The sequence below is a fragment of the Sarcophilus harrisii genome, chromosome 3 (assembly GCF_902635505.1).
Source record: "Sarcophilus harrisii chromosome 3, mSarHar1.11, whole genome shotgun sequence".
NCBI lineage: Eukaryota > Metazoa > Chordata > Mammalia > Dasyuromorphia > Dasyuridae > Sarcophilus > Sarcophilus harrisii.
The window spans coordinates 196,755,287-196,881,543 of record NC_045428.1 but is presented as its reverse complement, the minus strand read 5'-3'; the positions used below and the strand labels follow the sequence as shown (position 1 = coordinate 196,881,543).

Below are 126,257 nucleotides of genomic sequence, written 5' to 3'. Positions count from 1 at the left end.
ATGTTCTCCATCCCATCCTCTGGGACTTTATCAGTTATTGTTTTTTCTTACATCTTCAACCTCTTTCTTTCTACTGGTTTCTTTCTTTCCAATTCTATCTATACCAAACCTGTCTTCCTAAACTCTGTTAATGTTCCTAGCCACCCAGGTTTGAAATCTCAGTTCTTTGATTCTTTCTTTTCCTTAGCCCCAGTAATTGAATAAGTTGCCAAATCCTATCAGTTTCTACTTTTGATGTATTTTCTATGGCTTCCCCTCTTCCTTTCTATCCCAGATCTACTACCTTAGCTCAAGCCTTCACTTGCTGTTGCCTGGTACCACAATAGCTTCTTACCTACTTTGCCTTGCCTTGCTTTGCCTACCTCTTTCTCCAAACCATTCCATAAACTACCTCCTAATGTACAGTTTTGATCATACTTCCTTGCTCAAGATGCCTCAATGGCTCCCAGTTGTCTAGCATAACATTAAACTCATTGAAAATCCTCATTTTCTGGCTCCCAAGCTGCAGGATCACTTTATTCTCTTTCAAATCCTTTGCTTTCCCAGTCAAAATGAACTGCTTCCCATTTCCTGAACAAGTTTCTGCATGTTATTGCCTCAATTTCTTTTCTCAATCAGTTCCTTCTACCTAAAATTCTCTTCCCCACCGTTATCTCAATCTTCAGAATCCTACTCTTTAGAACCCTATTTAAGGCCCAGATCAATTAATAGCTCCCAGATATTAATCTAGTCCTTTCAGATTTACAAATAACTTTCTTCACTACAACAATCCTATAGATGATAGACGGGGTGGGAGGGAAGAAGAGAAGAAAATTGTTTATTAAATACCCACTTTGTGTCAGGCATTAAAATATATTCATTTACAAATATATTATTTAATCCTTACTGTAATACTTGACAAATATCTCACTTAATCCTCACAACAGCAACCCTGAGAGGTAGGTGTTCTTATTCCCATTTTACCAATGAGAAAACTGAGACAGAGAGCAGTTAAGTGTTTTTTCCAGAGCTCCATAGGCTCTGGAGGTCAGATTTAAATACATTCTTTCTGATTGCAGGTCCAACACTATATAGGCTGAGCGACTTAGCAACTTTAGTATTTCCATTTTACAGAATGAGGAAAATGAAATTCAGAGATAAATAACTTTCTCAAAGTCACATAGCTAATATCAAAACCAGCCTATAATGATGAGGTCCTGAATAGTGTTTTGGATTAAGAAAAACAAAAGAATTTGATTCCTGAGGCCAGCAGGGAGAAGGCAGTGATAGAGATCAATTTAGCTCTATAAAGGGCTCTCTGGGGAAATAGTCTAGTTTAAAATCCAAGTCAAATTCCTGAGACCCACCTTCTGTAAAGATCTTGAGCAGTCTCACCTTGCCATGCCCTGTCAGGAATCCCAGTCATGTCCCTGAGGTTAATTTTTCCTCATGAAATCTACTTATGGGCCATTCTTTCCATAGCTGCTACCTTCCTTGGATCAGTCTGCCACAGCACTCTGCCTCATAGTGCCTTTTCCATTCCCCCATACCATGTGCTATCTCTTCTAACTTCACTATGCTTTTCAACCCCACTTCTCCTTCTTATAATTATATAACTCTTTTGGGGTGCTTATATCCCTTTCAAAATTTAGCCTGCAGCTAAGGGCATGCCCCAACTTATGGGTTGTTTCCTTTCTCTTAGTAAATGACAAATTTCATTAGGGAACTTCCCCTTTCCATCATTAATTATATTTTCTTTCTATATTCTCCCATTCTATTTCATATTTACCATTCCTGGTATCTATTGGATCTCTTCATTTTGTCTGTAATGCCTTCCCCTAAATAAATCTGTCTTTTTCCAAAGAAAATGGCCATTATGAATTCTTCACATGACCAAACCCCAACTTTTGGTACCTACCATCATCTGGTGTCTTCATCATATACATTATTTTGGTCCTCAAACTACATTATTTGCTGCCCAACCCCATATCTGTCTTAGTCCAAAATCAATGCTCGTATCATTTATCCCTTATTAAACATAACATCTTTTTTGTTTGTTTTTTCAAGATAATTGGGGTTAAATGATTTGCCTAGGATCTCACAGCCAGTATGTATAAGTCCACAACTGAACTCAGATCTTCCTGATTTGAGCCTCAGTACCCAGCCACAGAGCCAATAAGGTGCCCCTAAAATACTGAATAAATATTTGTGGAATAGAATAGAATGGAATGGGTTAACAAAATCTGTAACCTGAACCAATATGCAGATACAATTTACTCCCTCAAAATTTTGATTAGTTCTAAATTAATAGCAAAATCTTATGATCTTCTGAGATTTTCAAGTACTAAAGGATGAAATCCTGAATAAGTATATAAAATTGTCTAGGAAGATAAAAGTACAAATACAAAATGCTAGATAAGTACAATCCCTTAATAGAGTAGCATGTTCAGTCCTGGACCCCATGATGAAAGAAGAATTTCAAAAAAGGTCAGGGGCAAAACAAAAACAAAAAAAGAATGACAAAACTAATAACATTTTTAAAAACATAAAAAGAGATGTTTGTTTAGCCTAGAAACATGTTTTTTAAACCAGACCTCTGATTTTATCCACATAGGGAGCTCCCAGTGAGAAAATTCTTCTGCCAATGTAGGTCAAGATGAACTGCACAATTTATAATATTGAAGAGTTGCCTGGGGCTTTAAAATGTTAAATGACTTGACCAGGGTCACACTGCCAGCATGCATCAAAGGAGGTAACTGAGTGGAAGTCTCTGACAACTTCCGCAAGCTCTTCATTCATCATAACACACTGCCTCTCAGAGAACCATTGAAACATGGAGCCATTATTTATTACAAGTTAGTGTCTGAATATTTTTCATCTCTAAATGAGAGGAATTGGGCTTAAATTGAAGCTTGGAAGTTTATGACTATCCAGGGTATTCCCCAAAGTCTTAGTCCCTAAGTCTTAATGTTCAGTCTTGTCTGATTCTTTCTTAACCCAATTTTGGGTTTTCTTGACAAAGATACTGGTTTTTTGTTTTGTTTTGTTTTGTTTTTGCCATTTCCTTCCCTGGTTTATTTTACAGATGAGAAAACTGAGGCAAGCAAGGTTTAGTGACTTGCTCAGAATCATACAGTTAGTAAGTATCTAAGGATGGATTTAAATTCAGGTCTTCCTGACTCTAGGCCTGATGCTTTATCTACTATGTCCCCAAAATGAGACCTGTTGAAGACCTTAATTTAAAAAGATAAGATCTCTCATTTCATCCAGGGCCATCTCTAGATGTCCTGATCTATATCTGGCCATTGGACTCAGATGGTTCTTGGGGAGGAAGGTGAGGCAGGTGACCTTGTCCAGCACTCCCTCATCTAAATACAGTTCATGGGCATATCACAGAATCATCTCTCTGATGTCATGGTCCCCTAGCTGCCCATACCTAAGTATTACTACATTTTAAAGCTGAAGTAACTTGGACTTTATTATATCCTGTAATTATTGAGGAGTATCTCAACATTCTGAGAATGGACTGCTGAAGCTGACTTTCTTTCTTTGAAGATCTTTAATTGAAAAAAAGTCCTTAGGAGCTGTGGGACCCCAGACATCAATTGACCTTTCTGAGACTTCATTTCTTCATATGTAAAAATGATAATAACATTTATGATGTTTATCTAACAGGCTTGTTGTGAGGAAAGAGCTTCATAAGTCTTAAAGAGAGAAGGAAATGAGAGTTGCTGATAGTAGAAAATGTTGTTTTCCTTATCCTAAAAGAAAGTATAGCTACGATAACTTCCAGGTTCACAGTAGCCATATTTGTCTGTAAGAAAAAAATCAAAACATGAAAAAGTCAAATGAAGAACAAAAATTAAATGACCAAAATGAAGACAGCTCATAACCATGTTTCTCCTGATGGAACATGGGCCTTATTACTGGAGGAGATGGGGCTCCATTGCCCCGCCAACTTTATAAGAAAATAACTGATAAAGAATCCATTAACAGGGAGAGCAAGATGGTGGATAGAGCACTGGCTTTGGAGTGAGGAGAACCTGAGTTCAAATGTGACCTCAGAGACTTAACACTTCCTGCTGGAGTGACTCTGGTCACTTAACCGCAATTGTCTTGCAAAAACAAAACAACAAAAACAAAAAGAAGCCATTAACAGAGGTGATAGAGGTGATTAAATAATAGAGCACTCATGTTTGTTTTTATAAGTTGCTCTGGGCAAATGAATTCCCAAACTATTGGAACTAATGGTCATTGATTCAATTTTCTGTTCTCTTTTATAATAAAATTATAAACTTTGTGCTTACAGGTAGAGAGTATATCTCACTATGGTACAATACAGAGAATTTCTCAGGTTTCTTATATTAAGGCTGTGAGTTAAGAGAGGTGAGAAAACTCTCAAATCAAACTTAAACCCTTTATAACATAGGACTATCAAATATAAAGACTCTAAATGTGTATATATGTGATATATGAATATACTTCTGTGCATATATGTAGATCTACATACATACACATGTAGTATATAAATTTGTGTGTGTGTGTATACACACATTATATAGGGATTCAATCTATGTTTGTGGATTATATATGTATATGATTTGTGGATTGTGGCCATATGTTATATGATTATGTGTGTTATATATCCATATGTATGCCTTACATAGATGTATGTTATATGTATGTGTATGTTATATGTGTTATATACTTGTGTTGTGTGTAAAAGTGTGTGTGTCTGTGTGTGTCTGTGTGTGTGTGTGTATATATATGTATGTATATAGGGTCACCTAGGTATCATAATAGATAAAAGTTCCAGAATTGGAATCAGGAAAACCTGAGTTTAAATCTGATCTCAAACATTTACTATGTGACCCTTAACTTCTGGGCAAGTCCCTTAATGCCTTGGTTTCTTAAGCTATAAAATGAGGATAATTAGAGCATTCCAGAATTGCAAGGATCAAAAGAAATAATAATTGTAGTGTTTTGCATAGAACTTGACATACAGTAAACACTTTAAAAAGGTGGATCTATGTTGCAAAACAAAAACAAACAAAAAGTATGCTCTAAAAAAATAAAAGAATTACAAATGGTTGTGCAAGTATATTACAAAGATGAAATTCTACCAACACTACTACTACCTCCTCCACTGATTTCTGATTTTTGCCAATAGTATTTTACTTAATCTGTTATCTCAGCTTGTTTCAAGCCATTGTCTAATAGGAAGTAATCTCATTATTTCCTGAAATCAAGGTAATACTAAAGTGAACTTTGATATTCTTTTTTTTTTTAATAGGCTGATAGATAGATGTGTTGTTCCCAGCAGGAATTTCTATTATGGGAGTTCCCACCCCATGATAATAAAATGACATTTTCCTCTGTATTTTGGAATATGCAATGATGTACATAGATAATATGAAAGTAAATAATAGTTATTAAACAGATTTAAATTAATAATCCTTCAATATTTAAATGGGCCTATATTCGGAGCATTCTTAACATGCTGCTGCAAAAAAATTACGTTTTTCTGACTTCCCCAGTTTTTGCATTCTTTTGACCTTTGCTGGCCACTATGGATCACCTGGTGGTGTTCGAGAAGGATGTTAGTCTCCTTTGCATGTTAATAAATTACTTCACCTTACAGGTAACTCACTGACAAAGAGGTCATTTTAACTCAATGAATGGACCCTCCCAGAGACCTTTGAGGCCTTGTTTTAATGAACAGCAAAGGAATGAAGAAAGTAGGATATGTGACTCACCCTGGCCTCACAGTAACTGACCTTAATCCTCTGTGTAAAAAGTTTTAAGTACTTTAGAATTAGTGGGTCTTCAAAGGGCTATTAGATCAACAGTTGCAAATGGACTAATGAACCCCCTAGTCTGATATCTGGAAAAAAACTCAAACCCAGGATAGATCAATTGTTTGGATATAATATATGGATTGGTGGTTTGAACGTTTAATTCAAATCACATTTATTAAGCACTTCCTATGGGCGATATATGAGGATATCAGTGATAGTGGCCTGTGGTTAGAAGATCAGAGTTCAAATACCATCTCTGACACTTATTAGCTACATGATTCTGGGCAAAATTCCTTTTCTCTCTGCATTTTAGGAAACTTTCTAGCACTTATCTAGGATCAGAGATAAAGAACTGGAGGGCCCTAAGCGGCCATCTGTTAGAAGGGTTATCAACCATTTTTGTGTTATGGACCCTTTTGTTGATCTGGGGAATTATATACATATTATATATACATATATACCCTAACTGAAAACACACACACACACACACACACACATATCCCTTATGTGCATGTATATTTATATATACACACCATATATATATGTACATATAATCCCATATAAAGATACACACACATATCTATACAGAGAGAGAAAGACAGGTATATATAGAAAGTTATATATATCCTAATGTACACACACATATATATACAGAGAGAGGTAGTTACATATACTTTATCGACACCCTAACACACACACACACATATATATACACAATATATGTATATATACATACGCACACATACACAAAGATATAGAGTAAAGATAACCCTAACACGCACACATATATATTATATATATAATTATATATAACACACATACATATAACATATATGTATATATACATATATTCATATATAAAATACATAAAATTTACGTAGAAATTTATTATGTCAAAATAATTTTCAAAAAGTTCATAAACCCCAGTAAGAATTTCCAATTCTAGTTGAATCCCTTCATTTTACAAGTAAGGAAAATGAGTTCTAGGTGAGTTGATTGCATTGCTCAAAGTCACTCCGGTAATAAATGTCACAGGTGGAATTTGAACCCAATTCTGATTACAGAGCCTGTTCTTTTTCTACCATACAACAATCTAATAAGTCACAGATAACAATCTGGTAGCAGGTACTCCTGGTAGTTTGTCCTCTGTTCTGGAAGAGGACCAAGACGTCAGGGAGGTGATGCCATGACTTGGTAAAGGAATAGGATTTAAGTAAGGGAGGGCTGGGCAAGGTCACCTCCCTCACTTTCCCTTCTAGAGCCAGCCAGATATAGATCAGGATGACTGGAGATGGCCCTGGATGAATTGGGAGACGTTTCCCTTTTTTTAAGCTAAGGTGTTCAACATGTCTCAGTTTGAGAGAGTCTGCATCCATTCAGACATTAAGGTTAGGTAAAGAATTTCTTCTTTCATCTAGTTGTTCCCCCACCTCACCCCACCCAAAAAAAAAATCTGAATAAATACATAAAATAATTAGGAAATAAAAGACCTTTAAGGTTTCTGGCCAAAGCAGAAAGGACTGCTATTTACATTCAATCTGAGCCAATCAGAATCCAAACAATGATCAAATGGGGCTTGGTCTGGGATCTATAAATACTTCCAAGAGCATTATACAGAGGCAGCTTTATCTTGGGGCACTAGTGTCCAATCATTCTCAGCTGGAAGGACTGACCACAGTAAACCAATTAGCTTATGTTCTATGAGTCCTGAATTAGGCATCAAATATTCAGCAAATAAATAGTTCCTTTTTAACATGACAAGCATGTGCTCTTAACTCGATTCAACAAACATTTGATCTTCTTGCAGTTCCTCACTCATGATCTCTATCCCCTATTTTTGTGTCTACAGAAAGGGTCTCTCCCATGACTGAAATGTACGCCTTTGGAGATATCCTAGTGGTTCAGTGGATAGAGATATCTGCATGAAGTTGGCTCAGTCCTGAAACTCATTGAATTCAATTCAAATTCTAGCCCTAGCTGAAACCCTTTGGGATAAATTTGAGGTTAAATTTGGCCTTGGACACTAGAACACTTACTAGCTCTGTCTGTTTCAATAACTATAAAACGGGAATAAAAACAGAATTTATCCCATGGAGTTATTTCAAGTATCTAGTCAGGGGTCCTCAAACTTTTTAAATAGGGGGCCAGTTCACTGTCCCTCAGACTGTTGGAGGGCCGGACTATAGTAAAAACAAAATCTTTGTTTTGTGGGCCTTTAAATAAAGAAACTTCAGAGCCCTGGGTGAGGGAAATAATAGTCCTCAGCTGCCTCATCTGGCCCGCGAGCCGTAGTTTGAGGACCCCTGACTAGATTATCTAGTCCTACCCTATACTCATAACAAGAAGACACTGCTTAAACATCTCCCATAAGGAGGAAACCCACTACTTCCTTGAGCCAGCCCAATCTACTTTTGAATAATTCTGATTTCTAAGAAGTTCTTACAGATATTGATGAGGCTTAGATTTAGGGAACCCAAATGAAATTAGGGTTTCTGGAGGTCAGGGAGTTAAATGACAAGGTCTAGTGGCAGGTTCAGGGTTCAGGGAGCCAAATGGAGAGGTCTGACTCCCCTGCACCCCCTTGGTGCAGTGGCACAAGTGTAGAGAGTTTTGGGGACTCCCTTCTGACAGTACAAAGGTTCTCGGTAAAGGAATTTACAGACCCAAAAACCTAGATTGATAAAAGAGGTTTATTATGGGGATTAGAAATAAGGTTAAAGTCTGGTTAGGAAAATAGGTGCGGGTAAAGAGAGGATAGCACTGGAAAGAGTATTCCAGTGGACAGAGGCTCCTTGGGATGCCAAGCATGGTATAGCTGGCATGTGTGGAATCTCTGCAAAGAGAGAATTTTAGTTTGGCTCTTTTTATAATGAGAGATTTAGCTAAAGGGGGCCCGTGGGTGGAGTCCCAAAGGGTTTCAGCTAGGGCTAGAATTTGAATTGAATTCAATGAGTTTCAGGACTGAGCCAACTTCATGCAGATAACAAAGATGAAACTATTTGTCCTTTGGGGCAGGGTCCCTTACTGAGGCAGAGTTGAAGGAGATTTTCCTGTTTCAGGGGTCCCCTTTTCAATATCAAGCCTAAATTATTTCTTTGTAGCTTCTCATTATTTCTACACTACACAGAGTTTGAATGGACAGAGGACAGTCAGGATTAGAAGTGAAACCCAGGGAGCAATTGTTACTCTGGAGAGAAGCCTGTATATCCAAGTAGCAGGGAGCCAGACACACCAGGGCACTGGTGCCAGATGGAGACAAATGCAGAGGTACCAAGGAAATAGGCTCCTGGAGACAGGCCCACTCATTCATACAACTTCTATAGGGACCCAAGTTCTCCAAGGAGCTCCAAACAGAATGAAAGGGAAGAAGTATCAGTGCAATAGGAAAATATCATGTGGAAAAGCAACCAGAACATAATTCTTTGCTGGTACTGAGCTGTGTGGACTACATAGGTACCAAGGGAAGATAAAAGCAACCAGAACATAATTCTTTGCTGGTACTGAGCTGTGTGGACTACATAGGTACCAAAGGAAGATAGAACCTACCAAAAAGGCTTACAATTTATACTATAACAGCACTGTAAAAACAAATCAATGCAATGACCAATCATGATTCCAGAAGACTGACGGTAAAGCAGGCTACTTATCTCTTGACAGATGAATATTGGATTTGGATTTGGAATACAGACTATATATATATATATATATATATATATATATATACTGGATATAGCCAGTGAAAGATTCTCTTTTGTTTAACCATATATACAGATATATAGTGTATATCTATCTAGTCTATCTAATTATATATCTAGTTATATATATATTTATATATAGTATATATTAACAAGTATTTTTTTTTTCTTTTTCTTCAAGCAGGTGGGGGAAGGGACTAACTGAAAACAGTCATTTTTTAAATTAAGAAACAGCTCCTGAACTTCCTAATATTCCCAAAGTCTTTCCTACTTGAAGGTTAGAGGGCTTCATCTCTCTCTCTCTCTCTCTCTCTCTCTCTCTCTCTCTCTCCTCTCCTCTCCTTTCCCTCTCCCTCTCCCTCTCCCTCTCCCCCTCCCTCTCTAAATGGCAGCTATATGATTTAATGACTAGAGAGCTGGGCTTAGTGCTAGAAAAATCTGGGTTCAAATCCAGTTTCAGATACTAGCTGTATGAACTTGATTAAGTCACTTAATCTAGGTCTTAAAACACTGAGGAAAAAAAAAATGGAAAACTATTCCAATATCTTTAGTAAGAAAACTCCAGCACACTTCATGGGGTTACAAAGAGTCAGACATGAATGGAAAACTGAACACATACACACATATATATGCATTTACAAATACACATGCATATGTATATATGTATAGTATAGTGTATATACATACATGCACACACACACATATACACACAAAGGATTTGAAGAGACAAAGATTTTGCTTCACTCTCTACTGACTATAAATTCCTTTCCCTAGAAGGGCAAGCTCTACCCAAAGTATGTAAGTATAGATGATTGTAAAGGTTCACAAGAAAGACCCCCAGATAGGGAAAAAAAGAGTCAACTCCTGATGTAATCAGGGAAATGTGAAGTGGAGTGCATAAGGCATAGAGTTATTATTGAGAATCCTTCAAGACTGAACCCAATCTATATGAGGCTAGAGCCTCAAATTCTGGGACACAGGTTACATTCCCTTTGCTTGATTATTTCATTTGCCATCCCTGACCCTGAACTTTCACTCAAATGAACTCTATCCTAATTCTTTAATTAGAAAATCAGAACCTTTTCCTCTTATAGCATCATCAAACAATTTCTTGATGCTTCCCTGAACACTAGGGAGCCCTCAACTATGGACTAGTTTCCCTGACATAAGAACTTCAAAAGCTAGTTTTCCAAATCCAGTTTCCAAAGAACAGTTTGCATAGTGTAGGAGCAACTTGCCCTAGAAAACTGTTCTTGAAGTAATGATGCTGCTGCATTCAATACAACCCCTTTTTGTGATATTTTACTGTCTTTTATTTAAACAATATTTTCTTGTATTCTAGGAAAACCTAGTGGTCAGTTTTATTACCTGAATTTGATGTAGGATGGAAAAGGGATCACTGTGACAAGGAATCGGGTCAGGTCCATAATACATAAGCAAGTTTCAACATCTAGAGGAAGAGAGAAAAAATAAATACTTGTCAATTGAAAAAAAAAATAAAGTAAAAGTTTTATTTTTATTGGAATCAAATTTCAGTTTCCCCTGTTGAATATTCAAAGTATATCAGAGACTCAACAGAATAGTATATACTCAAACTGGACCCTTGTCACCAAGCCAAATGCTCCCCAGAGATTGATTTTCCCCATTGTATAGGTCAGGCAGAAGGTTTCTACAACCCGGAAGAAAGGTCAATTGTTCTGTTAAGACAGGAAGGCAACTTCTAATGAGAACCACAGCTTCTCTTCCCCCTTGGAGACTGCCTATGGGCTGATAATAAAAGCAGGAATGATTCAAGTTTCTGGACTGTGGCTAGATAGGATATCTTTCTATGATTTGTATCAAACATTTTGGAAGATCATTTTGGAGGCAGTTAGATGGTCCAGTAGATAGAACATTGAGTTTAGGATCAGGAAGATGTAATTGCTTGAATAGTCCCATTTCAGAAAAAGAAATAGAACAGGCAATTAAACAACTCCCTAAGAAAAAATCCCCAGGACCAGATGGATTTACATGTGAATTTTACCAAACATTTAAAGAACAATTGGCCCCAATGCTATATAAATTATTTGATAAAATAGGGAATGAAGGAGTCCTACCAAATTCCTTCTATGACACAGACATGGTACTGATACCTAAACCAGGTAGGCTGAAAACAGAAAAGAAAATTATAGACCAATCTCCTAATGAATATTGATGCTAAAATCTTAAATAAGATATTAGCAAAAAGACTACAGAAAATCATCTCCAAGATAATACACTATGATCAAGTAGGATTTATACCAGGAATGCAGGGCTGTTCAATATTAGGAAAACTATCAATATAATTGGCCATGTTAATAACCAAATTAACAAAAACCATATGATCATCTCAATAGATGCAGAAAAAGCATTTGATAAAATCCAACATCCATTCCTATAAAACACTTGAGAGTATAGGAATAAATGGACTTTCCTTAAAATAATCAGCAGCATCTATTTAAAACCATCAGTAAGCATCATATGTAATGGAGACAAACTGCAACCATTCCCAATAAGATCTGAGTGAAACAAGGTTGCCCACTATCACCGTTACTATTTAATATTGTATTAGAAACGCTAGCTATAGCAATAAGAGCTGAGAAAGAGATTAAAGGAATAGAATAGGCAATGAGGAAGCCAAATTATCACTCTTTGCCGATGACATGATGGTATACTTAGAGAACCCCAGAGATTCTGCTAAAAGTTATTAGAAATAATCCACAACTTTAGCAAAGTTGCTGGTTATAAAATAAACCCACATAAGTCATCAGCATTCTTATATATCACTAACAAAATCCAACAGTCAGAGTTACAAAGAGAAATTCCATTTAAAGTAACTACTGATAATATAAAATATTTAGGAATCTATCTGCCAAGGAAAATCAGAAACTTTATGAGCAAAATTACAGACCACTTTTCACACAAATTAAGTCTGATCTAACCAATTGGAAAAATATTAAATGTTCTTGGATAGGGCGAGCAAATATAATAAAGATGACAATATTACCTAAACTAATCTATTTATTTAGCGCTATACCAATCAGACTCCCAAAAACTATTTTAATGACCTAGAAAAATAACAACAAAGTTCATATGGAAAAACAAAAGGTCAAGAATTTCAAGGAATTAATGAAAAAAAATCAAATGATGGTGGCTTAGCTGTACCAGATCTAAAATTATATTATAGAGCAGCAGTTACCAAAACTATTTGGTATTGGCTAAGGAATAGATTAGTTGATCAGTGGAATAGATTAGGTTCAAGGCATAAAACAGTCAACAAATATAGCAACCTAGTCTTTGACAAACCCAAAGATCCCAGCTTTTGGGATAAGAACTTACTGTTTGATAAAAATTGCTGGAAAATTGGAAACTAATATGGCAGAAACTAGGCATTGATCCATACTTAACACCGTACACCAAGATAAGGTCAAAATGGGTTCATGACCTAGGCATAAAGAATGAAATTATTAATAAATTAGAGGAACATAGGATAGTTTACCTCTCAGACCTGTGGAAGGGGAAGGTCTTTATGACCAAAGCAGAACTAGAGATCATTACTGATCACAAAATAGAAAATTTTGATTATACCAAACTGAAAAGTTTTTGTACAAACAAAACTAATGCAGACAAGATTAGAAGGAAGCAATAAACTGGGAAAATATTTTTACAGTCAAAGGTTCTGATAAAGGCCTCATTTCCAAAATATATAGAGAATTAACTCTAATTTATAAAAAATCAAGCCATTCTCAATTGAAAAATGGTCAAAGGATATGAACAGACAATTCTCAGATGAAGAAATTGAAACTATTTCTAGTCATATGAAAAGATGCTCCAAGTCATTATTAATCAGAGAAATGCAAATTAAGACAACTCTAAGATACCACTACACACCTGTCAGATTGGCTAAGATGACAGGAAAAAATAATGATGATTGTTGAGGGATGTGGAAAACTGGGACATTGATTCATTGTTGGTGGAGTTGTGAACGAATCCAACCATTTTGGAAGAGTTTGGAACTATGCTCAAAAGTTATCAAACTGTGCATACCCTTTGATCCAGCAGTGTTACTACTGGGATTATATCCCAAAGAGATTATAAAGAAGGAAAGGGACCTGTATGTGCACGAATGTTTGTGGCAGCCTTTTGTAGTGGCTAGAAACTGGAAACTGAATGGATGTCCATCAGTTGGAGAATGGCTGAATAAATTGTGGTATATGAAAATTATGGAATATTACTGTTCTGTAAGAAATGACCAACAGGATGATTTCAGAAAGGCCTGGAGAGACTTACACGAACTGATGCTGAGTGAAATGAGCAAGACCAGGAGATCATTATATACTCAACAACAATACTAGATGATGACCAGTTCTGATGGATCAGGCCATCCTCAGCAACGAGATCAACCAAATCATTTCTAATGGAGCAGTAATGAACTGAACTAGCTATACCCAGAAAAAGAACTCTGGGAATGACTAAAACCATTACATTGAATTCCCAATCCTATATTTATGCACACACTGCATTTTGATTTCCTTCACAAGCTAATTGTACAATAATTCAGAGTCTGATTCTTTTGTACAGCAAAATAATGTTTTGTCATGTATACTTATTGTGTATCTAAGTTATATTTAATATATTTAACATCTACTGGTCATCCTGCCATTTAGGGAGGGTGGGGGAGTAAGAGGTGAAAAATTGGAACAAGAGGTTTGGCAATTGTTAATGCTGTAAAGTTACCCATGTATATATATCCTGTAAATAAAAGGCTATTAAATTAAAAAAAAAAAAAAAAAAAAAGGATCAGGAAGATGTGGTTCAAATCTATGTTCAAACATTCACCAGCTGTGTGATCCTGGGCAGGTCATTTAACTTCAATTTCTTCATCTATAAAATGAGGATAATAATACCCACATCCCAGGTTGTTATAAGGGTATAATGCGATAATATTTATGAAGCACTTAGTACAGTGCTTGACACATTGAAATTAGTTGTTATGATGATAATGATAGAGCAAGAAAAGAAGTGAGAACTCTTTGTGGCAGTTTAATTTTGTACCAGGAAGTCTGGTTATTTGGGTGGACTTCCCTGTGTTTGTTTTCCTTTGTTCTATGAGTCCTTGATAGAAGTCTCATTTATTAAGTTGCCTTATTAAAAAATGTCTTAGGCAGAGTATATGTCATGAGGCTGGGCAGTAATGTCTCAGTTTTGAAAGGTCATGTTTGATTACATCTTCTGATATATAAGGTATAGAAGGATGGATACTCCAAAGGGCCAGGATCTGTAGAGTTGGAGTCATATAACATGTAGGTATATTGTCCCTCTTAGAGCCAAGAGCAGGGAAAGTGCCTCCAGCAATACCTGTGCTTTTTCAAAGGGTATGAGGCCAGTTGCTCCCATAAATGGCATATTATGGGGATACATAGGCACCTGGAGGCTGGCCTAATACTGTAAATATAGTTTTAAAATATTGTTCCTATGGGAAAATGCTTTCCAAGTTTGAAACAAATAATTTATAAATGAACACAATTCATTCATAAAATAACTTGATATAGTTAAATTTGGGAGTCTAAGTGACCAGGGTTCAAATCCCATCTCAAACATATGCTAGCTGTGTGAGTTCAGCAAGTGACCTAACTTCTCTCAATCTTAATCTCCTCCTCTGTAAAATGGGTATCATAAAGGAATCTACTTGCCAGGGTTGTTTTAAAGATCAAAGGATGTAACACACGAAAAATACTTAGTAAATCTCAAAGTGCTATATAAATACTGGGAATCATTATTATTGGTATTAAATTATTATTACTATATCATTATTATTGTTATTCAGAAAGTGGAAGTCTGCCTGTTTATTATAGAATCATGAATATGATTTAAAAGTGGTACCATTGAACTAAAAAAGGATTTGGGGCTAGTAATGATTTAAAATACTTAAATGTATCCTAAATAATATGGAAAAAACTATGAATATTTTAAAAATGGATAATCTTGAACATCCTGAAGCCTGGCTCCATATTTCACATAATAACCGAATCTCAAGAGTTAGAAGGGACTTTAGAGGCCATCTGATCCAGTCAATATCTGGTGAAGAATCCCTGCTACAACTTACCCAAGAAGGATTTATTTGGTTATTATATTGTTATTCAGAAAGTGGAAGTCTGCCTGTTTATTATAGAATTATGAATATGATTTAAAAGTGGTACCATTGAACTAAAAAAGGATTTGGGGCTAGTAATGATTTAAAATACTTAAATGTATCCTAAATAATATGGAAAAAACTATGAATATTTTAAAAATGGATAATCTTGAACATCCTGAAGCCTGGCTCCATATTTCACATAATAACCGAATCTCAAGAGTTAGAAGGGACTTTAGAGGCCATCTGATCCAGTCAATATCTGGTGAAGAATCCCTGCTACAACTTACCCAAGAAGGATTTATTTGGTCTTTACTCAAAGACTGCCATTGAGGTGAAGCCTCCTAAGGCAATGCCTTTTCACACTTACCTGGGAGTAGTTTGGTTGTATGGGGCTTGGCTTGAGACCTATTCTTGGCCAATCAATGAGAGTCAGAGTGATTTGGACTGAAGACAGTCCTAGCCTGTAAAACCCAAGATACCTTATGAGATTTCAACAATTGAAATTTACTTTCCTTTGGGCAGAGTACCCTCTGGTAAGAGTATAATCTGCTATATGGACCGTAGAAAAGGAAGGAAGGAGGAAAGAAGGGAGGGAGGGAGGGAGGGAGGGAGGGAGGAAGGGAAGAAGGGAGGAAAAAAGAAAAGGAGGGAGGGAGGGAGGGAGGAAGGAAAAAAGGGAGGGAAGGAGAGAGGGAGGGAGGGAGGGAGGAAGGAAGGAGTTATATTGCCCAACTAGAATTGACCAATTGAGTCCCCAGTGGGGATTCACAGATTGCTGTTTGTCCTTCATTATCAAAGAGCACCATGACTTGAGAAACGTGATGCCATGACCTGCAAGTGAATTGCATTTAAGTGAGTAGAGCAAAGTCACCAGCCTCACTCTCCTCCAGAGCCATCTGGGCCCAGTGGCAAGATATAGATGAGGATGACTGGAGATGGCCTCACATACAATGTATCATCTTCTTAATGTCCTGGACCTTTTCAAGAACAAAGTTCAAACAACATGACATTAAGCAAATCATTTTCCTTCTTCTACCCTGTTTCCCTATCTACAAAAAACAGACTAAGTAATCTCTCAGGTTGCCTCCTTCCAACCAATTGCAAATGATCTTATGAAATAGCTAAGAAATGGCAGTATGGAAATGAAATTTTCAGGACGCAGAATTCCCCTCAGAGGCAGAAGTAGCTCTCCTAAAACAGAATCTTAGTAGGGACTGATCTCACCTAGATATTCCTGCTTCAGCCCAGGAAGAAGTCTATGCACATCTTCCTGCTGCTCCTACTCCAGGTGAATGTGGGTCTTATGATCATAGTACAGGTCTAGTGGACTCTGGAGTGGGCACCACTTTCATGGATGGAGGATTTATTCAACACCAACATAACAATGAGAACAGTTCTCAAGGGATGAATATCAAGTATTTGGATCTTTCAGAATTTAAAAAGTGAGTTGGACCACTTCTAGCCTATCAGACTTTCAACCATAATATTTTTTTTTTTAAAGATATGAAACCAAGAAAAAATATGAGAGGATATCCACTTAGCTCACTTCTCTGCAAAGGTGAAAAGTTCACAGATTTGGTACACTGTGCATATTTTAAGACTTTTTTGATATATTGATCCGATATGCTGATTTTTTGCATTATTTCTTTAAAAATATTACTTTTAGGTTAGAAGTTATGTATGAGATCTATTTACATAGCCCATATGTTTTATTTCTAGTTATGTTTATCTCTAGATGGTTCTCTGGGAAGAGAAAGGGAGAAGAGTACTAGGACAAATTTGAATGATGGGGAAAAAACCAAAAGATATAAATAAAACTTCATTTAAAAGACAAACAACAAAACTATGGAGAGAAAGAGAACACCAAAAAAGCAGAGGAGATCACAAATCATAGCTTTTAAAAAATTTAACAAATGCATTTCTAGCCTTTTTATGCAACAGATGCCATAATTAATAGAAGGAAAATTTTAAAATTTTACATAAAGTCATGACAAGGGTGAACTCTGTAAAAATTGCATAAAATAATCGCTGAAATTATGTCCCCTTTGATCTGCAAAAGAAGAGAGATTGGGGTCTCCCAGGCTCCAAAGAGTCTAGGAGAAAACATATTTTCCAGGCTGGGCCTTTTCTAAGGCAAATCAATCTCCCCTCCACCCCCCCACCCCCACTCCCTAACTGATCATTTTTGGGAAACTAGATCCCCCAATCTGGCTGAAAAAGCTTTCAAAGTGATTTTAATTTAATTAAGAGATCTGGGCTTGATATTTGTAAGTATCCAGGCCTGGAGGAATTGGCTTTCTTTTCAACTGGGAATTTCAGTCTCAGATTTCCTATTAAAGGACAATTTTAAACTCATTTCTTTGCAGAATGTCCAAAGCAGGATTATTCTTTATCAAGGAACCTCTCTCTCCTTAGCATAGCTCCTGTCAGGACTCCTGGCCGCTGTGAAGAGACCCTCTTCTCAGCAGGAAAAATCTTTTGTTATTTCTCCATCAGGACCTTGTCACTGAGGAAGTCAGTCTCCTAGCAAAGCTGATTTCTGCAGTGCCAATAAAACTTCCTTTTTGCCATTAATATTTTGGATTCGTGAATTCTTTCATGTTGAACCTGTGCCGACCAGAAGGGGATTCCCAACTTAGCTCTCTGCATCAGTCAGTTCATATTAAGAAAAATGAGACCATTTAAATACTCTTGTCACATTGTTCTAAAGTAATTCTTAATCTTCTAACTTTGGGCCATTATCCACTTTTATCTTGATGTTTAGGCAAAAAGCCATCTAGCCTCATTCTGTGGTTGGCTTTTAAAATACTGTAAGTCAGCAGTCTCCAAACATTTCATTGTGTACTTTTTATCAGCCAAACAATTTTGAACAAGTACTCTCATTATGCATAGATACATTTACAAAGCATATTTATATTCTACCATACTGATAATTACATAATTGCAAATCATAATGATTAAAAATTTAAAAGGATAAAGATTAAATATTTTATCCTAGAGTTAACAGCGAGCCACTGGATTTGTTGGTTAGCAGATTGATGTGTTCAGACTTATATTAAGATTATTACTTTGACAGATGTGTGGACAAAGAAGGAAATTCTGAGGCAGGGAGAAAGAAGTGATGAAAGCATTAACCAGGGAGGTAGCTATGTGTGTGGAGAATAGGGAACAGATGCTGGAGATCTTATGAGGATAAGAGCTGGCCAAATCTGACAATTGATTGGATTAAATAGGCTTTGAGAGAGTCAAAGAAGATATTCCAGGTAAGTGGCAAGAGAGCAGCACTTCAAGACAATGATTTGGAATGAAGAGGAAAAATGATAAGAGATTTGTGAAGGTCCCAGCCCACAAATGCTTGTTCATTCTGTTTGACTGTGGTTGAAAAAAAGGTGCAAGGGGGGGCAGGGTTCCTACTCACCAGTCACTGTCACTCAAAGCTCCCTTCTAGGAATATCTGTTTTGTAGAGCCACCTGAGGTAGGTAAGGAGGGATGTGATTTCTGAGAAAGTGAGGTAAATTTTTCCAGTGGTACCTACACAATTGCTGCTGCTGTGGATTCCCGAGTAAGTATTGGTTATACTGGTGCCAGCTATAAAGGAGTGAGGCAGGAGGATTACCTAGAGAAGGGAAGAGTGTGTGGAAGTTAGGGACTAAGGGAAAGTATAGTTCTGTGGGAAAACCTGCTAGTGATGGGAGAGGATGTCCTAATTGGTTAATCTTCCCACTCTCTTATTTGTTGATCAAACCATAATTCTCTTGGGGTTAGTCCAAGGCCTCCACTGACTAGACCCTTGCAATAGATGACTTGTGGCAAGAACATCAACAACCCTCACAATGGCTACAATAACCCAGATAAAATAAAACTCCACTGAAAAGCAACTGTACTCAGATAAACTGTAAGAACTTATCTTGGTTTCTGAAGCTGGAAAAGACAGCTTGTCTACCTCCTCTCAATAGGAGGTTAGGGGTGGGGTGGATGTAGGGGAATCCTATGAATTGCAATTATTACATATGTTGCCAGTTACGAACATACTGTTCCTGGCAGTTGATTCTGCTGAATTATTTTTCTTTGTTTAAAGGGAAAGCTCAAATGGACTGGCGAGAGGTGGAGAATGGGGGGTCAGAAGAAATTATTTATTAAATGACCAGTTTAAAAACCCAAAAGGTATCAATTTAAAAAATTAAAAAACTTCTTTCTCCCATCACTGCTTGAGATCTGAGTCTATAGTTTATTAATTTGCTTTATGCAAATATGGATATTTCTCTGATACTTTCAATGGTAAAATTAGGTTGAATTAAATGGTCTCTGAGGTTCCTTTCAGCTCTAGAGCTATGATTTTATGAGGGCAAAAATAGAAACAGAATTCCAATATCAAAGGTATGGTACCCCTTTGCAGCATTCTTCAAGAATATCTTTTTTTCATTCATTTCAATTACATCCAACTCTTCATGACTTCATTCGAGGTTTTCTTGGAAAAGATGCAATAGAGGTTTGCCATTTCCTTCTCCAACTTATTTTACAGATGAGAAAACTGAGGCAAGCAGGGTTAAGTAAGTGACTTGTTCAAGATCACATAGTTAATAAGTGTCTGAGTCCAGATTTAAACTGAGGAAGATGAGTCTCCATAACTCTAGACCTGGTGCTCTATGCACCCAGCAACCTAGTAGCCTCAGGAATCCATTAGCTTCCTTCTAAGCTTTGTTATGCCACAGTTCCCTTTTGATGTCCCAACCTAGTTTCCCCATTGTCCTATCTGCCTCAGGTTATAACCTTTCCCTCTTAATGCTTAATGGGATAAAGGTCTTTATCCATTTTAGACATTATTAGAATATCAGGAGCCTCTCTAGTACCTCCCATTATATCATCCTAAATGCCTCCCCCCATTAGGTTATACCCATCCAGGTATCTCTCCCATTATGTCATTGTTCTTGTTATCCTATATAGAAAAAAGCTTGCTCTGTGATACTTAGTGCTGGATTCTTTGAGAAGATAGTCTTGTCCAGCCCTGGGACCAACTATGGATCCATTTGGTCCCAGTATGTCTCTCCATTTAATAAACTATTAAATTGTTCTCTAATCTCTGTCTTGCTCAGTTTCTCTGGTATCACAGCTTGACTCCAATGTTCTCTTTTAAGCCTTTCCTGATCATCCCTGCACCACCCCTGTAGCCAGTGCCTCCCACAAAATTATGTTCTTGCATTCATTTACTTTGTATCTATATATCTTTTATGATTTTTTTTCTATAAAAGGATGTAAGCTCCTTGAAGACAGTTTCATTTTTGTCTGTATTACCAGCACCTAATATAGCACCTATGTTATTCCCTCATTTTTATTCATTAATTTATTTATCCACTTATTTATTTGTCTATTCAGTCATCTTTCTCTCTATCTAGTCTCTGGATTTGTGATTTTGTCCATGTAGGGAGCTCTTAGTGAAGAACTTTCTCTTCCAAAGCATTTTGATATCCTTCCTGTAATTTATAATGATAATGGGATAAGAATAGCAAACATTTATACAATGCTTACTATGTGCCTCACACAAAGTAAGAATGAATAATAACTATAACTTATTTCATTTGATTTTTTATAACAACCCTAGGAAGTGGATACTTTTATTATCCCCATTTTACAGATAAAGAAACTGAGACAAACAGAAGTTAAGTAAACTGTCCAAGCTCATACAACAAGTAAGTGTATGAGGCCAAATTTGAATTCACATCTTCTTGACTCTATCCACTGCGTCACCTAAATGTCCAACTTAAGATCTTAGAGATTTTTCTGGCACAAATCAGAGATTTGGTAAACACTCATTGAATGATTAATTGATGGAACCCTTTCCCAGGACTCTGAATTTGCCCTTTCAGAATCAAAATCAAGTCTTCTTTCTTAGAAATTTATAATTTTTAGACCTTAGATAATCTTAGTTGGTTGAAACTTTTCATATTTGCACCTAAAATACAAAATCTGCCTATCTTCAAAGCCAAGCTCATTATATTTGATATGAAGTCTTCTCTGACCAGTCTAGTCCATGCTCTCTTTTCATTCTCTGACTTAACACATTTTAAATCAGGCAAATTTATTATACACTTATTCTTTTCTTTTCATTGTTCTCTGCCCCCAGTTTTGTCTCCCCAGTGAACAGTCATCGATTAAAACTTCAATGGAATATTTATATTGATTTATAGAGTTTAAATTAATGATCTAATTATTAAGAATTACCACCTTTTTTGTCTCAAAAAACATTTATTAAATGCTTATTGTGTGCATAGGGCTATACTAGCTTAGTAGAGATAGAAAGTTGAAAAAAAACATGGTCCCTAACGTTGGAATAATAAGGAAATATTACAAATACACAAAGAACTCTAAGCATTTAGGATGTAGAGGTGAAAATGACTTCTGGGATCATTTAATCCAACTTCTTTATTTTATAGACTGCAGACCAAAGATATAGATACAAAGAGATAGCAAAGCTAAAATTAAACCTGAATCTTATGACAGCAAATTTTCACTTTTTCTGCTCAACAAAAATGGAACAAGATAAGTGTAAATGAAGTATAAAGCATCCTCTAAGTCAGAAGCAGAAGAAAGATTGTTGTGCCCTAATTAAAGCCTAAGTGAGGCTTCCTGGAGGAGGTGGCACTTGATTTAGGAGTAGAAGATGAGAAATTGGAAGGGGAGGGCAAATTAGGCAACCATGTGAGAAAGATACTACTTGTCAAACTATTCGGTTAGTTTTGCTAATCCTAGTGACTTTTGAACTTGGTTTTTATGGAATTCAGCTAAAACAGGAAAAAACTTGCTATGGATGCTTTGAGAATCTCTGGATGTTTTTGGAATTAACCAATACACTGGCTACTTTCCAACATATAATCAGAGACATGCCTAAGCATCTTTGGACTAGATTATCTGGATAACATCCTAATCTGTTTGACAATAAGAAAAAAAATGAGTACATAATGCACATTTACTAGTTTTTACTTGACTTAAGGAATGTGATTTTTCCAGGCAATTGAGAAAATGCTTAAGCTGATGGAAAACCACTGAATTCCCAGGCTTTGTTTTGTCACAAGGGGTCTCAAAAGACAAAGGCCAAATGACTCTCAGGCTAAAGGGACTGGTCTTTTATTAGTTTATGAGAATTTCTCATCTCTAATAACTGTGTAGAGCTGTTCCACAACGTCATAGAATCTTTGGTATATCAGCTGCAGGGGAACTGGCTAATGAAGTAGGTTTGATCAAAGAATCAGTTACAGATGGATGGATGTTTGAGGTCATCTATAGCAACCTCTCCTTACTTCATTTTACAGCTGAAGAAAATGAGGTTCTGAAGGATTAAATAACTTAACCAGGATTACACTAGCAATAAATGTTATCAACAAGTTTTTTTATTAAATACTTACTCGGTGCTCCTCACAGGATTTCAAATCCAGTACTTTCTCTGCTGCACCAGAATGCATTTACATTTTATACTTTGGATCATAGACCTAAGAGTTGGAAGTATCTACCTCTTGTTGCTCTCTCTGTTACTGTTTGACTCTTCATGATCATTTGGAGTTTTCCTGGAAAAAATACAAGAATGGTTTGCCATTTTCTTCTTTTGCTCACTTTACAGATGAGGAAAGTGAGACAAACAAGGTTAAATGATTTGCCCAGTTTCACCTAGCTCCTAAATGTCTGAGGCTTTTAGCTCAGGTCTACATGACTACAGGTTGGCTGTTCTATCTACTGTGCCACCTATCTACCCCAAAAGGCATCTGCAGGACCCATCCAATCCATTTTAAAGAAACTATGGCCCTAAGAGTTTAAGTGATGCCACAGGTAGAAAGTGGTGGAAGTGGGGATTAAACACTGGTTCTCTGCTGCTACAGCAACTGTTTTTTTTCCTATGATCACATAAACAGTAAATGTTTAACAGCCAGCTCTCTGAAAAACACACTTTAAATTTAATTTACATTTTCTTCACTATGATTTTTAAATCTAGACAAACAAAACAATAAATCAAGCCAAGTTTTATAGCATTTCCTGACTTTCAAAGTATAAATGATCACAACTGAAAATTTAACAATCTACTTTCACTAGCAGTCTTAGCTGGCTCAACCATATCCCCAAGAATTAGCATTAGAAACAAGATTCAAACGTGTCTTCTCGATTTCAAGTATATATTATGCAGTACAGCAAAATAATGTTTTGGTCATGTATACTTATTGTGTATCTAAGTTATATTTTAATATATTTAACATCTACTGGTCATCCTGCCATTTAGGGGAGGGGGGGGTGGGGGGGGTAAGAGGTGAAAAATTGGAACAAGAGGTTTGGCAATTGTTAATGCTGTAAAGTTACCCATGTATATATCCTGTAAATAAAAGGCTATTAAAAAAAAAAAAAAAAAAGTATATATTATGCAGCCCTTTAAAAAGATGCAAACCCTTGAAAGGAATTCTAATGTACCTCTAAAATCAATACCTTAGATTTGTTCTTAGTAGCTATTCATCCCAAGATAAAATGAGAACAGTTGATTCTTTTGAACTTTTGACCAAAAACACAAACAAACCTATTGGAGTCTTGACAAAGGACATATCACATGAATTAGACAAGTCATCCATAATCATAATATCTATGGTTGCCTCCAATAGGGAAAGTCGTCCAGGTTTACACGGAGAAGGTTGCTATGTATATATGGACAAAAAACATAAAACAAAATCCCCAGGGTTACTGTAGTTATTTACACTCAACGAACAAATCTAGTAATAAAACTTACTGGATGCTATAGTGTATTTTCTAGTGTCATATTGAGAACTAGGTAATAGCAGGTTAAAAACTGGGACCATAAAATCAAAGGCATTGTTTTATGGACCCCAAAGATATTATAGTTTTGAAAAGGCAACATATGGGTCAGAGTCAGAGTAAGGGAAATCACTAGGTTTGAAGTGGTTTAGATATACAACAAAGATGGCACATTTATAGGATGGTTGAGTAGGTATGACTGTATTAAGGAAGTGTGGCTGTGACAAATTGTCATTGCAGAAAAGAGCCTCAAAGATTTATGGGTCAGTCTCCTACTCTAAGGCTTCCTGTGGTGAAAGGTGACAGAAGTCAGATGCAATATGTCTCTTCTGTGCATTTCTGTGCCTCCCTATGCTGTGTTTATCCTGGAAATGTCTTGTAGGGTGGTTTTTACTGTATATTACACAGCTTGGGTCATAGAGAACTGAGGGTTTGTTTGATGATGCTTTTGAATCATAAGGTCAGTAGCAGCTATATCCTGGCCAGGATCATCATCATCATCATCTCCTCCTTCTCCTCTTCCTCCTCTTCAGTACATGTCTGCAAGTTCTCTGAGTACCCTAGAACAGTAAGACTTAAGTGGCTACACAACAGGTATTTGGCTGAGGGTAGATGTGGAATCAGTCTTCCTGGCTTTGAGGTCTGCTATCTGTCTCCCCAGGGTGTGAGAGAGGGAGAATACTTTCTGACAGCTTCATTTAGGCTAATGTGCCAGTGAAAGCAGCTTTGTCAAAATGGCTTATTTTGATGTAAGCAGAGGAGAAAACCAAATCCAGGGATGTGTTGGAGTTCAGTTCAGTCATTTCATTCATGTCTGACTCTTTGTCACCCCAATTTGGGGTTTTCTTGGTAAAGATACTGGAATGGCTTGCCATTTCCTTCTCCAGTTCATTTCCCAGATGAGGAACTAAGGCTAACAGAGTCACATAACCAGTATATCTGATATTGTATTTGAACTCAGGACTTTCTGACTCTGGGCCAGAAGCTTTATCCATTGTGCCACTTACGTGCCCTGTTTCAGTTGTGTCCTACTTTTCATGATCCCATTTTAGGGTTTTCTCAGCAAAGATAACCAGAACTGCTATTTCTTTGTCCAGCTCTCCTTTACAGATAAGTTAACTGAGGTAAACAAGGTTAAGTGACTTGCCCCCAGGGTCACAGCTAGTAAATTCCTGAGGCCAGATTTAAAGTTAGCATAATTAGTTTTCTTGACTCCAGGTACAGCACTCTCTATCATACCATAAAGCTACCTGGCTGGAGCTAAATTGTTAAATTTTCAATGTAAATATTTACCTTTTGGAAATTGGAAAATACAATAACAAATAATCAAATCAAGGTTTGATCTACTATTTGGTAGATTACCTAGACTCAAAAAAAAAAAAAAATGATGGAGAAAATGTTAATAACACAAATTTAACTTTTGAGAGATCCAGCTGTGAAATACCTGCACACTTAGGACTCCTTAGTATATCTCTCACCTCTCTAGCCAAGCTGTTACCAAAGCTCTCAATTTCATCTTTGTGACATCTTTCAAACATGTTCCTTTTTTTTTCTCTGATACAGTCACAACTCTGTTATAGACTATAATCCCCTGACTCCTGGTCTATTGCAATAATCTCAAGTTTCAACATTCGAATCCATCCTCCATTCAGCCATCAAAGTTTTTTCCTAAAGTGTAGGCCCAATTATATCATCCCACTCCCCAACTCAATATACTGCCACCTAACTGCCCCATTTAGAGGTCATACTGAAATACTATAAATATACATTGCTGATTGCACATTGTTTCTTCTTTCTCTTCCTGATTGGAGAACACTCTTAACAACAGCCAAGCTATTCTGGACTGATGTATCATCTGATAGACAATGTGTGGTACTCTTTTCTTACTCTGAAAAGCCCTCCAAAACCTATACAAAACTAGTCCAATGATTTCACTGGCTGTTTAAATTTGAAAGCTAATCAGCATGACATTTACACTCTGTCTTGACTGTATGACTTTAGGACAAAGTACATCACGAAGGAAGCTTTCTACTGAACATTTGTCAGTATGCAGGCCACTACCATGTCTTTCTGAGATCTCCTGTTTATGTAGCACTTAATCAAAGATAGAAAAATGTACTATCTTTTTTTTTTTTTTAAATTCAAAGGGAAGACATTTGATGCAATGGAATGGAAAGAAAAGAAGCAATAAAGAATTTCTCTTCTAAATTTGAGACATATGCTCTTATGAATACAATAATATTGTGGCCAGAATACAATCATGGAAGGGCAACTTACCCTTTGTTATTGTGGAATTGTCATTGTCTTTTGACTTTCCACTAGTTTTTTGTGTCACATGATCTCTGATGGCCATTATTCTCTGCTGATCCAGTATAGTCACTGCTTAATGGTTCTCTAATTGTTGGGTGGTGGTTGTTATCACTGTTGGATATCTTGAAATGTCTTGAAAATGTCTGTGGGTCAACACTTTTCCCAGCTTACAGCTTCTGGTTTCAACTGGAGTTCTTAGCCAAGGTGTTACTTCTTCCTCACATTGGTCTTAAAACTTAAAAGTACAGAGCTCTTCTTAGAACTCATTTAGAAAGCAAAAGTTTTAATACAAATCAATTATCAGACTAGAAGAAAAAAAGATCTCCAGTTTTTTTTCTTTTTTTTTCACTCATAAGGAAGATAGTGTCTGCCTTTCAGAGTCTTGGTTATAATGGGCATTTTCTCTACACAAAGATTCTTCCTTGTTTGTGGGTACATGCTTTTTGGAACACAGAAGTGCTTCAGATAAATAATATCTTCAGGCTTAAATCTATACATACTATCTTTCCTATTCAAGCTCATTTATTACCCTTCACTTATGAAGAGGTTCAGAATGCACAGACTTTAGAGTACATATGGTGCCTAAAAAGGCTTTTTATCATTATATTTGCCAGGTTTCTTACAGATACTCTCTCACTCTCATTGCTGAGTCAGAGGAAGCCTTAAAGGGCAGAAATCATGGGAGTGAACTGAAGAGGATGCTGTGGGCTTTCTTGCTCCATTTTCCCTCATCCCTACCTGAAAAAACCTGGCCAACTTCTTACCTAGTCAGAATGAGTTATGTCATGAGTCATATTCCTTTGGGATTCATTTTCACTATGATACATGATCCTATATGGGCATTTCCCTTCTCCTACTTCACTCCAATATTGTCTTGTGCTGCCATATATTAAAACATCTATAGTATAATTTAAAAAAAAAAAAAAAAAACAGTTCTCCTTTGTAGCAATTCAGATTTGCCCAGAACCAGAGACCAGATTAGGAAGGTAGTTACAGAACCAATGAGTTTTTGTTTGCTTAATAGCCAGAATCAGCTGAGTGAGTATATCAGAGAGCTGCTCAAAATAAGGCTAGATCTCTTTTACCTGGAGATAGAAAATACAGATATGATTCTATGGGAAAGGGCAAACTAAGACACTAGCAACTATAAGACTAAGCTAGGTCCTTAAAAGAGGCCATTAAAAGACCAATTTGGTCAAGGGAGAAGATCCATGGAGATTCCAGAGTATAGATGAGACAGATTTTAATACAGAATAAGCAGAAACAATCTGTTTGGGAAGTAGCACCTTCAAAGACAGTTCAAATAGAAGGAAAAAAAGGATTATAATGGCCTCATGTGGTCCTAGAGACATTGCTTTTGTGACAAAGTGACCTCTGCCACCAGACTCTTATATCTGTATAACATTCTACAGCCTACATGTGAATAATATTTGTATACATATACATGTTTAAGAGTTGATAGCTTCTGAAGTCCCTTTCAGCTCTAGATCAATAACTCTTTTCCTTATATCTTCTACCACTCACAAGTTATTTAATTCTACCTCAGTCAGTTTTTCTAATATATACATATATATCATTTTAAATTCTATTCCTTCTGTTTTCTAATTGCTTTAAGAAAATCTCTTCCCTTCCTTCTCTTTACATTCTCCTTAGTTAAATACAGTCAGAGTAATTATGAATAATAAAAAACATGGTAGGATTAGTGATTTACATGTACCAAGAATAAGGAAAGCTTTATTTTTCTTTGAGATTAGAACTGAAGAATCTCTTTCTTGACTTATTTAGTGGGTGTTAGTCTATGTTTTCTTTTCCAGCATGATTACTATGGAATTATGTTTTGCATGACTACATATATATAATCTATATCAAATTGCATACCTTCTCAGTGAGGAGGAGAAGACAAGAGGGACAAAGAAAATTTGGAACTAAAAATTTTAAAAACCAAATTTTAAAAATTGATTTTACATGTAAATGGGAAAAATAAAACATCACACACACGTGTCTAAATTTTTCTGTTGGTTTTCAAGTGTCATCTACAACTTCTGGAAAACTCCCCAAAAATTCCTATTTAATTTCTTATGCCAAACTACCATGGAGAAAATTATGATGTGGAAGAGATAACTGTACTCATGATTTCATCAGGGAATGAATGCAAATTATACTACTTGTAAATCCAATCTTATGGCATTCATGTCTATATTTTCCCGTAAATCTTTCAGAGTTGCTCTACCTAATGTGCTGTAGATTGTATTTTTTATTCTTTTCTCAACTATACACTTGGGATTTTTCTCTGTTTTCTCACATTCTCGATACATGATTGACCCACATCATTTTCTGGTCCTAAATGTCTTCAATAATCATCTCTGATAGGTAAGTTTGTCACTACAACTTATTTATGTTCATTGCAAAATTTCCATTTGTTCTTTGTCTCTTTAATTCTTTTAAAATTGTAGTGTTTCATGACACAGTTATGTAGTATCATAGGAGAGTCTCCTTTAATTTTTTAATTAAAACCTGATTTTAGTGATCAGGACTAATGGAAAATAAAAATTGTTATTTCTTACTTATGTTATTTTTTTAAATTATTGCCTTTAACTAATCAAGAGTCCCTTTAAAGAATCCCAATTCTACCATTTTCATCAAATAATGTACAGTATTTCAACCATTTCATGGGTTAAATTGACTTTTATGGATTGGCCTAATAATTTAAACACTAGATATATCACTATTTTGGGAGGAAATATGTTCCAAATTCCAGACAATCCCTTATAATCAAGCTTTTGGAACAGAACTTATTCAGAGAGAATTCTTGTACCTTAATTGATCATTAAAAGTTGGCTGCAAGCCAAGTGCAAAATGACAATTAGATTGAGTCTCTAAGATTCAGGAGAATCAACTGTGATTATAGTTAAAAGATTATGTGAAGTTTCAAATAAAAAATACCCATACACCAGCGACAAGTCAATATGATTGTCTGGGGGTAACCTGTTTTTACTTCCAAAGGAATAAAATTATTGTCAACAACCCACCTTTGCCTCTATAACATTGCAAAGTATTTGGGGAATTGTAGAGGGCCGAAACTATTGAATTCAATGCACTGAGATCAGGACTGCTGAGCACTTGAGGCTAATTACTGATTGGACAATACTCTATAGGCATATGCTTGGAAAATGGTCCTTTCCACTATCTGTACTGGCTCAATGATTGATGTATAGAGAGGATTGTAGGAGAGACTAGGGGCTGGTATCCAGGGACACACGCTTGACTAGCTTGACGGTAGACTAGAGGGAAGGTGGTCGCAGAGATTCTACTTCTATCCTGTTCAAACCCTGAGTCTAAGACCAAGAATAAAGACAGAGGACTTTTGCTTATTCTGACTCCAGATGATTCTGGGGTGTCCTGGGTGCTAGCGCGGTTGTTAAAGGGAATATGCCCAATTCTATCATTTTCCCTAAGTCTTCTTCCAATTTGAGGGGAAGATCATTAAAAATTTCCATCTCTAATCCTAGCTGCTTCACTCAGACCCTCACTTCTAATTTTTCTGGGCTCTGATACCACCATTCCTCAATGAAGTCAGGAGGACCTGAGTTCAAATTTGACCTCAGACACTTAACACTTTCTAGCTGTGTGACCCTGGGCAAGTCACTTAACCTCAATTGCCTCAGCAAAAAAAAATTTAAAAAAAAATTACACAACACACACACACACATAGAGTTGAAAAGATAAGCTCTAAGAGCCCAAAGAACTTGTATAACTTAATGAGATTTCAATGTCTCTGTGATCTCCTGAAAAGGGTACTCCCTTAAACAATACAAAGAATGGCTCATCAACTTCTGTGCATCCTATGTGACTCTTCTCCAAACAATGTATCTGAGGATCTGCCTCCAGTTATGTTAAATTTGTATGATTGACCAAGCAGCACAAAGATTGGCTATCATTTCACTGCATGTGACTGACTCACCACTAGCCAAACTGAATGAAATGAGTGTAATATCATCTTTATGTTTGTAACATCAATGCAAGAGACTTATAATTTTGATCCCGGTTTAGCCATCATTGCCATTTCAACAAGATAGAAGATGAAAATATTGTTTAGTGAGAACCTAAACCTTTTCCCATAGCTTCCCTTAAACTTCATTTCAGTCAATGAGTTAAAAATAATCTATAGATTGATCCAGGAACTAATAGCTGGAGCAAACATGAAATTCCCATAAAAAAGGAATAATATTCATGGTATTAAAATCAATCTGGTTCAGAAAAGAAGAATGGAACTTTTCTGGGGTATAAATAAGAGTACTATCCTTTGCTTATTTATGTGTTTCTGACATATAGTAGGTGCTCAATAAATTTTTTTGATGAATAAATGTTTTCAAATCTTTGTTTTATATGATTGACGTCAAATTCCCACATGTTCACTTTATACTCTTGTTGTCATAATTTCTACCCCTTTTCCAGGAAGGAAAATAAGAGATGAAGAACATAACAGCATTTTGCTGAGTAAACTCTATGGATTAACATCATAATGTTTGCTCTTTTTTATCCTTAAAAAAGTTTTATTGATACCTTTTGTTTTTATATCACCATCATTTCTGAAATGCCCCTCCCCTTGATCTTATTTCATGGAGCCTTCTTGTGACCAATAAAAACTATCTAACCAACACATAGACTATGACTGATAATACACACATTCATAGTTTCTCAACTCTCAAATAAAATGAGAGGTCCATTTTTTATCTTCCTTCTATTTAAAGATCAGTTATAATAATTATGCTGTCTTTGGCTTCACTTTTCAATTATACTACAGTAGTTACTGTGAATATATTATTGTATTCCAGGTTCTGTTTACTTAACTCTACATTAATTCATACAATGCTTCCCATGTTTCTCTGAATCTCTCATACTCATTATTTCTTACTGTATAATAATATGCTATAATTCATTCAGGCAATATCCTGTCAATGGATACCCATTTTGTCTCCCCACAATGGGGTGAGGAGAAGGAATAAAATACAAATCATATACATAAAAGACATAAAAATGAGAGGTAATCTCAAAGGGAAAACATTAGCAATGGAAGGGTCTGAGAAAGGCCTCTTCCAGAAATTTAAGTTTAGTCTTGAAGGAAGTCAAGAGGAGAAATTAAGTGAATAAGGAAAGCCTTCCTGGTATGAAGGTCAGCCAATGAAAGAGGAGGATGGAAAGGAATAGATTTTATTAAGTGCCTATTTTATTCTGTGCACTGTGCTAAGTATTTTAAAGATCTCTCATTTGAAACATGAAGTCTGGAGATAGAATGTCAGAAATAACTAAGCTAGAGTACAAATAACACTTTTCATGACTGTAGTCATTGTGAATATATTATATTCCAGATTGTGTTTACATAATTCTGCATTTATTCATATAACCTTTTCCATGTTTCTCTGAATTCCTTATACTCATTATTTCTTATTGCATAATAATATTCTATTATATTCATATGTCATGATTTATTCTGGCAACACCCAGTTGGGGTACATTGAAGGGAATCCATTGTAAGAAGCCTGGAAAAGTTGGAAGAAACCAAGTTGTTGAGGGATTCAAAACACAAATACAATCAAAGGATTGTATCTTTGACTCTAGAAATGGTAGGGAACATTAGGGTATAATGTGGAGGAGTGGCAGACTCTGATACTCACTTTAGAAAGATTTTTTTGATAGCTAAATAGAGTTTGAAAATGTTGATACTTGGGAGACAAACCAATGAGCTATGCCATTGTTCTCGACATAAGGTAAGGAGATCCTGTATCAGGGTGGCCGTTATCTGAGTGGAAAGAAGAAAACAAATATAAGAGATATTCTAGAAGAATGAACAAGACTTGACAACAGGTTGGACAATAACAGGTGATTGTGAGTAAGGAATAAAGGATGAAACTAAGGTCATGATCATGGGGAAATGGAAGAATGGCGATGTCCTCAATAATATGGAAGTTAAGAAGAGGAAACGGTTTAGGAGGGAAGATATGAAGTTTAGTCTCCTTATTGATGTTTTTGTTGGTACTCTATCCAGTGCACTGCTTAGTTGCTTCAAGTCATTTTCATTTATTTCATTTCCCCTCAGAATGGTCAGACCAATTCATACCTAGAGAGCTATGTTCCAGAAACACACAATAACTCTTAATCATGGAATTAACTTAATTAATTAATTTTATATAATTTATAATTAATTAAATAAACATTGGAATTCTGAGTCTGAATCGCTGCTGTGCCCCTTGATGTGCTCATTACATGGCTTCTCTACCATCTAATACCCCTTATCAGCAAGATGTTGCTAATAGTATATACATCACCTGGGTTTTGACAGGTCTAATCTGTTAATGTACATACATTGAAACTTGTTGACTTTATGAAGAAAACATAAAAGATCTCTATAGAATTAGTACAAAGGAACTGTTCTAAAAAGAATTTGATTGATTTGCCTTTTCTTTCTTTCTTTTTTTTTTTTTTTTTTTTTTTTTTTTATAATTTTCATCCAGTGGGCTCCAGTGCATGTTTTTTCTACTTATAATATTTTTTTCTAGAAATTTTCTAATTAATTATACTATTTTTCTAATCTTTTTCTAAAAATAGTTTTCAACATTCATTTTTTGATGATTTTTAAGTTCCAAATTTTTTCTCTTTCCTTCTTTTACCTCCCCTCTCCCCAAGAGAACAATGTGATATAGACTATCCATGTACAATCACATTAAACATTTCCATATTAGTCATGTTGTAAAGGAAAAATGAGGGGAAAAAGAGGGGAACCCAGAGAAAGTAGTGAGGCAGCTGGATCAAAGAGTATGTACTGTTTATAGTCTTTCGGGCATAGTTCCAAATTGCCCTCCAGAATGGTTGGATCAATTCACAACTCCACCATCAGTATATTAGTGCCCAGTTTTCCCAATTCCCTTCAACATTTATCATTATATTTTCCTGTCATCTGAGCCAATCTAATATGATGATTTGGTACCTCTAGAGTTGTTTTAATTTGCATTTCCCTAATCAATAGTGATTTAGAGTGATTTAGAACATTTTTATATCATTATAGATAGCTTTAATTTCTTCATCTGTAAACTGCCTGTTCGTATTCTTTGACCATTTATCAATTGTACCTCTTCCTTTCAATTATAATGTTTCCTTTTTTAAAAATGTAATTTCAGATAAAGAAAAAAAGAAAAAATAATTTGAGGCTATATTCTGATTGTGAAAGGTTAGATTATATTACCTACTCCACCTAAATTAGTACATGTTGACTAAGTCTTCAGATGTTGCTGTGTGTGTGTGTGTGTGTGTGTGTGTGTGTGTGTGTGTGTTTCATCAAGGAGTTTTTATTAAGGTCATACTATCTAGAATGAGAGGAAATGGCTTCTCTCCTGTCTTACTGTTAAACTATCCTTGCTGTTTCAGAATATGGGAGAGGGTATGGTTGCTGATTAACTGTATTTCCATAATCCCCATGACAAAATACTTACCAAAAGCCCAGTTCCATTTCAAAATGGTAGTCACAAGATGCATATTCTAGACTGTTTTTTACTATCACTATCAAAGTTGTAGCCTATTATCTTCCAGGATAGTAAATTTTCTGAACTAGGGCTCTGAAAGGAGCAAACCTTTATGGTAGTTCTTGTCATCACAAATCTTTTGAATGTAAAAAAGACTAAAGAGAAGGACTCATAAGTTTCCCTCATGTAAATAATAAATAGTACTTAATAGCTCATTTTTATATAACCCTTTAAGTTTGCAAAGTGCTTTGCCTATTCATTTAACTCTCATTACAACCCTGTGACGTAGCTATTATTATTCTCTCTTTTTTGCAGATGAGGAAACTGGGGCTGAGAAATAACTTGTCCAAGATCACACAACTAGTAAATGTTTAAACCAGAATTTGAATTTGTCTTTCTGATTCCAAGTCCAACCTTCTATCAACAGTACCACCTCATGAATTGTTTATTGTTTTTGATATGAAATGAATATCTTGGATTAAATCTTTTTTTAAAATAAATAAGTTTTTTTTTTAAATAATGCAAAGATAGTTTTTAACATTCGTCTTTGCAAAACCTTGTGCAATTTTCCCCCTACCTCCTTACCTTCTCCCCTAGACATTAAGTAATCCAAATAGGTAAAACATGTACAATTCTTCTAAACATATTGCCACATTTGTCATGCTGTGCAACAAAAAATCAGATAAAAAGCAAGCAAACAAAAAAAATAACAACAAAGACAGTGAAAATACTATGCTTTTATTGGATTAAATCTAATAGTCATAGAATTAAGCTAGAAGTGATTTTAGAGGTCCACTTGTCCAATCCCCCTTATTTTTACAAATGAGGAAACTGAGATTCCGAGGAACATTTGGCTGAGATCACACAAGTGATAAGTTGCTGAGCCAAGACTCAAATTCAAAAAATCCTGATAACAGGTCCCATATTTTTTGATTTATGCTATGCTGCCTTCTGTAAATAAATGAGTTCTATTTAGGATAAATTGAGTTGCCCAGAAGTTCAATTGCTAGATCAGATTAGTGGGCTTTCGCTTAATGTGTCAGTGATGATCTATAACAGATGGGAATATTTCCCTAACCAAAATTATTCTAATCCTTTTCTGGAGAATATTTAATTTACTTGGGATCTAAGTTGTAGTCTACCTCTTTGGACAAGCCACAACTTCGGTGATGGCAATTTTCTTTTTTGTTTTTGTTTTTTGATGAGGTAATTGGGATTAAATAACTTGCCCAGAGTCACACAGCTAGTGTTTTTTTTTTTTCTTTAATCAATTGAGCAAAGCATAATATTGCAATTTTATTGATTCATTTTGTAAATATAAAGGAATCCTTGCATGGTGAGAAAAGCCTTAGAGCTGGAGCCAGAATACTTGTATTCAAAATTAGATTCCTACATTTACCATTTGTACCATATTGGACAAATCATTTATGACTCTCTGAGTCTTAGTTTACTTGATTGAAAAATAGTAATACCTAAAGCATCTTATAAGGTAGTTGTGAAGAATCCACTTTATAAACCCTAGGATACTATATAAATGTGAATTATTATTATAAGCAAAATACCAACAATTAGTTCAGTGGAGCAGTTTATTCAAGCAAACAATGATGGGTAAACACCCAATAGAGAACACGTGGAGAAAGTTCAGAAGATGTAATGCTTGCTTCCACATATTAAACAGACACATATATCATAGATCATGAGTCCCCATGAATGTGTTCAATCTTTTTTATATACTAATAAGAGCTAGTAAGTGTTAAGTATTTGAGGCTGAATTAGAACTCAGATCCTCTAGCTCCTTGCAATTTTGTTATCCCAAAGGTAACAGATCCTGTTTGAGGAAGTGGTTCACGAGGAAGCAAGTCACAGCTCTGAATTCACAGGTAATACTTCAGTTTAAGAAACATTTATTAAGTATTTTCTATCTGTAAGACGGGGACACCTAGGTGATACAGTGGATACAGTGCCATTCTAAGAGTCAAGAAGACTTTAATTCAAATCCAACCCTAGACACTTACTAGCTGTGTGACATTAAACAAATCACTAACCCTGTTTGCCTTAGTTTCCTCATCTGTAAAATAAGTTGAAGAAGGAAATAGCAAACCATTTTCTTTGCCAAGAAAACCCCAAATGAGGTCATAAAGAGTGGGGCAGGACTGAAAAATGACTGAATAATAATAGCATGTAAAAGGCATTGGGAATATAAGAAACTTTGAAACAGTGTCACCTTCAAAGATCTTATATGAGAGCATGAGGAGGGGTAGAACATATGCTCCATTATTCCAATCATTTTATTATCCCGTTGATACTGGCATTTCATCCAAAAATGTGTTTCATGACCTATCTAGCCCTGTCCATCCTGTGAAAATATTGTCTATGTCTTTTCATAGGGAAAGATGCTAGGGACCTTCTCTTAACTCTCGATGTGACAAAGACAATAATGACCATGTCGTCTTGTCATAGGGTTATTCTTGCTTTTTCCATGTGACAAGTACATTTTTAAAAATCATGCTTACCCTCATGCCTTTTCTGTGAATTTATCTCTATTTTTTCTTCTATATGTCTTGTTTATATTGTTTTCATGCCATCTTCCCCATAGGATTGTAAGCTCTTTGAATACAGTGTTTTTGCCTTAATTATATACCCAGCACTTAGCACTATGTCTAGCCATAGTAGGTACTTAATAAATACTTACTGGCTTAATTTGACTTGTGTGGCGATCTCCTAATCATAACTATTAGGTCAGATATAAAACTGGGAAGGCTCCAAGAAAGGGGCTAATTGCTGATGTTTGCCTGTGAAAGCTATTACTTATGTTCTACTCCCCTAAAGAAATTTGATGTTGTTACTGAGAAGTCTACAAATATCAAGGAAAGAGAGATACTTTTCTTTTATTGTATTCTACATTACAAGAAATCTTGAGTGGCCACAAGAAGAAGAAATTGTGTAACTGCCCTCTGTTCATTAATATCAAGCAAATATGAAATCAGGAAGGACCATTGACCATGCTCTTCTAATGATGTATCCACAGTTATGATGGGAGATACTAGAAGGTAGTGACAATGTGAATGAGAGAGATGGATGGAACATATGTTCCAGAAGTACAATTAACAAGACTTGGTAACTCACTAGGAAATGGGATGAAGTGAGATAGAAAAATCAAGAATTACTACAAGATTGCAAAACTGGGTTACTAGAAATGAGGAAGTTTGAAGGAGATATGTGGGGCAAATAACGAGTTTTGATTTGGATGTGTTTAATTTGACATGATGAAGAAAACATCGAATAGAAACGTCCAGCACTCAGTTGTTGATGTCAGGCTGGAAATGAAGAGAGAAATTAGGACTGAATTTGGCCTGCATAGAGATGATAAATGGACTAATGGAAGTTGATGAACTGTTCATAAGAAAGAGTATCCTGTAGTATCTCTACTGAGTCTGTATCCCAAAGAGATCATAAAAAGGGAAAAGGATACACATGATCAAAATGTTTGTGGCTGCTCTTTTTGTAGTGGCGAGAAACTGGACATTGAGTGGATGCTCATCAGTTGGACAATGGCTGAATAAGTTATGGTATATGAATGTTATGCAAAATTATGTTCTATAAGAAATGATGAGTAGGAATATTTCAGAAAGGTCTGGACAGACTTATATGAACTGATGCTAAGTGAAGTGAGTAGAACCGCATTGTACATAGCAACTTATCTCTTTTTAACAAGGAGATAGATAGTTCAGGGCAATTCCAATTGTGATGGAGAAAGCCACCTGCATCCAGAAAGAGAACTATGGGGACAGAATGTGGATCAAAGCATAGTATTCTCACGTTATTTGTTTGCTTTTTTCTCATTTTTTTTCCCTTTTGATCTTGATTTTTCATGTGGCATGACAAATATATTTTATGTGGAAATATATTTAAAAGAATTGCACATGTTTAAATTATATTGGATTGCTTGCTGTCTAAAAGAAAGAGGAGGGAAGGGAGGGAGAAAAAATTGGAACACAAAGTTTTGCAAAGGTGAATGTTGAAAACTATATTTGCATGTACTTGGAAAAATAAAAATCTGTTTTAAACAGAGGAAGAAAGAGAGATAGAGAGACAGAGTGAGACAGAGAGAGAGAAACAGAGAGAGAGAGAGCAAAGATGGAAGAAAGCTCAGGCCAAGAGCCTTGGAAGATACTCATATCTATAGGATGAAGATAAATGATGATTAAGGAAAGGAGATGGGAAGGGCAATCAAACAAGGTGGGGGAATGGGAATAAGCAATGTCATGGAATCCAAGGGAGAAAAAGGAGTCCAAGAAATACAAATTAAACACACTATAAATAATCTTGAAGTTTTGGGGAAAGTTAAGTTGGATGAGGACTAGTAGGAGATCACAGAACTGAATAATTAAGAGTTTTTTGTTAACCTTGGAGAAAAAGAGAAGGCTGAAATGAAGACATGACTTATGATTTCACTGGTATAAGCAACTCTTTTTATCTCACTACTGTAAGGAAATTCTCTTTACCAAAATAGGTATGACACTTTTCTACAACTTGTAATCCTAGAGAGAGCATCAAGAGATTGTGCCTCATTAATTTTCTCTATGTTGAGGAAAGCATTCCTGTTGAGTAGTGAAGATGAACAACAGATAACAAAGAGATGAAAAAAGAATGAAAAGGGAGAAAATGGAAGTATGTTTCAGCATCTCTTTCTAGTAATTTGGCTATGAAAAATTAATAAGATAATAGATTAAGAGAATGGCAGAGTTAAGGAAGCTTTTCTTTCTTTTTTTTTTTTTTTGAGGATTGTTTGTTGTTTTGCTGTCACATATGGGTTTTTTGGGGGGGCAAATATACTAAAGTGATTGCCATTTCCTTCTCCAACTCATTTTTATAGATGAGGAAGCTGAGGCAAACAGGGTTAAGTGATTTGTCCAGAATCTCATAGCTAGGAAGTTTCCAAGACCAGAAATCTTGGCTGTCCAAGAACTGGGTAGACATGGACATATTTGAATGCAAAAGAGAAGGTTTAGAAGATGGAGAGGATGGCAATGAAAGGGGAAATTAAAGGGATAAGATTCTGGAGTAATCAGAAAGAAATGATATTAAAGAACAAATAGAAAAGTTTATTTTGTTATAAAGCTGTTCAAGCTTTGAATGACTCTCCATATCCCACTGCCTATCTTAGCATTTTAATGAGCTTTGGATCCTTTTTTTTTTTTTTTTTTTTTTTAAAGAAGTATATTCTGAGTTCCTTTCAGGGGAATTTTGGCTGATTCTTAGAGATGCTATTATATATAATACCTCAATTCACTAAATTTATGTTTGAGGAAAGCTACATTTTTTGTCCTTTGAAATAACTGATATACTGCCATTTGTCAGCTTTCATTTTGTCTCATTTGGCTTTCAATTCTTGCTTCTTTGTCTTATTAATCTCCCAATGGGACAATTCAATGTATTTTGGTGTCTCAGTGAAGATAAACAAACAGACTCCCATTACTGTTATTACTCCCACTTCCATTGCATAATTACCAAGAAACTATCTTTTGACATATTGGAGGAGATGATCTCCAAAGTCTCATCAGGGATCCTGTGATCCAAGAAATTAGGGAATTTGAGCACCTTTTATGTTCTGTAATTGAGAATGATCTTTATATAGTTATACTTAATAGCTTACTGATACATAGCCTAATTTACTTTAAAATCTTAGGAGTTCCTGGCAGCATGCCTGCAGCCTGCCAACCATTTTGAATAATGAATATATAAAGAATTAAATATTACTAACTGCATACAGAAAAGCTATTTAATTTTTAAGACAAGCAAGGGAAAGGAAAAAAATGTTAAATATTCCCTAAAAACTATTAATGAAAGCATAATGTTCACACTTTTAAATAGATACGGGCTATGAAAGTTCACTTGAGACTTCTTCCTTTGAACTTCTTTAATGATAATCAGGGGGAGGACAGAAAGACACCTTAAGGTAGGGAGCATTTGAAACTTTATAAGATAGTAGTTAGAACATTTTGTTCTAAAGCTACTGAACGTATTAAGAACAGCAGGCCTTGGGAAACTGAACTCTTACAACCTAAGAGAGTGGAGCTAATTAACAAACTCCTGACTTAAGAGATTTTGTAATGAATATCACAGAAAATCTGACAGGATCATGCAAATGCTCAGTTGGAGGTAAAGAGAGTTCCAGGGCACTTTTTGTCCAGTCTCATATCTGTTTCTATATTCCCAGAATTCTATATTCTTTTCTCAGAGATCATTACAGAGGGAAAATGAACCATATGTACAAAAAATGTTTATAGTAGCTCTTTTTATAGAAGCAAAGAATTGGAAAATGAGAAGGATATCTATCAGTTGGGGAATGGCTGAATAAGTTATGGTATATGAAGATAATGGAATATTATTGTTCTATAAGAAATGATCAGCAGGATGATTTCAGAAAGGCTTGGAGAGACTTAGATGAACTGATGCTAAGTGAAGTGAGTAGAACCAAGAAAACATTGTATACAGAAACAGCAAGATTATATAATGATTAATTCTGATGGGCATGGCTCTTTTCAAAAAGGAGGTAATTCAAGGCAATTCCAAAAGACTTGTGATGGAAAGTGCCATCCACATCCAGAGGAACTAAGGAGACTGAATATTGATCAAAGCATGGTATTCTCACCTATTTTTATTGTTGTTTGTTTGCTTGTTTTTTTCTTGTGTTTGTTTTTCCTTTTTGACTTGATTTTTCTTGGGCAGCATGATGAATATGGAAATATGTTTAGAAGAATTGCACATGTTTAACCTATATTGGATTGCTTGCTGTGTAGGGGAGGGGGAAAGAGAAGAACAGAGAAAAATTTGGAACACAAGGTTTTGCAAGGGTGAATGTTGAAAAGCATCTTTGCATGTATTTTGAAAAAATAACAAACTATTATTATTTAAAAAAAAAAAGAAAGACTATATTAAGAGCCAAGAAAGTAAATTCTCAAATATTTCATTCAAGAAAACTCTTTTCTCAGCAAAGATGTTAGAAGTAGAACTAATATTTGGGGACGGTAAGCAGAAAAAGGGGGAACTAAATCTATGAACTCATCAATATTAAGAACTGTCTTGAGGAAACTTTTATTGATGTAGATCCTCAACTGTCCTACAATTGATAGTCTTAGAGAGTTGCTGATAAAATGAAAGGTTAAGGGATATGTCCAATATGTGTCCAGAATCTGGGTTGTTTTGACTCCTAGAGTACCCCTCTATTTACTAAGTCATACTGACTCTCTTCCAAATTATGCTGTTGTTTCAATCAAGTCGTTGTGACCTTACTTGAGGTTTTCTTGACAAAAGTACTGAAGTGGTTTGCCTTTTCCTTCCCTATTTCTAAACTATACCCCAGATATAAACAGACTTTCTAAACTAGGTTGAGTAAAGTGTAAAGGAGGAGTAAGAATAGAGCTGGGCAGGGTTGGATTTTCATGATATCATGAGAGAATGATTGACCAGGGCAAGGTCACATATAGTACAACCAGTTCAGGAGATCCCTAGGACATTTCTACACTTCAGAGGCTAGGCAGCATTATAGTTCACCTAACTCTCTGGTATTTATTACATTTGCCCCTTGATTACTCTAGGAAGTAACAAAAGTCAGACTTTCCCTCCCCATTTCCAATAATTACAGTTGTCTGATTTATTGGCATTTATTTTCTCATTGTTTTAATAACTATCCTAAACTATCTCAAAAGGAAGATCTTTTAAAGAAAATCCTAAATGCTGATAGTACAATTTTTTTTGATCGAAGTCTAGTCATGAGCTGTAGGTACTCTCAATTTATCCTTTGCGTTAATAATAAGTTGTGGCTAGACTCCCTGAAAAAGAGTATTCTTCCTTTCCATCAGATAAGTGAACCACAACAAATAAGGACATGGATTATCACAGGTGTCACTTCTACTCTAGTATCTACAGGCTTGAGACATGTTTTCCTCAACTGAAGGATGGTAGTAAGGGTAGGAAATACAGGTGATAATGGGGTACTGAATAGCTTATTATATTCAAATTCAAGTCTTCTTGACTCAAAATGTTCTCTGTGCAATGGGCCACTTAATCGCACCAATGCTTAAGTATTTAGTAATAATGATTATAAGAATGAAGTGGTGGTGCAATGGATAAAGTATCAGCCCTGGAGTCAGGAGGAACTCTGTTCAAATCTAAGCCCAATTACCTCAAAAAAAAAAAAATAAATAAAAATAAAAAAAGACTAAAGAAATTACCTATTTACTAAGAAAAGATGGTTTAGAAATCACTAGGTTTCCAAAGAAGTTTAACTTGTGACTTGGACTTGTGGTTAAGAACAAAAATATTTGGATGTGGGATCTAACGGCTCACCTTTTAGGATGAAGAAAACATCTAGCTCTGGAGTCACATAAGCAAAGAAATGCAGCTTTTAACATTTTTTATTGAATGGGGTATGTCCATATTATAAACTTACAAATTGCAATAAGTAGTCAAATAGTAGAAATGTTATTATGACTTGAACTTCATATTCAAAAAGTATATTAGGAAGTATTTGCATGCTAGCGGTATCAAATTCCCCTCTCTATCTCATCCACACTCATTTTTATCAAGCCCATATAAGAGAAAAGCTTCTAACTCCCCCTCATTTACCTAACTGCAGTATACATAAGCACAAAATGCTCACTTAAATCAAAAGCATAGTGTTTTAGGCAGTGGAATCAGTTTTCACTATGACAAGTCTTCTGGTATTCTCCACTTTTATCACACAAATTAAAATTCTCCTTAGGCCTGCTAAACATATAAAGAAATAAAATAATAAAAGCACAGTTTTACAGTTGAACAGGTTTCTTGATGTCATCTCATCTAACTCTTTCATCTTATAAATAAGGAAAGGAAGGACCAATGAGGGACTCACCCAGTTACCCAGATAGGAAGAGGCAATAGCAGGGATGTACTTTAGTACATCCTGATGATTGCATTTTCACAAAAAGTATTTATACATGGAAATCAGCAAATGCTACAAATCAAGACTTTATTTATTATTACTGTTTTTTTCCCCTCAATAGTATAAGCTTAAGAAAATAATGAAGATAGTGTTAGTAATGCAGACTAAGCTTAAAAAGTATGTCATATGTTCATTTTTAAAAAGAGCTAGTTGTTAAATGTATCAGCACATTCCTGTCCTGCCCTTCTAAAAAAAGGAGGGAAAATAAGCAAATAATAGACATTTTAAAATCAATAACAAAACATATTGTATGACTGTTGTTAAAGCTTTCATTCTCAGCAGTATATCTTATAATAGGTTACTTAATGTCTTGTCCTTATCAACTACTTTTAGAGTCAATTTCTTCTTCACTTGTTCTGGTCATCCAAATTTCTTACAAAGGAAGAAGCATAGTCAAAAAAAAAAAAAAAAAACCCAAAACCTTCTCATCCCTTGATATGTTTAGGTGGTCAGCAGCAAAATTCGAGTTTCTTTAGGGCAATAGGAGGTAAATGCTTCTCATAGTGGTGTGAGTTTTTCATCATCTGCTACCAAGGCTCTGTTAACACATCCTTCCTTGAAATCCAGAGTATCACAGGGAATACCATTTTCTATTGTCACCATTGTTTCATTTTTGTCTTCAACATCACCTGTTTCTCTTGATTCTTTGCTTTTCCTAAAAGTACATGAAAAAACTCAGATGAAATTCTTATTAAGCTTGACTTAGTATTTTCCATTAATCTGTGAAATGGTGAAATTTTGGCACTAGGAGAACAGATCATTAATAAAATCAAAATTAAGTGGAGCTACTTTACCTCTTTATTATAGTAATATAGTAATGAATAGACACTATGCAAGAGACCAGTGAGATTTCATCTTATTGTCTAGCAAGGATTAACCTATGGTCTGTTAGTGTCCTTGTGGTGTCAAAAGAGCTAAGAGAAGACCCTAGCAACTTTCCCTATGAAAAGACACAGATAATATTTTCACAGGATGGGCAGGGATCTAGATAGACCATGATATGCATTATTGGTTGAAATATCAATATCAAAGGAATAATGAAATGATTGGAGTAATGGAGCATATCTTCTACCCCTTTTACTGCTCCCATATAAGATCTTTGAAAGCAACACTGTTTCAAAGTTTTGTTCTGATATTCCTAATGCTCATGCTAACATTACATGTTATTGTTCAGTCATTTTCAATTGTGTCGAACAATTTGTGATCCCATTTTGGGTTTTCTTGGCAAAGATACTGAAATGGTTGCCATTTCCTTCTCCAGCTTATTTTATAGATGAGGCAACTGAGGCAAATAGGGTTAAGTGACTTGCTCAGAATCACACAGCTAGTTCATATCTGATGCAAAATTTGAACTCAGGAAAATGAGTCTCCCTGAATCCAGGCCCAATTCTTGGTGCACTATAGGACCACTTAACTGTTCTAGTGGTAGTGGTGGTGATGGGGTAGTATATGTCATATTCTTAAGGATTCTCTCCATCTCCAATGCATCTTAGATTAGCTATTTGTATATACCTGTGTTCACAAGTTAAAAATTTATAATAATTCTGAGACAGCCTTTTCTAACATCATTCAATCTAATTATGATATCTATAGAGTCCAAGTATTTTGAAATGCCATGACCTGTTTTTGAAGAATTACTTTTGTTTTTAGTTCTCAAATATTTAGAGGAATATTTGAAAAAAAAATTAATGAAACCCCACAGAATCAATCTTTATTTCCCAACCCAGGAGAAGAATACAATTTCTGCCTTCCCACTGATAGCACTGTGTAGGGGAAACTATAACAATACAGAAAATTAGAATTCTCTTCCTGGGTCTACTACAAACTAATCTTGCGATCTTGTGAAAAGTCATTTCACATTTTTGAATCAATAGTTTTCTAATTCATGAGTGGGTTGGATTAGGTAATCTCTAGGGCACACTTTAAACTGTGTATAATTATTATCACTCCTTAATTTTGCTCAATAAAAAGCATCAATTTAATGAATAAAGGGAGCAATTTGGTGCAGCCAGGCCAGAGTTTTACAGCAGTACCATTTATTTACTTGGTCACAGATTGTGCTAGTATCTGCTATTTTGTATAGTTCACTGACTAACAGAATCTTCTCCTTCTCCCTTCCCCCATTCTTATCTGTGTTAATTGAAGCTGCTGAATTAATTTAAAAACTGAACCATAGAGACAGTAACCAGGTAGAGCATCATTATTCATGAAGGTACATAATTAAACCCTCAAATGTGTATAGCTAGTTAGCTGGCATTTATATAGCACTTTTTTGGTTTGCAAAGCATGTTGCACAGATTATCTCAGTTGATCATCACCAAACTCTGAGCAGTAGGTGCTTTTATTAGACTATTTGAAACTGAAACAAACAGAGGAAAAGTGACATGCCCAGGATCTTATAGCTGAAATAGCTGATTTGAATTCAGGTCTTTCTGATTCCAAATCTCATATTCTATTCCCTACATTACCTCAATGCTACTATGTGTAGCTAGGGAATCTTCAAAACCCTGAGTTGACATTTTTTCAGATTAATCAAATTGTAATTGCTAGTATAGGTAAATATGTGAAACTTGTAAGCATTCCATGATTAGTTTTATACAAAAAGAACTTTGAATTAGAAATGATCTTTATTCACTCAAATGAATTTTACTAAAAATTCTTCTCTAGTTCTTGTAGTAATAACAGGGGGAATGGAGAAGGTATATACAATTTGAGGTCCTTTGTCCCCTTCAGAAGGTACTTTGTGCTTTACTAGAAGCAAAACAGACTTTTGAGTTGATAACTTATATGTAAATTCAGGCACTAACAAGTATCTATATGAATATGTTGTAAACAATACAATGATTCTCTTGTTCTTCTTGAAAAGTTTTTCTGGAAAAGTATTATTAAGTATACAGAGGTGGTCAATAAATACTTGTTAATTAAATGGTTAAATATGGTTCAAGAATGGAGCATTGCCAGGAAATGTATCCTTGTCATATCATGAGGAAAGGTACTTCAGGCAAGGCAAAACAAGTCAGGCTATGAGTTGGGATATATTATACTCCCCAGTAAGGATGTGTGTATGTGTGTGTGTGTGTGTGTGTGTGAAATAATAATAATATCAACAGTAGCTAGAATTTATATAGTGCTTTAAGGTTTTTAAAGGGCTTTACAAATATTATCTCATTTTATCCTCACAATTACCATAAGAAATAGGTGCTATTATTATCCCCATTTTATCGATGAGGAAACTGAGGCAGATAGCAATTGACTTGGTCAGAATCACACAGTTATTAAATATCTGAGGCCAAATTTAAGCTTGTGTTTCTGGTTCTAGGTCCAGAACTCTATTCACTATACTGAATTTTGTCGAATTGTTTGAGTTGAAGTAAATTGGAATATTTTCAAGAGCTATACTACTATTATGTTACCTGGAAAGCAAAAAAAGAAACGGTATTAGAGAATTGTCATTGTCATCCCCATTATTTCCAGTAGAGTATAATGAAAAGAAACTACACTCCCTTTTGTTATCTATAGTTTTACAGGTGACAAAAAACTTTCTAAAGAAAATAGCTATAGCTTATAGTTATGATAAATTTAATAGGAAAAAAAAAGGAGAATCTTATGTCTATTTTGCTGAAATGATTTAATTTTGGCCTTAGAACAATAGACACTCCTTTTGCCTTGATAATAAATTTTAAAACAATCAAACCTATCCTAAATATACATGTATATGAACTCTGTTTCACAAAGGTACCTTATCTCTTCATGATTCAATTAAGTTCAGCATCAAATAGTTTTTAAGCACCTATTTACAAGACTTCTAGACATATAAAGACACAAATGAAATAATTCTTGCTCCATTGAGCTTGGAGATGTAACATAGTCACAAGTTCCTATAGCATAAGAAAAAATGAGGGGAAAAAAGATTAACACTTGGGGAAAGGGGGCAGGAAAGGCTTTGAAAAAGCTATGCCCTGACAAAGATGAGGATACAAGAGGTAGAGATTGAGCCCCTGCATTATTAAGCATGTCTGTAAATGTTCAAAGTGTAAGATGAAGCATCAATCTTTGGGAAAAATGAATAATGGTAATAGTAGTTATTAGTAGTATTAACCGTGCTGGTGCTAGTGGTACTGATAGCAATAGTAGTGATGTAGTAGTGGTGTGGTGGAGATAGTAGTAGTAGTTACAGTAGTAGAAGCAGTGTTAGTAATGATGATGTAGTGATAGTGGTGGTGGTAGTATAATAATAACCGTAGTAGTAATATGGTGGTGATGGTGATAGTAGTCAAAAAGAGCTTTATGGCTATTATTTGGGAGTTTGTGGAAGAGGGATTACATAGGAGAAAAATATTGGAAGCAAGAAGACTAATTAGTAAACTACTATCTGTAGTTGTTCATAATGATGCTGTCCTATATGAGTGGAGAGAAGGAAACATGATGATGGAGATGCTGTGGAAGGATTGACAAGTAAATAGATTTGGAAAATGAGGGGAAAAGAACAGAAATGATACAAAGGTGATGTGGATGACTGAGAATAGTGGTGGCCTAAATACAAATAAGAAAGTTTAAAGGAAATTATTAGATCACCATGGATTATGATCGTGATTTAAGTATCTAATAGCTGACATTTTATATAATAGTGCTTTGAAAACTTAAGACCTCCTTTATGTTGTCTCATTTGATTCTCCCAGAAACCTTGTGAGGTCAAAAAGACCTGAGTTCAAATCCAGACTCAGATATCTATTAGCTGTATGACCATGGGCAAATAACTTGTTTGCCTCAGTCTCCTCATCTGTATAATGAGTTGGAGTATCTTTGCCAAGAAAACAGCAAGAAGGAATTGTGAAGAGCTGGATATGACTGAAGCAATTCAACAATAATAACAAAAATATATTTTACAGATAAGAAAATTGACATTTGGGAAGGTTGTACAGAAATAGTAAATAATAGAGTCAATATTTAAAATGGGTCACGTGATAGGAGGAATCTTATAGGTCATTTAGTCCAATTCTATAATTTTACATGTAAGAAAACAGATTCTGTCTGAGAGACAGTGATTTGCTTAAAATCACATAGGTCATTAGTGATAAAGGAAGGATTTGAATCCATGTCACTTAATTCCAATCAGTTTTTTTTTCTATTTTGTTAACATTCAGAATCAGTTATTTTTGGCACTAAATCTAGACCTCTTCTGTAAGGTACCCTGGATTTGGAATCAAATTGGTTGCCAGTTCTGTCATTTATTATCTATGTAACACTGAGCAAGTCACTTTACCTTTCATAGTCTGTTTCCTCATCAGTAAAATGAAGAGATTGGACTAAATGGTCTCTGGGTGAATGAACTTATATATATGAAATTTCATATATGCTTCAAGATATTAAAAATATCTCTTCATATTCTGTTTCTTACCCCTGCCCCTCACAAAAAAGAGAAAGACTCCTGAGGAAATGGAAAATGACTAAGTACAAGATGAGATAATAACAATAAACTGCTCATCTTTAAATAAAAATAATATCATCATCATCAAAAAGAAAAGACACTGAAGAAAATTACTGAAACTATTGAACCAACTGAAGCAATGTCAGCAGTAATTATACCTACATTGTTGTTTTTTTATTTTTTTACTTTTAGATATAGTTGTTCAAAGTCTAAGAAATTGCTGTCTACCACAAAATGCATCAAACGTAAGGCTTTTTAAAATGATAAGAAGCTCAAAGTTTATTTCAGAGTAAGATAGTCCTCTGACATATCTCATAGCACAAACTATCATAAATTGACTCATACACTGACTATGCATTGCTTTCAATAAGAATACTAAAACTCAATTACATCTCTAGAGTCATTCTGATTGTTTTCCTTAAGATTATTTTTCCTTTCTAAAAATAAAATTGAGTGTTAATTAGTTCCCCTCTTCTAGAGCGGTATACAAATTACAAATACAAAATTTGTCCCCAAATTCTGGGACAAGAAAGAATTTTCATGTGGCTTTGTCACTGCAATAGAAATGGTTGTGTGTGTGTGTGTGTGTGTGTGTGTGTGTGTGTGTATTTCCTGTTAACACCAAGATGACTCAAAATGTTTGACTTTGACAACATGAAACCAGATTGAATTAGTTTCTTTACCTTTAGTTAATTGTTAGTTAGTTCTGTATTTCTAGTTATAACAAATGTCTCATTGCTCTCTTTTCTTATGTTTTTAATTCTATGATTTTTAAGAATGGATATTACGCCAGAAAAATGTGTGAAAGTTGAAGTTTTTCAGAGCACACTTCAATGAATGTTAGCTGTATTGCAATGGCTAATAGATTGGGGAGGTAAAATCTCCTAAGGATCATGAAAACCCACAATGAAACAGGAACAATTGTACTAAAGCACAAAGAGAAGTCAAAAAATGAAAAAATATGACCATGTACTGAAAAACTACTACTGAATATAGTTTAATTAACCTTCAGAAAACAAGAGAGAATCTGACACTTGGAGAGGTTGTTGCTGATTCTTTTAAAGTGTGCCATAGACTTCTTGAAGTTAAATGACCAGTGAAAAAAACAGTTAAGAGGTGCCTAACCATTATTATGTAGGAAAAAGTTTGTCATGGGCGGGACAATATAAAAACTAGGGTACTGAACAATTAAAAGGTAATTTTCCAAGTGAAACTTACATTTTGCTCAGACTTATTTGAGAACATTGTCACAAGAAATCAAGGTGAATCTAAAATATCTCAGCATCTTGATTAGAATGTGAAGTGTATACATACCAAGGGATTGATGGGGAGGAGGGATTGTTTTTGTTAAGAAGTCTTGTCCCCCATCAAGAGAATGGTGAACTCTAAAAAATACATATTGATACACTGCCCTAACAGAAGTTTAAGAATTGCCTGATACCCTAAAATTTGTGGTTCAGAGAGATAAGCATTCTCTCTCAATCTGGAGAGTTATTTGGGATTATCATGATTTTTGAGCCAGAAGGTAGACCCAAGTCCTGCCTGGAAGTTCTTAAAGGGAAGGACCAGGGACCTCAAATGCTTACCAGAAGCAACAATCAAGGGGACAAATGTTAATAATTTTTTTTCCAAATTATGGAGATAAAAATAAAAACTACAAAAATCTGGGAATTTACATGAGTGAAAGCTTGTAGGAAAACAAGTAGACTTTGTCAATGGCATGTATAAAGTCCCACATTCTAATAATATGGTTTCATGTTGAAAAATTATAGAATATATGACAAAATATTGCATCTATTATAGAATCCCTCTCTTCCTTCAAGACTGCTCAAGAATTACTATTTGCGAATTGAACCAGCTACACCCAGCGAAAGAACTCTGGGAGATGACTATGAACCATTACATAAAATTCCCAATCCCTCTATTTTCATCCGCCTGCATTTTTGATTTCCTTCACAGGCTAATAGTATACTATTTCAAAGTCTGATTCTTTTTGTACAGCAAAATAATTGTTTGGACATGTATATTTATATTGTATTTAATTTATACTTTAACTATTTAACATGTATTGGTCAACCTGCCATCTGAGGGAAGGGATGGGAGGAAGAAGGGGAAAAATTGGAACAAAAAATTTGGCCATTGTTAATGCTGTAAAGTTACCCATGCATATAACTTGTAAATAAAAAGCTATAATAATAATAAAAAAGAAAGCCTATATAATGAAAAATAAATACTACACATAATGTTAAAAAAATGACTATTTGCATTAAGCTGTTTCTGGTTCCCCTCAGCTATTAGTGCTTCCCCCCAAAAAAACTGCCTTGTATTTATCAGTTTTTGTTTGTATTCTCTTTATTGCTGTTTTTGTTCATCATTCCTTGTTGAAGGGGACCAATCACTTCATAAGGGTGATTCTATATTTACACTATATATACTTATTAATACTCTTGTTGTATTCCCTATTTGAATGCAATTTCTTACAAGTAGAGATTAGTTCCTACTTTGTATTATGAAAACATTTAAAACCTCCTTTTCAGAACATTTTAAAATACTAAGAAATAATCTTTCTTCCAGAGTTCTTTCCAAAATGATTAGGAAAACCCTTTGGAAGGTTGGGTCCAGACAAAAAGAAGGGGGGCAGGAAGCTCTTTCATTAGCTTCATGGATTGAATAATAACTAAGAAATTGAACAGAGTATCTTTTGTGTAGACCTGATTATTGCCTTCTGTAACTTCTGACGAGATAAGGTTATTGAGTCATTTAAAGGCAATATCCCCCAGAGAGATTAGGTTAGGGTTCACTAAGTGGGAAGTACTGATAAAGATCTCTTGAAGGAACTCCATTGATTCCTCCGAAGAATAGTCCAAGAGGAATGGGACCAGGATTTAGTTACTCAACAAATTCCAGAATATGTATTTAAGATCTTTTTCTTGTTCAAGATTTATTTAAATGTTTTCACTTTCTTTCTTTCCTCTTTTCTTCCTTACTTCCTTTTGTTTTTTATTTCTTGGTTAGAGATTTTTTTCTCCCACCAAATGACTAATATAGAAATATATTACACATATACAAATAAACACATACACATGATTGTATATACACATACATATGTATATGTAGCCTATATCAGACTGCTTACTGTCTCAAGGACAAGGACATGATAGAGGGAAAGAGAATTTGGAACACAAAACTTTTTTTAAGTGTTAAAATTGTTTTTACATGTAATTAGGAGGAAATATTTTAAAAAAAATTTTTAAATGTTACTTGAAATCTTGAGGCAGAGCTATTTATTATGTCAGAGATTATAGAGGACTATGTGATCTCTAAATGTATTCACTGGATATGGAGAGATATCCAAAAAGTACTTGATTCCTGGGAAATTTGGAAGGATCCAAAATACTGGTTATTTCAGGGAAAGAATGTCTCTTTTAATTATTTGGATTAGTTTTCTGGATGATCCCAAACTGACCAGTATATCATTTCTTCCATGCAGTCTGATCACTTAACATTTATCTATATTTTGTGAATATATTATCATAGCATAGGAATGGCATTTTCATTTAAGGGTTCAATATTTAAGATGAAAGTGGAGAAAATGGAGAGTCTAAAGGAGAACAATGACAATGATGAAAGTATTGGAAAATGATATTTGTGGAAAACAAAATGAAAGGAAATAAGAAAATAATTTATAGAATTGCATTTGGGAAAGGGAAGGATGTATGAATGTAAAAGAAAAATTTACTTTGTTATATGAAGGATTAGGTGAGGTTCAAGGAATAACTTGGTATTTCTCCCACTGAAGTTTTATCTGATTTACATGACTTCGCAGGTGCTCTCCTGCCTGGCCATGGGGACTACACGAATTATAGATATATTGCTTCTAGTCCTATGACTCTTAGGTTCTATACTTAACCAGCCCATTTCCAATGTTATCTACTACATAAATTAGACTATTTAATCTTTATTTATCTTTTTGCTTTTTGTGTTGGTGTGTTTTGCATATGAGCCCTTTTTTCTTTTCTTTTCTCTTCTTCTTCTTTTTTTTTTTTTTTTTGCTTTCACCTTGCCACCTAGAGGAGAGAGATGAAAAGTAACTGGCATAGTCTCCTTAGAAAGGCAAAGAGAAAAATTTTTGGATCCCATTTTTAATCATGGATCCAAAGGATCCAAAGAAACGTGGACAAAAGTTCATTGGGAAAGTACAAATGGATTCTAATTTGCAAAGATAGCAGGGGAATGCCCTCAGGGATGAGATCATAGATAGATTAATGAAATATCATTTGAAAAAAAATATTCCTTGACAGAAACCATGAAGTACATATGACTAAAACAATAGTAAATCAATTTATCTCCAGGGTTTTATCATAATTGTTCTTACTACATTCGTTAATTATTGAAAAACTTTATGTTTGAACAGGAGAGCTCCCATCTGCTTTTTGTATTTGAGCCTTTGGTAATTTTGTAATGCCAGTTTGTGAAACTACATTTGCTTCTCCTTGGCAACAGACAACAACATTACAAATATAATTATTATCTTCTGGCAGGGTGTGCTCTGAGGAGGAGAAAAGGTTTGTGTCCATATAACTATCTGGCAATCAAAAACAACTAGAAATTGATAGAAAGGGAAAGAATTGATTTTTAAAAAAAAATTTCAGATAACTTTTTCAAAGATTTCCAGATATTAACATATTAAACTACATATAAGAATTAATAGCAAATCTCATAATTAAATTACCCATAAATCTGGACCTCTTTCATTATTTTAAGCCAAATTACTTTATATTCATTTGGCATATATTAGATATATATTTACATATTGTTGGAACTCAATATGAATAAAAAAATCTGGTGAAATAGTTGCATTATTTGAATTCACACTCTATTTCTCCATTGGGCTGAAATCAATGACCATATTTTGCCTAATTATGACATCAAATGGTATGACTGAAATGCATATGACCACTTTATAGGATTCACCCACAATGTATACATACATCAAGTGTATGTATATGTTGTTTTCTCCAACAGAATGTAAGTTCCTTGAGAGCAAGGACTGTTATATTTGTTTGTTTGTTGTTGTCGGATCATTGACCCCATTTGGAGTTTTCTTGACAAAGATACTAGAACAGTTTGCTATTTCCTTCTCCAGCTTATTTTTCAGATGAGGAAACTGAGGCAAACAGGATTACTTGATTTGTCCAGAGTCACACAGCTATTGTCTAGTCATTTGAAGTTAGGTTTTTCCTCTTTCAAGATCCAGCATTCTAGCCATTGTACCACCTACTATCCCTGTTACTGTCTTTCTATTCCTCACACTTAGCATAATCCTTGGCACCTAGTAATATAACATAATAAATGTTGGTTGGTTAATTTCTTGATTAGTAAGTGATACACTGTGGTGAGTCTTAACTGGACAAAAATAAGTGATATTAGAGTGTTACGGGCCAGAACTCTGAACTTGAAACAAAGGATTCTTATAAAGTACCAAGTCAGTGGAATTCTTAGAGACAATAGTTATCTAATTTAGCATGGTTCAGTTTGATTAATTTAATCCTACGAGGAGATGTTATGGGCCAGAACTTGAAACAAGGTACTAAGTGGAATTGAGGAAACGATGGTTAAATCTAGTTTAGCATTGATTTAATCCTACAACAAATAATGGTTTCCTAGTGATATAATGATTGATTTGTCCTCAGTATGTAGCATATAAGGTAGAAGCCTCAGCCAGGGAGATTCAGAGATTCAGGAAGAAAGTGCACTTGAAGTCTCGGAGCCTGAGACAGATTCATTCCATCGTCCACCTTTGTGGTGGCTGGAGGCTGAAGCTTAAATTTTTGGATTCAGGGAGATTCAGAAGCCAGAGAAGGCAGGCAGGAGCTCAAGCTCTCAGAACCAAGGAGAGAGGTAGGCCTCTAAGAAAACTAGCCGAGCCCCAGGGAAGGAGACAGGACTTGGAAAGAGACAATGAAGGATTTGGACCTTAATTCCTAGCTGCACTTGTGGTGATTACTGAACTTAAACGAAGGCTGCTCCCAGAGACCCCAAGAAAACCTCAATAGAGAGCTTTACATTTTAAAGAGAATAATACATCAGAGGATTATTATGTAATGCAAGGTTAAAGGTTTATTGAATGTAATATGGGTTAACATCAGTGTAGTACAGTTAGTCAACATTTTTAAAAAGTAATATTATTTGAAGCAATACAGAAGAACTAAAATCAAGAAGATCATAAATAAGGCATGATAGGAAAAGAAGATGGGCTGTTTATGTCTTGAGGGTGAGGCTCACCAGTTAATAGCCAATGTGCTCCATTGGAACCCTTGAGATATCAAGCAAAATTGAGGAAGGACTTTCTTGACTAACTTATTATAGGAGATCATGGACAAGAATAACACCTATATTTAGGCACTAAAAGGCTGTGAACTGCATTGTTGAAGGGAATATCTACATCTATGAAATTACAGACCCATTTGAGTGGCTGAATCCTGTCATGTAGGCAGACATAAGGTTACTTTTGAAGTCAGAAAAACATGGGTTCTTCAAGGCATGTTTCTAACATATATACATAAAACTATTGACTATTGACAAATCATTTACCAATCAATGCCCAGACATCTCTCTAAGACCATGAGAAATCTTAGGTAAGGACCAAAAAAATGTCATTTGAACCTTTAATAAAGTCCAACTCTGATGCCTCTACATGGCATAGAGAAGACCCTAGATTCCTGAAATATATGCCAAGGTCATACTATTCCATAAAAGCTTTTAGTAGAAATATAATTATGGGCTATATATAATCTCTATAGAGAGAGATATAGATATATTTGATAAAGAGTTATAAGTGGGAAAGGAGGGGAGGGCTGGTAATTCTGGAAACCTCACATTGGGAATGGGTTAAATAAGCAATACTAACTATATACCAGCACCTTATAATCTTATAAAGAGATAAAGGAGAGAAATATGGAAGAGTAGATTAATGGGACTTGGATAAGGTTTGTAGATTAATGGGAATGGAATAAACAGGGAGGATAAAGTATGTATTATTAATGGGAATAAAATAAACTTCCCAGGGAGGGAAAGAATGGGTGGGAGAAGATAAGAGAGGAATTCATAGATGGGAGAAAGTTAAGTTATAACAAGGCAAATCAAGGAGTAGAAGTAAAATAGCAAAGTTAACAGGAATAGAAAATAAGAGATATAAACAAATACAATAGCAAGGATCAAGAGTAGAATTTATTAGAAAAAAAAGTAGGGCTAATAATTATTGATCTCAAAGTCAAATTTCAAGATTCAATTGAGAAAAATCTACATTATATCTCAGCCATATTAACATTGTTTTAGATGCATGTCTACATATGTGTAAATGCTAATGTATATATATATGTATGTAAGAATATAGATGTACATATGTGTGTATATAGATATATGTATATGTGTGGGGAAGTGTAGATATGAATATATATATATATATATATATATATATATATATATCTGTGTGTGTGTGTGTGTGTGTGTATGTATGCATATAAATATATCCATGCTTAAGTGTATCTAGCCTTCTGGAGAAGGTGAAGGGGGATGAAAGGAGAAAAAAAAATTAAGTAAAAAATGCACAGCAGAGAACAAAATAACCTTCAAGGAAGCAAAGAAAAGATGGGCAGTCATGAGTATAATGTATACCTTTCCTGAAATTTATTGTTAAATATTTTGAATCTTCCCTAATATTTTGCTGGACACAAAACAATATTTTGTTTTGTCTTTTTTTTTTTCTTTTTCTGTCTTTTTTTTTGTATTTAGTTTTAAATAAATTAATTAAAAGAAAAATAAATTTCTACACTATGCTATTTTTATTATATCACAGTCATTAAAAACACCAATCAATCCATTTCCATGCTGTAATTTTGAAATTTTATCCTAGAACTAGAAAAGTCACATTAATTTCATTTTTTGAAATTTATCAACTGAGAAAGCATAAAAAGTTCAATATTGGCTAAAAATGCAGATTATTTCCTTATAATATGCATCATATAGATGAGTACTAAAGAGCATTTGAAAGTAATTGATATAAATTATGAGATTGTTTCCAGTCTTAATTTAGTCACTGATGTCCTGTGTGATATTGGGCAAGGTGCTTTCTCTTTGATCCTCATTTTCATTATTTGTAAACTGAAATGATTGGGTAAAATATTCTCAAAGATTTTTTGTAATACTAATGTTTTACAATCTGTATTCTATGCTCTATGGTGCATTCAACCATCTACTTTCCAAATGTGCTGAATACCAGATGTGGGCTTTGAAAGAGAACATTTTCAATTTAAAAATAAATTTGATGGTAATGTTTAATCTTACTTCCTAAGATTCCATTCTCTAGGGTCTCATTTGTGGAAATTATGTATCAGTAAGAGCCCAGAAATAATTCTGGGGCACATAAACATCTAAGGAACTGAGGTGGGATAGGGTAAGATGGATATATATAGTCAGCATCTGGAAGTCCCCAAAGAAGTCAATGACCCTACATACTCCGGTGTGATTATGGCTCTCCTCCTTTGTCAATAGTCCAAGGTTTGAATTGCTGACAACAGAGCCAACATTCAAGCAGAAAATGGAACTCAGGGGGGCATGTGCTATAGCATATAAACAGATTTAAACCCTACCAATCATCAGTTGCCAGCTGTTATACAACCCCACAGTCAGTGCTATAAAGTTGTAATCTGGGGAGCAAAACAAAAAATAACCTTAAAAGCTTGCAAGTAGTCATGCATGTCACACACTTAGATTCATGCTGTCCAGTGAATACTTTCTCATCTAGAAACAGTTAGACTAGGTCCATTTCAAACAGCATCATTGAACTTTTAGATTATCAGCTCATATTCTTTCCTCTCCCCAGAATTTAAGTTCCCATGTTTCACACACACACACACACACACACACACACACATGTATATACATATATGTATATATATTTGTGTAACTATTTCAATATAATTTGTTTCAGTATAATTTTATATACTTTACGCATTTAAAACAATTCTGAGACGGGCCTATGACCAAAAAAGATTAAGAACTTCTGTTTTAAAAGTTGATGGATATGGATAGTAATATCCACATAATAGGCTATTTGGAGTCTTCTGACTGATAGCCAGTCCACAAGTATCATATCAACAATGGGTTCTATAGGATAGGTAACTTCCAGAGGGGGGAAAGAAACAGAGAGAGAAACAAAAAGAGACAGAGACAGAGAGACAGAGAGAGAGAAGACAATAAGCTTTTGGTGGCAAGGGAACAGCATGATGGCAGTAGTCCTAGAACAACATTTCTAGGGTCTAGGGTAGACATTCGGGTTGAGATGAGGACACTGAAGACTTTGTATATATAAGAATCTCTATTTTACAATCTGACCATTTCAGACCACTTTCCTGACTCTTTCCACACAATTAGCAATAAACCAGACTATTAGGGATCTTCCATGAATAGAAACATCAGATCCATTTCCTCTTTTTCCAGTGTAGAAACTCTGAGCCTGGTTAGATCTTAACAAAACTCACATAAAGAGTCAGATGAAGAAGATAGCTGTGTGTTTCTCCTCTTTCCCACTCCCACTGTATAATTTTCCCCCTTCAACTGCACTAATATAAAATTTTCTCACTCTTACTCTCTGTAATATATATTCCTCCTCCTTACTCTCATACTTGGCAATAGTCCTTATTTATATAATAACATTGTAAGTTATAATGCCTCCATATCCTTTAAAAATTATTAGGAACATTATGTAGATTGTTGTTATTCATACTTCATTTTCGAAGAGGATCAATGGCATCACAGGTGATGTTGTGGCAAAATAGTCAACCTCATTTTCTTTTGCTGAGTCATCAAAGTTCAATGTCAAGACAAAAGTCAAGATGACTTATGATGGCCTGGAATGCAATGAATGACTTTGGCATCTTCAATGTCTGACCATCATTAGCTTCCTTTATGGCTTTGGAACAAATTGTTCTCATTTTCCCATTCTACCAGGAGAAGTCTTCATGTGGTTAGGCAGACGTCCCTCTCCCAATGGGTTTGAGCCCTGCCAGTTGCCTTCCACCTCATTTTGCCTGTGTATTGAGACAGTTTTACCAGGGTGTGACTGCTGTGTGTGCTACAGCTTCTTGAAATCACAGGTGAGAGTTGGGTGAAGGTAGACCCCAAAAGTAAATGAGCAGACCTGAAAAGGACTTGCATCAGTGGTATCAGTTCTTTCAGGACACCCCAGTGTTCTGATAATTAGGACATGAAGTAAGATCAGAGACTTTAAAATGACTTTTGCATTTTTATATGTAACTAGGAACTGTATTGTAATGATTTCAGTATCATCATTTTTCTACAGGTTTAGCCAGGCTGCCTCCACCTTGGAAAATACCCATGTATTTTAAAAATTACATGAATAGAGCAAAACAAAATTATCCACCTCTTAATTATCTCAACTCACTTCATTTAGAAACAGTTGGCAATTCACTAAGTTTCTTACCTTCTTCGTTGACGAATCCCTGACATAACCAGTAATACGATTCCAATTATGACAAGGCAAAATACCACGCCAAATGTGATTATCCAGACAGGGGTTGATGGCTCAGTGGGGGGTCCAAGAGTGGCAGGAATTTCTAGGAATTCCAATGTCTGGTCATTCAAAAAGAAAGCATGGTTGATCCTGTTTCTGTTCATTCTAAAGGGCAAAAGCAATGATAAAAATTAAAAGCAGGTATGATTATAAATAACTTCATAAGGAAAACTACACAGTATAAATAATGTTTTTCTCTCCTTCCAAATGTTTGCTGAATTCCTGTCATACTCTATATTTCTTGGCTGGGTTTTAGGACTTCTAGAAGCCAGTAGGGCAACTGACCTTGGTGCTGCTGCCCTTTGTTGTATGAAATGAATTTTCAAGTTATGTTCATATTTTCAAATTGTTAAATGTCTCTAGGGCAAATTAAATTACTTGGCCTTCTAGAGAATGGTAGACTACAGAATCTGAATTGGCAGCAGGGCCAGTCCTCAGAAAAATTATGTCTCCTGTCACTATATTCTATATTTTTGATAGTAGTCCTTCCACTTTGCTTTATCACAAATTCTCTAGGCTGCTGCCCAGCAACAATCTAGTCATCTCATTGTCCCTGAGGTTAAAATGACATTAATGTTTAGGTGTTATCTTTCCTGGGCTTACATACATCTTAAGACTTCAACAATCCCATTGAACTCAAGCCAGAAAAATGAATTTTAAAAAAAGTTTCAGCAAGTTGAATGCAGGTGGCTTTTGAGAGAATAGGAGATACATTCCTGAAACCTAATCACAAAAGTATCTGACCCATCTGCCTACAGGTAGAATCTGATTGAAAAGATTCCTGATTTGGGAGAACACTCTTCCATGATAATCCATTCTAAATCAGCTCTAAATTACTATTCAATATGGAGATAAGTCATCATGCAAATAATCAAAAACACTGGATAATTTTAAACAATTTCCACTTCGTTTTAGAATGTTTTTATATCCATATTCAAATATGGGTGATTCTGGGGTAGGGTGGGGGGGAATTGATATTTCCAAGCCAACAGTGAGGCTCACTTAAGCAAAGATGTAAACTAAACTATTCAAAATTTTCCATTCTGTGAATGGATTATATCACCCCTTCCAAAACAAACATTAAACTTAAATTTAAATAATCTCTGTCTTTAAAATGCTATTTCCCATCTTTCCTAAAATAGTGAATAAATTGCTTTTGCTTAAAATCTTTTTTCCTCTATAATCTACTAGGTTAAATTAAACATTTAGCTTTTGTTAACAAAGTAGTATGGAAAAAAGGCAACAAATTGAAATCAAGATAGCTGATAGATCATCCTTAATGTGACAATAGGCATATCCAACTTAACATAATTAGTTGAATCCAGAAAAAAAAAAAAAGCATGACTTCAATGAGATATAGTTCTGAGATTCACGTTTTATACTCATGAAAATTTTAAAATAGAATGAATAGGATAGGGAATGGGAGGAGAGGAAAGAAGGAAAATGAAGTGTGATGAGAATGGAGGATTGGGAATGGAAGTAAAAGATATAGTAACCAATCAGAACAATATAGAAGCAATGTCACCAAGAAAAAACATAAAACATTAGCAACAGCTGTATCTTATAATTCAATCAACAATCAAAAAACATTTATTACGCATTTTGTATGTGGTAAGTGGAGCACCTAGGTGGTGCAGGGGATAGGGTACCTGGCCTGGAGTAGGGAAAAGTCATCTTCCTGAGTTTAAATCTGGCCTCATAGACTAGCTGTGTGACCTTGGTTAGTCACTTAACCTTGTTTGCCTCAGTTTCCTCATCTGTAAAATGAGCTGGAGAAGGAAACAGCAAACCAAAGAAACTAAACAATAACAAATGTTGGGGATAGGGAAAAAAAATCACAAAAATCAATTCCTGACTTCAAAGAAATAACCATATTTTAAATAACCTGTATAAACTTGTGTTTCCAGCAACAAAATTAAGAGGATGAACTAACGAACTTTTCAGAGTACTTACTTGGCTCATAAATCAGGTCCAAACATTTGTTTCTTTTTTGGTCAAAAGCAGCCAATTTTAAAAAAATAAATTAGTAGTACATCATTCAGATTGCTTTAATTTCTCACAAAACTTAGTCTTTATAGATCTGTTACAATTTGTTGTGAAACAGCAAACTAATGGAACAGTAGGTTGGTTTTCCTAGTTACATTTGTTCAATTTATTTGACCACAAGATACTTGAAAATGAATCCTGCCTAGAAGTCAGTATAAATGATTTGGATTTTTTTGTTATTTTCATGTAATGGAGAGGGTATGTGACTTCTCCCCTCTAGTTCAGTTGATGGAGATATATAATGCACATGATGAATTATTAATGTGATCCCTTCATGAAGTAGAATTACTTCTCTGATGGAGTCAAAAAGGAAACAACAAGATTAGCTGTGCAAACAAATTAGCTACACTAGTGGAGATTTTAAATAGCTTAAGCCTTGGACAAATTTCAAAAATTTCAGAGTGGCAGAGACACTACATCCTTGGAGCTTCCAGGGAGAGATGGAGGATCTAGGGGATGGAGTGGGAAGAACTAAGTAATTTCTCTTTTCTTCCCTTTGAATCTAAAAATTATTTCCTCTCAACTAAGGACCAGCAAATTATGGCCAATATTTAAAAATATATTTTTAAAAACAACCTTTCTTAAGTTGAAAGTCCTATAAATACAGGAGGTGGGCTGGTTCTGGCTCTTTAGCTAGAATTTGCCTACCATTGCTTTAATGAATTACAATATTTAAAGGAGATAAATCTTGTTATAGTCAGTCCCCCTTCTCTCTAAGGAGAGCTGAGTGGCTAGCGCTTAGACCCCAAGCTCCTACTTCTTTCCTGGCAAGAATCAGACTCCTTTGGAGAAGGGTAAAAGAAGGAGACTCTAAAGATTCTATTATACTTACAACCTTATAAGACACATCTAGGCAAAACCCATATGGGCACACTTAGCCTACATGAACAAAACACAGGACAGTATACCATACTTATATCATTTCCTACAAGATTGCATTCTTTTGAAGTTCTCCATCATGCCCTGGTACCAAATAGATATTCTCTTTCTTCAATTTTTCCTTTCTCTGTTGGCTTCCCCCTTAGAGTATAAGCTCTTTGAGGGAAGAGATTATCCCTACTTATTTTTGTTGTTGTTGTTTATATTTGTATTTCCAGGAATTAACACTGTGCCTGACCCACAGTAAGTACTTAATAAATGCTTGTTGACTAACTTATTGTTAGATGACTGATCCTTTCATCCTCCAACATTGACCTCATAACTTTGAAGGGAAGCTACTAGACCAGTAGAAGATAATGCACCCAGCATTGAGCAGAAACACATATTCCAGACAGCCATGAATAGATAGAGACAGGTACTGAAGGAGGAAACACCTTCAAAGCGTGACCCTAGGCAGTAGAGAAGAAAATCACATTAGGGAGAAAGACACACTCAGAAATTCAGCAGTGATGCTATATTCAAGGGAACTGAGTAAAAACTCTGCAAAGAAAGAAGCTACTTCCAGACCTTCTAGCACCAAGAGTTGTATCTCAGGAGATCATACATGTCTTATATTTCTGTCTCATAACTATAGTATTTGAAATTTTTTCCACTCATCCCATGGATGCAATGTGTACTTGTGGAGAGTGAATCCTGGGGATGAGGATGTTTTGTTACTTTGTCATTTGAGTATATGTCTTTGCTAAATGCTCAACTGATCTATGGCTGATTGCTAATGGGAAGAAGTGAGGGGGGAGGGGAGCTACAGGAAGCCCTAATATAATATCCTCTTAAGATATGAACTGTTATAATAAAAGGGCAGGTAAATGGCACAGTGGAAAAGAGTGCCTGGTCTGGAATCAGTAAGATTCCTCTTTCTGAGTTCAGATCTGATCTGAGACACTTAATTAACTGTATGATCCTGGGCAAGCCCCTTAATACTCTTTGTCTTAGTTTCCTCATCTGATCTGGAAAAGGGAATGGCAAACCATTCTAGAATCTTTGTCCAGAAAGCCCTAAGTGTCTAGTCCATCATAACTGCTAAATAAATCTTAATTATTATTTTTATTAAAAGATGATGCATCTTTAGTAGGTTCCTGAGAATTTTGATGAATTAATGTGCTAAAATGGAAATGGTGCAGCATTTGAAGACAGAGTTCCTGAGTTCAAGTCCCTGCTCTTTTGCTTATTGCCTAATGAAATATAGGAGAGTTACTTAATCTCTCTGGACCTCATTATTTTCACCTATAAAGTAATGAGCTTGGCTTGATGACTTAAGGGGCTTTCTAGTTTTATAAATTTGATCCTATGTAGCCTCAGCCCCCAGTCCTTGTTCCATATGTTTACTTCTCTAATTTTGAACAGATAGAGGCTTTGTTAGGCTTAGTGCTTGATTCTATAATATCCAGCCCAGGCTATCTTACCAGGGTATCATCATCTTCTTATCTTTCCCATTGCACTTATTGCTTTGTGACTGAAACCAATAACCCTGAAATGTGCAATCCTAAGTTGGCTCAACTAGTCAGATGACCCAGCCACAGTTATACTAAACATTTTCATTAAATTTTAATTCAAAAAGTGAATATTTTGCTACATCACAGCATATACTACACATTATGGAGTAAAAATTCTACATGAAGATGGATATCAGAAGTTGGAGGCCTAGAAAAAATTGTTAAAACATTAAATATGTAAATATGAAGTAAATACTGTTTATTAAACGTCATGATGAGAGAGTAAAAGAAAACTCTAATTTTCAGTTGTTTTTCAGTTATATACTGAATTCTCTATGACCTTTTTTAGATTTTCTTGGGGAAAGATACTGCAGTGGTTTGCCATTTCCTGCATTTTATAAATGAGGAAAGCAAGACAAATTAAGTTATGTGGCTTGCCCAGAGCCATATCGCTAGTTAAGTTTATGAGGTCAAATTTGAACTCAGATCTTCCTGACTACACTCTATCCATCGTGATACTTACCTACTTATTGTTTCAAATAGCTGCCAAGTTGGGGGTGGGGGGGTGGGAAGGGGAAGGGAGGAATTCCAATAGTAGAACTATACATTAATAAATTCATAGCTTAGGACAAAAAAAATCACTTCATACTTAGTCATGCAGGAATAGTCCTACATTGACTTAGAAAGATAGAATGAGGCTAACAACTTTGCACAATTCTGCCTCACTTAAATCCAGTTTACACACATGTCAAAGATGGCACCTAGGATGGCATTTGTCTTCTTTGAAAATGAAGGACAAACAACAACTACAATTACAACATGTGCTTTTGTTCTTTGTTCTATAATCTGACTTCTTATTTCTTTAGCTATTAGTCTGTTATCCCTTAGAATGTATGTGATTTAACTCTGCATGGTTGCTAAGAATCATTGTTGTTGGTTTTTTTTAGTGTGAGAATTATTTATTTATTCATTTATTTATTGTAGAAAGTCAAAAGTAGTGTTTCTTAATAGACTATATCATGCCTTAAAATGGGGGAGGGCAGAGTAAGGTCATGTCTAACAATTACAGTTAACAGGATGCAATTCTTTTTTTTAAATTTTATTTTTTATTATAGCTTTTTATTTACAAGATCTATGCATGGGTAATTGTTCAACACTGACCCTCCCAAAACCTTCTGTTCCCACTTTTCCCCTCTTTCCCCCCACCCCCTCCCCTAGATGGCAGATAGTCCCATACATGTTAAATATGTTAAAGTATATGTTAAATACAATATGTGTATACATATTTATACAGTTATCTTGTTGCACAGGAAAGATCAGATTTAGAAAGAAGGTAAAAATAACCTGGAAAGAAAAAAACAAAAATGCAAGCAAACAGTAACAGAAAGAGTGGAAATGTTATGTTGTGGTCCTACTCATTTCCCAGTGTTCTTTCTCTGGGTATAGCTGGTTCTAATAGGATGCAATTCTTGATCTCCTCCCACTTATATAAGGGAGGAAAAGAACAGAATGGACTTATTTGGCATGTATATAAATAAATTTTAGATAAATTAACATGTTTGTTCACCAAAGAAAAATAGGTTTAGAAGAAAATAAAATGGAGTGATAATTACCTTATGGCTCTCTGCACTTCATCTGCAGGAAGTGTCTGATTTGTAGAAGGGTCTGTAACTACAAACCAGAATGACACTCGTTTTGTAACATTGCAAAGCAAGATGTTGGAAATTCTGCAAATGTTGGAGGAAAAAGAGAGAAAATGCATTATTATTAAGACAGTTGTTTATGGCATTAGGTAGCATATCTTATGCTGCTATTACCAGTCTCCAATAATTATAATGAATGAAAACTCATTTAGGTACAATAGGAATCCCCCTTCCCCCCAAAAAATTTAGCAACAACAAGTACAGTCTCTGGTCTCAAAGAGCTCACATTCTAATATGGAAAGATCTGGAGGTTCATAGGACACAGTGCAGGGAAAATGATAAGATCACTTGTCAGGAAGGCTTCAGAACAATTCACTATTTTAAAATACTTGTGATATCATTGGTGTGAGAACCTTTAAGGTCTCAAACCCCCTATTCCTTTCTATACATACATACACTTTTTGAGACTATCTCCAAGAGAAGATGTGGACAAAAAGAATTCATCACCTCTTGGTCAATTTAGCTAGTTTGGTCAATAGACAATAGCCATGCCACTTGTAGTCAGGCTTGTGTCCAGTATAAGAATTTGTTTTGTCATAGCTGTTAAGCATCCAGCCAATGAGAAACTTATATGTTTCTTAGGTATGACAGAAAATCTCTTACTTTTATTCAGCTCATCAAATCCTTACCTAAGATATGAGGAGGTTCCAATTTCTGCCAGAGGAATCTCCATAGCAACAAAATCACAGATTTCTTTTTGAAGTGTTGAAATAAATAATAGAGAAGAAAAAAGATCTTCCAAAAACTTGCCAGATAACCTAAGCTAACTCTTAGAACCTTAGCTCAGTACTTTTGACTTGCCTTAGTCTGTATAAATTAGTACTGTTCTTTTTTGTTCACTTAGTTCAGTTGTGGCCAACTCTTTGTAACTCCATTGTAGGTTTTCTTGGCAAAAATACTGAAATGGTTTGCCATTTCCTCCTCCAGCTCATTTTACAGATGAGGAAACTCAGGCAGTGTTAAGGGACTTGTCCAGAGTTACACAGTGTATGAGTGTGTAATAAGTGTATGAGACCAGATTTGAAATCAGGAACATAAATCTTCCTGCCTTAAAGGACTTGCTCAGGTAGCTAGTATCTTAAGCAAAATTTGAATCCAGGTCTCCCTGGTAAATCTGTTGGCATTCATTTACACAGTTTTCATGAGGATTCAATAAGACAATATACACAAGGCATTTTTTAAAACTTAAGACCCTGTATGGGTAAGATTATTGACTGATGGGGAAGGGAACATGAAAAGATATACAGAGACAAGAAAGCATAGAATAATAACTGGAAATGCCAGTAGTCATTTCAGATGATAAGTATACATTATTGATATGTCAGCCTCTAGGAACAACACAAGCAGCACAATTGATCGATTTTTATCAAAATGGCGGTCCCATCTAGACAAAAAACCCTGGAGTGTAATTTTGAAGGAAAAAAAATTGCTCTCACATCTCCTCAGCATAGGTCTCTATTCCCTAGGGATCTGGGATTGGGATGGATGAGCAGATAATATATTGGTGTAGTAAGAGCACTAGATCTGGGAGTCAGAATTCAAGGGATTTTGATCCCAGCTCTGATACTTACTCCCAATTTCCATTATGTAACCTCTGTGCTCCTCATCTATAAATGAAGGGACAAGTCTAGATCAGAAGTTCTTAATCTTTTTTTATGTCATGGAACCCTTCTGCTGGAGCCTATGGAACCCTCCTAAGAACAGTGTTATTTTTGTTTGTTTGTTTTAAAATTTACCTTTTAAAAAATTAAACTCTTTAATTTTCAAAACATATGCATAGAAAATTTTCAACATTCATCCTTGTGTTCCAAAAATTTTCCCCTCCCATTCTCCTACCCTCTCCCCTATGTGGCAAGTAATCCAACATATGTTAAAATGTGCAATTCTTCTATACATCTACAATTATCTTGCTGCACATGAAAAATCAAATCAAAAAGAAAAAAATGAGAAAGAAAACAAAATGCAAGCAAACAACAATAAAAAGAAGGAAAAGATACTATGTTGTGATCCACACTCAGTCCCCACAGTCCTCTCTCTGGCTGCAGAGAGGTCTCTTCATCATAAGACCACTGGAACTGGCCTGAATAACCTCACAATTGAAAAGAGCCATGTCTGTCAGAATTGATCAAGCAATGTTTTTAAATGCATAAAACAAAATACGTAGATTATATTCTAGGAATCTTGGGAGCACAATATTTATCTACAGTACGATTCAATATGTTAAAATCAATATTACATGTAGATAGAGCACCAGTCTTGAAGTCAGGAGAATCTGAATTCAAATTCAACCTCTGAGACTTAATACTTCCTAGCTACGTAACCCTGGGCAATTCACTTAATCTCAATTGCCCCAGCAGAAAAAAAAAAAAAATAAGATTATAGGCCATCTCTTCCCCCATCAGATTCACAGATGCCTGAGATCTGCCCACAGCAATATTTAAGATCTCTTTTGACTATAAATTCCATTATATAACTTTATTTCCATAATTCTTCCTTGTCTATTTAATGTTGTTACTAACAACACATTATATTCTACATATGCTAAATATGCAAAACAAAATATATCATACACAACACACATTTCTTAAAAATCAACTCAATATAAAAAGAAAAATGATTTCGGTAGACACAATATAAAATCCCACCAGATGTGGCCTTCCCGAAAACAAGCAAAAGACTGATTGACAATAGTTATTAAAATAGGTTATTAAAATCTTAGAGATGAAAAGGATCTCTGAGATCATCTAATCCAAACTTCTAATATTCAGACATGGAAGTCAAGGCCCAGGGAAAAATAATAACTTGCATAGAGTCCCATTTTTTTGTCATTCAGTAATTTCAGTCCTGTCTGACTCTTTATGACCCCTTTTGGGGTTTTTTCTAGGCAAAAATAGTGCAGTGGTTTGCCATTTCTTCCTTCAGCTCATTTTACAAATGAGAAAATTTAGGCAAACAGTATTAAATGATTTGCCCAGGGAACACAGCTTGTAAATTAGTGAGGTCAGATTTGAATTCAGAGAACTCTTATTTGAACTCTGTCCATTATGCTACATGTTAGAGGTCTATTAGAGGAACAGGAATCTCCTTTAATGCTAATATTTTTTCTCTGTTGATAACTCTAATATATCCTGTATGTCATTGTTGGTCCATAGTTGTTTCATGCCATATAGATCACACCATCACACTATGAGCTCTTTTTTTTTTTCTTTCTTAGTATGTATTTACCACAGTACCTGGCACATATTGTTACTTACTGATTGATAGAATTTTAGAACTGATATAGATCTTAGAGATTATTCAGTCCAAAGCCCTTGTTTTTCAAATGATAAAGCTTCTTGTGAAGACAAATGCTTTACAGTCTTATAGTAGAAAAAATGTAACTCTAAACTATTTTCTCTCAAGCACAGAAGATGAAACATTTCTTCTCTGAAGAGAAGTGGAGGGGAGAATGGATGTCACAAGTACCAGATAGTTACTTATATTGGTGAGATGTTCTTGACTATTTCAAGAAATAGTTTCAGGGAACCTGTATGTGCATGAATGTTTGTGGTGGTCCTTTTTGTAGTGGGAAGAAACTAGAAACTGAGTGGATGCCCATCAATTGGAGAATGGCTGAATAAATTGTGGTATATGAATGTTATAGAATATTATTGTTCGGTAAGAAATGACCAACAGGATGATTTCAGAAAGGCCTGGAGAGATTTACATGAACTGATGCTGAGTGAAATGAGCAGGACCAGGAGATCATTATATACTTCAACAACAATATTATATGATGATCAAATCTGATGGACGTGGCCACCTTCAGCAATGAGATGAACCAAATCAGTTCCAATAGAGCAGTAATGAATTGAGCCAGCTACACCTAGGGAAAGAACTCTGGGAGATGACTAACAACCATTACATTGAATTCCCAATCCCTATATTTTTGTCTGCCTGCATTTTTGATTTCCTTCACTGACTAAAAGTACACTATTTCAAAGACCGATTCTTTTTGTACAGCAAAATAACTGTTAGAACATGTATACTTATATTGTATTTAATTTATACTTTAACATATTTAACATGTATTGGTCAACCTGCCACCTGGGGGAGGGGACGGGGGGGGGGGAAAGGAGGGGGAAAATTGGAACAAAAGGTTTGGCAATTGTCAATGCTGTGAAATTACCCATGCATATAACTTGTAAATAAAAAAGCTATAATAAAATGGAAAAAGAAAAAAAGAAATAGTTTCAGGAGTCTGAAACATGTATCATTTCTGAGGGAACAAAATTGCACCAGAGGAAAGAGAGTCAAGGAGACATTGAATAAAGGACAGCTTGAGGGCAAACTCAAAGCAGGAATGAAGCAGAGATTGGGAGATATTGCAGATGTGCATGCACAAACAGCTTCCACTATTTGCTTTTTAACTTTCGTTCTTTTATTTGATTCAGGTGCCAGTAAGAAGATAAGAGAGAAACTGTAGTGAGAAACAGAAATTCTTTGCCTGTCATATAACTGAGAAGCAACAGGTTCCCATAAGTTCCAGAGATCCAGAATAGTGCTGCAAAAAAGAACAGAGGAGAGAAAGATTGAACTGGTATCCTGAGAAAAGTCTCATTAGCAATAAAATGAAGAGTACTACCTTCTTCCTTTCTTGCACTCTCTGGTGACAGTCTTTGGGGCCTCATTTATTATCTTTAGGGCCCCTGAAAGCACAATCTTTTCCTGTAATCCCTCCAAAAGCTGCAGGTGCTAGAAGAATTTGGAATAATGCTCTGGGTACCACAGGAGGGGTAAAAACAACTAAAGAAGATCAGAGGAAGGCAACAACCAATTTGCTCCACAATGTAGCTCTTAACCACTTTTTTTCATTCTGGAATCATAGATTTAGAACTAGAAGGGACTTCAGAGGCCACTTTTTTTTTTTTTTTTTTTTTTATTGATGAGCAAACCAAGACATGTGTGTGTGTATGTGTGTGTGTGTGTGTGTGTGTGTGTGTACAAAATAAACGATATGTACAAAACATGAATTGTACAAAAAATTGAATTATAATACAAAATATAGCAGACTAATCAGACTTAATTTTCCAGATGTCAAGGATAAGTCCTAGAAATTTTCCCATAATTTATAAATTTCCTAATAATTTGGATTGGCATTTCACTTTTGTCAATACTGAATTTCGAACAGTGTCTAATATGAAGTATAAGTAAGTAGAGCTTGGCTAGTGAGTGAGGATTAGTTTAAGAGTTTTCAAGCTAAATGCCCACTGATGGGTGGACATACTAGACCCTTTAGAAAGAGGCACAAGGAGGCACGCTAAAATTTATTGGATGGTGGCTTGAGTGTAGCACCATCTGGTGGAAAAACCACATTTTACAAGAATTTGATGGTCAATGAATTAATTAAAACTATCTGTAAATTTGTGAAAAGCTGGCTAGGAGAGAACTTATGGGCTGCCATTGCCATTGTAATACCTAAAGAATCCCCTGAGACATCCACCACTATATCCTTAGCATGGACTATTTTCGTATTTATTAAAAAGGAGAGCTCTGGAGTGTGTGTCTGTGTATGGGGGGAGAAGATGGAGAAGAATATACAGGGAAATAATTGTAATTCTTAAACAAGACTTTAAATATAGTAAGAAAGCATATTGATTCCCAATATCACAAGTGCACATGCTTTGGGGATCAATGAGTGAGGAGAAGAAAATGGTTCTATTCACTTTTTTCTTTTTTTTTTAAAAGCTTTTTATTTTCAAAACATATGTATTGACAATTTTTCAACACTGACCCTTGCATAACCTTGTGTTTCAAATTTTTCCCTTCTTCCTTCCACCTCCTCCCCTAGATGGCAAGCAATCCAAGGTTCTATTCATTTTAAAGGAGAAAGGAGGAAATCAATGTATGGTTTTGCAAAAATGGAAAATGGAAATATGGCAAATAATATTAGCTTGTGGCTATTCCTGATACATAAACCACAGACGACACCCACTACTAAAACATACTACCTCAGTTGAAGGGAATATTATTGACAAACACTCTGGAGGGATAAGACTATATACCCCATACACAGCTAAAACTAGAACACTATTTATTCTTTTTCTTCCTCTGAAGATTATTCAAGCACAATATATTTATTCTTTATTTTAATGACAAAGAATACCTTCTCTTATTAGTTTAATTTCAGTTTTATGCCCTCTTAAAATTATTTTTCTTAAAAACTAAAGTATCTGGTTTTATTATCATGTAGAATGTTAAATTTTCTTCCTCCAAGAACCATTTTCTCTGATATTGCTCCATAATGATTTCTATGGGTAGAATTAGTTGAACTTAGCTCAATTTAGAAAAATTCCTAAGAGGCCTTACAATGTAATACAAGGCTATATCTATGCAGGTGAAAGGAATTGGAGAGTAAAGGAAATTAGCTAGATGATTCAGGTAAAATATCACCTAAGAAATTGCAGAAAATATTTGGGATTTGTAACAAGGGTAGGACTGGAGTATATCTTATGGAGCATGTATTAAGCTTTCCTGAATGTTTATTATTGGCTACATTTACTGTTTTAGCACTGAAGGACTCGGGAAATTTCAGAAGATAGTGGATCCTTTGATCCCATAATGAAAAGTGTCTGTATCAGACACTCTTCACTAAACCAGGTGGAAAAAAACACTTAGTACACCCTGAAGAGAGTATCCCCAGCCTCTAGCTTTTTCTCTCACTTCAAAGTTTCTTTTCATTTGTCTAATAATATTTGTTTATTATCAATTTCTTACCTTAGATAATTTATCATCATTTTATTCTATCTTGAATTAATAAATTTTCCTTCAATGAAGGATTTACCCACCTCTGTATAGCTATTTGATCTGCATAGAAGGAGCAAGCAAGACATATGTGCTCTTGATTTGAGTTGGCAGTATGATCAATGTAGGGGGAAGGGCACAGGCCCTTCCACCTCCCACCTTTTCCAAGACAGTCCTGACAGAGATCTCAAATTGGAAGAGAGGGTTATAATTTAGAATTACTCCCTCTAAGATACAGTGAATGAGTAGGCCATCCTTCTTTCCTCAGCGGTTAATCTTTTGATGCAAATTATATAATTATTCCAACCACATAGAACAAAAAAGCAAAACTGAATAATGCATAATTATAATAGTTAACCTTAGTCCTAAAGAAGAATTGAACAAATGTACTTACTTCCATGTTTTATAGAAGTTTTATGGTGTTAAACATTGCATATATAGTTATATATAGTGAATGTGTTATTTGGTTTTGCTAAACTGCTTTTTTTTTAAACTTAAAAAAGTCTTTGTTACAAAGATAGTTCATTGGTAGAAAAGAGACTGATTCAGAAATGAAAGTATATAAAAACTGAAGACATCAATAAAAATAAGATTAAAATGTTAAAACTTGTTAAAACTTATGTTACTGCTTTATATTACAGATTAATTGCAACGAGTTGCAACTTATTTAGCATGTTTTAATAAGGCCATTAACTGAAGAAGAGAAGTTATTAATTTCTTTTTTTTTTTTTATTTAATAGCCTTTTATTTACAGGATATATACATGGGTAACTTTACAGCATTAACAATTGCCAAACCTCTTGTTCCAATTTTTCACCTCTTACCCCCCCCCACCCCCTCCCCTAAATGGCAGGATGACCAGTAGATGTTAAATATATTAAAATATAGAAGTTATTAATTTCTTCTGCAAATAAAATAAGAATATTTTACATACACACAAAAACACAACAATTCTTTAAATGGTTCTAAGGCTATAGAAAATATTCAAATTAAGTAGAACTTTGGAAGGAAGTTGTTTTATCTGGATATGTAGTGTAGTAAAAGAAGTCTGGGAATAGCCATCAGGAAAATAGCCAGTAATATTCCCTAGGACTCTGCACATTATTATTTCTCCCTGGGCTTTGATTTCTATGTCTGAATACTAAAAGTTTGGATTGTATGATCTCAGAGCTCCTTTTCATTTCTAAAATTCTAACATCCTATTTTAATAACTAATATCAATCAGTCTTTTGCTCATTTGGGGGCATTATATAATATCTAGAAAAGCCATTTTTCTTTTTTATTCTGAGTTGGTTTTTAAGAAGTGTATGTATGATGTACTTTGTTTTGCATGTTTAGCATATATATAATATATCTTCTAAGTTTCCATAATTCTTTCCTGTCTATTTAATGTTGTTACTAACACCACAGTATACTCTAAATAAACCTAATTTCTAGGCTTCCCATTACTACTATGACAGCTATTTATTTTAAATAAATGGTTTGAAAGAAGAGAATGAATTATAGCACAAGATGGTTTGGACAGAGTAGTAAAATGAACATTCAAGAACAACCTTAAATGGAGCAATGAATTACTTTGCGATGTTGACTTGATTTGTTACCTTAATAATAAGCTAATGGATGTGAAAGTCCTTTGAAAAGTAAAAAGAGACATAAGCTACTAGCGTCCCTTCTTTGTTTGTCTTAAAAGATAGTTGACCAGGGTATGTGTAATACTTACAATTTTGGACCTGGAATCAAGAAGACTTAAGTAAGTCACTCTGACGTAAGCAAGAGACCTAAATTCTCTTAATCTCAGATAGCTAAGACTGAATTATTGATACATTGCAATAAATGAGAAACTTCTCACACCACTGTATTATGTATAGGATAGCAAGTTTTTTTTTTTTTTTTTTTTTTTTAATTTCAGTGTTTTCTCTACTTCAAAGCCAGTCTTATAAAAATACACCCAAAAAAAATACCTCCAAAAAATTGTCTTGTTCTATCGCCACTATTTCCCTACTCCATTACAAACTTTTTAGGTTTGTGTAGTTAGCTACTTTGGGGGAAAACAAGGGGAAGTGAAGTAGAGGTAGATTTCAGCTACTTTGGCCTTGTGTAAATCAAAATATCATAACTACTAAATCAATATATCATTTCTACTAGAAATTTTTTTTTTCCCATCTATAACACATGGATCTCTGCTGGCCTAGAAATAATCATATTGCTTATATTTCACTGACTCAAAGACATTGTTCCCAAAATAATGAAAATCAATCCGTTCTGGATATATAGCAGATGAAAAACTAACAAAGAATACAGAATCAGGAATGACAAAACACACACACACATATACACACATTCACAGAAGAATTTAACTACACAGAAGGATGCATTTAACTATCCTGGGAAAGCTTCTTTTCTACATATATGCACACATATATACATATATATATATATATATCATAACCTCAGTAAAACTAAAAATTGAGAATCTGTATCAATAATTTTCACATTTTCTACCATATTTTTAAACATGCATCAGATGAAACATAATTCTTCAAAAAAAAGTTGTTGAGATTATTTTAATAGGAAAATATCATTAAAGCAATATCAATTTCTTAGGCCATTCCATTCATCCCCAAAATATGAAAATGTAATTTATCTTCTAGTATAAGAAGTGTTAGTCTAATACTCTAAGATTTGGCTCTCCTGCCATTTTATATATCTAGGAAGTTAAAAGAAGCATATCCATTCAAACCACCAAAAAAAAAAAATCCAATTATTATTTCTGGAAATCAAAAATAGCAGAGGACACTAAGATGTCTGTTGTACAAGGCTACTAATCTCTTTATCATGGATCAACACAAGGCTGTTCTTTCAATCACAAGACTTAGTAACACAAGGTCAAGCATATGACTAGGCAGAGGAAGAAATCTACTCAACTTCTTAACTCTGAAAGGATTATTTCGGATTAGGAAATTTTTTCACCATTCTTACTAAAAATCATGAGTTACTCTTGGGGAGTTAGTATTTTAAAAAATTTTGTGGATAAACCAGAGAGATTTGTAGAACTAAACTAAATTTAGATCTTTCACTGCAGTGTATCCTTTGATAACTTATTCCAATAAAAAAAATAATTTTGTTAGGAAGTTTTTCTTTATATCTCACCTAAATTTCTCAACAAATGATAAAGAACAACTAGTTACCATATTTTCCCCCCATATATAGTCTAGAAAAATCTCACATGACTAGCCCACTTCATTTGAATCTTCAGTTTTCTGGGATTCCTACCACTCCCCGTTCTTTATTTTTAAGGAAAGAAATATACTGATGGTAAAGCTTTATTTTTAAAGATTTATGCCTTTATTGTCTGTAAATAAATTAAGGCAAGAAATATGGATTAGCTCCTTCTCTATGCAACATACTGCATTAGACTCTGAGGATGCAAGTTGAGATAAAAAAACAAAACAAAACAAAACACAGATCTCATTCTTAATAATTCCATATGCTAAAATGGGAAAATAAGAAAAATGTAAGGAGTCAGAGTATAGTTGAAAATGGATACTTATAGAACTTTATAGAAATCATTAGTTTATTCTGAACATTGAGGGTTGTTATTTGTCTCAGAAAATGACAAATGCTCCTTTCTTCTTGTCCCAAATGAAGAAAGAAAGTTGAAATTTTTCCAGAGAAAAAACACGTGCAAGCTAAAGAATGCTAAAAGACTTGAGATTTGCTGTTTTTATGAATGAGAAAGATTGCATCAATTCCTCCACAACTGCTGCTGCCCTGACTGGGGAGGAAAATTGGAAAAGATTGGGTAACTGAACAATTCAGGGCCACTCAGAGTCATGATAGGACTGTCTGTTTGCTCAAAACTAGAATAATACTCCACTTCAGCCTTCTTCCTTCTTCTTTCGCCTCAAAGCTCATCTTGCATTATTAACCATCTATCTATATATTACTGATTTGTATGTATTTCATTTGCTCAAAGACAGCAGAGAGAGAGAGAGGCTGTACTCAGCTATACAGAAACCATTTTTAATTGCTGAATATTTTACCAGCCAGGGCTAAACCAGAGATTTTTATTGATATATATTCTTATACTTCTTAGAAGCAGGTAAAAGATTAAACAAACACATACCAAAATCAAACTGGACACAGAATGAGTTAGTAATATTCTGGTGACAGATACCAAAAGTGGTTTCATTCCCAAGGAGGTAAGAACCAAAGAATCCCTTCCAGTGCTCCTCTTCAGTCACAAAATTTCTACCACTAGACAGTTACATGCAAACAACATAATATAAATACAAATGGGTTAAGGTCTATGGCTGGGTCAGAGTATGTAACCAAACAAGTGACAGAAAGGATCACCAGTTAAAATAGATAATTTTAATTATGTAAAATTAAAAATATGTGAAAACAAAGCCAAAATTAGAAGGTAATGGGGGAGGGGAATCTTTGCAGAAGTTTTGCCTAAAAAGGGTTTTATTTCCAAGATATAGAAGGAATTAATTCAAATTGATAAAAATGGATCATTTCATGATTAATAAAGGATATGAATGACCAGTTGTCTTTTTAAAGAAATAATAATAGTTTTTTTTTCAAAATAATGCAAAGATAGTTTTCAACATTCACCCTTGCAAAACCTTGTCCCAAATTTTTCTCCTTCCCTCCTTCTCTCCCCCCCTTCTCCTAGACAGCAAGTAATCCTATGTAGGTTTAAACGTGTGCAGTTCTAATGAGCATTTTTTTAAGGAACAAATATAAACTATCACTCTGAAAATATGTTCTAAATCACTAATAGCAAACTAAAAATTAAAACAACTCTGAAGTTCTGCCTCATATTTATCAGATTGTCAGAGCTGGCCAATTCAGGAAAACTGGTACATTGATTCTGGAAAGAAATTTGGAATTCTACCCAAGAAGTTAATAAATTGTACAATTTATTATACATGCCATTTGACATCAGTGCCACTACAAAAAATATTTTAAATATTAATAATAAAATAGTAAATAAATTATAAAATAGAAAAATAATAAATATTTTAAAATAATAATAATAAATTAGTTTAAATACCACTATTGTCTAGATCCTAAAGAGATTAAAGAAAGAAAAAAAGGATCTACATTTACAAAAATATTTGTAAAAGTTCTTTTTTATAAAACTATTTGGAACTACTACTTTTTTTTTTTTTTAACAGTAACAAATGATACCAGTTGAGGAATGGCTATATGTCATGATATAAGAATATAACAGAATAGTATTATGCCATAAAAATTTATAAAAGGGACAATTTTGGTGAAACTTAGGAAGATTCAAATGAACTCCTGAAAAATGAAGAGGGTGGAATAGAGAGAACCATATATATATAAGAACAACATTACAAAAAAAAAAAAATCCAACCCTTAAGAACTCTGATTAACATAATCACCAATCATGATTCCAGAGAAATGATGAAAAAGCATACTACAAATTTCCTGATAGAGAGAATCATAAGACTTAGGATGCAGAATGAGATGTATAATTTTTAGACATGACCAAATGTGGGAATTGCCTATTAGAAGGATTTTTCATCTTCTTAATTTTCCAGTTGGGGTGGGGGATGGGTGAAAAGAAAAAATAAATAAACTTTTGTTCATGAGGGGAAAAAAAATTAACAAAAAAATAAAGAAATAGTCCAGATTATAAAAAACAACAGAGATCAGGAGAATAAGTCTTGGGAAAAAAGTCAACTAGATTTCCCTACTAAGCAGTCATAAATTATTTGAGAAAATCTTTTTAGTGGAGTGGTAAACAACAATACATCCTTTGTTGCCCTTACACAGTTAGGTGGTATAGTGGATCAAGCAGTGAGCTGAGAATTAAGAAGGCTCATCTTTATAAGTTCAAAGCTGGCCTTAGACATTTCCTAGTTGTGTGACTCTGGGGAAAAAGTCACTGGGAACCCTGTTTTCCACAGTTCCTCATGAGTTGGAGAAAGATTTGGCAAACCACTTCAGAATGTCTGCCAAGAAAACCCCAGAATGAGGTCATAGAGTCAGAACTCAGTAACAACAGGCTCTGTATTTCTTTGTCTTTTGGTGGATATAATTTTATAAGCAGTAGTATTTGATTTTGCAATGAAAAAGTCTCAAAGTTTATCTCCAATATCAGTATAATTTCTTTTACTTATTGACATGACTCTTTTTCTCTGTGTATACTGTACCTATGTTTGCTGTCCATGTGCATATTCATATGTGTGCATGTCAGTGGGCATGTGAGAGTGCATGTGCATGTTACATGTGTGTGTGAGAAATGAGGGGCTATCTATGCATTCACAAAATGCATCAATGTACTTGACTTGTGAAATGTCATCCCTTCCATATCCTTACCACTCTCCTGGAATCAGGCTCCCTAGAACCTGCACATGAGGAAGTTGGATGAGCCAAGAACATACTCTGTGTATGTGTCAGGCCATTACAAATATATGCATGTTTCAAGAAGAAATCGTAGTGTTTTTATCATACAAATATATTATTTCATTGCTTTATTTGAATTAACCCTGAAGATGAACCAGTATGAATCTCAATCATACAGAATTTAATTATGTTCAGTAACTATATATATATATATATATATGTTCAGTAATATAATAATTAAAGCTGGAAAGGCTATACATATGTATTAGAAAAGTTTTCAACAATGGCTTTCAATGTCAGTTAATCAGAAAATGCAACTAACTAACCATAACACCAAAACATTATGGTTCACCAAAGTTTTATTTTAAGAGCACCTAGATTTAAAAAAAAAATTTTTTTAAGCAGCATAGCCATTTTTTCCTCTAAGATAATAATTCAATATTTATAAATCGTAGTGTTTTTATCATACAAATATATTATTTCATTGCTTTATTTGAATTAACCCTGAAGATGAACCAGTATGAATCTCAATCATACAGAATTTAATTATGTTCAGTAACTATATATATATATATATGTTCAGTAATATAATAATTAAAGCTGGAAAGGCTATATTGTATTAGAAAAGTTTTCAACAATGGCTTTCAATGTCAGTTAATCAGAAAATGCAACTAACTAACCATAACACCAAAACATTATGGTTCACCAAAGTTTTATTTTAAGAGCACCTAGATTTAAAAAAAAATTTTTTTAAGCAGCATAGCCATTTTTTCCTCTAAGATAATAATCCAATATTTATTCATTATTAAGGAACTTAATGAGATCAGCAAAATGTCATATGCAAACAGTAGCATATGGAGAAACACACACACAGAAAGAGAAAAAGGGAGAGGGAGAGGGAGAAAGAGAGGGACAAGGACAGGGACAGGGACAGGGAAAAGGAAGAGAGGGAGAGGGAGAGAGACAAGGAGAAGAGGGACAGGGACAGGGAGGGGAGAAAAAAGGAGGGAGGGAGGAAGGGAGCTATTTACCCTGGAAAAAACAAGCAACTGAAGAATATGTATTGTTTCTGTTGCAGCTAGAAGAAAGACATCTTTTGGATAGACAGTTCAAAGGGACAAACAGCTGTGCCTGGAATTCATGGGAAGAGAATAGGCTGGGTTTCTGAAACAAACTAATTTTTTTGACACAAATATTTTTTATGTAGCTGTTTGTTATGGATTAGCACTATCTCTGAAGAATTCAAGTTTATCATTTGAAGGGAGAAGGGGAAACAGAGTAGGAATGAGTAGTCTGCTGTACCTAGAAAATAAGATGTTGTGAAGAAGAAATAGTGTAAAAAATGTCAAAAAAAAAAAAAAAAAAAAAAAGCATAGGAATGTGGTATGGAATATGGGCCATTTACTGGAAGGAGAGAGAAATAAATTGTAGATGGCTCAGCTTTACTGGTTTCCATGCATTGGACCCCAGAAGGTTGGATGGACAACCTCTTTATTTATGGAGAGCTACATTGGACCACCATAATGGATGAATACAATCTGTATTCAGTGAAATTCAAAAGAATTTATTGAGCATTTGTTATGTACCCAACCATTGTGCTAGGTGTTTATAATCTACTGGAGAGCAGCTAGGACTGAGCACTGGAAGATGAATCTTTCTGAGTTCAAATTCAGCTTCAAGACTTTTCTACTAACTAGTAAGACTGTTGGTAAATCACTTAATCCTGTTTGCTCCAGTTTTCTCAAAGAAATGGTAAACCAAGATCCATTCTCAGACTTCTACTAATTAGTATGATTCTGGGCCAGTCACTTAATATTGTTTGCTCCAGTTTTCTCAAGGAAATGGCAAACAGGATGTACCAAGAAAACCCCAAATGGGATCATAAAGTAGTAGAACACAAGTGAATAACAAGGAGGGAAAGGACTTATATAACAATTAACTTTATATAAAATAGATGAAGATAGTAGGGGGAGAACACTAACAGATATAGAGCTCTAGAAGAGATGGACTCTAAGCTGTGTTTTGAAGGAAGCTAAGGATTCTACAAGGGGAGAATGAAAAAGCAAAGTATTTCATTAATGGCAGAGCAGTTGTGCAAAGACATTGTGGTGAGAGATGGAAGATCATTTATAAAGAATAATTAGTAGTAATAGGACTGAGAATGCAGAAGAGAAAATAAAACACAATAAGACTGGGAAAGTAGGTTGGAACCATAACAAAACTTTTTAAAAGCCAAAGAGAGGTAGCTAGGTGGTACAGTGATGCAGTGGATAGAACACTGACCTTGGAGTCAGAACTCAAGTTCAAATATGACTTCAGATACATTCTAGCTGTGTAACTTAAAGCAAGTAAATTAACTCCTGTTGTCTCCAAAAAAAATATTTTTTTTTAAGCCAAATTGAATGGTTTGTGATATAAACTCCCAAAGAGTTCATTCTGTCCCCATTATCAATTTCATGGGATTGTTTTGTTAGCATATTTAAGACAGACTCAATCATCTCATTATTATGCATCATGCATCTACTTTGTGAATACAACATGCTTGGGAGTTTGTGCTCCATTAGGCTTCTCCTTGACTTCTCCTTAACTCCTCCCTAATTTCTCCCTAATTTGTCCCTTCCCTCCCCACTCTTCCCTCTAAATTTAAAAAGCCGTGTCACCAGAAGCACCTTGATTAATCATATATGATTTAACATTGCATAATTATATTTGATTTAGCCCATGAGCTGTTTCACATTAATAAATGGCATCCTTTGTGGCTGTGATAAATGTCATGTGTGAATTCATGACTAGGAAGAAAATAGGAGGAGGAGAAAAGGCTGGGTTTCTTAAACAAACTCTTATTTTTTCAATGCAAATATTTTCTTATGTGGCTGTTAGTCATGGATTAGCACAGTCTCTGAAGAATGTAAATTGATCACTCAAAGAGAGAAGGGGAAGCACAGAATAGAAATGAGTTGTGAACTGTTCCCTCATCTGAGTCCTTTGTGGATCTGAAATTTCTTCAATTTGTATTTTACATCGAAACATACTAAATCACTGAAGATTCTTGAGTAAAGAAAAAACATAGTCAGACCTATACTTTTGACATATTAATTTTTCTTTTGTGTTTGAGGATGAATTAGAGATGGAAAAGATTAGAAGCAAGGAGGTCAATTAGGAAGCGAATATTATAATTCAGGTGAAAAGTCACGGGATCTAAACTGGGGCAGTGGCTGTATAAACAGAGAGAAGAGGAGAAATACAAGAGAATGAACCAGACTAAACAACTGCATGATGATGGGAGGGTGAGCAAATATGAAAAATCAATTGTAAAGTTTTGAACCTGGGTAATTTAAAGGGATATGTTCACCAAGACAGAAAATAAGGACATTGTGGAACCGGAAGGATTTTTGAAAGAAGCTAATGACCTAAACTAATCTATTTATTTAGTGCTATACCAATCAGACTTCCAAGAAAATATTTTAATGATCTAGAAAAAATAACAACAAAATTCATATGGAATAATAAAAGGTCAAGAATCTCAAAAGAATTAATGAAAAAAAATCAAATGAAGGTGGCCTAGCTGTACCTGATCTAAAACTATATTATAAAGCAGCAGTCACCAAAACCATTTGGTATTGGCTAAGAAATAGATTAATTGATCAGTGGAACAGGTTAGGTTCACAAGACAGAATAGTCAACTATAGCAATTTAGTGTTTGACAAACCCAAAGATCCTCACTTTTGGGATAAGAATTCATTATTTGACAAAAACTGCTGGGATAACTGGAAATTAGAATGGCAGAAATTAGGCATGGACCCACACTTAACACTGTATACCAAGATAAGATCAAAATGGGTCCATGATTTAGACATAAAGAACGAGATTATAAACAAATTGGAGGAACATAGGATAGTTTATCTCTCAGACTTGTGGAAGAGGAAGAAATTTGTGACTAAAGACGAACTAGAGACCATTATTGATCACAAAATAGAAAATTTTGATTACATCAAATTAAAAAGCTTCTGTACAAACAAAACTAATGTAAACAAGATTAGAAGGGAAGCAACAAACTGGGAAAACATCTTCACAGTTAAAGGTTCTGATAAAGGCCTCATTTCCAAAATATATAGAGAGCTGACTCTAATTTATAAGAAACCAAGCCATTCTCCAATTGATAAATGGTCAAAGGATATGAACAGACAATTTTCAGATGATGAAATTGAAATCATTACCACTCATATGAAAGAGTGTTCCAAATCATTAATAATCAGAGAATTGCAAATTAAGACAACTCTGAGATACCACTACACACCTGTCAGATTGGCTAAGATGACAGGAAAAAATAATGATGATTGTTGGAGGGGATGTGGGAAAACTGGGACACTGATACATTGTTGGTGGAGCTGTGAACGAATCCAACCATTCTGGAGAGCAATGTGGAATTATGCCCAAAAAGTTATCAAACTCTGCATACCCTTTGATCCTGCAGTGTTTCTACTGGGCTTATACCCCAAGGAGATACTAAAGAAAGGAAAGGGACCTGTATGTGCCAAAATGTTTGTGGCAGCCCTGTTTGTAGTGGCTAGAAGCTGGAAACTGAGCGGATGCCCATCAATTGGAGAATGGTTGGGTAAATTGTGGTATATGAATGCTATGGAATATTATTGTTCTGTAAGAAACGACCAGCAAGATGAATACAGAGAAGCTTGGAGAGAATTACATGAACTGATGCTAAGTGAAATGAGCAGAACCAAGAGATCATTATATACGTCAACAACGATACTGTATGGAGATATAATCTGATGGAAGTGGATTTCTTTGACAAAGAGACCTAATTCAGTTTCAATTGATCAATGATGGACAGAAGCAGCTACACCCAAGAAAAAAACACTGGTAAATGAATGTAAACTGTTTGCATTTTTGTTTTCCTTCCTGGGTTATTTCTACCTTCTGAATCCAATTCTCCCTGTGCAACAAGAAAACTGTTTGGATCTGCACACATACATTGTATCTAGGATATACTAGGACATATTCCACATATATAGGACTGCTTGCCATCTAGGGGAGGGGGTGGAGGGTGGGAGGGAAAAATCGGAACAGAAGTGAGTGCAAGGGATAATGTTGTAAAAAAAAATTACCCTGGCATGGATTCTGTCAATAAAAAGTTACTATAATTAAAAAAAAAAAAAAAGAAAAAGAAAGAAGCTAATGAGTTCTATTTTGGACATATTGAAAGGAGCTAATGAGTTCTATTTTGGACATATTGCATTTGAATTGATTCTGGTGAGAGAAATCATTTGGATCCCTATTTTATTTCAATCCCGTATTAATCAATTTGATGGAATTGATAGAAAGTTCTATATATAAGGCCCCATGTGAGCTGCAGATTCTAAGTTCACTAGCTTAACTACAGGAAATTAATTAAAGACTCTCCATTCTTGTTTTGCCTTGTCTTTGGGACCAAGCCCAGTGCAACAGAGATCACAGCTATTGGAAAGTCCCACAAAATATTTTTGTACCTCCAGACTAATCATTTGTCCAATATTGTGAGCAACCTATAGAGCTGCATTTCATACAAGGGTAATGCCTTTAGAGAAAGGTCACATCGGCTGATCGAGTTAGTTGTATAAATCAAAATACTGAGCTGCTGAACTGATAATCACCCCCAAACAAGAAGTGAGTAAAAGGTAACTGCAAAAACTGAGTACACATGCTTAATGAGTTAATTAATATTAATTTCTTCTCCCCAAAGAAGAAGTTTTCTGCAATTTTTAAACATGGGTTTATGATGAATGAGGGGGAACATGTCAAGGGGGAACATGCTGTGGATGAATTAAGGAAATCTTTAATTTCATCATCCCAGCCAATTGGAGCAACAAAGAAGGGACCTTGCACTTGGCTTATTCCAATGTTGCTTCTACAAGAACTATAAATAAACCAACTAACTTCATATAATCCTGAGTTCTTTTTATCTTTGCAGCATATTTCTAACAAGAGGAGCAGGTAGCCATATTATGACCACTAACCATTTTATGATTACTTAGGTCACTTAACTGTGATAGTTTTACCCAAGTTATGACCCTGCTGATACTCATATTTTAATCTATGTATTATTATATGGTAACCAATGAAATCACTGTTTTATATTTATAACTATAACTATATAAGTATATATAGTTATATATACACATATAATAACATAATATAATATATATGTAATATAATATAACTATATAGTTATAACTATAACTACATAAAAGCATAACCTTAAGGGGAGATGAGGAAGATCTGAGGTCCACTTCATTAGAGGAGATCATGAACCCTTTAATAAAGTGCCATTGTATCAGATCTCTGCCTCAGTCTCTCTTATTGTAGGTGGGATAATTTTAATCCTCACACTGGACACTGACTGATGGAACTATCACTGATAACTGATGAAGAAGAACTATGCTCAGGAGAAAGGTAGTCTAAATATAACAAAATAAATACCTGATAAATTATGGCATTTTAAGACTTACAAAGTGCATTACATTTTCAACAACCTTATGTATTAAGGATTACAGATATATAGAGAGCTCTCGTCTAGAGATGATAATTGAACTCTTGGGAGCTAATGAGGTCAATGAGAGAGACAAGATGTACAAGACGAGGGGTATAAGATTTAAGTGATGTATTAGAGAAGATTGAGAACAAACATTTAGAGGAGAAAACAGTGGAGGAAATATAAAGTACAGGTGAGGGTTCCCCAGTTCATGTCATTGTAGAAGGTCCAGATTCCTCAAATTGAATCAGTAAAACAATTCATAATGCCATAGTAATAGGTATACACACATACACAGATACATATACACGTGTACATATGTATTTATGTACATAATGTTTTTATATACATGTGCATATATATACAATTAATGTAATCTATCTATCTAGACAGCTAGTGCCTAGTTTGGAGTCAGGAAGTTCATCTTCCTGAGTTCAAATCTGGCTTCAGACATTAACTGGCTGTGTGACTCTAGGCAAACCACTTAAGCATGTTTGCCTCAGTTTCCTTATCTGTAAAATGAATTGGAAAAGGAAATAGCAAACTGTTCTAGTATCTTTACCAAGAAAACCCCATATGGGGTCATGAAGAGTTGGACACAATTGAAATGACTGAACAACAATAATCTATATGTGTGTGAATACCTATATGTCTATGTGTATAATAAACAAGATGTATACAAATAAGTAAATACAAAATATGTAGAAAATTAATATAAATAAAGGAGAGAAAGACTAGAACTGAGAAACCAAGACAGGTCTTTTGAGGATGCTAAACCCTGGAGGAAATTTTACACACACATGACATATGTATATATACATGAATGTATATGTATACATATGTGTGTACATGTACACACATGTATATATAAACATATATATATATATATATATATATATATATATAAATATTACATCTGTGTGTCTATCTATATGTGTATGTGTATATCACTATAACTAGATATTCAGGAATTTGTGAATAAGTCTATAATAAACTCCGGAGGATAATTTAGAGCTTTTAGACATTGAATGAAGTACAAGATACCACATAGGAAATAGCATTTGATTATCTAAAAGAATCAGACACAATTTTGGACCTGTGTACAGAGACAGCAGTTCTATTAATGATAATTAAATTTTCAGTTTTTAAAATATTAATGACTATATATTCCCAGTTGTGTCATTAACTAACTGTGAGATGTTGGATGAGTCATTAACCTTTCTAGTCTTATTTTTTCATTTTTAAAATGAGGAAGTTGGATTAGATGATCATCAAGGTCTCATGTTTCCGTGGTATCTATTTAAAACTACAACCTTCATTAAAGTTATTACCAAAGAACAAATTTGAAACAAGTTTTAAATACAGGTTGCAATGATATAACTGGAATTAATTGGAATGAGCTACATACAATCTTAGGTCTGGTGGTTGATCTCATTATTATGCACATGTATAATGATTAATATATACATTTTACAAAATATATGCATGTTTGTAATATTTATATACATGTATATATGTGCATTTTGCATGTATATACATTTAAGTATATATATATAGATATATGTGTATAAAAAACAATATTTTGATCCCCCCAAAGGCACGGTGAATGGACAGATTCAGCATAAGTAAAGCAATGTAAACTTTTAATACACTCCTGTAGGAAACAGGTCTGAAACTTCAGATGAGCTCACACACAATTTGATACCAGAGCCAGAAATTATATGCTGTACAAATTTTCCTCCTCCTCCTTCTTAGAGTTTCCATTGGAGGAGATCCTTCAGATGTCTAACATTTCATTATACTCTCACTACAAAAGCTCCTTATGCCCCTTCCCCCAATCAATCATGCAGCGCGTCTTATGTTAATGAAGCCTAACTCCTCCCAAAGAGTTCTTATTAATAAGGCTAATTAAGCATGTGCGGTCACAAAAACACTGTGACCAAAGTTTGAACGGAGGGGAGGGAGGTTTAAATGTCTGTCACGTCTTGTGGTTTTTTAATCACTGCTGGCCAAGACAGTTTAGACCACAGGGCTTACTCTTGCTAATTCCTTATTCTTGTAGTCAAGTTATAGCATTTGTGGAAACAAAATCTTGTCCTCCTACCATCCCTCACAAGGATTCCTGTTGACTTAACACGTTCTTTTCTTATCATGGCATCTATTTAAATTTAACTCAATATTCTAATTGGTCAAAATTTATTTGGAGTTTTTCAACTGTAGAAACAAAACTTTACAAATATATTTTACTTTTCATGAGTTGCATAAACACATATGGGCATAATGGACCATTTTAGCATTATTAAATGCTTATAAGATGCTTGTCAAGCTTAGTACTGAGTTACCAAAACAAAAATAAAAGTATCTACCTTCAAGAAATATACACTCTAGTTGGGGAGGAGATGTGATGAACAACATGTACACAGATAAGTAAATACAAAATATGTAGAAAATTAAGTTAATTAAAAGACAGAAAGACTAGAAATGAAGGGGAATCAAAATAGGGCTTTTGAGGAGGCTGTACAAACTAGAGACTCTAAGAGGTAAGAAAGAGGTATATTGTGGGTGTGGGGGATAACCTTTAAAAAGGCATAGAAACCAAAAATGGAATATTCTTTATAGGGACTAGCAACTAGGCAAATTTGACTGGAACTTACAGTGCAAAGAGTAACAACTCAGAACATTGACTAGTCGGAATATAAAGGGATTTAAATGTCAAAGGTATTTTATCTCTGAGACAATGAGCAATCATCAATTTTCCTTTTAAAAAAGCTGAATAGCTATGCTTTTTCACAAGTCTTCTGTATAAGAAAGTTTAGTTGATGCAGAAAGACATTAAAACATGAGATTTAGCATATGAACAGAAGACAAAAACCATCAGTCCTTCTTAGAAGTTTTTTTAATATTATGCACATGTCTCAGAATCCCAGACAAATAGTGAATCCTTAAAGATTTAGTCATGTTAATTATGATGATGTATTATCTATTAAATTTCCTATTTTTCAAAGAAGAATTTAATTTGGTATAATTATGCAATAAAATAGCAATATCTTTACATCAGTATAATGAAATTTCTTTTTTTTTTATCTCTGTAACTAACTAAATGAAATTTATTCTTTAAATCTAGGAAGCTTTACAATCTTTGCACTATGACATTAAAAAAATTTGTTCAGTGAAATAGGATCATTTCTTTGAGTGTGGCAAGCAACCTAATTAAATAGCCTGCTTTAAGCACCATATTACATTATCACAGACTGCCTGTCAAAAGGTTTCCATTAGGGCCATAAAATGCTACTCAAAATTATTCCCTATCAGTTCTACTGAAAACACTAGTTGATTAAAAATTGAAAAAGTAGTAAGGTTATAGTTAATTAGATTGAGATTTATTGAATGAATGAGTACTCAAAAAACTAAAGAGATTTTTTTAAAGTCATATTCTTAGAAATCACAGTATTAGAGAAAGATTTATAACAAGAATACTAGTAAGATTTGATCAGAAGAACTACTATATTTTTTAATAATCCACACTCCGACTGATCATGTGTAGGTCTGAAATGAAATGAGACAATTGAGGATCATCTAATAGTTAACCAAAAAATTTTACTTAACCATAGCATGGAAAAGATATTCAGCATGGATACAGCATTGATTCAGCTGGGTACGGCTTCCCTGCACCTGTATGGATCATGCTGTTGCATTGGTCAGAAGCTGGTAGAAGGAGCTCCTAATTCCTCATGCACTGACTGGCTTTTTACATAGTCCACAGGAAACTACATCAATGATTTCAGCTTCAGTCTCTGGACCAATGAAATATTAAAAAGCTACTTCAGAATACTTGTCTCTTGGAATCTTGGAAAAAACTAGCTTAATCTATATAATAGCAGGGATCCTAGAAGGCATTGCTCTTGTGACAGTTACCTAGACTCAAATAATCCCGTATCTCAGAAAGTTTGGGTAAGCACATTTGATTTGACTTCAAGATTAGAAGACGCTATAAAATCCTGTTTCTCTGTGCAGATGTAATATTTAAAAATAAAGCTGTGTAAAGACAGAATCTCAACTTGGTCTTCAGTATAATCAAAATAGTTTGATAAATTTTTTGTTCAGGGTAATGATAAAGACTGCTGATAGTTGAAAAGTAATTGTTTTGAGTGGATGCTCATCAGTTGGAGAATGGCTGAATAAGTTTAGATATGTTATGGGCCAGAACTCTGAAACAAGGATTCTTACGAGGTGTTAAGTCAGTAGAATTGATGAGACAATGGTTATCCAGTTTAACATGGTGATTAATAGTACTCTAAGTTCACTATGATTGATTTAATCTTACAACAAATAATGGTTTCCTAGTGATATAATGATTGGTTTATACTCAGTGTAGCGCATATAAACTGGGACTCAGAGCCAGAGAGAGATTCAGAGAGCTCAGAGACAGAGACAGAGAAGACAAGCAGACTGGAGGCAGGAGTTCAAGCTCTTGGAGCCAAGGAGAGAGAGATTCATTCATTCCATCTTTATTAGTGTCGTGGTGGCTGGACTGGCCTCCTGTACTTCTCCACTGAAACCAAGACTCCAGAAGGCCTCTAAGAAAGCTAGCCCGGGCCCCAGGCAAGAAAACTAGATTGTGAAGGAGAAAATAAAGGATTTGGACTTTAACACCTGGCTATTCTTGTGGTGATTACTCTACTGAAATGAAAGCTGCTCCCAAGATCTCCAGAAAACCAACTGAGAACATTACAATGGTACATGAATATTATGGAATATTATTGTTCTTTTGGAAACAATCAGTAGGATGATTTCAGAAAGGCCTGGAGAGACTTACATAAACTAATGCTAAGTGAAGTGAATAGATCCATGAGGACATTGTACACAGAAACAATAAGATTATATGATGATCAATTCTGATGGACATGGCTCTTTTCAACAGCAAAGTGATTCAGGCTAGTTCCAATGGTCTTTTGATGGAGAGAACTATCTGTACCCAGAGAGAGGACTGTGGAGACTGAGCGAAGATTTTTTTTTCACTTTTTTTTCTTGTTGTTTGCTTGTATTTGTTTTCTTTCTCATTTTTTCTTTTTTTGATCTAATTTTTCTTGTGCAGCATTATAATTGTGGAAATATACATAGAAGAATTGTATGTGTTTGGTATATATTGAATTATTTGTCATCATGTGGATTGTGGGGGGGGAAGGGAGGAAGAAAAAAATTTAGAACACAAGATTTTGCAAAGGTGAATGTTGAAAATTATGTAAACATATGTTTCAAAAATAAAAAGCTTTAATTAAAAAAAGAAAAATAATTGTTTTTGCTTTTGATGAAGATGATGAAGCAAATGATGAAGAAAATACAAGAAGGAAGAAGAAAATATCCATTTTTCTTTATATACATAAACACACTCACTTTTAGTGGAGGGAATAATATAACTTTATGGCATAATAAGGCCACTAACATACTGATGCTAATATGGCCTATTTTCTTCAGATAAGACACTTGAGAAAAAAATAATTATTTGAAAATTTCAGTTAATTGGTTAATTCTAAACACAGCTAGTTTTTAAGAGTAAACTGTTAGTGAATAAGCTGGTAGATTCAGGCTAAGAACCAGATTGATAGGGAACAAAACTTTAATCAGCCCATTGTCAGAACTTTAATTCACCCATCCTGTTTCCATTGTCATTATTCCACAGAGTTAGGGCTGAAACAGTTTTGATTAGCACATGTTTAGACTTAACCATGTACTAGGTCATGGTCACATAGATGTGCAAGCCAGTTTGTTCTCCCTCAGGCTCCTCCCTAGCCCTTCCCTTACTTCCTAGGCCCCATCCTTGTTTCTGTCTCCTTCCTCCCAAAGCATCTTGCTTAATCATATATAATTCAGCCTTGCTTAGTCATATTTGATTTAGACTGTGAGCTATTTCACACATGATAAATGTCTCTCCTGTGAGTTTTTCACATTGTAAACCACTTTATCTTATACTTCTTTACAAATGAGCTCTCCAAACATTCCTCCTTCAAAATAATGCCTCAAACCAAATTTTGGAGAGATAGAGTTAACCAAAGGTCAAAGGAAGACATTTTCCCAGCTTAAGATAAGTTAGAAGGTGCTAAGGAAAGACCATTAATATTATAATAAAATATTAAAACTGAGCACAGACTGGGAGCACTGCAGGAGTAAAAGAAATGGGTTGGAGTGGGACAGCAGTAGCAAAAGCTTCAGAAGCTCTCAGCATAGAGACAGAGCATTGGACAACTGATTAGAAAGAGATCACAAGGACCCTCTGTTGGTCCTAGGTCCAGCTGGAGCTGATTGACAACAGTATTGTCCATAAACTATTCTGGGTCACAGTGGAGCAAGAGCCCTCATTAGTTCTAGAGTCAAAAGGAGCACTAGTACTTGTGACTTCAGGGGAGCAGAAGCTTTTTCTGGGTAAAGACAAGAGCTCAGAGCAGGTAAGCAATGATCACACCTCTCTGGATCACACCACCTTAAAAGAACTAAACACTTGCAGACCCCAGAACTAGCTCTGAAAATAGCAGCATGAAAAAGTCTGAAGCTTTTCATAATGACTCCCCACCCACCCCAAGTAAGCACAACCCAACGTTAACATGAAATTAAAACTCAAGAATAGATCAGAAAGAGAGAAAGAGAGAGAGAGAGAGAGAGAGAGAGAGAGAGAGAAGAGAAGAGAAAGAGAGAGGAGAGAGAGAGAGAGAGAAAGAGATCAAGCAAATAACAACAAAAAAAGCTGAACCACAAAAAGCTATTCAGTGACATGGAAGACCAAGACATAGACTTATAAGAAGACAGCAATGTGAAAACAGCTACAAATAAATACTTAAAGAAAAATATTAATTGGATCCCAGGCTGCAAGAATTCCTAGAAAGCTTAAAGAAAGATACAAGAATGGTAGAAGAAAATTCGAGGAAAAAAATGAGATTAACACATGAAAATTATGAAAAGAGAATTAATGGCTTGATTTAAAAAGCACCAAAAAATGTATTGAAAAACTCTTTTAAAAGCCCAATAGACTAAATGGAAAAGCTCACTAAAGAAAAACTTCTTTAAAAGCAAAATTGGCCAAATGGAAAAAGAGGAATAAAAGTTCACTGAAGAAAAGTAATACTTAAAAATTAGCATAGATTGAGGAGAGATAATTTAAGAATTACTGGACAACTGAAAGCCATGATAAAAAAGCATATAAGTCACATTTCAAGAAATTATAGAAGAAAACTGTCCCAATAACTTATATGCAAAAAGTAAAATCAAAATTGAAAGAATCTACTGATCACTCCCTGAAAAAGATCTCAAGGTAAAAACTATCAGGAATATTATAGTCAACTTTTAGATTCCCAGATCAAAGAGAAAATATTGCAAGTCGTCAATAAAGAAAAAAAAATCAAATATTGGGAAGCTACAGTCAGGATTACTTAAGGTTTAGTGGCTTCCATATTAAGAAAGTGGAGGGCTTAGAGTATGATATTCAGAGGGCAAAAAACGAGGATCATAAACAAGAATCATCTATTCAGCAAAAAGGAGCATAATTCTTCAGGTTAAAAAAAATGGATAGTTAGTGAAATACAGAACTTCCAAGCATTCCTGAAGAAAATAGAAAATTTGACATTTAAACAGAAGAACTCAAAAGAAGCATACAAAGGGAATCATGAAAGAAAGATAATCATAAGGGACTCAATGGAGTTAAATTGTTTACCTGTAAGGAAAGATGATACATGTAATTCCCATTATAAACACAATTAGAAAAAGTCTGCCTAGGTAAAGGGCATGAGTATGAGTCAGTTATGTTAGAATGATCTTCAAGAAAAGAAAGAAAGTAAAAAAGAACTATACATTGTAAGAAGGGGAAAAGGAGAGACAGAACATAAAAGAGGCACACAAGGAAGATCTTTTATAGTGAGATAGAAAATGGAACTGGCAGACAATGCTTGAACCTTATTCTCACTGGAATTAGAAGAAGGAAGAATATATATATAAACATATATGTATGTATAAACAAATGTGTGTGTTTACATACATATACATGCACTTACATACATTTTATTCAATAGGGAAATAGGAGGAAAAAAAGCATAAGATATTGAAGTGGCAGTAACAAAAGAGAAGACAAGGGAGAGCTAATAGAAGAAAGACATTTATGAGGAGGGACAGGATAAAAAATGGAGAGAGAGAGAGAGAAAGAAAGAGAAAGAGAGAGAGAGAGAGAGAGAGAGAGAGAGAGAAGAATAAACAGAAAAATAGGATGGAGGGAAAGTACCTCTTTTTGTGATAGTAAAGAATTGGCAATTGAGGGATGTTTATTGATTGGGGAATGACTGAACATGATTATGATGGAGTACTATTGTGTTATAAGAAAAGCCAAGAGGGGTGGTTTCAGTAAAATCAAAAACATGACAAAGGTTATATGAACTGAAACCAAATGAAGTGAGGAGAAATGGGAGAAGATTGGGCAGAAATGTTATAATGATAATCAACTGTGAAAGCCTTGGCTACTCTGATCAATATAATAATCCAAGACAATTTCAAAGAACTCATGATGAAAAACTAAGAACTAAACTAACTAAAAACTAAAGGACTCTAATGAAAATTGAAATATAATTTTCTTGCTTAATTTTTTGGAAGTTTTTTGTTTTTATTTTTTGAGCAATATGCCTAATATGGAAATAAATTTTGCATGGTTTAACATGCATAGTTGATATCATATTCTTAGTGATCATGGGAGGAGGAAGGGAAAGAATCTGGAACTACAAATTCATTTTTTATAACAGTTTTTAATTTTTCCAAATACATACAAAGATAGTTTTCAGCATTCACCTTTGCAAAACCTTGTGTTCCATATTTCTTTCTCTTCTTCCCCTCTTTCTCCCTCCCCTAGACAGCAAACAATCCAATATAGGTTAAACAAATGCTATTCTTCTAAACATATTTCCATATTCATCATGCAGTCCCAGAAAAATCAGATCAAAAAGGAAAAAAAAAACCATGAGAAAAAACACAAGCAAACAAACGAACAACAACAACAACAGCAACAAAGGTAAAAATACTATGCTTTGATCCATATTCAGTCTCCAAAGTTCTCTCTCTAGGTGTGGATAGCTCTTTCCATCACACATCTATTAGAATTGCCTTGAATCACCTCATTGTTGAAAGGAACCAAGTCCATCACAGTTGATCATCACATAATCTTGTTTCTGTGTACAATGTTCACTTGGTTCTACTCACTTCACTTAGTATTAGTTCATGTAAGTTTTTCCAGGCTTTTGATGAAATCAGCCTGCTCATCATTTCTTATAGAACAATAATATTCCTTTATCTTCATATGCCATGATTTAGTCAGCTATTCCCCAACTGATGGGTATCCACTTCAGTTTCCAATTCCTTGTCACTACAAAAAGGACTGCTATAAACATTTTTGCACATGTGAGTCTTTTGCCCTTTTTTATGACTTCTGTGGGATACATACCCAGTAGAGACACTGCTAGATCAAAGGGTATGCACAGTTTTAGAACACTTTGGGCATATGGAACTGAAAATTTAAAAAAAAGAATAGAATGTTGAAAAGTAAACAATAAATATATTTTTAAAAATATTAAGTTCACATATCCATTTGGAATGTTGTAGAATGTGATATATATATTGTTTGTCTAAACCTAATTTCTGCCAGATTGCTTTCTAGTTTTCCCAGTAATTTTTATCAGGGAGATTTTCCCTAGGTAACTTGAGTTCTAGTGTTTCTCAATCTTTCTTACCTAATCTGTTCCACTGATCTATATCTCTGTTTTGTTTTTTGTTTTATTTTAACAAATACAGATGGTTTTTATGACTGTGGCTTTATACTAAAGCATAAGGTCTGGAAATGCTATCCCCTCCTTCATTTTAACTTTTTTTTTTAAATCATTTCTATTAATATTCCAGATATTTTGTTTTTCCAAATAAATTTTGTTATTTAACCAAGCTTTGTTTATTTGTTTGTTTCTTTAAGGAGTGAGCTGTGAAATATGGCACTATCTCTAATAAAACTGCCAATAAACATTTTTGAAATTTCAACTATTTGCTTACTCTATTGTTTCTCTGTTGGAAAATGTTCGTAAAGAAAATGCCATCATTGCCTTGAATAGGTATTCTTCATTTTCATCCCAGACATACTGTAAAACAAATAAAACAGAAAAAAATGTCAATTTAAGAAAAAGAGAAATGGCAGAACAGAATGAATAGGAATCCAATTATTTTGCAGTGAAACCATTCTTTTAGTTGCAAAAATGTTTCTAAAGAGCAGAATACTTTTTATTAAGAACCTGTCTTGACTTTATATTTGCCTTATAATTTGACTCTATATTTGTTTTCACTTTCATCTGTGTGACAATCAGTAAAAGTTGGCAGATAAATGATTGAAAGTGGGGAAACCACAATTATAGTTCTTTTTAAAAAATAGTGCCAAATGAATGAAATGCTAAAATGCAAAGCAGCAAAAAATTAGTATTGTTTCTATTGAACATCAAAATAGAATAAAATTTTCATTTCTGAGAACTCAGTAAGTAGAACCTTTCTATCTTTCCAAAGTCTGGCCCTTCCCACAAATATGGAATGTTGTCATTATCTGATGATTCCTTTATACAATTATAGAGGTTATCATACTACTTGAAAGAACCTTAGAGATTACCACTCAAATTATAAATCCTATATATAACATATGAAAACCTCTAGAAATAAGAAACTTATTCCTGCCAATTCTACTAGCCCAACACATTTGTCATTCCCAACCCTGAGAAAGTCCAATCCATTAATTTTTTTTTTCCTGAGGCAATTGGGGTTAAATGACTTGCCCAGGGTCACACAGCTAGGACGTGTTAAATGTCTGAAGCCAGATTTGAACTCAGGTCTTCCTGACTTCAGGGTTGGTGTTCTATTCACTGCACCACCTAGCTGCCCCTAGTCCAATCCATTTTGAGGACAGTTTTAATTATTAGGAAGATTTATATTGAGTCAAAATCTGATTCTCTATAATTTCTACCTTTTTTTTTAATTAAAGCTTTTTATTTTCAAAACATATGCATGGATAATTTTTCAACATTGACCATTGCAAATCCTTGTGTTCCAAATTTTCCCCTCCTTCCCCCCACCCTCTCCCCTAGATAGCAAGCAATCCAATATATGTTATACATGCTAAAATATATGTTAAATCCAAAAATGTAAACATATTTATACAATTATTTTGCTGCACAAGAAAAATCAGATCAGAAAGGAAAGAAAATGAGAGGGAAAACAAAATGCAAGAGAACAACAACAAAAAGAGTGAAAATACTATGTTGTGATCCACACTCAGTTCCTACAGTCCTCTCTCTGGGTGTAGATGGCTCACTTCATCCCAAGAACATTGGAGTTGGCCTGAATCAGCTCATTGTTGAAAAGTGTCACATCCATCAAAATTGATCGTTGTATGATATTGTTGTTGCCATATACAATATTCTCCTAGTTCTGCTTATTTCACTTAGCATTAGTTCACATAAGTCTCTCTAAAATCATCCTGCTCATCATTTCTTATAGAACAAAGATATTCCATAACATTCATATACCATAACTTATTCACTCATTCTTCAGCTAATGGGCATCCATTCAATTTCCAGTTTCTAGCCTACAAAAAGGGCTACCACAAACATTTTTGGACATGTGGATCCCTTTCCCTCCTTTAAGATCTCTTTAGGATATAAGCCCAATAGAAACACTGCTGGATCAAAGGGTATGCACAGTTTGATAACTTTTTGAGCATAGTTCCAAACTACTCTCCAGAATGTCTGGATCCGTTCACAGTTCCACCAATTATTAGTGTTTCAGTAATTTCTACCTATTAATTCCAACTTTGTTCTCTGGGACAACACATCACTAATATAATCCTTCTATATGATGATTCTGCATATATTTGAAGACTAAAACCATGTCCCTCCCAGGGCTTCTTTACCTCAGGTCTTTTCCTCTCTAGTCAAGGTCTATAGTGTTTATTCACTTCCTCTCTAATTCCACCTAATCCCTTTCTAGGAAGTCATTATATAACATAAGGAGGTTTCATCTACCAATCTATGATCACCATAATTTCTCTCTTCTATTTTCCCCAGACCCCATCCAGTCTCTAGCACTAGTTACTATAGGAGACTTTTATAGATGAAAAGGGTGGAAACCTTCAACAATGCCAAACATCAACGTTTGAGCTCAGCAAACTCGAATCTATTTCTTTAAAGCTTTCCTACAACTCTTGTTCCATCAAACAAGTCCCTATTCTGATAATATTAGTTAGAATATGAAGGAAAGAAAAAGTGAACTGAAACATATAAGAATTTGAATAGATCAGAGATTCTAATCTCTGGCTAAATGCTGAGACTACTGGTTGAGGGCACCAGATCTATGTATGTGGTTTCTTTTCTTTTTTATTAAACTTTATTTTTAAGGTCCTTTTTTCCCCTGAGGCAATTGGGATTAAGTGACTTGCCCAAGGTCACACAGCTAGGAAGTGTTAAGTGTCTGAGGCTAGATTTGAACTCAGGTCTTCCTGACTCCAAGTCCAGCATTCTAGTCACTGCCTTATCTAGAGAAAGACCCTATGGAACATGCCTTGTTTACATTTTTCCCCCTTCATGTGTGCTTCACTATTATTATAAATCTAAGTCTGAATTCACTCTACAACAGTGTGTACATTTGCAGGAACACTTACCACAAATTTGGGAGGGAGGAAAAATATTTTACACGATTGTTATTACTACACCATCTTAATAAATATCCTTTTAAGACATATTGGCTAATTTTAGTGGAAAGCAAACCATCTGGGGCTGATAGACTATAAATTTAGAAAGGTGATTTTGTACAGTTAAACTCTTAAACCTGAGGATCACAGTCCTCAGGGAGATTTTAGTTCTACAGAGTAAGAAGGTAAATTATACCCCAGAGGAAATGTTACATTTTTTTTTTTTTTGGTTTTTCAGTCATTTCAATAGTGTTCAATTCTTTGTGACCCCATTTAGGGTTTTCTTTGCAAAGATACTACAGTGATGTGCCATTCTTCAACTCATTTTACAAATGAGGAAACTGAGGCAAGCCCAAAGTCACACAGCTATTAAATGTCTGAGACCAGATTTGAACTCATAAAGATAAGGCCTCCTGATTTTGGTCTAGCACTCTAGCCATCCTGCTACATAATTAATTTATTATATGTTAATTTATTATAATTTTCTCAGTTATTTCACAGTATGGTTGTGAACGAGGATGGTTGTCCATATTAAGTGTAGTATGCAGGGGCAAGCATAGAAGCCAGACAAATAAGTGGGATGGTATTTAAAAGACTTGATGACTAAAGCAAAATGTGTATATGGTGTAAGAATGGTATATCAAGTTGGATTAGTAGCATGAAACTAGATTATGAAGATCCATGAAAGACAAGATAATGAGTTTGTACTTTTTCTGTAGGGCAGTAGCCATTAAGTTATTATGCAGAAAAATGAGATGATAAAAGCAAGATTTTAGGAAGATTAATCTGGCAGTGGTAAAATGAGAAGACAGGGGGACCAGATAGAAAGTCATAACAGTAAAATAGGATTGAAAAGACAAGAGTCTAGAGTACAAGGGTGGTAGTGACAATGAAAGGCAAATTCTAGAGTTATATTCTCATATTACTCCAAGATTCTAAGGCTTCTAGATTGAAAAACTAATAACAATAGTTGAAATTTATTTAGTGATTTGCAAATCAGGTTTACAAAATGCTTTATATATATTAATCCACTGGATTTTCACAAGAAACATTTAAATTAGATATTCTTATTATTCTCATTTAATAGCTGAGAAAACTGAAACAAAAAAATTACTTATCTATGGTCATACATTTTGCTTTTAGAGGCTAGATTTGAACATAGATCTTACTCTTTCAAAGTCAAACTCTGTTGGTCTGTCTGTCTCTGCTTCTCTCTGTTTCTGTCTCTGTCTCTCTGTCTCTTACTATATATCCATCTGGTTTTGAGTACATGTTTTTCTCTGTATTTCTGATTTTTGTTACCATATTTTCTATTTTTCTTTGATCACTGTGTATCGTGTGTGTTTGTGTGTGTGTGTGTGTGTGTGTGTGTGTGTGTGAAAGAGAGACAGAGACAGAGAGAGAGAGAGACAGAGTCTGTATCATCTCTCTTTAGATTTGTCTCTTCTTTTCCTTCTTCCCACCACCCTACTCAATATAATTCCAGGGACTCTCTATTGTCTCCAGGAGCAAATACAAAACGCTCTGCTTGACTTTCAAACAAAACCCTTCATAATCCCAGCCCCCTTCTACCTTTCAGTCTTCTTACTCCTGGACACCTATTTTTTGATTCAGTTATGCTGACTTCCTGGTTGTTCCATAAACAAGGTACTCATCACTTGTTTCTGGTCATTTTCTGGATGTTCCTTGTGCCTAAATGTTCTCCATCTTCTGCTCTGACTTCTGATCCCCCCGATTTTCTTTAGGTCCCAATTACAAATCCCACCATCTACAAGAAAGCTTCTCTATGTTAATTACTTCCTATCTATCTTGTATGTAGCTTATTTTTTATATATTTGTTTGCATTTTGCCTCACTCATTAAATTGTAAGCTCTTTGAGGGCAGGGACTGTCTCTTGCTTTTTATTTTATTATTTTTTTTTTTGGTATTCCCAGTGCTCAACATAGTGCCTGTCATATAATTCTTAATAAATGTTGATTGATTGATTTCCTATAATTTTAGCTTTCCCTTTTTTATTTTCTCTCTTTTAAAATTTAATTGCATATAAACAAAACTTTTTTTTTAATCTGTTGGATTTATTAGTTTGGCAATTTCATAATTTTAAAAATGGATTGAAATATTTCGTTATTTCTTTGTATTTAGAAATTAAATGAAAATTACTTTTTTTTGCTATATGGTCCTTGATTGATTTTTTTAAATAGGGTCAAAGTTGGAGGGGGAAAAAAGACTACCCATTTCTAGATTAAAAGATAAAACTTGACATTTTAAAAGATCCTTTCTGACAATGAACCAGTATGAATGCAATGTTGTCTAGGTGTTAAGAACTCTTCCAAGGGGCAAAATTTGGATCAGGATAGGAATCTTCTACCATATCAAAACAACATTATGACTTTTAGGAATTCCTTATTTCCAAAGTTCATGAAGATTCAAAGCAAGGAGCACCAAAAAAGTGACAATCTAGTATATAATCTTTGAAGAAATAAAAATTTAAGTTAAACTTAAAGAAAATCAGTAAACTGCTTCTTCAGGGAAATAAAGATATCTCTGTACCATACTGAAAATTTGCAACTCTTGTGTCTCGAATACTTGGAAGAGTGATAAAGAAGGAATAGGACAGAATATTGTTTGGTTTTACATAATACTTGACACATTTAGTTTGTCAAAATACTGTCAAGACTAATGTTCAAAGATTCTTTGACATAACTTTGTAGGTAAGCTAGTCACACACAAAAATCTAACACAAATTGTTCTAAATCCTTTAAAGTTTTTTTAATCCCCTTTCTCAAAAAGTAAAACAATACCATTGAAGTGCCCATGGGAGAGAAAATACAGGACAGTCAAAATAATGAAAATTTAAGAGCATTTATTTCTAGCTAACGACTGAACCCCACCAGAACAGGGGAGTCAGGGAATGAGTGGTCTCAGAGCCACATATTTATAAAAAGAAAAGAGAGATATCAAAATGTTTCTTGATACATTTGTCATAATAAAAGGAATTTCTAGACAGAAGACAAAGGTTATCACACTAAGGATGCAATTCCCAGATAGCAATAAGACAGTATTTTTTTATGTTTATTAAGTTGCCAAGGTCTTAGGTTTTTTAGGACAGCACATCTGGGGGCGTAAAAATATCATCTACATTAGGGCATGAAGAGCTAGTAACAGACTTCTAACTACAGAGTTTCAAGATTATGTTTCTCATGGTCCCATCTGGGGCACTTTTCCACTTTACCATCTTGTAAAGATACAGTCCAGTAGTTTTAATTATCATGAATTTAATGAAGATCCTATTGTTATGATTCATTTATTTATATTTTAGTTCTTCAAAAGATTCGTGATTTCATTATCATAGATATTCCTCTTTTTAATGAAAATTTTAATTGTCCTATATCACTTTTACCAAGTCACTTTCCTTCTCAGCACTATGAAAGATTCTCCTCAGTGTCTACAAAACAAAGTTGAACCCTTTAATCTGGTATTTGAAAGGTTTCACAATTTGACTTCATACCATTACAGCCTTACTTCAGATTGTCTTTGAATGAACTTTTCTCTGTTATGGTTTTTAATGAATTTTAATAAAATTTAGATTTATGAATGCAAGATCATTTGTTGCAGAAGAGTTCTTAAGGCAATGTTTTTGCTCTTTTGAATCAATTTTTTAAAATAATGTAATTTTAATATATCTATTAGTATTTTTATTTAATATCTTAGTACTTTCTATGCTCCTTTCCATCAATCTCTTGTGAAATATCACTGAGCATTTGAGAATTTGAATACCACTTCTTAAAATTTCATGTAGTTTTGTGATTTCTTCCTAATTAGATGGTAAACTCCTTGAGGCAGAAATAGTTTTTTTATATACATTTTTATGTTTCTTTGAATTCCTCCTGTTTATCATTCCTGATTTCTATGTAGATAGATCTGTGTTCTTTTCAGCATGGCTATTCCTTCTGTTGGTGTTGTTTGCAACCCATTCATACATATTAATTCTATTTTATTTTTATTCTTGTCTTATCCATATCATAAATCTTCCACAAAGGGTCCCCCCTAACATATTTGGATCCTTCTTTTAGATCTCCTGGCATCCATCAATAAACTTTTATTAAGCATTCTACTATGTGCCATCTACTGTATTAAGTACTGGAAATACAAAAAGAGGAAAAAGACAGCTTCTGCCCTCAATCTAGTGAAGGGTGGGGACATCATACAAAGAAATATACACAAAGCAAGCTATATATAGGAGGGTCACTGTGGGCTGTCCATTAGTTGTTCCATAATCTCTATACTTTCATTTCTAGTCACATATCTTTATGGTGATGTATGATACATCAATTCTTGGTTGATAATACTTTCCAGCTCATTTATTTTTACTTTGTACTTTCTCTATTATTCTTTTGGTGGTATTCAACTTTAATTTTTTGGAGAATATAATATTTCAGCCAGAGAACACATACTATCAATATGCACTATACCATGCTGCCATGTATGTGTATCCACATGCATATGTGTTATATAGCATGTTATATAGTATATACATACACATTATATAGCATATAATATAGTATACATATACATAGCATACATATGTAATTCTGTGTATATATATATATATATGTATGTGTATATGCATTCTTTTTCTAACATTGTATTAAATAGTTTATATATATGCATAGAGGAAGAATGGTACTTAAAACTGAAAAAATCTAAATATATACTTATGTTTATCAGAGTCTCAGTCATGGTCAGGTGTATATATGAGCCAATTTAAACCATCTTGGGAAAGCTAATTGCTAAATTTTCAAAGGAATCATTTATATCTTTTTTTTATTATAGCTTTTTATTTACAAGATATATGCATGGGTAATTTTTCAGCATTGACAATTGCAAAACCTTTTGTTCCAATTTTTCCCCTCCTTCTCCCCACCCCTTCCCCCAGATAGCAGGTTGACCAATACATGTTAAATGTGTTAAAGTGTAGGTTAAATACAATATATGTACACATGTTTTAAAAGTTATTTTGCTGTACAAAAAGAATTGGTTTTTGAAATATTGTACAATTAGCCTGTGAAGGAAATAAAAAATGCAGGTGGACAAAAATAGAGGGATTGGAAATTCTGTGTAGTGGTTCATACTCATCTCCCAGAGTTCTTTTGCTGGGTGTAGCTGGTTCAGTTTATTACTGCTTTATTGAAACTGATTTGGTTCATCTCATTGTTGAAGAGGGCCACGTCCATCAGAATTGATCATCATATAATATTGTTGTTGAAGTATATAATGATCTCCTGGTCCTGCTCATTTCACTTAGCATCAGTTCATGTAAGTTTCTCCAAGCCTCTCTGTATTCAGTGGATATCATTTTTCAAGATATAAATAATTCAAGAATGGCCGAATAAATTGTGGTATATGAATATTATGGAATATTATTGTTCTGTAAGAAATGACCAGCAGGATGATTTCAGAAAGGTCTTCCAAATTGTAACTTATTTAATAAAAATGCTATTTACTCTCAACAAAATTTGCAAAATAAAAATATCTAAAATCTTAAAAAGAAAAATGACATCCACTATTAATCAAGGCTTAATTTATTGCTTTGTTGATTTTCTAGATTTAAGAAAGTGATGAAGAGAAGGGTGGTTGAAGTTAAAACGTAATTATATGTCATTCCTTTTTTGGGGGAGAGTTGATAAACCTTTACTAGCACATTCTGTCCATACCTGCCACAAACCAGGTAACATGAAATAAATTAAAATAGTCACAAGTTAGATGTCCAGAAAGGTTTCCCAAAATAGTCAGCTCATTTCCACGTGCAGTCTTTCCAAAATAAAAATTCTGATAGATTATTCCTACAGTTTGTCTATTCAATAGCATAGCATAGTCTGTGTGATAGGTGCTCTTTATCCATTTGGTCTTTCCTTTATAGAGTTAGACTGAAATATTTTTTAGTGATTATTATTCTTATTTAGGAGACTGAAGTGTTTTAGGACTTGATGCAATTAGAAGCAGATCATATGTAAATAGAAGAATCCAGAGGACTTCATCCACTGTCTATAAATAATCCATCTTCCATTTGTACTCTGGGCTGGGTATCCTTAGGGACAGTGACAAACATGTTTTGCAAGCATATATCTGTGTCTCTACTTTGTGAATACTTACTGTAATAATCAGACAGTAACTGAACAAAGTTATTATTATTTTTACATCTTTCAAGCAATTTTGCATAATTCTGTCTTGAAAAAAATATTGGAGACATTTTAAGAGGCATTTTACTCTACTGAATCAAATAAGTTGTTTTTTTAATAGTCAACATACAATAAGCACAGAGGGAACTTGTATTCTCTACACCTTTCAATCAGTTGTATCTTTATAAAGATAAACTCTGCTGTAGAATAGCATTTACAAAAGCCTGACAATTCCATTCCCAAACTTTCAAGAAAACTCTCAGTGTGCAGATTCTTATAGAAGTTTATGGAAAGAAATTTGTATCACACATCAATACTGTAATAAGTGTACAATTCAGAAAAGTTTCAGAACCCTAAATCAATAAAATGATCGACTATAATTGCAGAAGATTATTGACAAATGCTGATGCCCACTTCTGACAGAAAGGTGGTAGACAAATAGGCAGAACGAGAGACATACTTTTGGGACGTGGCCAATGTGGGAATTTGTTTTGCTTCACTGTGCTTATTCAATATAAGGCTTCTATTGTTTTGTTTTGTTTTGTTTTCCCTAGCATGTATGTGAATAGAGAAAGTAGAGAGGGGAAAAAAATTTGACAATTTTTAAAAATTAAGTTTTTTAAAAAATTAATCTATAAGAAAGATTTTATAGATATGGGAAAGCAGATATGTGGGTAGACAATTATTGATATTATATTGTTTATTTTTAGGGAGTATCATAAGCTCAGAAATTTCTTCTAAGAATATAATATTTTCTTCTTCTTTGGAATATTGAGAAATCAATCCATCTCCAATACTCCAATGCTCTAATGCCTTCAAAATCATCAGCTCAGAATCTTCTCTGTGTAAGCTTGACCTAATTAGGCTGCTGTTCTCATCTTGTTTTTTTCAGTGCCATTTCTACTTTTTCATTGGAGACTATTATGTGTACTCCAAATATAATAGTGATATTAGTAATGATAGCTAGCATTTATATAATATCCACCTAGTATGTGCAATACACTGTTCTAAACACTTTTTATAAATATTATCTCATTTGATCCTCACAACAACTCTGGGAAGGAGGTGAGGAAAGTGAGGCTTCAGAACTTGAGTGGGTTGCTAGTAATAGTATAGCTAGTATAGTAATAAATAGCCAGTAAGCATCTTAAGCTAGATTTTAACTCGGCTTCAGACACATTAGCTCCACGTCATCAGTAGAGGAAAAAAAAGTTTGTAATAAAATATCTTGACACTTTGGACCTTTTTTATTAGGTCAGTTTAAGTTTGTAATATATTTTTAAAAATTATCTTTCCTGAAATCTTAGTGGTAGTCACTAAAGAATTATTCCCTTATTCTAAAGAGTTCACTTGGCTTTTTTTTTTTCCAAATAGCAATTTTTGTTTGTATTATAGGATTGTCTTTGTTGGCTCATTAGTGCAGCCTCTTTGTTTTTCTGTGGAGATTTCCTTGTCATGATTTTTATTTTCCCTTCTTTTAGTTCTTATTGCTTTTAAAAATTCTATTTAGTGCATTTCTACAGTTTGAGGTGATAAAGAGGAGCTGAGCTTTACTTTTACTCAGCTATTTTTGTGAGGATTTACTCAAGAATAGTGTTATATATCTTTATATTCCCAATATCACCTATTTCATGTGCACAAAAGACATTTAATAAATGCTATTTTATTTTGTCTTGTTTGCAGAAGATGGGGCCATCTGGCATAAACTCCCACACCTATTTGCAATCCTCTCCTCCACACAAGCTATTCTTGACTCTATCCCTGAAGATAAAGAAAAGTTCTCTGATTCTGTACTAAAATTCACCCCTCCAACTGGACACAAGATGCCATTTATGAGGAAATCACAGAATAGTTCTATTTTTAACCTATGAACATCTCATTGAAATATATTTTTAAATGTTGATTCTGGGAAAATTTAAAAAAATTAGTCCCTTTGAAAACTGATTTTAAATATGGTCCCATTAAAACATTGCAGGATAGTAAAAAAAATTAGTATTAAGTAAGTCTCTACAAATTTATTTTTACATAAAAGCAGGTGGGAGGATGGAGTAGAGTGAATTAGAAAAGATGGTTGCTAAGGAAACCATCTCCTGATTGGGAAAAAAAATAGTAATGTGCTTATAGACCCTCACACAGCATAGTTATAATTTTCCTTCTTTTTCTCTGTTCTCTTTTTGCCATGAGAAAAAGAAAAAATGCTCAAAATGAAATCTTAGAAATTAGGAGGGCAGATAAGACCTTTCCTTGGGGGAACCATGAACCACATTGAAAGATCTATATTGCCAGTAAGCAAATAAAAGACTGAATAAAAGCTGCCTGTAACAGTTTCTAACACCAAAGCTCCTCTGAAGCCATAAGGAACAGGCAATAAGCTGTGTATAAGCTCTGACGGGCTTTAGACATTAGGCAAAGGCTCAGGGTAAATGAAAGTTGTCTTTACCTTGCACCTGATAGGAGAAATGAGGGCAAAAAATAAAATAAAATAAATACTTGGAAAAAATCTTGAAATCAGAAAAGGGAAAGCTCAAGTGACATGGAAAAATGGACAACACATGGGATTTAGTTTCAGGAGGCTTAGTTTCCCTTCTCAGCAAGATCTCTTATTTCTTGTGTAATCCTGACCAGATCATTTCATCTATCTTGGTTTTCTGATCTGAAAAATGAAGGGATTGGACCAGAAGACTTTCTAAAGTGTTGCACAGTGCTAAATCTTTACTATGCTCTATAAGTTCTTGCTCAGTATAACCTTGACCAACACATTTATCCTCCTTGAGCCTGTTCCTTTACTTGTAAAATTGGGGCAATATTTATACAACTTCAAAGCGTTCTTGGGAGGAAAATAACTAGACAAATGGGACCTGTTATCAATAATCCTTGAAGCTGAGGAAGCAAGGTGCCAACCCTTGTGTCTAAACAGTAGACAATGTATACCAAAAGTGCAATATGAAATTATTAAAGCTAAAATAACTTTGCCTTAAGTATTAATTACTTAAAATTGAACTTCAGCTTTTGAAGTATTCCTTTACATTTTATCCTTCTTTTAAAAATATCTAAGAATTAAAAATCATGGCTTGTTATCTTAATAGTTATTTTTTGGTAGCAAAAACATAACTGAACTATTTTAAAAATAAATTCAATTGATATCTTTTGTTTTTACTTCATCTAAATTTCCCTCTGTATCTTTCCCTGAAAAACCATTTCAAATAATAAAGAATAATTGTTTAAAGAAAAAAGGAGCAAAATTGATCATTTCACTGAAAAAAAGTCTGAAAATGTGTGATGCTCCAGAGATGGGAGGTCCCTGAAAAGGAATCAAGGAGAGATGTTTGTTCATATCTCTTCTTTTGGTTGTTCTTTGTAACTTTACAAAGTTAACTTTGGATTATTTAGTAATTGTTGGTCTTTCCAACTACATTGCTATAGTCACTGATATATTGTTTTCTTGGTTCTGTTTACTTCACTCTAAATACATTCATGCTTCTCGGTATATCATATTCTTTTTTTCATATAGCACAATAATATCCCACTATATTAATGTACCATTAGTTTAGCCATTTCCCTTCATTTCTCTCAAGGTTGCATTCTTGCTGGTTTAGACACCTTTCACCAAATTACCATTACCCACATTCCTTTTATGTGCTGTTTTCTGCCATTAAAATGTAAATTCCTTGAGGGTAAGAATTATCTTTCTGCTTATATTTGTGTTCCCAAACCATAATCTCTGGCATTTAATAAGAGTTTAGACTTCGATGCTGAGTGAAATGAGCAGGACCAAGAGATGATTATATACTTCAACAATAATACTATATGATGATCAATTCTGATGGACCTGGCCATCTTCAGCAATGAGATGAACCAAATCAGTTCCAATGGAGGAGTAATGAACTGAACCAGCTACACCCAGTGAAAGAACTCTGGGAAATGACTAAGAACCATTACATCAAATTCCCAATCCCTATATTTTGCCCACCTGAATTTTTGATTTCCTTCATAGGCTAACTATACAATATTTCAGAGTCTGATTATTTTTGTACAGCAAAATAATGGTTTGGACATGTATTCTTATTTTGTATTTAATTAATCCTCTAATATATTTAACATGTATTGGTCATCCTGCCATCTAGGGGAGGGAGTGGGGGAAGGAGGGGAAAAATTGGAACAAAAGGTTTGGCAATTGTCAATGCTGTAAAATTACCCATACATATAACTTGTAAATAAAAAGCTATTAAAATAAAAAAAAAGAGTTTAGACTTCTACAATCAATATGCATCTTTGTTTCCAAACCGCTTTTACCAAAAAAAAAAAATGCTATCATATATAGTTGAATATATATCAATACTTTCTTCTTCTTAATGTCTTTCTTGGAGTCTAGTAGTGGAATCTTTGTGTCAAAGAATATGGACATTTTAGTCCCTTTATCTGCATAATCCCAAATTGCATTCCAAAATGGTTATATTGATTCACATTCTACCAAAATCCCATAAGTTTGTTTATCTTCCCCCAAACCTTCCTATTCAAAAGCTATTCCTGTCTTTTATAATCTTGGCCAATTTTGAGGATATGGTGTAAAACCTCAGTTGTTTTGATAGTAATTTTTTTTTTAAATTTTCAATGATTTGGAGTGTCTTTTTGGCTATTAACTTTGTAATTCTTTTTTGAGAAATGTTGGTTAATATCCTTTGTCTAGAACTGACTATCATTTTATTGAATAAGTGAATTCTATATCTGTTCTCTGAATGGTTTCTATGTAAAGCTGCCTTCTTCATAAAACTCTCAATGAAGTACCATTCACTTAATGGCAGCTATCTAAATGACAATCATAGCATCAGAGAAGAAAAATAATTGTGCTCCACATGGGTCATACTGAAAAGTAAAACCTGCAAAGTGATGGCAAACATCCTGAAACCATAGATTTAGAGCTGATAGGGGCCTCATTTAATCCAATTTATTCATTTGATAATTGAGGAAATGAAGGACTAGAAAATAAAAGTGACTTGACTAAGTCACAATAAAGAGCAAAACAAAAATTCAACTCATAATATGTCTGACTCCAAATGTAGAGTTTTTTGTTTTGTTTTTTCCCCAGTACAATGAGCCTGAGCTTTTTTCATGAAGTAATTTGTTCTTAAGGTTGTTCTACTGTCTTTCATCTTCAATATCTCTTCCCCTAGCTCCTTACTCTCTAAATAAGCACTGGGCTCCCCTATATTGGGTTGGGGGGGAAGGCTTGATCTTGAAACTTTACTATCCTCTAGCTACTATCATAATCTTTGCTTCCTTGTACTGAAACAATCTTTAAATTAGTAGTTTACACTTTTACTTTTTAATTCCTCTCACTGTGACAACCTGAGCAATCTGCTTTCTAGCATCATGATTTATCAGCTCTGTCTCTGCCTCAGTCAAGAACAGAATTCACCTGTAGGCCTCTATGTTTCTTTTGTATTTAATCAATAACTGTGAGCTGGGAGTCAGCCACACTCAGCTAACAATATAAAATACTGCATGAAGTAAGCTACTTTTGCCCTGGGATCAGCATTTACTGGCCTATGTCTACTTCTCTGTCTGCCTAAATTTGAACTGCTGGTATGTTCTACTTCTTATCTGAACTAGTCTGCCTGGATATAGACTATTACTTTTCAAGATCTATAATATCTGCCTATTTCATATGTTCTCCCAGAATCTGACCTCTTGTTGGACTCTGGGGAGATGAACAGGTCACTGTGGCCTAAAGCAGAGGGTTCCCAACTGGCCACAGCAAGTGATACATTAACTTCAAGGTAATAAGAGAGCTCTTGATGCAGGTAATCTGTGAGTGGAAGCTGGCCCCTGGGTGTTTGTGATAGGAAGAAAGAGAATTAGTTCTTGGTTTTTGTGACATGAATGCTGAGGAAGTCTGTACATATTGTCAGGGGAAAGATAATGAGTTCTGTTTTGTGTGTGTTGAATTTGAGGTGCTTAAAGGACATCACGTTAAAACATCTATTGGACAAGTATCAATGCAGATATGAAACTCAGGAGAGAGACAAAATAGAGATTTGAGTCATCTTCACAGAAATAATAACTGAACTGATGGAAATTGAAGAGATCACCAAAAAAGAAAAAAATAATTTTTTAGTACACACCCTTGATACATGCCCTAAAGTTTTTTGTTCAATTGTGTCTGATTCTTCATGACCTCCTTTGAGGTTTTCTTGGCAAAGACATTGGGGTAATTTGTAATTTTCTTCTCCAGTTCATTTTACAAATGAGGAAACCAAGACAAACATGGTTAAATGACTGGTCTAGGGTGACATAACTTGTGTCTGAGGCTGGATTTGAACTCAGGTCTTCCTGAAGTCTTCTATTCATTGTCCCATCTAACTGCCCCACTCTAAAGTAGGGGACAGAATAAACATAATGGTCCTGATAAGATGCTTGAGAAATATTCTGATAAGTCAGAGGAGAAGCAAGGCAGAGTAGTACTATGAAAACCCAAAGCGAGGAGAGAGGAGGAGGAGGAGGAAACAGGTTAGTCAACATTGTCAAATGATGGCAACAGGTCAAGAAGGATGTGGATTGAGAAAAAAAGCCATAATTTTGACAAAGGGATCATTGTTTACCTTGGGGAGAACAGTTTTAGTTGGATGATGAAGTTGAAAAAACAGATTGTATAGGGTTGGGAAGTGAATTCAGTGAATGAGTGGTAAAGGGAGATAAATTGAAAGCAATGAGTCTAGACAGTATTTTTTGGTTAAAAAGAGGAAATATAAGCACCAGCCTTGAAGTCAAAAGGACCTGAGTTCAAATTTGGTCTCAGACACTTAACATTCTCTAGTTGTATGACCCTGGGCAAGTCACTTAACCCCAATTGCTCCAGCAAAAAAAAAAAAAAAAAAAAAGAAAGAACTAAGATTTAGGCTTCAGAGCTTGAATGGACTTTGCAGATCAATCTAATTCAGCCCTTTCCTTTTAAAGAAGACAACACTGAAAGTGAGAGATTAACTTCCCTAAATTTATCCCTCAATTAAGAATCATCACTTTTCATTCCTGTCCTTATCATTTGTACTCCCCCCAAAACCACCAATTTATGTACATGACACTCCCATTGAATTCTCAAGGATACAATATTTGTTAATGTAGCTTTGACAATCCTAGATTTCCCCCCTTCCCCTTCCTTTTCCTTTCAACTAATCAATGACACCCGTTGAGAGCTAGGCCAGGATCTGTTGGAAATGGAAACTGTTAAATTTTCAGAAGCTTTACTCTTCAGAAATCAGCAAATAATACAAATCAGATTTTGTTGTTTTGTTTTGTTTTGTTTGTTGATTGTCAAGATTTTAAAAAGTGATGGAGTAAATGTCAATAACCATTAAACTTAAAAGTGTTTTGTAAAACATGTGTTGCCTCCTCTTCCCCAGCTAATTGTTAAATATTTATGAGCATTTTTATCCAGAAGGCACTGCACATAAGGATATTCTGTCTTGTATTTGGTTGTGCCTTCCCTCACTCTCTTAAAACACTGATCTATAGGATGTTGCTTCCCATTGCTGATTGCTTCTTCCCCCAAAACAAACTTTTAAGGTTTGTTTTGTAAACTGAAAGCCTAAGATAACTCAAAATCTTTTAGTTATGGTTAGTTTTACTATGTACTTTACATATATAACTACAGACATTGCTTTTATGAATATGCTGCCATGAATATCACATTTTTTGTTTTAATACAACTGAAAATTGGGAAGGAATATTGGTTATTCGTGTTAGAAGGAAAAAACTGAACAATTATTTATTTTTCATTGACTACACAATATCAGGAAACAACTTTTTTGAGAGTAGAGTAAGAAAATTATGACAAAGAGTTGGCAATAATCAAAATTTCCAGAGAAGTTAGGAAAGTATAATCTGAAAACATTTCTCAGTCTTTGTTTTTCTTTGTTTTGGTTTTCTTGGAGGTGGGAGAAGGGAGAAAGATAAAACTATACAAGAGAAAGGAATTCTGGAGTTAAATACAAATAAATAAATAAAAATAATTTGTCTGTCTTTCTTCCCTCCTCCTAACATTGCAACTGATTTAATGCTTTTTAATTTTAATAACTAATTCAACATTAGCATTAAATCAAGACATTTTATCAAGACAATTTCTTCTGTTGTTTTTTTTCTTACTTCCACAAACCTTCTTCCTCTCCTCATCACTTTACCATCTGAATTTTCTTCTCAATGTCATTATGAAAAGAGTCCCGAAACTCTCTAAAACTCCTGGAAGGAGATTCTCCTTGAATCCTGCCCTCTGTAAAAGATCCTGAGAGACAGGTACCACCCCCATTGATAACACTCACTACTGATTAAGCTTCCTACCAAATTAAAGAAACTCATTCAATTCTATTCAAATTCAGCTCAAGTTGTACCCAGCCTTATCAAGAACTGCCCTCAGCTTGTAGTCAAAAGCTTCTATTATAAAAGAGCCAATCTTAAACCCTCTTTTTGCAGAGGAGCTAATATGCTATCCCTGGCATAGCAAACTCTGCTTGTTGGAATATTCTCTTTCAGCATTACCCTCTCTTTATCCTCACCCATTTCCCTAATGAGACTTTATACCTCTCTGTCAGGATTTCTCTACTAGAAACTTTACTTCTCTGCCAGGACTCTTCCTCTCAGGAATTCAGTCTTTCTATTCATGCATAGCAAAGGCTGACTTCTCAATGCCAATAATAAACTTCTTTTTATAGTCTAGCTTTTCGGGTTCTTAAATTCCTTTATGAAGGACTTCTGTGCCGCCAGAAGGGGGGTTCCCAAAACTCTCTACCCTTGTGCTGAATCCCAAGGGGATTTAGGGGAGCCAAATCTCTTCATTTGGTTCCCTGAACCCCAAACCTGCCACTAACTTCATCATTTAACTCCCTGACCACTAAGAACCCTAATCTCCTCATCTGGCTCCCTGAATCTAATCTCATCATTTGGTTCCCTGACCACCAAAATCTAGATCTCATCAGTTACTAGGTCTTAATTTTCTCATAGAGCACAGCATCTTCTCTGATGAGGGCAAACCATGCAGAGCAGGTTACAGGGTCTTCTATGTCATACAATTGATTCTAAAGTTCTTAAGAGAAGCCTTGAGAGTATCCTTATATCACTTTTTCTGACCTCTTGTGAGCACTTGCCATGTGTGAGTGGAGTGCAGGGTATTTTCAGGGAAGACTAGTAGCTCTGTTTGAAGGCTACAAGCCTTTTACAAGCTGCTTTCCATTTTTGATGTCCACCTGATCCACCTAACTCTCACCCACATGGCTCCAAGAAGCTATGGCATGAGCAATGATCAAATCCCATTAAACTATTTTGGGACAGTTGGTAGAAACAGATGCTGATAAGGTAGCTCAGCTAGACTCCTAGGTCATACTCCTTTCTGAGTCCACTTTTAGATTTCTTCTTTGTTGTAAGAGGTTATATTCTTATGTTGTTTATTCTCTCAGGTGACCTGTCTCAAGTGAATGACTTTTTGTATCTACATCAGTATCTTCTCCCTAATGAATACAATATATCCTACTAGTCCAGTAACTTCAGTGACATGGCAGAGGGATATGAAAGAGGAGGAAACATTCCCTCAATCAAAACTTCACATCAGTCTGTTCAGACACACCAGTTTTTCTTCCTTTCAGAACTGGTTCATTTTGTTTCTTCAGAATTATATTATTAACAACTTTTTTTCAACCGGATTGACTTCCCCTACAGAATTCTAGTCCATAGGAATCTTATCTTTTCCTCTGAAGCCTTTGAAATCTATGGATGATAGTTTATTCCCAACTAGCTTTTCTTTTATCACAAACTCTAGGAGGGACTATCCATTTCACCTTTATTACCATTTCCTCTTCAATTAGTAGCTAGGGAAAATTAGATTCAAAGTAGAATTTCTCTTTCTTGGCTCCACCACTTTTTGAAAGATGAAATTATCATTAAGGTAAGTCAAAATGATACTAGCTGCACTGCTTTGGGCAAAGAGAGTTCCAGTAAATGTCTAAATAAAGGAATTCCCTTATCATTATTTTTATCTGCCTTTGGGCCAAGTTTGTATTCTCTGAATGTATTTATTTCTTCTTTCTGTTTAGGTGATCTAAGTATACGCCAATGATTTAAAAAAAATGTATGGATGAGTTGGATTGAATGACTTCTGAAGCCCCTTCCAACTTTGAAACTGAAAATGATTCTAGGAATCAATGAAAATAAATCCTATGCTTTTTTTTTTAATAAAGTGAAAACAAAGAAAATAATCAAATGATATAAGTTAAGAAAATCTTTTTAAAATATTTGATTCAGATACCAATGAAATGAAATAGCATTTTACTTTTCTGGTGTGCAACTAAAAACTTTTGTCGTCAATTTGAATTTCCAAAACCTCTGATTCCCTTTCCCATATATTTTTAAATAAAATTTTCATTTTAAAAATCAGCCTTTCCAGAACTGTTTTAATTTGCATTTCTTTAATCAATAGTAATTTAGAGAATTTTCTCATGACTATATAGCTTTGATTTCTTCTGAAAATGGCCTATTTATATCCTTTAGCTGTCATAAACCATTGACATCTTTGATTATTTTCTGTGCTCATTCTGTATATTCCAACTTCACAAATTTCGCTAATTTTTGTTTTTAAAATTTGCAGATTTGTCTTTCTATATCTAATTAATAATGTTACCATTCATTGTAGACTAAGGATTTTAATTTTTTGTGTTTGTTGGAGACTTATTTGGCACTCTAGTGAAGCCCCTGGATCCTATCCCAGAATAACGTTTTTCAATAATTCAAGGAAATGCTAAATTTCAGTTTCAAGGTGATGAAAAAAAATCTGATTTTGTCCCCATGCAAGTTCAGAAATCCCCTGAAATCTATTCATGGATCTATCCTGGATCTATCCAGGTTCAAAATACCTATTCAGGATCCATATCATCTTATTCCTGGATAGTTAGACTGATGCCCTATGTAGTCTCACTGCTTACAACTTCTATTTCTAATCTATTCAACATATGACTGTCATACTAATTTTCCCTAAAACATTTCTTTGAAAACACATTGTTTTTCTTTACATTACATATCAAGCCCAAACCCCTTTGATGCATGTTTTCAAGGCCCCATTTTATCTATCCACCTTCATTTTCCACTACTATACATCAATTTTTATTACAGTAAATGAGATCTCTCCACATATTTCAAAGTCTATTAAAACTTTAACCTATTAAAGCTTAAAACTGCACTAAGACTTTGAGATACCCTGCATGTGGCAAATTTCTGTCTGCCTCTTTGTATTTGCTTGTACCACTCATCCTGTCTTGAAAACTATACTTCATCTATTCTGCCTCCAGAATCCCAGCCATTAAATAATGGCTAGGATCAAACCATATGTCTTACAAGAAGTCTTTTCTATTTACTTTTAAAACTGGTCTCCTTGTTATCTGAACAACTATACCCTTACATTTAAGTACCAAAAAATTTAATCCAAAATTGAATGCTATTTCATTGAATGTTATTTTTGTTTTTTCAATTACACTATAAATTCTTTGAGGACAGGAATGAAGAAGGCAAGAACTGTTTTCTATTTGTTTTTGTAACATTGACAATTAGCACAGTGACTGGTGCATAGTAAAAGAACTTTAAAATATTTGTTTATCTCCTATCTGAGGACATACAAAATATGGCCAACACATTATTAGACACATACAATATACACAATTAATAAGCTTTGAACAAAGTTTGGATTTTCTACAATACTTTATAGTAAAATTTTCTTAAGGTAGAAAATATTTCAACTAGCTAGATCTTATAAACATACATCCATGAATTCTGAAATGTATTGTTTACATCAAAGAATTTGTATTAAACCATTGTGTGCTGAATAAATAACATAGAATACAGTTTTACAAATTTAACGCTAGAAGAACTTTAGAGACCTTTCTTGTTCAACGCTTTCCCTGCTTTTACAGCTATGGAAACTGACGTCCAGAAAGTTGAAATGACTTTTTCAAAGTTATTGAAAAAGTAGCTTACAAAGTCAGAATTTGAAGCTAAATCTTTGGATTCCACATATTCTTTCCACTCTGTCAAACTATTTATTTACTATTATTTAGGATATTATCCTAATTTAAAATTGTTGTAAAATAATTTCTCATGAAATTTATTTAGAATATATTGGAATTTGTAATGTCCACATAAAATATCTCCTTGTAAGGATTATTACTGAAGATAATGTTATGACATAACTGAAAGATAGAATATAATGAAATGTTCAACTTACTGCTTTATCTCCCAGAGCAGTTTTGAGACTAAGTCTCACTTTAAAAGCATTTTTTGCATCTGCCATAAAGAAAAACAATAGATTATAACAAAATTTTCAAACAGTGAAAAACACAGATTTGAATAAAATACACCCAAATCAAAAGGAAAACATCAACATTTCTGGAATGCAACACTACACTATAGATTTTCAATATAAAATTTTTTATATTATTTTTAGGCTACCAGTTTAAAATTTTGCTTAGAATTCTTGTAATAAATATATAGCTTATGCTATAATATATGTGAAAATCTCTTGAGATAGATCATCAAGATAAGTATTTTGATCATCGAGAAAGCTGTTATCTTATTTTCAAGATTCAGGGAAGCTTACCTGGTTCACAGAGCTGAGCATGAATAATAGTGACCAAGGACAAGGTAGAAAACAAAGCCACTAACATCCTGTCAGATGGCTGTCAGAGTGGAAACCTCAAGGCAAAGGGAAAATAACCTACCACAGTAAGGCAGTCTTAAACTTTCTATGACCCAGGATTAGGACATCAGCTCAACAAATGAGCCATCAACTAAAAGGTTTAATAATTAACCCACATCACGATAGCTAATACAGTTACAGATGCAGACCCTATCAGTTATTTACTAAAAATCTGTTTGGAAAAAAGAGATGAGTTTTTCTTCCCAAACGCTATTCTTAAAAAATGTTTCATTTTGTTGACCAGAATTCTTCATCCTTATCATTTTCAACTCATGGTCCCAGTTGATATACACAGCAAGCAAAAGAACTCTACTGAAATATTTCCTTAGGTTCAGCTTGCTATTTGAGGGTTAAGATAGTTTGCTATTAGGTAAGGCATATGAATTTACCAAATTCTCTCTCACTTTTTCTTTGCTGCATGAGGAATAATACTTCCATGGATGTGCTTATCTCAGTCCTCACCCCCCAATCGCAAATTCAGGAAAATGCTCATTTCAGTCAGACATTTTCACTTAATCCCAAGATTCAGCAGTTGTGATATCTATTTTTTTTTTTAACAAATAAAGTTCTTAATAATGAGGTCCCCAAAATTTGCCTAGTTATCAACAAACCCACAATCAGGAAAATTAAAACAGGCATTTTTTTTTATAATAATAGCTTTTTATTTTTCAAAATACATGCAAAGGTAGTTTTCAGTGTTCACTCTTTTTTTTTAATAGCCTTTTATTTACAGGTTATATGTATGGGTAACTTTACAGCATTAACAATTGCCAGACCTCTTGTTCCAATTTTTCACCTCTTACCCCCCACTCCCTCCTCCAGATAGCAGGATGACCAGTAGATGTTAAATATATTAAAATATAAATTAGATACACGATAAGTATACATGACCAAACCGTTATTTTGCTGTACAAAAAGAATCAGACTCTGAAATATTGTACAATTAGCTTGTGAAGGAAACCAAAAATGCAAGTGGGCATAAATATAGGGATTGGGAATTCAATGTAATGGTTTTTAGTCATCACCCAGAGTTCTTTCTCTGGGCGTAGCTGGTTCAGTTCATTACTGCTCCATTGGAAATGATTTGGTTGATCTCATTGCTGAGGATGGCCTGATCCATCAGAACTGGTCATCATCTAGTATTGTTGTTGAAGTATGTAATGATCTCCTGGTCATTTCACTCAGCATCAGTTCATGTAAGTCTCTCCAGGCCTTTCTGAAATCATCCTGTTGGTCATTTCTTACAGAATAATAATATTCCATAATATTCATATACCACAATTTATTCAGCCATTCTCCAACTGATGGGCATCCACTCAGTTTCCAGTTTCTAGCCACTACAAAGAGGGCTGCCTCAGTGTACACTCTTGCAAAACCTTGTCTTCCAAATTTTTCTCCCTTCTTCTCTCTCTCCCCTCTCCTAGACAACAAGTAATCCAATAAAGGTTAAATATGTGCAATTCTCCTAAACATATTTCTACATTTATCATGCTGTGTAAGAAAAATTAGACCAAAAGGGGGGAAAATGAAAAAAAAAACAAGCAAACAAACAACAACAAAAGATGAAAACATTATGCTGTGATCCACATTCAGTTTCCATAGTCCTCTCTCTGGATGCAGATGGCTTTTTCTATCATAAATCTATTGGAATTGCCTTGAATCTCCTCCTTGTTGAAAAAAGCCAAGTCTACCACAGCTGATCATCACATAATCTTGCTGTTACAAAGGCATTTGATTTTAACTAAAAAATTAGTGGAACACATAATGGAATAATTTTGAAAGACAGGGATATTTGATGGATTTTTTTCAAGATCACAATAAAAGCCAACTCTACAGTTGTACAACCAATATTTGTAAGTTCTCTTCTTTCACTCCTTCCAACTTGGGAATTATATTTTGACCTACTAACCTTTGTGGAAAATTCCAGTTTAGTAAACACCTCTCATCTGCTTGCCTTCAGTTGTAAGGAGATAGCATCAATATTCACAGGAAAAGGTGTAGTTAGAATAGAAGCAATACGAGTTATTCTAGTTTTTCATCTCAAAAAATGACATTTTCTATAACCTTGACACAAGCTCTTAGATGAGGTGGAGATTTGCTGAAAGGATGAAGTTATTCTCTAACCTGAAAAAAGAAATATCAGGACAGATAAACTTGGGTTTTTACACACAAATCACACAGATTTAGGCTATAATCTGCATAGTGGATTAGTAGCAACAAACAACATTATTATTCTGGAGACCTTGTAGGTCAAACAAGAGACTGAATTCTGGATGTTCCTCTACACACAGTCACTAGGATTAAGCCAAATACTTCCTTTTTTTATTTTTTAAAAGAAATGTAGTGATTATATGACGCAGAACAAATTAACTTTTCAGTGACCCAGACAGCTAATACTATAGTTGCAAAGTTGTCCCTAATTTGCATTGATGGTAGGAATTTCTTCACATGCTCCCAGTTTTTTACCCCATTGGAGCATCTAGCTAAGCCAATACTTCTAAAAGCGAGAAGTTCAATTGTTCTTTCTTCCTTCTCAGTCCTTCCTTCAGCCTTCTATATGTCTAAAATTGAAAAGATCGGATATAGAGTCGTGGTCAATATAAAATCATCTAGATTTGCAAGCAAGATTGTTAAGCAAGTAGAATATATACAGTGGGCATCAAATAAATACTTTTTACCTACTAGTCATAAATATCAATTCAGTCAAAGTGAATCCAATCTTTCTCAAAACAGAAAACTCAAGTTGGTAGAATAAACTATGAAAACTTGTAATACACAGTACATATTTAAATTTAGAATGAAAAAACAAATAAACCCTAGTCTATCAAATTAGTCAAAATGAAAACTGGAAGATGTATAGAATATGCTTCTTTTGGAGCTATGGTACATAGCATGTGCACTAAATACATCATACATGTATAAATTTAAGATGGAAAAAAAATCCTGGTCTAGCAAATTGGTGAAAACATAGAAAAATTACTTTGGAAGAAGCTGAAAAGAAAAGAAAAGCTTTGGTTTTACTCACACTTCAGATATTACCAACTTTGTGATGATACATGTCACTCAATTTCTATCAACTTAATTTGTCTTATTTCCAAATGGAGATAAAATCCACTCCAAAAGGTTGCTGTAAGACTCAAATGAGATCAGGTAAAGCGCTTTGCAGATCTTAAAGTTCTGGATAAACAAAATATTTAGATATGAACTACTGTTATTAGAAACAAAGTAAAGGCCTGAGATATGAAATGCAATAAAGACCTAGATAGGGTAATTTACTTAGGTCACTATAGAAAGGATAGAGAAAGGAGAAACAAGCGACTAGGTGTTTTAGTAAGAGCTTGTAACTATTAGAGGAGGGTGTGCTAAGGAACTTAAACAGGTTGGTGGTTCTGAGAGATATTGGTCAGTTCAATAAGCATTTATTAAGCACCAACTATGTCCTAGGCATTATTCTAAGCACAATGTGTAGATAGAAATTTGAAGCAAGAATCTGCAAGATTTGAAAACTGATGAATAATAATAAAATGGTGTCAAAGTTGTTTGCATAGATGACCAGAAGAATAGTGATTCTCCCTTCCTTTTTTTAGGATTACTTGAAATCTAATTTGATCATCTAACTTGTAGGTAATTTTGAGTTCTCCACCAACACATATAGACATTTTCAGAAGTTTCACAAATTTTTGTTTAAATGCTGCCTTTTCAGGAGCGTTAGCTGTGGAGTGAGCTGTCCTTTGTGTTGACTGAGTTAACCATTTTTATTTCTTTGGTACTCCTGATGGCTCTTACATTCAGCCTTTTAAATTTTGGTATTCTGAAACCACTTGGTTATTATATTCTCTAGAGAAGCACCATCAACGATGGCCATCTGAAATATAACAGTCTTGTGAGTTATTTTCTTTTGAATTCCTTCTGACTATCTTCTTGTGCTTTATATAACAATTTAATAGATCAAAAATAGAGAAATCTGAAGGAGAAAATAAATGGGTTTAGAAGAAAATTACAAGTTCTGTCTTGATTATAGTTTGAGATGCCTACAGGACATTCAGGTAGGGATGCATAACTGAGCTTCAAGAAAAATATTATGTGTGGGTATGTCTCTGTATATACATACACATACACATATATGTACACATACACATTTATACATATATGTGCCTGTATATGCATACACAGATCTGATATTCATTCACAAAGAGGTAATAACTGAATTCATGGGCACTAATGATAATACCAACAGAGAAAATGTGAAGAGAGAACACAGGACAGAGTCTCATGAGACACTCATAAATAGAAGGTTAGATATGGATGATGATGTCTCCAGCAAAGAAGACATGATTAGAGAGATAGAAGGAGAGTCAGAAATAGCTTCAAGAAAGAGGAGAGAAAGGTAGTGTTCAGGAGGAAGGGTTGGTAAAAACTGTGAAAAAGTTAAAGAAAGGTAAATGATTAAAACTGAGAAAGTTAGCAATCAAGATCCTTGGTAACTTGGGAGAGAGCCATGTCAGTGGAGTGTTAAAGGTTGGAAACCATATTAAAAGAGATTGAAAATTATTCAACTCCAAAAGTCATTCTAGTGAGTGGCAATGAAGTGGAAACCAAGGAGCTTTTTCTAAGATATTTAGCTGTAAAGGTGAGGGGTGACATAGTATGATAACTTCTTATTTTAAATAGTCATTATTGCTAATGAGGGGGTCAGGTAAGGGAGGGGATATCTGATCAACTGAGTCCCTCAAAAAGCCTGGTGAAGTTCTAGACTTTGAATGGTCCAATTTGCACAATGTAAAAGTGCAAGGTTTCAAAAACAATGAGATTTAAGTATGTATCCCTTCTAGATCCTGAGTGACTTAAATTTGTACTTTGAAAAGGGCATGAGATTTTGAGTGACCTATTGAACACAGAAAGATAGAAAATTTGAGTATGATTAAAAACAATGGCTTTATTGCAGGTCTGGATAGAACTGGCTAGATTTTAAAAAGATGGGGTGTGATTTAAATAGAGAGACTACAGAAAAGGCCCAGCTATGAAGATTGCAGGTTCAATTCTTGCCTCTGACAAATACTGAATGAGTAACCCCAAATAGGGGCAACAAGGTAATACAGTGGATGGAATGGCAGGCCTAGAGTCAGGAAGATTCATCTTCTGGAGTTCAAATCTGGTCTCAGACACTTACTAGCTGTGTGACTGTGGGCAAATCACCCAACACTGTTTGCTTCAATTTCTTCATCTGTAAGAAGGAAATGAAAATCAGTCCAGTGCCTCAAATGAGGTCATGAAGAGACAGACATGACTGAAACTATTGAAAAACAACCCTCAATAAATCACTTAAACTCTCCATATTCTAGGCAATATTATAAGACTGCATTTATAAATACAGAGAAGATGCTGACCTGAATTTGTAGAGGAAAAATTTACTTATCCAAGAAATTCCCTATGCCGATGAAATCATAGGTCCAGCCCTATCCGGTTTTAATACTTTTATCTTGACCATGCTTCTTTGAATTTAAAATCACCTCAATATCACACTTACTTAGAAAAGGTGGTCCTTTTCCTTAGATTTCAGGCTTTCTATTATATTCTTTATCCTATCTCTTCCTATCTCCTCTGGGAGCTTACCTCTTCAAAGATCATGTCCTTTTTTTCTCCTTAATTTTCAACTTCTTTTTATCCATTGGCTTCTTCACTTCTGTTTATAAGCATGAGCAGATCTAACTTCATCCTTAAAAATCCCTTACTTGATTCTATCATATCCTCAAGCTATCATCCTTTATTATTCCCTCCCTTTCAGATCAAAGTCCTAGAAAAAGTCATCTGCATTGAGTCATCTCCAGTCTGCCTCAGCCACATTTAGGGATAGTCACAGATTAGGTTTCATTATTTATCATAAATACAGCTATTAATCATCTATCATTCTATCTCTCCCTATAGTTCATTCCTGTTAAGCTTATTCTTTGTTCTTATCATGATCTCAGATTCCCTTATACCAAATACTTTCTCAGCCTATTTCCTTTATTCTAATTTCATTTTAACTCCTTTCCCAATATTTATCTTATAGTTAACCAATTCAATGAATCTATTACTCTTTAACTTCTATTCTTTTAATTCCTAGTCCTCTCTCTATTCCAAATTCAAATTCTAAATTATTCCCACTGTCTGTCTCTTACAGTCTAGCTCATGTGCTAGAGAACAGAGTTAGAGGAAGTCATAATCAGGTTAACTGGATATATTAAAAATTTATATTATGTCAATTGTGTTCTCATTGAAGCAAGGCAATACATCTTTCTCCTAATTGCTTGCTATCCCATTCCTCACAGAAGCTATTCCAAACCATCGCTTCTCAAGCCTCCCACATTTCCAATTTTCCACTTACCTCAACTGAGGACAATGTCCCTTATTTTAATGAGAAAATAAATGTCATTTGCTACGGGTCCTCTCTTTTCTCCTTTTCATCTCAAAACCCTTTAACATAATCTTTATAATAATAACATAATATATATATATATAATATAATAATAATAACAAAAATTCTTCAAAATCCTCATCACATCTATTACTTGAATATATCACAAGACTGTACTGGACTCTCTTCACTTGCTTTACTCTCTCTTTTGGTAGGTTTAATTTTCACCTCTATCAGATGCTAAGCCAAAATTGTTCTTACTGAACTTCAGTCCCACTTCACCAGCTTTAATATGTCAGTTTGAATATGTCCGAACCAGTTGAACAGGTTGACAGTTTGAATATAGGACATATTCAACTCAATGTTCCATAGGCATCTCAAATTCAAAATGTCTCAAACAGTACTCAATATTTTCCTCTTAAAACATATTCAATGACTCCCTTAGTTACCTTCTAATTAAAGCCTTCCCTAATTTTCCCAACTAATAAATAGTACCCCCTTTCACAGACATTAAACTATTACAAAAATGTATTTATTTATCTTTATTCTATTTATCTGTCTATATACTTATTGTTTCTCTCAATAGGATGTGAATTCTTTGAGGGAAAGGATTTTTCCATATTTTGCATGTATGGAATATGAGTTCAACTCTGTCATTTTATATATTAAATTTTTACAGATTTTATTGATAGAAGAGGTCCAGGAAAGTTAAGGTACTTGTCTGAGGTCCTAAAAATAGTAAGCATGACCAGTACAGTGTATAGAATATGAGTTTAACACTCTTGTTGAGAGGTCATCAGTTATGTCTGGTTGTGTCTTCATGGAAAAAATTTTTATATTCCTACCAGGTTTTACTAATGCATGGTTGGTTATTGCTTTTATATCTCTACTTTCCTGTTTTAGGTAAAGTGGGTTGGAGATGGATATTGATGAGGGGAGCCCCGAAACTCTTTCTCTCTGACTTTGGGGGGAATGCTAAGCTCTTCCCTGAGAGACCCACCCCAGGGAATCAAGATAAAGTGGTTTCATTCTATTATCTGGGTGGGACTAATTGAGTCCAGGACTACTCCTACTTAGCCTGAGCTGGAGATTTCTGTCTAACTCTATTGAGTTGGAGATTAGCCCAGAGACACTCATTCAGTTCCAAGATTTTCTGTTCTGATTCCAGCTCAAACTGCTCCCAGCCCCTACCAAGAGCTGCTCATAAAACAAGTTTCCTTCAACCCATATTCTTGCAGAGGACCTAACATGCCATACCAAGGAACCTCTCTCTCCCCACTTGTCATAGTTGCAACCCTCTACCTGCTGAAATGATATTCTCGTTTAGTGTTACCCCTTCTTTATCTTTCTCACCTATTTCCCTTACAAGACCTTATTTACCTCTCTGTTAGGATTTCTTTGCTAGAAACTTTATAACCCTCTATCAGGACCTTGCCACCAAGGAATTCAGTTTTTCTATTCATGCATAGCAAAGGCTGACTTCCCAATGCCAATAATAAACTTCTTTTTGTCAGTCTAGATTTTCGGGTTAGTAAATTCCTTTACAAAGCACTTCTGCACCGACCAAAGTGGTTCCCACAACTCCTTGCCCTGTGCCGAAACTCATCATTTGGGGACACAACCCTGAACCTCATCAATATGGACTTGTGATATTTTAAAGTTCAAGAGACCTAGCCACTAGAAGTTTAGGATCTGTCATCCACAAAAACCTTTTATTGGAAATCAAATGATGAGAATTGAAATACAAAGCTATATGCTTGACCCAGCTCCATAGTTCCTGATGTAGACTCATCCAATGTTATGTCGTCCTTGAAAGAGAATTTGGTGGAGTAAACATTTTGTAAAAATTGTTTTAAGTTTGATCTCTCCTCCCTAAGGACTTGTGTCCCCAAGGAAGGTGGTAATGATGGGGAAATATTTCTACTTCTTGCTATATTTTCACAGTAAACATTTCTTTGGAAGTGGCAGGGGGAAGCTTATTATTTAGTTGATACTGAGACTTCCTTGTACTCCAGTTTCAATGACTAGGTCCTAGGAAAAGGCTTTATAGATATTTGATGAAATAATTTCTAGCAATGTGGAATACTAGACTCATTGATAAAGACCAGAAGAGAATTTCAACTCTGTCATTTTATATATTAAATGTGTATAGATTTTATAGATAGAAGAGGTCCAGGAAGGTTAAGGGACTTGTCTGGGGTCCTAGAAATAGTAAGCATGACCAACAGGATTTGAATCCAGGTTTTCTGAATCCAGAGCCAATCAGTATTCTTCCTACTACACTATTGGGAACTTAGGTAATATTAGATAATTATAGTAATTAGGTTGAAGAAAGCAGTTTCAATGAGCCTTTATAAGTCCTGATAGTGATAATAATCAGCATCATTATAAAATCATAGAATTCAGACTAGAAGAGACTTCAGAGGTCATTAACTTGGTCCTTTCACAGACCAAAGAGTTGCTTGAGGGCACATATGCTTTTAATGATCTTATTTTAGATGACTAACATAATGATATATTATTATTTGAATGAGCAACAAAAACACTGGGTCCTGAAGCAGTGAAAAAAGCTTATTGATCCTCCCATTTCTGTTTGTTGTCTCCTCTGCACCAATCTGAAAAGCATTTTCTTAGCATACAGCTATTGATTTGCTGCCTGCTTAGGTAAACAAAATCAGATTTTTCTAAGAGCAGAATAACATGTGCATTTTTCTTTTGACTCATACAATATGTCCTTTAACAGGCATAATAAAAACCCTAGGGGAGACAAGTGACATTTTTCTGCAATTAAGTGAATGAAGCAGCAAGCCATAGCAGACAATGTGCCGTCTTTGGATTTGGTAATATGAGGGCTGAAAGTGGTGCCTCTTACACGACCTCACTGTGTGATACATGAAAAGTCATTTAACATTTCAGTTCTCCAGGGTAATTCTCTGAAACTATAAATGACAGAACTTATTACTGTCCTGTATAGAACTTTCCATACTGATAAAAATCATAGATTTCTTTTAAAACAAACAAAATAAACACAAGATTAGATCACTGGATAAAAACTTTTATCTTGACCCAAAGAGTATGTAAATTTACAAAATTGTGCTAATATTTCTTTTTAAAAATAACCTTGATTTTCAAAATATGCAATGATAGTTTGCAACATT

The 126,257-nt window shown here is 34.5% G+C and overlaps 1 protein-coding gene across 1 annotated transcript; it reads right to left on the bottom strand.

Moving 5' to 3' along the window:
* Nucleotides 1–42,646: 42,646 nt before the first annotated feature.
* Nucleotides 42,647–116,739, bottom strand: CLTRN (collectrin, amino acid transport regulator). The gene is made up of 6 exons (XM_003765555.2): nt 116,604–116,739; nt 116,232–116,290; nt 95,126–95,211; nt 65,278–65,391; nt 59,157–59,351; nt 42,647–43,879 (listed from the first exon to the last, which is right to left on the bottom strand). The coding sequence occupies exons 1-6, from the start codon at nt 116,668–116,670 to the stop codon at nt 43,723–43,725; spliced, it is 678 nt and encodes a 225-aa protein (XP_003765603.1). The 5' UTR covers nt 116,671–116,739; the 3' UTR covers nt 42,647–43,722.
* Nucleotides 116,740–126,257: the final 9,518 nt, after the last annotated feature.

Coding starts and splice junctions, on each gene's coding strand:
- CLTRN (XM_003765555.2), bottom strand. CDS start 116,670: ATGTTAGTGGCTTTGTTTTCTACCTTGTCCTTGGTCACTATTATTCAT. Junction 65,392..95,125: donor TCCAACAGAGAAACAATAGA/GTAAGCAAATAG, acceptor CAACATTTGCAG/AATTTCCAACATCTTGCTTT. Junction 59,352..65,277: donor GAAGTGCAGAGAGCCATAAG/GTAATTATCACT, acceptor TTTGCCCTTTAG/AATGAACAGAAACAGGATCA.